Source organism: Bufo gargarizans, chromosome 2 (genome assembly GCF_014858855.1).
Source record: "Bufo gargarizans isolate SCDJY-AF-19 chromosome 2, ASM1485885v1, whole genome shotgun sequence".
Lineage (NCBI taxonomy): Eukaryota > Metazoa > Chordata > Amphibia > Anura > Bufonidae > Bufo > Bufo gargarizans.
The window spans coordinates 90795208-90939386 of NC_058081.1; the positions used below are offsets into that span (position 1 = coordinate 90795208).

A 144179-nucleotide genomic window follows, 5' to 3' on the forward strand; every position below is an offset into this window, starting at 1 on the left:
CCAGATGGGCATGCACACATACTCCAGGAAGAAATATAAGCCGCCCAGAAAAGCCTTCTGGGGAAGAATTTAAAGGGAAGCAATTAGTCCAACACATGACAGCTGAGAGAGACTAACGAGAGGAGGAGCTGAATACCACAACACAGAAACTCAAGGGGGAGGTTCTGAAAGGCCTCTGTCAGAGCTTCTCAGCTGTCTGGTTGTGACAGTACCCCTCCCTCTACGAGTGGACTCCGGACACTCAGAACCCACCTTCTCAGGATGGGACCTATGGAAAGCCCTGATGAGACGAGAGGCTTTAATGTCCGTCACTGGGACCCACATCCTCTCCTCAGGACCATACCCCTCCCAGTGAACAAGGTACTGAAGAGAACCGTGGACAAGACGAGAATCCACAATCCCAGAGACCTGAAATTCAAGATTCCCATCAACCATAATCGGAGGAGGAGGCAAAGGCGAGGGTACAATGGGTTGAACATAAGGTTTCAATAAGGACTTATGAAAAACATTATGGATCTTCCAAGTCTGAGGAAGATCAAGACGGTATGCAACAGGATTGATGACAGACAGGATTTTGTAAGGCCCAATAAACCTAGGACCCAACTTCCAGGAGGGAACCTTCAATTTGATATTCTTGGTAGACAACCACACCAGATCACCAACATTCAGGTCCGGACCAAGCACACGTCTCTTATCAGCCACACGCTTATATCTCTCACTCATGCTCTTTAGATTATCTTGAATCTTTTGCCAAATAGATGACAAAGACGAGGAGAATCTGTCCTCATCAGGTAAACCAGAAGACCCCTGTCATGGTTTTACCTCCTTGCTGTTCTCCTTCGTTTGACATGTGCTGGCGGCCATCTTGGTTTCTGGGTTTCTTGTAGCCTCCCACCCTGCGGCTCCTCCTTCCCACTGGGAGGAGCTGGATGCCTAGCTCATATATATAGGAGGTCTGTGGCCTCAGTTCCCTGCTTGGTCCTCCTGTGCTCACATGCTTCTAAGACTGCTGCTGCTTCTGGTTCCTGATCCTGGCTTCGTCTGACTACCCTGCTGATTCCTGATCCTGGCTTCGTCTGACTACCCTGCTGATTCCTGATCCTGGCTTCGTCTGACTACCCTGTTGGTTCCTGATCCTGGCTTCATCTGACTACCCTTCTGGTTCCTGATCTCTGGTTTCGCAAGACCCTGCTTCGGTTTAGCCATCCGTTTGGACTTTTGCCTAACAGCTTTATTTTCAATAAAGCCTTCTTATTTCCACTCATCTCTTGTTGTACGTCTGGTTCATGGTTCCATGACATTAGGACCAAGCCATGAATTCTGACGGTACAGGGCCATCCTCGCTACCTACGCTGGTTGCCAGACTTGATCAGCAGGATCACCTGTTGGGTCGGTTCACTGTGGCGTTGCAAACCCTGCTTGAACGCACGGCTCATTTAGCTTCCGTTGCCGATGGGTCGGTTGTCGCTCCTGGGCCCGCTCCTACTGCCGCTCCGGTTGTTGCGCCAGAGTCTACCCCGACACCTGTTGCTGCGCCTGCGGTGTTTCAGGGTATGACCGGTTCTGCCCCCCTTCCACAGCGCTTTGGGGGAGAGCCAACTCAGTGCCGAGGTTTCCTTAACCAGGTGGGCATTTACTTCGAGTTGCTGCCACATGCCTTTCCTACTGAGAGATCAAAGGTGGGCTTCTTGATCTCGCTGCTCTCGGACAAGGCCTTGGCCTGGGCCAGCCCTTTATGGGAGAACAACAATCCGGTGGTTGCCGAGTTTTCCGGTTTTGTTGCTTCTCTTCGGAAGGTATTCGATGTGCCGGCTCGTGCTGCCTCTGCTGCGAAGCTCCTTATGTCCATCAGACAGGGTTCACGATCCGTAGCTGAATACGCCATTGAGTTTCGTACCCTGGCAGCAGAGGTGGGCTGGAATAATGAGGCTCTGGTCGCTGCTTTCTCTCATGGTCTCTCGGATGCCTTGAAGGATGAGGTTGCAGCTAAGGACCTACCTGTGGAGCTCGAGTCTCTTATTTCTTTCCTGATTTTGATTGACACCAGACTCAGGGAGAGACCTTCCTTTCAGGAGAGCCTGCGGAGGCCTTCTAACAGATTGGCGCCTACGTTTGCTGTCCCACCCGTGCCTCCCTCTCCTCCCACGCCTCCTGGGGATGACTTGTCTGGGGGTGAACCCATGCAGCTGGGGTTTGCTCGCCTGTCCGAGGGGGAGAGGGTACTCCGGAGACGCGAGGGCCGATGCATGTACTGTGGTCTCAGTGGGCATTTTCGGTTGGCATGCCCGAACCGTCCGGGAAACGCTCGCACCTGAGATCCTGTCGGGGGCAGATCTTGGGTGGAGTCTCCTCGTCCCCGGTTTCCCGTGTTGACAAACCACTGATTACTGTTGTCCTCTCCTGGGTCGGGGGCTCGGTGACGACCCAGGCGTTGGTGGACTCTGGTGCTGGTGGTTTGTTCATTGATAGTGTGTTCGCTGCCGCCAATTCCATTCCTCTGCAGCCTCGAGGTTCCCCACTGGCTCTTGAGGCGATAGACGGCAGACCCCTTCTGCCGCCACACGTGACTCATGAGACCCTTCCAGTGGGGATGGCCATTGGTGCCGTTCACATAGAGTCGGTCTGTCTCCAGGTTATTTCGTCTCCACACTACTCGGTGGTCTTGGGGTACCCCTGGCTCCAGAAGCATAATCCGACTTTCGATTGGAAATCGGCCGAGATCCTCTCGTGGTCACCGCAGTGTGGGGCTAGTTGCATCCATGGGCCTGTCAAGTTGCTGTGTACTTCCTCGGACTCTCTGTTGCCTCCTGAATACGAGGAGTACCGGGATGTATTCGATAAGGTGCGTGCGGTTGCCCTACCTCCGCACCGCCCATACGATTGTGCCATAGAGTTACAATCTGGTGCCGTTCCTCCTCGTGGCAAAGTCTATCCACTGTCGGTAGCGGAGAATGAGGCCATGGAGGAGTACGTGAGGGAGGCGCTTTCACGCGGACACATTCGCAAATCCTCGTCCCCGGCAGGGGCTGGATTTTTCTTTGTGAAAAAGAAGGGCGGTGAGTTGAGGCCTTGCATCGATTACAGGGGTCTCAATCGCATCACGATCAAGAACGCTTACCCGATACCCTTGATTTCCGAGCTGTTCGATCGCCTCAAAGGGGCCACGATCTTTACCAAACTCGACCTGAGGGCGGCATATAACCTGGTAAGGATCAAGGCGGGCGATGAGTGGAAGACCGCGTTTAACACCAGGACCGGTCATTATGAATCCTTGGTTATGCCCTTTGGGTTGTGCAATGCGCCCGCAGTCTTCCAGGAATTCATCAACGATGTTTTCCGTGACCTGTTGCAGCAGTGTGTGGTGGTCTATTTGGATGACATCTTGGTATATTCTGAATCCATGGAGGCCCACATTCTGGATGTCAGACGAGTGTTGCAACGGTTACGAGAGAACAAGCTGTTCGGTAAGCTTGAGAAATGCGAATTTCACCGATCCCAGGTAACCTTCTTAGGTTACATCATTTCCGCTGAGGGGTTCTCCATGGATCCTGAGAAGGTTTCGGCTGTCTTACAGTGGCCCCAGCCCAGTGGTCTTCGTGCCCTGCAGCGCTTTTTGGGCTTCGCCAATTATTATCGGAAGTTCATCAGGGACTTTTCCATGTTAGCCAAGCCTCTCACGGATCTGACCAGGAAGGGCAGTAATCCCCAGGTCTGGCCGCCCGAGGCCATCCGAGCTTTTGAGGCTCTAAAGTCCGCCTTTGTGTCGGCTCCGATTCTGTCGCATCCCAACCCTGGGTTGCCGTTTGTACTCAAGGTGGACGCGTCTGAGACGGGAGTAGGCGCCCTCCTGTCTCAGTGTAGAACACCAGAGGGTCCTCTGCTTCCTTGTGGGTTTTACTCCCGGAAACTGTCTTCCGCGGAGTGCAACTATCAGATTGGTGACAGGGAGTTATTGGCCATCGTGCAGGCCCTTAAAGAATGGAGGCACTTGCTCGAGGGCTCGGTGGTTCCGGTTCTCATCCTGACGGACCACAAGAATCTGACCTACCTCTCTGAGGCCAAGAGATTGACACCACGTCAGGCCAGATGGGCTCTGTTCTTGTCACGTTTTAATTACGTGGTCTCCTACCTACCCGGTTCCAAGAACATCAGAGCGGATGCCTTATCACGGCAGTACTCCGAGCTGTCCGGGGAGGAGTCGATTCCGACTTCGGTCATACCTCCGAATCAGATCCTGGCCACCATTCGCACCAGCCTGACCTCTCCCCTGGGTGAGCAGATTTTGGCGGCTCAATCTGGTGCTCCCTCTGGGAGACCCAACGGCAGGTGTTTTGTGCCTGAGGAGTTGCGCACTCGGTTGTTGCGAACCTACCATAACTCCAAGGCCGCGGGGCATCCTGGAAAGAATCAGCTGTCCTGGGCTGTTTCACGTCTGTTCTGGTGGCCTTCTCTACGTTCCGACATCGCCGCATATGTAGCGGCATGCTCCGTTTGTGCCCAGAGTAAGTCCCCTCGGCACCTTCCGTTGGGCCTTTTGCAACCCATAGCCACCGGGGAGCGTCCATGGTCACACCTGGGGATGGATTTCATTGTGGACCTCCCTGCATCCCGAGGCCATACGGTCATTCTCATGATAGTGGATCGGTTTTCCAAAATGTGCCACTGTGTACCTCTCAAGAAGTTACCCTCTGCACAAGAGTTGGCCTCGATTTTTGCCAGGGAGGTCTTCCGGTTGCACGGTTTGCCCAAGGAGATTGTGTCGGATCGGGGGAGTCAGTTTGTGTCCAGGTTCTGGCGCGCCTTTTGCTCCCAGTTGGGGATTCATCTCTCTTTCTCATCGGCCTACCACCCTCAGTCCAATGGGGCCGCAGAACGATCCAATCAGGCCTTGGAGCAATTCCTTCGTTGCTATGTCTCCGATCACCAAGACAATTGGGTTGACCTCCTGCCTTGGGCTGAGTTTGCCAGGAACACGGCGGTGAACTCTTCCTCTGGGACGTCTCCCTTCATGGCCAATTATGGGTTCCAACCTGCCGTGTTACCGGAGGTATTCTCTCCCCAGGATATTCCGGCTGTGGAGGATCACCTTTCCGTCCTACGTGCTTCTTGGGTACAGATCCAGAGGTCCCTTGAGGTCTCTGCGCAGCGCCAGAGACTCCAGGCTGATCGCAGACGAGCGCCCGCTCCTTCCTACCAGGTCGGAGACCGCGTATGGTTGTCCACCCGCAACCTCAACCTTCGAGTGCCCACTCCCAAGCTGGCGCCTCGCTTTGTTGGTCCCTTCCGAGTGCTTCGCAGGGTAAACCCGGTAGCCTATGCCCTTGCGCTTCCTCCTGGCATGCGGATCTCCAACGTGTTTCATGTCTCCCTCTTGAAGCCACTGGTGTGTAATCGTTTCACTTCCTCGATTCCTCGGCCTCGTCCGGTCCAAGTGGGCAATCGTGAGGAGTATGAGGTGAGCAATATCCTGGACTCACGCCTGGTCCGCGGCCGGGTGCAGTTTTTGGTCCATTGGCGTGGTTATGGTCCAGAGGAGCGTTCCTGGGTTCCCTCCGCAGATGTCCATGCTCCTGCCTTGCTCCGAGCCTTCCACGCACGCTTCCCTCAGAAACCGTTCCTTACTCTGCGGAGGAGGGGCCCTTGAGGGGGAGGTACTGTCATGGTCTTACCTCCTTGCTGTTCTCCTTCGTTTGACATGTGCTGGCGGCCATCTTGGTTTCTGGGTTTCTTGTAGCCTCCCACCCTGCGGCTCCTCCTTCCCACTGGGAGGAGCTGGATGCCTAGCTCATATATATAGGAGGTCTGTGGCCTCAGTTCCCTGCTTGGTCCTCCTGTGCTCACATGCTTCTAAGACTGCTGCTGCTTCTGGTTCCTGATCCTGGCTTCGTCTGACTACCCTGCTGATTCCTGATCCTGGCTTCGTCTGACTACCCTGCTGATTCCTGATCCTGGCTTCGTCTGACTACCCTGTTGGTTCCTGATCCTGGCTTCATCTGACTACCCTTCTGGTTCCTGATCTCTGGTTTCGCAAGACCCTGCTTCGGTTTAGCCATCCGTTTGGACTTTTGCCTTACAGCTTTATTTTCAATAAAGCCTTCTTATTTCCACTCATCTCTTGTTGTACGTCTGGTTCATGGTTCCATGACAACCCCTCTCCCGAGAAAGTCCCAAACTGCGGATGAAACCCATATGCACCAAAAAATGGTGACTTATCAGAGGACTCCTGACGACGGTTATTTAAAGCAAACTCAGCAAGGGACAAAAAAGAACACCAATCCTCTTGATTCTCCGCCACAAAACAACGCAGATATGTCTCCAGATTCTGATTGACGCGCTCTGTCTGGCCATTCGACTGCGGGTGGAAAGCAGAAGAGAATGACAACCGAACCCCCAAGCGAGAACAGAAAGCCTTCCAGAATCTGGAAACAAACTGCGTGCCCCTATCAGAGACTATGTCTGAAGGAATACCGTGCAATTTCACAATGTGATCAACAAATGCCTGCGCCAGCGTCTTAGCATTGGGCAAACCAGGAAAAGGGATGAAATGCACCATTTTGCTAAAACGGTCCACCACCACCAGAATCACAGTCTTCCCCGAGGAACGAGGCAGGTCCGTTATGAAGTCCATGGACAGATGTGTCCAAGGACGGGAAGGAATGGGTAAGGGAAGGAGAGGACCTGATGGCCGTGAATGAGGGACTTTGGCACGAGTGCAAGTCTCGCAGGCTGCCACAAAACCCTCAACCGACTTACGAAGCGCAGGCCACCAGAATCTCCGAGCGATGAGATCCAGTGTGGCTCTTACCCCCGGGTGCCCAGCAAGGACCGTATCGTGGTGTTCTTTAAAAATCTTGTGTCTTAAAGCGAGAGGCACAAACAACCTCCCAGGAGGACAAAGATCAGGAGCCTCTGACTGGGCTGCCTGCACCTCTGCCTCCAATTCAGGAAAAAGAGCAGAGACCACCACACCTTCAGCCAAAATGGGACCCGGGTCTTCAAAATTCCCGCCTCCCGGAAAACAACGTGACAGGGCATCTGCCTTCACATTCTTAACTCCAGGGCGGAACGTGACAACAAAATTAAACCTAGAAAAGAACAACGACCATCTGGCCTGTCTCGGGTTCAGACGCTTGGCTGACTCCAAGTAGGCCAGATTTTTATGGACAGTAAATACGGTAATAGGGTGTCTGGCTCCCTCTAGCCAATGGCGCCATTCCTCAAAAGCCAACTTGATGGCCAACAATTCCCTATCTCCCACATCGTAATTTCTCTCTGCGGAGGAGAGTTTTCTTGAGAAAAAGGCACACGGTCGCCAATTGGCAGGAGAGGAACCCTGAGACAAGACCGCCCCCACACCCACCTCAGAAGCATCAACCTCAACTATGAAGGGTAACGAAACATCAGGTTGCACCAAGATGGGAGCGGAAGCAAAACTCTCCTTGATATCAGAAAAAGCCTTACGCGCCTCTACTGACCAAGAAGAAAAATCTACCCCCTTTCTGGTCATATCAGTGAGTGGTTTAACAATAGAAGAATAATTCAAAATGAACTTCCTGTAATAATTGCAAAGCCCAAAAAACGCATCAGCGCCTTTTGATTCTCAGGAAGCTCCCACTCAAGCACAGCGCGGACCTTCTCGGGGTCCATGCGAAAACCAGAAGCGGAGAGAAGAAACCCCAGAAATTGAATTTCTGGAACCGCAAACACACATTTTTCCAGTTTCGCATATAATTTATTCTCCCGCAGAATGAGCAAGACCTGACGTAAATGTTCCTTATGAGTTTTGAAATCGGGAGAAAAAATCTAAATGTCATCCAAATACACCAATACAAATTTTCCCATCAAATGATAAAAAATGCTGTTCACGAAATGCTGAAAAACAGCTGGGGCATTCATCAAACCAAAAGGCATAACCAAGTTTTCAAAATGGCCCTCAGGGGTATTGAAGGCCGTCTTCCATTCGTCCCCTTCTCTGACCCTGACCAGGTTGTATGCCCCTCTTAAATCTAATTTGGAAAAGACTTTAGCCCCAACAACCTGGTTAAATAAGTCCGGGATCAGAGGAAGCGGATAAGGGTCACGAATAGTGATACTGTTCAGCTCCCTGAAATCCAGACATGGTCTTAAAGAACCATCTTTTTTCTTAACAAAGAAAAAACCAGCGGCAACAGGTGACTTCGAGGGTCGTATGTGTCCCTTTCTCAGACTCTCAGAGATATAAGCACGCATAGCGATCCTCTCAGGTTGGGAAAGATTGTATAAACGAGATTTAGGCAGCTTGGTGTCTGGGATGAGATTAATAGGGCAATCGTACTCCCTGTGCGGGGGCAAATCCTGAACTCCACTCTCAGAGAAGACATCCGAAAATTCAGAGAGAAAAGATGGTATAGTCTTAGTAGCAACCTCAGAAACAGATGTCATGAGGCAATTCTCTCTGCAAAAGTCACTCCAACCATTTATTTGCTTCGCTTGCCAATCAATGGTGGGGTTATGCTTAGTGAGCCAGGGCAGCCCCAACACCAGAGGGGTGGGCAAACCGCTAAGGACGAAACATGACACATCCTCAACATGAGCATCACTCACAATTAAACGGATATTGTGAACTATGCCCTTTAATGATTTCTGAGAAAGTGGAGCGGAATCGATAGCAAAAAACAGGAATATCCTTTCTCAAAGCGCACACCTGGAAACCATGAGTTATCGCAAATTGATTATCAATGAGATTGACCGCTGCTCCACTATCCACAAAAATCTCACAAAAAATGTTCTTGCTCTCTAGCGCCACCCTGGCAGGCAGGACAAAACGGGAACTACAAGCAAACGGAAAACCTTCCATTTCCGCCTCAACCCTGCCAATAGTAACAGACGGAACATTTTTCAAAGATTTTTTCCTCTTTGTTTCTTTATTATACCCAGAGAACTGCCTGAATCTCCTAGAGGGACAAATATTTGCCAAATGATTAATACCTCCACAACAAAAACAAACTGTCCCATGCGGGCTGAATCTTCTATTGTCAGAAGCAATCAACCCCAGCTGCATGGGCTCCTGCTCAGAAGGGGCTGACAGCGACCGAGACCCCTGCGCACAGAATGGGACCGCTGCACAGTCCTGGGACCGAGTATGACAGGAAGGAGAGATCTCTCCTCTCTCTCTAAGACGCCTGTCAATACGAACGGCCTGAGACATAGCAGAGTCCAAAGAAATAGGCCTTTCATGAAAGGCAAATGCATCTTTCAATCCCTCTGAAAGACCATGGCAAAATTGACTTCGGAGTGCAGCATCATTCCAACCAGTATCAGCTGCCCATCTCCGAAATTCTGAGCAGTATATTTCTGCGGATTGTTTACCCTGGCATAAGAGACGTAGTCTAGACTCCGCCAGAGCAATACGATCCGGATCATCATATATCTGACCCAGGGCTAAAAAGAATTCATCCACTGAACGGAGAGGCCGTGCCCCCTCCGGCAGCAAAAAGGCCCAGGACTGAGCGTTACCCCTGAGCAGCGATATAATGATCCCCACCCTCCGTTCCTCATCTCCAGAGGAAAGGGGAAGAAGGCGAAAATGGAGTTTGCAAGCCTCTCTAAAACGCACAAAATTCTCACTACCCCCGGGGAACGTATCCGGGAGCGAGATCTTAGGCTCAGAACAAGCTCCATGAACGCAAGCTGAACCGGTCACTTGAAGCTGAGAAAAAGTCTTACGGAGGTCAGCTACCTCCAATGAAAGACCCTGGAAGCGTTCAGCCAAAAGTGAAACCGGATCCATGCTTAAGACGGTTTTGGCGGCTTATAATGTCACGGAATGTGTACAGGTAACAAGGCAAAACAACATGCATAAATGACTCGCTGGATCCAAAAGCTAAGGAACGAAAGGGAGACCCCTGTAGAAGACCTGGCACTTTCCCTGGCTGCTCAGCCTATGCATAGATCCGAATGGTGGAGGTATGCATATCCACGTACCTTGACTATATAACCCCTGAGCACCCTACAATAGTGAGGGGACACGACCACCAGCTCCCTACACCAGACACGGAGGGAGTCAGGGTCACCTGGGATCCAGCAAACAGAAAATAACAGATAACAGTTTAACACTTAACTTAGTAGAGGAGAGGAGAACCAGATGGGCATGCACACATACTCCAGGAAGAAATATAAGCCGCCCAGAAAAGCCTTCTGGGGAAGAATTTAAAGGGAAGCAATTAGTCCAACACATGACAGCTGAGAGAGACTAACGAGAGGAGGAGCTGAATTCCACAACACAGAAACTCAAGGGGGAGGTTCTGAAAGGCCTCTGTCAGAGCTTCTCAGCTGTCTGGTTGTGACAAGCACCCTCAGCTCTGCTGGTCATGGAGGCCACAGCTTAAAGCCTCTGGAGCCAGGAGGAAAGTTTCCTGGCCTAATCTACAGACAGACTAGACTACAGAGAGAAGTTGCAGCATACAGCAAAAGCAAATTTATACAGTCAGCCTGTCAGTACAGCAGAGCCAGAGAGAAACAGATGTAGCAGAGACGAGTTTGCCTGCCAGAGTTTTAATTCTAAAGCCTGCTAGGACATGTATGCAAAGTAAAGCTGCTGTACAACTTTTTACAAGGTCTGGACTCGATTCTTTCTTCAATCCCTCAATTATCCGCCTTATTTATTGCCTTCAGAGCCAACGCCTGGGGTCCAGCTGTATCCAGGTAGGAGCACCGTGACACTCACTCAATGTAAAGGGACATCTTAGTCCACCCTATACCACTCAGCCATTCCTACATCTGGGTACCAACTCCCCTAATAAAGCCCCAGGCGGCGGCCCGTTGCACCTGCATGTGTACAAGTGTGTATGTGACAGTGCCTGCATGTGTAAGGATGTGTGAAAGAGCGGTTGAATGTATGAAAGTCCAGTATGTGTGTTAGGGCTCATTTAGATGGCCGTATGAAGGAGTCCGCATCTGTTCTGCAATTTTACAGAATGGGAGTGGATCCATTCATTTCAACGGGTACGCAGAAGATGCGGGCAACACATCGTGTGTTGTCCGGATCCATATGTCCGTTCTGCAGCCCCTCAAAAACTATAGAACATGTCCCATTTTTGTACATAATTTCAGACAAGAATAGCCATTTTCTATCCTATGACGCACACAGCCAGTCTCGTGTTTTGTGGATCCGCAATTTGCGGAGTGTAAAGCACAGCCATCTAAATGGGCCCTTAGGCTGGCACCACAAGGTGGCTGTGTCTGCAACACGCAGCCAAAGATTGCAGCAACACTACAATACATCACAACTAGTAAAAGTAAATGGGGTCGTGACCTGACGGTCACAAAAAATCCAACCTGCTGAATACTTTTGGATTGTGATTTTAAGAAACTTCAAGGTCACAATGCGACACCGTTCATTTTAACTCAATGCATCGCAGCAGTGTGTTGCTGTGATCCTTGGTTGCACAACACATTGTTGGCCAAAAGCACTGTGCAGCCTTAAAGGGGTTACTGTATCTATATATATTTTTTTTCATTTTCCCCTCTTTTTCATTGGTACTTTAGTTATTAAATGTTGCTTCCTGGCCCAGCGCTATGTTGCCTGGTCTTCCAGGATTATGCACATATTGTATATGTTTGGTTTAGTGAGGGGGGCCCAGGCACATTCTTTGCACAGGGGCCCTCTGCTGTCTGTGTCCACCCCTGGGGCAAATACTCACATTCAATGGTGTCTGGCACATTGGAGAGACGTTCTGCTCACGGTCTTTACTGTTCAGGGCAGATATCAGACAGCGTGTGTGGCGTCGTGTGGGTGAGCAGTTTGCTGACGTCAGCGTTGTGGATTGAGTGGCCCATGGTGGCGGTGGGGTTATGGTATGGGCAGGCGTATGTTATGGACAACGGACAGAGGTGCATTTTATTGATGGCATTGTGAATGCACAGAGATACCGTGACGAGATCCTGAGGCCCATTGTTGTGCCATTCATCCACGACCATCACCTCGTTCCAGCATGGTAATGCACAGCCCCATATTGCAAGGATCTGTACACAATTCCTGGAAGCTGAAAACATCCCAGTTCTTGCATGGCCGCATACTCACCGGACATGTCACCCATTGAGCATGTTTGGGAATCGGGATGCTCTGGATCGGCGTATACGACAGCGTGTTCCAGTTCCTGCCAATATTCTGCAACTTCACACAGCTATGGAAGAGGAGTGGACCAACATTCCACAGGCCACTATCAACAACCTGATCAACTCTATGCAACGCAGATGTGTTGCACTGAAGCAAATGGTGGCCACACCAGATACTGACTGGTTTTCTGACCCCCCTCAGTAAGGCAAAACTGTGAAGATTTCAAAGTGGCCTTGTATTGTGGGCAGTCTAAGGCACACCTGTGCAATATTCATGCTGTCTAATCAGCACCTTGATATGCCACACCTGTGAGGTGGGATGGATTATCTCGGCAAAGGAGAAGTTCTCACTAACACAGATTTAGACAGATTTGTGAACAGTATTTGAGAGTAATGGGTCTTTTGTGTATGTAGAAAATGTTTCAGATCTTTGAGTTCAGCTCATGCAAAATGGGAGCAAAACCGAAAGTGTTGTGTTTATATTTTTGTTCAGTGTAAATATGGAGCTGGCTCCGCAGCAGTAGCAGGATGTAGTGTCACACATCACACTGCTGGTCTGTGTATGAGGAGGAGCGGTGCGGCCTGGAATCTGCTGTGCTCCTCCTCCTCCTACACAGACCAGCAGTGTGATGTGTGACACTACATCCTGCTACTGCTGCGGAGCGCCAGCGGCTGAACTGTGATCATGAGGTGAGTATATATTTTTAACTTCCTGTGAAGCGGGCACCTATCTGACCATTACTACTGTGAGGGGGCACATATCTGACCATTACTACTGTGAGGGGGCACATATCTACTATGTTCTGGCACAAAAGGGGAATAATTACTATGTGGGGGCATTAAGGGTACTGGGTGTGTATAGTTATGCTTTGGGCAGAGTTAGAGGCTTGACTTAGTATGTAAAGAATATACTGTATACTGTACATATTGAAACAAATATTCACAAGATGTTTTTTTATTTGCACATATATGTTTATATTTATATGTGTGGTTTAGAGGGGGGGCAGATACATCCTTTGCACAGGGGCCCTTTGCTGCATGTGTCCGCCCCTGGTCGAAATGATTCCTTATTCTGGAATAAGTGGGCAGACACTGGTGCTTTCCACCCCCAGGGACCAGTGATGCATCCTGTATAATCCACATAAAGTCCTGAATGTACGGAGCCATTTATTCCAACTTGCATCCATCTGTTTCAAGATTTTCAGCCTTCATTAGTGCAAGACACAGAAACCATGGCTCAATGGAGATAGGGCCTGAAAGATGCCATTGTAGATAACTCATCAGCTCCCATCATTTTTGATCCAACATTAGGTCTTTCTGGGCAACTAAACACAACTAATATGGCCTCCATTATACTTCTCCAAAGTTAGTCACTGAGATTTCCTCAGTGTCTGCATTGTTGCAAATATTTTCTATTCAGAGTATTGATAAGCTGGGTGAGCAACCTATGGAACGTTGAACGGTGGCCATATTGATCATCACCCACGCAGATATTGACTTACATTCACAGGTGAATTTTTACAGGTAAAAATGCTACATAAAACATCACAAATCCAGAACTACTGTAAAGTATTCACAATGGCCATAAATATCACTCCTAATAAACTGACCTGAAAAGTCTCCCTTAGGGCTCATACACACGACCATATGTATTTTGCGGTCCGCAAAAAACGGATCCTCAAAAAATACGGATTATGTACGTGTGTATAAAGTATTTTGCGGAACGGAACAGCTGGCTCATAATAGAACAGTTCTGTCCTTGTCCATAATGCAGACAATATTGGGACATTTTTGAGGAATGGACACACGGACATACAGAAATGGAGTGCACACGGAGTAACTTCATTTTTTTTTGCAGACCCATTGAAATTAATGGTTCCGCATATGGTCCACAAAAAAAAATGAATGGACACAAAAAGGAAATACATTCGTGTGCACGAGCCCTTACAATCAATCTAATGTATTATTTAGTTCAGTGCAATACCAGCAATGCACCACTAGGTGGAGTCTCAACAAAATAAATGATTTCCTTTCTATGCACAGGGAAAGCTGCTAGGCGGTTCCAATATAAAACGCAACTGAAATGAATGTACTAAAAAAAATATTGGCAATACAATGAGTAAAAAAATTAAAATGCATGAAATTCTTCAAAAAGCAAGCTGTTTATTCATGGGCTCAAAAGTTAAGGAGAAAATGAGTTTACTGTTCAAGCGAAAAGTCAGCGTCAAAATTCTTAAAAATTAAGGATCAGATTTCCAGTGAAAATAATTAATTAAAAGCAAACATTTGACATTTTAAGTTAAAAAAATATAGTTGGATAAAGATGTATTTTTGATGCGTCCACACCTTACATAATCATTAGTAATGCAATAGACTGGTCCCCTAAGAATTTGGAAGAGATTCTTCACTATGAGCACACCCCTTTACCCCATACAATTTTTGCAAGAAAGACTACTGTATATAGAGAGGATTAGTGCTCCAATCTAACTCCATAGAGTACCTGTCATTAACACTGTTAAAAATTGTGACTACATAATACTAGTATATATAACTAGTATAATAACAGTGTTGTGCAGTATGCAAATATTACCACTAGACAGTGACAGATAAGTAGCTTCAAATGAGCCACCAGGGAGAACGTTCAGAGCTGGATTTATTCTACAAAGGAGGGATGGGGAGGCAATTTCCTGGATACATTACCCAAACTTCTTCAGAAATGTCTGCTTTAAAGAAGAGCTGTCTCCTCTCCTGACAAATCTGTTTTTAGTAACTTCTTGCATTCCCCATGTAACAACCATTCTGGAGCATCTGATCTTCTGGCTTTGTGCCATTCCTTTATTATTCCTGCTAGAAGTTATGAATAAATTGCTAGAAGTTTGCAGTGAAGGCCCAGATGAGTGTTACCATTTAGAGGCTTGTGCACGCACAGTCTGACGCTGACAGCACTGATTGCATAGTGTCAGTCCTTGCAGGCACACAACCCAGACTGGAAACACCTCTCTGTACCTTTACCGCAGACTACTAGCAATTCATTCATAACTTCTAGTAAAAATATTAGAGAAATGGCGCAACATAGAGCCATAATAATAGATGCTCCAGAATTGTTATTCCATGGGGAATGCAAGTAGTTCCTAAAACAGACAAGTGAGGAGAGGTGACAGGTCCTCTTTAAAGTAGTCTGGGTAAGAGGGTGTTATATGAGACTTCTTTATGTAGTTAAAATAACCCATACAGTTTCCTTTTAAGGGGTTATCCCATGATCAATGTAAAAAATGAAAATCAGACATCATATAGGACATGAAAAACTATTTCTAACAAAGCTAGAACCAGCCCTGTACCTCACATGGATCCAGAGATCTCCCCATTTATTGCTCTGCTAGACATATCAAGCTGAATCCTCAAGGGGAGTGTCTTTTCTGCCGCAGCTAAGGGGGCGTGCCCATGCTCTCCCTATCACAGCTCAGGAGGCAGTTACTGAGCATGTGCGGCCTTCTCAGTGAGCAGGACAAAGAAATAATAAGAAAAAAAAAACAGCAGGTGGCGCTATAAAGATAGATTTTATTGAATAACTCAGTGGTTATGCTAAATTTTTAATGACATGCAATTACAAAAGTATTCAGATTCAGGTGCTGGTTTGAAAACTGGAATATTTTTCGTGGGACAACCCCTTATTTGCAGAGCACTTGGTTACTGCAGTCCAGTCCCAACAAGTAAACGGGAGAGACTTGCAGTAACCAGGCACAGCCACTACCAAATGTATGGCGCTGTGCCTAGTTCCGGTGCACTGCTCCCTTTGCAATCAGGTGATCGTTGGGGGTGCCAGAAGCCTAAGGATATGTCATCATTATAAAAGTATCAGAAGAATACGCTTTATCATTCTTTTATTCCATAAGACAATTAGAGAATTCCTACAAAGGTGCAACCAATCAGATTCCAGGTCTCATTATCCAGTGGCGGTTAGATTGTGAATGCTGGGTCCTGATTGGTTCCTGTGGAGAGCACATCTTTTGCACCAGCTTTTATTAATGAACTCCAATATATTTATATGTCTAGAAGTGTGTACCCCAAAATTAGACTGTAGCCCATTGGAAACCTGTCCCTACACAACCTTACAATTGACACTGGGCCAAATCATCATATACCATGGTTATAATGTGCATAAGATATACAGTACATGGTAAGAGCAAATGGATTTGCGAGCGTTCATATCCGGTATCATGTGCGCCTCAGGGTGCAATCCGAATATGAAATCCTGGTCATACATGTGCTGATGTGGTTTAACGGGTAGAATCATCATAGAGTATAGCCTTCTGTATATGTTCTACTAACCCGAAGCGGCATGCTGGGACTTACAGTGCACACGTGACGTGATAAATGCAGTTTTCTGCTGCAGTAATTCACTGCTATTTGTTTCTAGTGAATGGGATATCATACATCTTGTTTCAGGTGTCAACCATGACACCAATGTACGCCCGATATGGGGTGTTTTAGTCTGTTATGCGGTACCTTTCCAAAAATTACTAAAACTGGTGAAAAATTACAATGTGGCAGCCATGCTTGCATTTCCAGGGTGATTTTGCAGTACTGCCTCCAGTCTGTGAAATCCCCCCACAAACCTGTCATGCGGTAGGGCGGAGTGGTATTTTTATGGGGATCAGCTCTGCCCAGTTAAAAGGGCATCTGTCAGCAGATTTGTACCAGGCTGACCTGTTACATGTGCAATTGGCAGCTGAAGAAATCTGTGTTGGTCCCATGTTTCCACATTGCTGAGAAATATGATGCTATATTATATGTAAATTAACCTCTAGGAGCAACGGGGGCGTTACCATTACACCTAGAGGCTCTGCTCTCTCTGCAACGGCCGTGCCCTCTGCACTTTGATTGACAAGTCCAGGTGTGATGACATTTACGCTGCCTGGTCCTGTCAATCAAAGTGCAGAGGCCATGGCAGATGTAGAGATAGCAAAGCCTCTAGGTGTAATGACAACGCCCCCGTTGCACCTAGAGGCTCATTTGAATATATTATAACATAATCTTTCTCAGAAATGCGGGCACATATGACCACGGGACCAACGCAGATGTCTTCAGATGCCAAATGCACATGTAACAGGTCAGCCAGTGTCATAGGGCATATTCCCCTAAAATAGGGAAAAAAATGATCATTAATTAGAATTCATTGATTTATCGGTGAGTCCAATCCTAGAGCCACCATTGAACAGAATGAAGGGTTTACGGCGCTACAGAGGGGATGGGCAATCAATGTGTTTTACTGGGGGGAAAAAAGTGTTAATACAAGTTCATTCTGCGATTTCTAAGACTAGTTTCACACCAGCGCCTAGTATCCGGCAGTCCTATCTCTGCCGGAAGCTAACATGTCGCAGTCTTGCCCCATTAACTAGCCTGGCCTTAGTTATATTCAGTTGCAGCCTTGTACCCTGGTTAAGAAATAGTGGATTTCTGTCGTACCCGAGTGGCACCAGGGGAAAATGACCCACAGACTCTCCTACCAATGCCTACTGTATAGTATTCTCTATATATGCTGTTGAAAAATGTGGATGGCAACCAATATGGCCATAACGGCCACCATAGTGGTTGCCATCCAGCTTTCCAAGACTCCTCCTGAGTAGCCATATGGAACTTGAAATCTAAGAGGTTGTCCCATCTGGGACATTGATGGCACATCTGGTGCTGGTCTCTGGGTCCAGAATGAGGTCCAGAAGTGTGCGCACACAGCAAGCCTCACATGAGCAGTGTCCTCTCCAATCACTACTCTAGGACCTCTGAAAATAGCAAAGAACTGGCTTGGCCACTTTGAGAAGTCCCATAGCGGTGAACGGAGGGGCGGCTTTGGTCGCGCCACTTGTTCTCCATTCATTGCTATGGGACTTGTGAAAGTAGCTAAGCCTGCTCTTAGTAGTGACTAGAGAGGATGCCACGCAGGAGCCGTGTGCTCTCCATTCACTCCGGGGGCTCCGCTCTTGAGATAGGTGCGGTTCCACCCCTGGGACCTTCTCCTATCAAACATTTATGGCATATCCTAGCAATATGCTATCAATGTCCCAGATGGGAATACACCTCTAATGTAACATGAGTAAAAGCAGGGCGACAACTCAGCTGGAATCTATGCTCACCAGAGGAGCCGTCCTGGAAACAGATATGTAAGAAACCGCTGACATTAGGCAATGACTCAAGGACTTATGTTTTCTAGATATTTTTTATTTTTTTACTTCAGATGAAATGATTGTAAGCTTCCTTCACTTTAAAGACTGTATGACAGAGCTGTGATTGTGAATGGAGAGGAGAGTCTGGAGCTGGAAGGGGGAGGGCTCACAGCCAGAAGTCTGAGCTCTGACAGAGGGTTGTCACCTAATGCTCCGAGCTCAGGCGGAGGACACACTCACTGCTGATCCCAGCTTCCAATACAACACAACCGACAGCAAAAAACCTCAGGTACTTCTCCAGAACTGGATACTTAAAGGGATAGCTGCAAAAGTGCTGCTCTGCTGCACCGACCATTACTTGCACCCTCATTACTCTGTCTTACTTAATACTATTACTTAAAAGAGTCCTCCTGGGGCTGATCCGGGATTGTTCCTGCTCACATCTTGGATATGCTACACTTGACTAGACTCTGATTCCAGGATGGAAGTCACACACCCAGAAAATACATTGTAAGAGCTATACTAGAAGAAGAAGAAGCATTCACCAGGATCCCTACTTGCCTATGATGGTAACCTTTATTGATCTGCTGTGAGATCTGAATGCTTTGGGCTGGCCAATGGAGGAAGCAGCCGGTGCCCTTATAGACTGAATTGGCTGTGTCTTGCAAGAAGGTGAGTCTCTCACTTTCAGGAGAGCATTGCCGGTGTCCCCTCAAGGGTCAGTATCTCACCACCTCTGTTGGGGACTTGGCTATCATTTCCCACTGGCTATTTGGGATCCACAGCTGGACAATGCTGCTGTCATCTGCAGGATACATCATGCTGCTTATCTTAGGTAAGTCACCTACTGGGCAACACTACAGCGCCACCTATTGATAAAACTTTTATGGAATATTAACTGATGTGTTTTGTAAAACTTGCCATAGACATGAAGATTTAGTTGCAATGTGCGGAATGGTCCAATCTAAGGCATGTCAGTGACAGGGTCCCATCAACTATGTGCCATTTATGTGACAGAGAGGCCTATGGTCCTCCTCGGGCACCAGGTCTGGGTGTGATTGCTAACCCTGCACCCCCTATAGCTATGCCCCTGGGTCCATTATGTATTTATTTTTGGAGCATATATCATTATTGAAAAAAAAAAGAATGCCATAGGCTACTTTTTCACTTGCGGCAGAGTGATCTGGCAAGCAGTTCCATCGCCGGAACTGCCTGCCGGATCAAGCAATCTGCATGCAAATTGCATTGCAAGAACGGATCCGTCTCTCCGTTTGTCATACGGACAAACGGATCCGTTTATATATATATATTATTTTTATTTTTTTTTCATATTTATACCAGTCTGCGCATCCGGATCCGGGATTACGGTATTTTTAATGCCGGATCCAGCACTAATATATTTCAATGTAAATTAATTCCGGATCCGGCATTCCGGCAACTGATCAGGAATTTTGGCCGGAGAGAAAACTGCAGCACGCTGTGGTATTTCCTCCGTCCAAACACCTTCAGTGACTGAACTGAAGACATCCTGATGCATCCTGAACAGATTTCTCTCCATTCAGAATGCATTAGGATAAAACTGATCAGTTCTTTTCCGGTATTGAGCCCCTAGGACGGAACTCTGTGCCGGAAAAGAAAAACTCTAGTGTGAAAGTACCCTTATATACATCAAAAGCTTATCACAAATCTTCACTGATAAGTATCGCAAAGAATAGATTTTCAATGAGCCAGATATGATCACCTTTCTAACACTATCCATGGTACCAATGCCAGTAATGGCTCATATCTGCTAAACCATGGCCATAGCCATTAAAAAGGATCTGTATATCTACCCATCTCTCTTGGAGCTCTTGATCTCCCCTCTCCTTCTAGCCCTGGTCTACAGGAGACAGGTTTTTGGCCCAAGTTGTCCAAGCAGGGTTGGCTTCAGCACAGGATCCCTCAAGTCATAGGGTGGGGGCTAAGTCATTCATAAAATGTGTGTCCTCGGGACAGATGTTCTTTAACAGGAACAAATAGCTTTACTATTAAGGTATAAAATACGTTTTGAGCGAAATTCTTTGTTTTATAGATGACTATGCAAATTATTTCTGATGTAGTGAAATTGTCATGGGACAATCTACCATTGTGGATATCAATGCAGGTGCTATGTGATCAATGTGAATCCAACCTCATTGGGATAATGGGGTCTATTTGGGGCTCCAGTGGCCATTACAGTGGATCTGTATATCTACCCATCTCTCTTGGAGTTATTGATCTCAGCTCTCCTTCCAGCCCTGGTCTACAGAAGACAGGTTTTTGGCTTAAGTTGTCCAAGCAGGGTTGGTTTCAGCATAGAGAACAGGGTCTCTCAAGTCATAGGGTGGGGGCTAATCATTCATAAAAGTTGTGTCCCCAGGAAACATTTTTTTTAAGCGCCTTACCATTAAGGTATGATGGTTTGGGTGAAATTCTTTGTTTTGTAGAAGACCATGACAATTACTTTTGATATCAGGAAAAAACAGTGTCATCAGACAATCTACCGTTGTGGATATCAGTACAGGTGCTATGTGATCAATGTGAATCCTACATCACTGACATGTTGGGGTCTATTGGTGGCTCAAAGATTAGGTAATTAGCTGCATTACTGAAGGATTAAACCACATGAGTAAGGTTTATACTATGATAATCCTCCAAGCAATGTTATAATCGGTAAGCAGTGACATCATCACTTATAGATGGAGTCAATCGTCTTGTATAACATAGAATATCAAACGTCTTTCTATGCTGGAGATATGCTTATCCATACCAGCTACTGTTGTACTACACATCCCAGGAACCTAAAAGAAAAATCTGAATCAAATATCTTACATGCATGAGAGACAAGAAGTTGACTTATTAAGCTGGTCATAATGGGTGTGATCTCTTACTGACACTGTTGGTGAGACATATCTCAGCCCTCCACCCAGTTCACAGTGCCTGCATCCTCACAAGGGATCCTGCTTATGTCTATTAGAGAAGGCAATGGTCACATAATGGCAAGGAGACTTACTCTCAACATTGGTCACTGGTAGCTCAGGAAGCTACTCCACAACCATAGGGCCATCGCATAAAAAAATTGGATTGTCTGTAGCCAGTTCCAAAGCAGATCATTAGCATCAGGTTGCTTACCTGACCTGCACAGCAGGTAATGAGTTAATAAAGACCAGCAACGGAATTTACATATATACAGCAGTTGGTCAGTTCGGCTCCTACTATGTCCTTCTGTTAGCACCAAAGAGCAAATTATAAGGGTTAATTAGATAAATTTAATGGATGATAGCGAGCTTTTTGACCATTTTTGGACTGTTTCCTAAGGTGGCCCCCTGAAGCGTACAGAATCTTTTGGCAAATGCCTCTACCATAGTCAATGACGATTGGATTTTTTGGTGGATAAGGCTACCTACCTAACAACGGGTGCAGAAAAAATAAGACTACCTACCTGTCAGTATGAGTATTGCACCTTTTGGGGGTAACACATGTAAAAAAATATGTCTCCATAGGTTAAAGTTTCTATGCATGTAGTTTATAGGACTCGACAGGTTTACAAAAAGTGCAAAATGACTTTTTGGACCCTTGATGTCCCCCACAGATTGTTTAGAAGACCTCATAGGTATTACATTTTTGCTGAATCAGCAATGTCTATGGTTAAATTAGGAGACCAACCTTGACAGATGAACAGGAAAGAACAGGTAGATATTGAGACTCCAGTAAAACAGAATCCTTGAATACTTCACATTGATAACATTTCTGAGCACGCTATTTTCCTAGTTAGCAATTAAAGGGCAACTCCCTCCTGATTGTAGATGCAGAGCTGAAATCGTGATAATAATAGTTTCTTATGAGCACCATTAGGTCAGTTATCTGGCCGGGACACTTGGGGTAAGTTTTGTTAATCCAGGGAGGAGTTTTTGATAGCAACCAATCGGATTTTATTTCCAGGTCTCATTTTTCAGCAGCCAATTTAAAAATTAAAACAACAACCTGATTGACAATAAGCAAATCTTCCAATTTTTCTCTTGCAGCAGTTCTGATCAACTAAACTCATTGGCAGACATTTTACTAAGCTGTTTATACCCGTTTTGTGCCTAAATTCAACTTTACTTTTTACTGGCTAAATTTTAAAAGTGACATTGAAGTGGGTGTGATCTCCAAGAAGTGGGTGTGGTCTCCAAGGAGTGGGTGTGGCCCCTTTGGAGTGGGTGTGGCAATAGAGTGGGGGATGCTGAAGAGGATACCAGCGTGCTACTGTGCTTAGGCCAGGGTATTTAGATACATAGATAATGCACCCCCGGAAAATTGAAGTGCAACTTTGCTTCAAGTCCCCTTCAAGAATGATGGGTTGAAAAAATAAAATGACATTATCAGCTCTGCTACATCTTTGTGTATGTATGGATTCAATGCAGAGGCAACTAAAACTGTACAGGTGCACTGAAGTAAAATATGGAGTAAATTGGATAAAGAATTTCCAACATTAGATACCAGACTAGAGGGATGTTACTATAATAATAATAGTGTGGTAGAAATCGGAATAGAAAAAGGGCAGGGTTAAAAGTTGTTTTAATGGAAGTCTCTGGGTATTACATGTCAATAATTGCTCTTGTAATCTCAGTAATGACTGCTTATTTTACTATCCGGACTGTGGCTCCTGTAATGAAACTCCACCTGAAAATCCAATAATTTGTTATAAATGATAGTAATCCCGGGGATGATTTTTGTACTTCCCAGATGAGTAAGGATGAACGTGTCTGAGAATATTGTCATAAAGTTTCATGATATTCATATTTACTGTAGAATTGTGTTTATTTTATTTGATTATTTTTTTCTTTTTGGAAAGCTAATCCGTTATATACATCACAGGCGATACCAAACACTGGAAGATTATATGGAAGACCCTCTTGTCATTGTAGAAGGTTATAGGGGGCCACTGTCCTTGTAGAAGCTTATAGGGACCCCCTGTCATTGTGAAAGGTTATAGGGACCTCTTGTCATTGTAGAAGATTATAGGGGCTCCTTGTCACCGTGGAAAGTTATATGGACCCCCTGTCATTGTGGTAGATTGTAGATGGTTATAGGGACCTCCAGTTATTGTGGAAGGTTATAGAGACCTCTTGTCATTGTAGAAGGTTAGAGGGGCTTCCTCTCTTTGTAGACGGTTATAGGGCCCCCCTCTCATTGTGAAAGGATTTAGGGAACCCCCTGTCATTGTGGAAGGTTTTACAGACCCCCTGGCATTATGAAAGGTTATAGGGACCCTATGTAATTGTTGAAGGTTTTACAGAGACCCCTGTCATCGTGGAAGGTTTTAGAGACCACCTATCATTGTCAAAGGTTATAGTGACCCCCCTGTAATTGTGGATGGTTATGGGAACTTCGTCATTGTGCAAGGTTTTAAGGAACCCCTGTCATTGTGGAAGGTAATAGCCCCCGCTTGTTACCATGGATTGTTATTGGGACCCCCAGTCATTGTATATGGTTATAGGTACCCACTGTCAAAGTAGGAAGTTATAGAGACCCACCTGTAATTGTTGAAGGTGATACGGCGTCACTGTAATTTTAGAAGGTTATATAGGGAACCCCAGATTATAGGAACACCCCCCCCCCCCCTTTATTGTGAATAATTATAGGGACCCCTAATCATTTAAAAAAGTTATAAGGACCTCCTGTCACTGTGAACAGTCATAGAGACCCCTTCTCGTAGTAGAAGCTTGTAAGGACCCCATTGTCTTTGTCTACAGGTGACTGGATCAGCCTCCTGGTTTTATGTGCTGGGAAATATAACGCCTATTACCTTGGTGGCATCTCTCGGTGACTCAGAGAAAGGATGACATGAGAGGTGCGGCTCCTTCTCTCTTGTTTGCTTTTTAATTTGGCAATATTAAAAACGGCAATCATCCTGGAGGGTAAAAAAATTAACTCTTGACCTTCTGCAGCTATCAATAAGTTGCTCTGTGTGAGGCTTTTAAAGGCCAGGGAAATTATTTTATTTAAAAAAATAAAAAAGGAGTGGAATTGGTTCAAAATAAAAAATAATTATCACTCACCCCACTGATCTCCCACAGCCATTCCACTTTCTGCTTGGCCAATCACTGACTGAGGAAGTCACCACTGTGGTCTGTGATTGACTGAGCAGGCAATCCAAACCATTTCTTGTGTGTCTAGACCGGATGCAGAAAGTGCTGAGCAGCATTGGCAGGGAATCAGTGAGGTGAGTGATGATTCTTTTTATATTGAAATTTGAATCCATTTTGAATCCATTATACTCCTGCAGTTACCTGCACATTGTAGGCTAGATACAGTATGGCATAATTCTCAAGCAGAATTATGTTGCAAACACATTGTACCGGTGTTAAAGCGTATGTATTCTAGGGTTCAGTTCAGTAGAGCTACAAGGTACGGGTGTGTCTGTATAAGACCTAGTTCTAGTACTAAAAATACCTGTACCTATGTACAGAAAACTCATTATCATATAAATTGGTAGATCAGTGGCTGCAATTGCATATGGTAGAAGTAGCACATAGTATGATGTTGGACAATATGGTATAAGAGATGGAGCTGTACAGTTTTTATAGACAGTGACAGAACTAAGTATAATGACCTTTAAAGACCTTTTAGATTTTATGTGCAGATGTCTTTTGCGCTGATTCTGCTGGTTGCTATTGGAAACAGTCCCCAAACTTGCTGTCAGACATATCAGTAACAGCTTAGCTGAATGCAACACAGCAATGGGACAGTTCATTTTTACTATATCAGATTATTATACTGTGCAAGGATGCAAATCACCAGAGCAACTCTGAGCAGACACTTGTGGCCACAAGTAATGCTGGGAAATTTTCGCTCTGAAATATGCAGCACTGTGAATGCAGCTCTGGAGAGTAGCACAGGCTGTAATTCAGGATCAGTTAATTAGAAGCAATTATTTGAGTTGACTTCATATTCTACTTGTTTTTTTTAAATGAGAGGCTAAGGTACTTTCACACTTGCGGCAGAGTGATCCGGCAACCAGTTCCGTCGCCGGAACTGCCTGACGGATCCGGCAAAATGTATGCCAACTGATGGCATTTGTAAGACTGATCAGGATCCTGATCAGTCTTAAAAATGCCTGATCAGTCAGAAAAATGCATTGAAATACCGGATCCTTCTTTCTGGTGTCATCCAGCAAAACGGATCCGGCATTTATTTTTTTCACATTGTCATCCAGCAAAATGGTTCCGGCATTCCAGTATTTTGAATGCCGGATCCGGCACTAATACATTTCTATGGAAAAAAATGACGGATCCGGCATTCAGGCAAGACTTACGTTTTTTTTGGCCGGAGATAAAACCGTAGCATGCTACGGTTTTATCTTTTGCATGATCAGTCAAAATGACTGAACTGAAGACATCCTGATGCTTCCTGAATGGGTTACTATCCATTCAGAATGCATGGGGATATGCCTGATCAGTTCTTTTCCGGTATTGAGCCCTTTTGACGGAACTTGGAGCCAGAAAAGAAAACAGCTAGTGTGAAAGTACCCGAAGACGTAAAATAAAGGTTAAGTAGAGTCTTATTTTGAAGAATTAGAAAACTTTCTTTCAAAAACACTGCCACACCTGCCCATGGGTTGTATGCGATATTGAAGCTCTATCATGTTCAAAGGAGCTGCAATACCGGAAACAACCCATAGTCATCTGTGGAGCTGTTTTTGGAAGAAAGCAGCCATGTTTTTACATGCGCAACCCATGTCTTATACTGCGCAACCTTTACAAAGATTGGCTTGACACTAGGGGGAAATGTATTATAAGACTGGTGTATCTTACACCAGTCTTAATATCAAACCTTACTGGTGTACGATGCATCAAAATGATTAAGATGTAACAATTTTGGCACATTGCCAGAAGGTCAGTGCACCAGAAAAAGAAACCAATGCCAGAAAGGGAGGTTGAGTAGATTCCTGGTTTAATGAGTGCCAGTTTACTGGGCACCAAAATGTACAGGATGTACAGGGATGTACAGGATTTATACGCACCCCCTAGATCTGATGATTACACAATGCCCTTATATAATGTCTAGACTTTAAAGGTTGGTTTACTGAGGGTAAGAAATCACCCTGGACTTATTTGTATTACACAGATTTAATTCCCTATCTGCTATATACTGCTGACGAGAGCTAAATTACTAAGAGGCGACACTTTGAGTAATTAAAGTCTCTTCTCATGCAACCAAATGACTTCAATTATTTTAATGTAACATAATGTCACTTAAACTCGTCACACATCCAATATAATTCTGGCCTCTAAAGAACAGAACCTTGACAATTTCTCATTACTATATCAAAATGGCCTGCTTCAATAAACGTTCTTTCTGCAAAACTGGAGGACTCGTTTAATTTGGTTGAAAGGGGGTGGTTCTGGCAAAACACATTGACGCCAGACCTAAGGACAGGCCATTTTCTGTCTGATCAGCTGGCGTTCAACCCTTCAGAACATAGGGCCTGTAGTGCTCCCATTGTACATGGTACAGTACTGATGGGTTTCTGGATAGATGTGGAATCAGGTGTGATGCTCCTATAAGCACTTATGTCCTACTAATCAAGGCTTAAACACTCAATCATATGATGATCACACTCAAATAGCCTAGAAAAGGTCTGAGCAGACCTCCCAAGTGTCCCTCTTTTGGAGAAACAGTCCCTCTTTTTGACCCAAGTCCCTCTGTCCTTCTTTGCTCCTTAAATGTCCCTCTTTTTGATCTGAGGTATAGATTTCCATTATTACATTCACAATATTGACCCAGAAAGTGATTGTCTGGTTCCTCTCTGTATATTTGAGTTCATCTTGTAGATTATTTTATTATTTGATTCAGTTGAGATTATATAAATTTCTATATTCAGATTATATTTGTACCATTTCGTAGGAGAAAACTATTGAAGGGTATAGATAGGCAGGAAAAATGGATCTTTCACACAATGAACCCTCTTTGACCATACAAAAAGTTGGGAGGTATGATCTGAGAGCCACAAAACCTCATTGCCAATCTGACTACTTTCTCTATTTAACCCCATCAGCTCACAACCTGTTCAGGCACATCAGGACCAGGTGCAGACGGCTGTTTACTGCCACCAAACCTAAGCTAAAAGTGCTCAGGTGGACTATCAAACCTCCCCTGCACTTCTCCGGTAATCCTAAGGCTGGGTTCAGAAGTCAGAAGTGATTGAAACTCCAGTGGAAAAATCCTCAACACAAAAAAAACAACAAAACTGCACATATTACATGTGGTCATTGCTGCGGAAAAGCCGGCAGATTTTACCCTCTCCATCGAGAAGAGTGAAATCAGCAAGGGATATGCGCTGCATAAATTTCAAATATGCAATACTGCAGATGTTCTGCATTTTTTACTCAGCGTGTGGATGAGAATTCAGAAATTCTCATCCACTCTGCTGGTACCAAACAGCACTGCTATCATTCACACATGACCCCGGCCTACCTCCACCCAACCCACTCCCCTCCCTAAGGTCATGTCATGCGGACCCTCCCTTAGCTTTCAGCCAGATTCTGGCCTTCCTAGATAACTATACACTTCCCCATTAATAAGTGATCTAATGCTGGATTGTGTGTGCATGTATTTGCATGTATGAATACCTTCACTTCCCACAGATCTTTGCTTGGTCACTCAGTTTACAGCACTTGCCATCCACCCTTAATGTCCAGGGATAACATCATGTTTTTGTGAATTTCTTGGTATCACGTTACTTCCCCGAGTCTTATTCATATGTACTGTGCTTAAAGGGAACCTGTCACCGGGATTTTGTGTATAGAGCTAAGGATATGTCCTGTCCCTGACTCATCTCACATACAGCACTCATCTCAGGTTAATTTGCATATGTATCAAATCGATTTTTTTTACACAATAAAAGCACACAGAGCTATGGGGACTGGGTATTGCGGATGTGCTAGAGGCCATCTAGCAGCCCATGTCCTTAGCTCTATACACAAAATCCCAGGTGACAGGTTCCCTTTAAGAAACGGACCATTGAAAAACATGCAGTGAGCAATGTTGTAATGATATCCAGTGATCACGTTATATTGTTCTCTGGGTGCCATTGTTTAGTGCCTTCTCTTGAAGGGCCAAGCGACAAAGGCTTCCTGGAAGTTGTATGTATTCTCAGAAGTTAATGTAGTAATTTATTGTTATACTGTATAATGAACAATATGAAATATTCTTCAGTTATTATACGGCAGACATATTAGTAATTAGTAATCAATGCTAAAGGTATTTGCAGTAGTATCAGCCAAAAACATGCTTGGTATGTGTCATGGGTCGTCACGATGACTGCAATGCCCTCCTTAAATCTTGGCACTATAGTACATAGCCCAGTATATATGCCTGCTTGTTAGTTTCTGGGAATATATCAATGTTTGTCTATATTCTTATGAATTACCCTAGTACTGTACACCAGAAGGTGCTGTATGGTTGGTCTAGGGATGAGGCTAACCATTCCTCCCCCCTTGGTAGGAGTGGACTGGTCCTATTTTAAGCCAGGGGAGGGAAGGGTTTTATTTAGCTAAGAATAGGAGGAAGCATGTGTTATTGCTCCTGCTTCTAGGGCCTTAGGCACCAGAGAACCAACACATCTGTGAGACAACTCCAGAGAGGCTTCAAAGACAAAACTTATAGATATAGATATTCTGCAAAGCTACAGTGTTACCGTCAGCAGAGTGAACAGCAACCATAGCTATATGAACTTTGCTGCAGGTGAGGGACTACAGCTCAGACACCCATCACCTTAGACTACACCCAGGACAGGCCAACCCATAAAAGCCTTTATTACACAGTGGACCACAGCTTCGCTGTTGTGTTGGTCAAATGTGATGACATCTGCCACTGACACTCCTAATACAGATGTGAACTGATGATTAGGGGATACTATAAATTGGGCCAGGTTGATTAGGCAGGAAGTGCTGATTCAACAACCTCAAGTCTATGGCTAGATTTAGATTGAAAGCTCTTGAGATGGGACCTCTGCCTGCACCATTTACAGGGTTGCTAACAGGATTACTGCTGTAGAGTTTATGAAAGAATCTTCTGTTTTACGCCTGTTAAGAGTGTGCATAATATGAGTGACATACGCAGGCACAAGGTAGGGTTTTATGGGACAGGCCCAGTAAAATGTGAAAGCGCCTGTAATGTGTGGAGTGTTAGCTAAGTAAGGCAGAGTCCCTCCCAAGGTTTAGAGAAGTAATGATAATGGCATGTTTTTTTTATGGCCAGGTGACTGGAGAACATAAAATGTATATTACACTGCATGCATAGCTAAGTAGATTCATATGACTCTCCTGAAATACCAATACAATGTGTTACTCTAGGCCTGTAAAATATTTAGAGATTTTTGTGTAAAATGATATTATAGTCCACCCATTAATTACTCATAGTGGAGGTTTACTCAGACTAGAGAGTATTAGAACAAGTCCTGTCAATTCAATAGGAGGTAGTTTGAAATTTGGGCAAGTTTAAAGGAGAACTGAGATGTACAGTACACGTAGTTCATAAGTCTCTTTAGCATATGTGATGAATGTAAAACCAGTTGTGTCATAGCTTATTCTTTGACAGGTTATTGATTATCCTCTATTGTTTCAAAATGACAACCTTGGCTCGAGCAAGGGATAGGCCCCTGCCTAGGGGCCACTGAAAACTGCTGGTATGAGCAAAGGAATCAGGCAAGGGTAGAAACCTTTTTCACTGCATGGAACTGACTTGACAATACTCTACTCTGATCAGCCTTTTTTGGTTTTCTAGTATTCAAAGGTTACAGGTAGTATATGGTAACTGGTACTTCTCTGGTGTCACATCTGTTAAGTTTCCAAGGGAACCAGGACGATACCATGAAGGGGAAGTGAAACCCTGCTGACTAGTGAAAATTGTCATCATCATTGCATGAAGGCAAATGACACCACTCTTCCTCCACCATATTGTGATTAAGATAAATAAAAACACTGACAACTTTTTTCTTAATGGAATAGAAATGGCCGAAGTGCTTTATTAAGCGTAACCAAGATTAAAACCAATAAATAATTTAATAAATGAATTAATAATTAAAACCATAAACCATAACAATAAATACCAATTTAAAGCCATCCATATAGACCAAGATCCACTCAGCATCAGCTGAGCGATACAGCCCCTCTAATAAAGCACAGCGACAGATAGCACAAAATTAAAGGGAGGGAGGGCGGGCGCTGTCCAGATCCGCGACAACTGCCCTGAGGTAGCGGCGAACCTGGGAATATAAAGGGGACAAATTTCCCGCCTTGCGGGCAGGGACAAATCACAGAGCTGGAAATCTCCCCCAGCAACAGGGCAGCAACCAATTAGAAGCTCCTCTTCACTTGCCATACAGAATCTCCAACATAAACAAAACCAGCTCCAACTGGATTCTTCTTCTTTGAGGTAAATTTACCTGTAAAATAAGAGCGGGAAAGAGAAAGAAGGGGGGGGGGGGGAGAACACACACTGCCTAGTAACTGACATAAAATATGGGGGTCATTGCCCCCATGTGTCCCCCAAGCTAATCACTCTGGTGGGCCCTCACAGGAGCTCCATACAGTATTAGAATGTATTGGCTCCGATGAGCCGAAGTTATTGCTTCACAAAGTCTCGTGAGACTTCCTGTATAATTAACTTCAAAAATTAATTTGTACTGTAAAAAAACATTTCCTGAACTCGGGTTCGGTTCCAAGCGAAGTCGATTCGCTCATCCCTAGTTATGTTCATTTTTATCATGGGTCCAATTTAAATATATATAGATGTTACTATTCAATCGAAGTAGAATATGTGCATTGATGCGATTGGTGATTTGTGTCCACATAAAGTCTCAGTGAAAAGGCTGAGGAAGGCCAGAATTCAGATCAGGAAATATTGTCAGGTAGATTTATCAAAACTGGTCTAAGCGAAAACTGGCTTAGTTGCCCATAGCAACCAATCAGATTCCACCTTTCATTTTTCAACGCTCCTTTGGAAAATGAAAGGTGGAATCTTATTGGTTGCTATGGGCAACTAAGCCAGTTTTCCTTTACGCCAGTCTTGATAAATGTCCCCCATAATCTTTTGGAAACTCAGCGCTGGGCCTGTAAGCTCAAGCAACTACACAGTTGAGTCACATTATTATGACCACTTCTTGTGGGACATAGGCTGTCTCCACAAATATCCCTCATTGCTGTCCTGGGTAAAAGGGAGGATTTATCAGAGTTGCACAAAGGGATGAATACTGGCTCTCGGGCCGAGGGTAGCAGTATGTGATTGTGACCTGTTTGTGTGCTGCTGTGGTGAAAGTGTATGGTGAGTGGACAAATGGCACAGAAGCGAATAAGCGATGTGGAAATTACAAAGCACCATGTCAGAGGTTAATGTTGATTACAAAGGTGCGCGACTGACAAGCTACAGTAGAGCAGCTCTCCACCAAAATGAACCAGGGGGCTACCAGATGTGTGTCCAAATCAACAGTTCAGTTTGGAGTCCCTATTGCATATGGAACTCCAAAGCTGACAAAGTTGCATAGGCAGAATCGGAATTGGACCTCCGCTGATTGGCAAAGGGTTGCCTTTTCCAATGAGTCACATTTTCTGCTTCGCTGAACAGAAGCAACAGAGAACAAACAACTTGCAACCATTGCTGGAAAGACACATGCAGGAGGTGGCCGCCTTATGGTCTGGGGAATGTGAAGTGAATCATGCTGATTGTCTTCCCTGCGGTGGATGGGATCTTCCAACAAGACAATGTGACATGTCACATGTCTAGAAATGTCTGACATTTATTGGACAAACATGAGCGCGACTTCCAAGTACTACCCTGGCACTCTAATTCCCCTAATGAGTCAAACCCAATTCAACATCTGTAGGATCACCTCGATGATCATATTCGCTCCATGGATCCTCCCCCATGCCCCCTCCAGCAGCTGTGGGATGCCCTGCAGTCAGCATGGCTCCAGATAACTCTGACAACCTACCAGGACCTTATTGAGTCACTCTCAGCCGGTCTAGCTGCTGTCCGTGCTGCACACAGCAGTTACTCTGGACATTAGCTGGTGGTCATAATAAAGTGACTCCCAGGGGGTGGACTTGCCATAGACCCTACAGGCAAATTTCCCAGTCAACTGATACTCAGGGAGCTGCCCAAGCCCTTGTCACTAAAAGGCCTGTAGCCTGTACTGGAGATTTTGAGTTGGAACAGGTATTTTTTCTTTTTCTTTCCTTGGCCACTTGTGGAGCATTCTGCTGGGGGCACTATACAGGTGATTGCTAGGGGCAGCATGCTGAAGATAAGATTGGCTTGATGCTGTGACCTGCATTTCACCTCCTAATCCCCTGCTCCATACCTTAGAGAAATTTGGAGGAGGATCGAACTGTCTTCTGTCAGTTTAGACCTGTCTACAACATGAGTCCACTTCTAGGTTTTTTCCAGGGGGCAGTGGCCGTGCTTGCATACTATAGGAAAAAGCACTAGCCTATGTGCATTCCCATGGTCCCGGCCACCAGAGAGGCCAGTGTTTTTTCCTATAGTGTGCAAGCACAACTACCACTGCTGGATTGCAGGGTGGACGTAACCATGGAAACGAGCAGTGCATAATGTGATGGAAAAATGAAACCAGCCAGCAAAGGAAGCAATATGGAGAATAACAATACATTGGTAAGTGCCTTGTATTAACTTAAGTGAGACAACCCCTTTAAGTTCCCAGTCCACCCCTGGTGACTCAACTGTGTATAACCCATCAAAGAAGGAATATAAGCTATTAACATTTCAATCACCTTCTATATACTACTTCAGGCAGTTCTTTTAGGTCATATATTCATCCTAGCTCCCTTCTGTGTTTTTCATACATATCATGATGAAGGCTTCTTTGAGGCCGTTTTCCTGTAACAGAGTTGACTCACCTCATCGGACATATTCATGCAAGCCGTAATAACCGCAAGTCAGTTATTCTGCGAGTTAACCAACATGTACCATGAGCATGTGGTGTGTCCAAAGCATTTCATAAGACGGTTTATCTTCTTGTTGTTTATATAACAAAACTAGACCCTTTTATCATCCAGTGGTTTGAGAAAGTTGAAAGTTGAAGGTACCGTAGTATTTTATTGGTGGCTACCAGATCACCAAGCAAGGGCTGAACAACAGATAATTATACATATATTTTTATTAGTAGCATTTATTTTTATTATTTTAGTGGGCAATTATCTTCTTTTTTTGCTTGTCACTCTCTATATATACGCAAAACAACTGCGCAAACAATTGCAGCAATAACAGGCTGGTATCTCAGACCTTCTTCTGTTGAACTGGATGAGAATGTCTCACCTATCCTTCTGCATTCCTTTAATAGCAGAAAGGCAGTTTCTCACAGGTTTCTCTGTCCTGGAAGCACGTGGCTGGGAGGCGGTCATGGAGACAATGTTTAGTGACAACTCCCCTCTTTGGGAATGAGAGCAGAAGGAGGTGTAACTGGCTTGAGTCACCGGTGGGAGTTGACTGTCTGCAGAACCGTGTCCAGGTTCCACACCTTACCGCACATCTAGAATAACTCATTTCATGCCGGTGACATCACAGGTGCTATACAAAGTAACCTCTTTAGTCCTGGGCATAACAAGTACTGAAAGGTCAGCCTGCCATGAGGAGACATGATGTTACTTTATAGTCAATGCATGGCATTTATAGAATAAAAATCACTTTGTAGTGTACTGTATCTAAGTTCTAAACATTTTAAAGATTGTGGAACATTAACCAAGTGAATTCACAAATTTACCACTCTAATGTAGCCACCAGTTTAAACAATGGTGTATTTGTCCTAGTCGTTATGGCTGCATTCATGTAGATAGATAGATAGATAGATAGATAGATAGATAGATAGATAGATAGGTAGATAGATACACAGTCTACACAGTATATTGGAGGAATTGTTGAGCAAATCAAAGTCCAAAAAGTGGACTTCGATCTGAATTTCAGGATAATTTCAGGATAAATTTGATTCACCGCGAAGCTGAATTTCCTCGTGCTTCCTTGTAGGGACTCGATTTAACCTGAAATAGTGTAAAAAGCAATAAAAATCATACTTACCTGATCCATTTGCTCGAAACAGGCCAGCCACCGCCATCTTGCTTGAAGATCTCACATGAAATCCTGTGTGCGATGACATATGACATCACCACGCCAGCCTGCATGATGACATCATCTTGGGCCGCGTAAAATTTTGTGACTGATCTTAAAGCAAGATGGCGGCAGCCAGCCCGTCATGAGTAAATGGATCAGGTAAGTATGTTTTATATATTTTTTTTATTTGACACTCTTTATATTATATCTGATGCCGCAATCATGTATGAACGAGGCAACTGTGGGGTACAATGCGGGGAGCGGTGCAATCGCTACTCCCTGTCCTTGCACGCACTACTTACAAAGAAATGCGCTTCATGACAAAGTAATTTGTCACAAAACAATTTTTGGGGTAAAATTCAGAGAAGCAGCCGAATCGAACTTTTGAATAATTCGCTCGTCATCTTTAATTGTCAGTGTAGCTTCATTTAGATACAATCCCATTTCCAAAAACTTGTGACACTGTGCAAAATGTTAATAAATGAAAATAAAAACAGAATACAATGATTTGCAACCCTCATAACCCCATATTTTATTCACAGTAGATGATAGAACACATATCAGACGTTAAAAGTGAGACATTTTACCATTTTATGAAAAAAATTAACTCATTTAGAACTTGATGGCAGCAACGCATATCAAAAAAGTTAGGACAGGCAGGGCCATGACTACCAATGTGTAGCGTCCCCTCTTCTTTTAACAACAGTCTGTAAATGTCTGGGTAAGTAAGGAGACCAATTGTTGGGGTTGTAGATAGCAGAACATTAACCAAGGGAATTCACTAATTTACTACTCAGTTTAACAAATGTTGTATTCAGAGAGTATAAACTGACCCCATATCTGGAGAAACTCCCCAACTCCAGAGACTGACCGATCCTGAGCTGATATAGACTGACCGATCCTGAGCTGATATAGACTGACCGATCCTGAGCTGATATAGACTGACCGATCCTGAGCTGATATAGACTGACCGATCCTGAGCTGATATAGACTGAGTGCCCACAGCCTGCAGGGGGGAGAAGAGAACACAGCGGCCATAGCAGTACAATATATTACTGCCTGCCATAGACTGAGAGGACTCTTATACCCCCACCACAGTACATCATATCATCAAAAGATATGTCACGGAAGACTCTTATACCCCCACCCTGGATATGTCCCCACCCCCAAACCTACCATATATCCCCACTCTGGATGTGTCCCCTTCCCCCAACCCTACCCAATTATTTCCCACTTGCTTTGGCAATGGTAAAATGTATTTAGTCCTGCCAATTAATCTGATTTGAATTTACCTGAATTGATAAATAGATATGAGATAGATAATTAGATAGATAGATGCAGTATATATTGTTCCTTCAGATTGCACATCTGATAATTTGACACGTGATTAATTGCTACCTTTGAAGGCATTTGGTCTGAGACTCTGGAATGTTATCTGTCAAGCTTGTTAGACAGAATTTCATATGTGCAAATTATAGCCATGTTTTGCTGTGAATGCATGGCCTGGAATTCCATGGGAACATTGCCTGCAAATAATATTAGGGAAGAAGCCATGTGTGACATTGGATGGATTGTATCCAGAGTAAACTACATCAGAGGATAGAATTTAAGCGAGTTTCCAAAATTGTAGGTGATTTCCCTTCATAAAAACAGTGATTACATCTCTGAGACTGCCAAGAAAGGTCTCCTTGGAGAGTCATAAGCTGGCACTTGTGAAGAGCACTGGACAAGATGCCTCAAATTGTGTACATGCACTGAAAAAAGAGCAACCACACATGAGGTGGTTGTCCATAATGACTGTAGGTACCCAGCAAGATTTAGACAATTGGCTTTACATAGTAACATAGTACATAAGGCCGAAAAAATACATTTGTCCATCCAGTTCAGCCTGTTATCCTGCAAGTTTGGCCATCCAGTTCAGCCTGTTATCCTGCAAGTTTGGCCGTCCAGTTCAGCCTGTTATCCTGCAAGTTTGGCTTTGGCACCAAATAACTAGATAAATCAAATAAAGCCACTCAAATGGACTAAAAAAGTGTCCAAGGAGATGATTCATATATTACATGCTATACTTGTTCTTTATAGACAGCAGTGGCAAACAGAAAAGAATGGGGCCCCCTAGCAAGTATCAGACCAGGCCACCATTATGGTGCTGAGTTTTGCCACCCAGTATAAGGATGGTCTGACTGTTACCCTCCACTCCTTTACAAGGTATTTAGACGAATTCACTACCTACCAGTACTTGTTTGTTAACAAGGCAGTTTTTGTGAAGAAGAACTTCAAAGTTTTCCCCAACTGAACAGCAAAGGGGATGGGAGCAATAAGGACTAGGCCTCCTTCGTTCAAGGGCTATTTAGTGGCAGCATGGCCTTCTTGCACGGAACATACTTTCTTGTTGTACAGTATTGTGAATTTGTACCAAGAAGAAGGGAAGGAAGGTAGTAGTTTACTAAAACGTAACTTTTATTCAAAATTGCAAAAAATCGGGCATCTATCCAAATATAATCCCAAAAATCCAAAGAATTTGTGAATCAACCCATTAGAAATAGACCTTAGCAGCATGTGATTGGCTCCAAAGTCAGCTTCAAGTAAAGCTGCTAAACTTCTGGGGCAGGACCATTTCATCAGAGACGGCACCCACCAAATAATCACCTGATACGCTTGTGGGACAGTCCAACTGCACATTCAGTTAGTAGTAAGTAGACATCTTGCAAGATTTCCAGCAGACAGGAGGACTAGGGTTCCTTTCTAAGTACATGGACGTAGCTATAGGGAGTGCAGAGTTGCATACATGGACAGAACCAGTGGCCTACCTTCAATGGAGGCAGACCACACAACTGCTATGGTTATTGGGTGGAACGGTGCTTGGTGCTGAATTCCTTCTTTCTCATTCTGGTGTAAGAACTGTTAGGAGGAGCTCAGGACAAACAGATGATTGCAATAAATGTATTCATTTCTATGCATTGAGCTCCCCCTAGTGGTGGCCTCAGACAACCAGCGTTGTAATAGAAGGAAAGCAGGAGATTTATCATGTATGTATGCTATGTGTCTGGTGTGAATGCGTTGAGAAATATGGTGGTCAGTATGAGTGCCATATTTATGAAGCACCTCTCCTGCTTGATATGGAAGTCGGATTAAGTGGCTGAGCCTGGTATGACTTTTTTTTTATTACCATTCTGCTTAATATAAAAAAAGTATAAATAAATCAAAAATCTGGGACATTGCGTTTTGCATTTGGTATTGCATAGTCAGTAATTGAAGCATGCGTACTTATACCATATAGAAGGCACATGTTGGTGGGGGCCTTGTTGAAATTTTGCACTCGGTCCCAAGATCTTCAAGTTACGCCTCTGAATGCCAGTTTGCACACATTATGCAATAGATATGGATCTGGCATGGTTTTAAAAAAAACGAGTTTATCTGCTATGTAAATTAATGGAATTACAGCCTTAAAAGTGACCTTACCTTTAACAGTCTAGTAATGACTTACCATCAGCCTATAAAGCTGCTCACTCATCGACTATATAACTAAAAAAGGTGGATCTCTCCCTCCCTATTAAAGAGTTAAATAATGACTCCAAACTATTACCTGACACTTCTTCATAAACCTTGTGCGGCTTACTGCATAGAGAGTGCACTCAAAACTTACCTGTCAGGAAGACACATTGCTTAGCAACTTGGCACAAGCCTGGCCCAACCACTTCAAAGGCAAGGACCAGAAGCCATAAGCAACTTCTCCAGCAGTTACATACAGCACAAGTAAATCAGGACCTTTCTCCTCCTCTTGTTTAGCTTGGCTAATGGTGGCAGTATAATTAGCTGAAGGAGACTGTGGAAGAAAAATGATCGCTGCATGGAGTTAGTTGTACCTGAATAAAAAATGAGCACATTAAGAAACATGTTCACTTTGAAAGAGACATTTGGCAAAGCTTTCGGGAGGTTTACTAGACTGGCCCTATGTCCGCTGTGTATTTCTAAAGTCTGTGAATGAAAGTTGGAAAATTGGATAAGCAAATTTGCCCTGACATTTTAATAACAGAAGCATCCCATGTGTGGTTAAGGAAAGGCACAGTTCTTATAAAAAAATAAACTCTATGAACCTGTTTGATAGAGAAGAATCTCCTAAATGTTTAAAATGGTTTTCCGAGTGTTTTATAGTGATAGCCTATTCTCAGGGTAGGCCATCAGCACGTGATCAGAGGGGGCCCAACACCCAGCACCCAGCACCCATGCTGATCAGCTGTTTGAAGAGGTGCTCACTGGCCACCTCGCAGCCTTCCAAGCAGAGCATTGCCTATTGGATAGTGGCTATGCTTGGTATCACAGATCAGCTACATTCGGAGCTGCGCCTAGGCTATGTGACTAATAAATGTGATGACACAGGCCTAGAAAGAGATGCTCGCCGGAGCGTGTGGCCTCTTCAAACAGCTAATTGTCAGGGGTGCTGGAAGTTGGACCCTCACCAATCTGATACTGATGAGCCCAGTCAGTGGTTCAACCCAATGACTGACAGACTTCCATGTATGAGCAAAAATAGCTGTTAATTCGATCTTCTAGACTCCTGAGCCCAGGGATCCAAATCAGTAAATTCTAATTTTATGTAATATTTTCTACGCAACTGTATATCAATCTGCTCAGCTACACCTGCTCTATAACACTCTTCCCCAGGCGCGGACTGGGAACTTAAAGTGGTCCTGGAAAAATACTAAAAGTGGATCAGTTTTGTAGTCAGGTCCAAATTGATGGAAGGCAGGGCCAATGCAAGTAGGCGAGGCTAACAATACCATATTGTGGCACATTATACCACCCTAACAGAGCAAAATACCACAGTCCATCTGAAAATACTGCCGCCAACAGCACAAAATACATCCCCAAAAACTTCCACTGGCCAGCCGTGAAGAGGGCTCAGGTGGAGCCCTGGGCATCGGACCACCGGGAAATTTCCCTGTAAGGTCTATGGCCAGGCTTGGACTGACCCACAGGGGTACAGTTGAATCCCCCGATGAGCCCCTGAGCAAGATGGGCCCTAGTCTCCCACCCCCTGCACAAGTGGCACATAACACAGTAGACTTACTACACTACATACATATATTCAATGTACAGCACCTCAACCAGCCTATGTTCATATAAAACCTGATAGATTATTAAAGAAACTCCCCAGTTTATTATTCTAGACACGATCAGAGCTGAGATGACTTCTAGGTATAGAGGAAAGCTGCCAGTGTCCTCTTCTCCCCAGGACCTACCTTCTCAAAGTTGCTGCAGAGACCCCCATATTCAATTATCTGGTAGCATCTTGCTGTTGTGTGAGCAGGTGATATTTGAATGTATCCGTATGGTGGGCCCCCAAAATAAATTTTACTGGTGGGCCCTAGGCACATCAGTCCAACACTGTCTATGGCCAATCCTCCTCTGCTCTTCCCACAGGTGGTCAATGTTGTCATACAAATTTGGGTGATGTGCTACTGCATTAGTTGACATAATGCTAGCATTTTGTTCATTACTGTGACACAGGAGATAATTAGAAAGTGACGAAACGCATACGATACCCCCTATCAAAAGACCCATATCAATTATTAAATTAAATAAATTAAACGTTTTATTATATTGTCAGTTGTGTCCATATGAGAAACTCATGCATTTTACCGTAAGTTTATTTTTTATATATTTTTCTGCTGTGAAAATTGCGTAGTCCAATTGCAGCCAGCTGTGATCAGGTTAAAGGGTTAAATCTGGCGTTATAAATGGGATGTAACTGCTAGCTTGGAATTTTCTTCACCTTAAGGGGAAACATCCAAATAGATTTCTTGGCATGAGATCAAACTGCCGCCGTTTAATGTCTAGGAGCTTTAGATCAGTACACTAGAAAACAAATTAAATTTGTAGTGTCCTCACCTGACTTCCTGCATTATGACAATAGGAAATATATAATTATGATATAATGGGCCTCTGCTCTGGTGACTGTAAGATAATCCATCTATCTCTCTTTCTGTCTATATCTATCTATCTATCTATCTATCTATCTATCTAGTGCTCTCATTAAGAGAAACAAAATAGGAGTCTTGCAGGTCTGATACCTTTTAATGGCTAACAAAAATAGAAGTAATGATGTTACATAGCGAGTTTTCGAGAAAAATTTAGTCTTTTCACCAGGTGTACTCAGGTCTCTCCAGAGAGGTTCGATTGGGTTCAAATAAGGGCTCTGGCTGGATCACTCAAGGACATTCACAGAGTTGTCCCTAAAGCCTGTATTAACAGGCCAATTAAGCAAGCAATTGTAGGGAGGGAATCGTTCCCTCCCTGTAATTGCCTGCTAGCTAGCAGAGGAGACCTCTGCTATTACATGTAGCGATCTCCTCCTCAGCATGGAGAGGAGCGATCGCTATGCCATCGTTCCTCCCCATGCAGTCTAGTGGTTTGCCGGTGGCAGATTGTAATTAGGCAGTGCGGTCTTCCCCGGCAAACAATGATTATTAAGCATGCTTCAAAATCACAATTGCCTAGTATTAGGCCTCATGCACACGACCGTTGTTGTGTCCCATGTCCGTTGTTCCGTTTTCCGTGATTTTCTGCGGACCCATTGACTTTCAATGGGTCCGTGGAAAACTCGGCTAATGCACCATTTGTCATCCGTGTCCATGATCCGTGTTTCCAGTCCGTGAAAAAAATATGACGGACCCATTCAAGTCAATGGGTCCGTGTAAAAACGAGGAGGCACACAAGATTGTCGTCCGTGTCCGTTTTTTTTCCTATCGTTTGCATGGCAAACTTGACAGATTTTTTTTACTTTCCTTCATGTCTGGAGATCCTCTAAAAATAAAGGAAGACACATGGAAACAAAAACGGACACGGATCACGGAACAACGGAACACCTTTTTGCGAACCGCAAAAAATACTGTCGTGTGCATGAGGCCTTACACTGCAAGATGACTGCTAACAAGCGTTCATACAAATGCTCACTAGCAATCCTCTGCCCAAAAATTCAGAGGTTCAGAGCAGTCTGGATCAGGTCTTCATTAAGAATATATCTGTATTTTGCTTCATTCAGCTCTCCCTCAAACTGGACCAGTCTCCCTGTCCCAGCTGTTGAAATGAAATGATGCTGCCACCACCATGCTTCACTTTAGGGATGGTATTTGGCAGTGCCTGGTTTCCTTCAAACATGATGCTTTGAATTGAGCCCAAAAAGTTCAATCTTGGTTTCTCACACTCTGCAAGTCCTTTAGGTGCTTTTTTGCAAACTTTAACATGTCTTTTACGGAGAAAAAGCTTTTTTTTGTCCACTCTTCCATAATGAGAATGTTGCAGTGATGTTTGATCGTCTGGAAATCTCTCGCATCTGCACACAGAAACTTTGGAGCTCAGCTAGAGTGACCATTGGGTTCGTGGTCACCTCTCTTACCAAGGTCCTTTTCCCCAACGACTTTGTTTGGTGGTGCAGCCAGCTCTAGAAAGAGTCCTGGTTGTTACAAACTTCTTCCACTTAAGAATCGTGGAGGCCACTGTGCAGAATAATTTTTTGTATCCTTCTCCAGGATCAGGGCCGTCTTTAATATTGATTGGACCCTGGGCAAAAATTTACTTGGGCCCCCTGGATCCCGCCTTCCCACACCTTAGCAGGCAATCACGCCCTCCACCACAACACACACACAAAAAATCCACACATCTGGTAGAGTCCAGTGAATGACTGTAAATACTTCCAGTTCTGAAGACTCCAGCAGCTCAGGATCAGTGCTCTGGGCTGGAAGTGGGCACCGCTCTGCAGGAAGGAGACCAGGGCTCGGCTCACCCTAGTGTTACAGTGCACCCCAGCACCCCACAGTATGCATTATAGCACCCTATAGTATACAGCACCACACAGTATGCAGTTTAGCACCCCACACTATACAGTACCCCACAGTATATAGTAGAGCAGTATAGCACCCCACAGTATACAGCACCTCATGGTATACAACACCTCACTGTATACAGCACCTCAAACTATACACGATACATCCCCCCACACTATACAGTACAGCAGTATAGCACTCCCCCCCACTATACAGGCCCCCCACAGTATACAGGCCCCCCACAGTATACAGCCCACCACACAGTATACAGCCCACCACACAGTATACAGGCCCCCACACAGTATACAGGCCCCCACACAGTATACAGGCCACCCCCTTCCCCCCACAGTATACAGCCCACCACACAATATACAGCCCATTACACAATATACAGCCCACCACACAATATACAGCCCACCACACAATATACAGCCCACCACACAGTATACAGCCCACCACACAGTATACAGCACCCCACTATACAGTAGTTTACAGTATATTAACATAACAGCCCCTGTCACCTTTTTCTGATGTAATCTTTACACAAAAAAGCTCCACAGTTAACTTCTGCAACACTCAGTAGGACCTGTGATGACCTCATAGCCATGTGACCAGTAATTGCTAGGTTACTGGTCACATGGTAATGATGTCATTAAGGTCCTAGAGCAAAACTCATTAAGGTCCTAGAATTAAGATCATTAACACAGTACGATCATGATGCCTGTGTAGCCGACAGCCTGACACCCGGGGCAGTAGCTAGCAGGGCTCAAGAGGCAGCTGCCTTGGGCCCCCTAGGAGCAACTGGGCCCAGGGCAGCTGCCCCTTTTGCCCCTTGGTAAAGACGGCCCTGTCCAGGATTGTAGTTATTCCTTTTTAATATATCTGCAAACATTTCTAAATTTCAGTTTTGGGATGTGATGGGGAAAACTTTAGATTTTTGCACAAGGCCGCAATGTAACAAAATTTTAAAAAAGTTACTGGGTATGAAAACTTTCTGAATACATTATATGCATACTACCTTGCATGGTTGATCCTTCTGATTTAAATTAACCCTGTCTTGTGAAAATCAGTTGCAGCATTGCCAAGGAAAAAAAACCTTGGGGTTCATTTATTAAGAATGAATAAGTCCTATATCTGGTTGTGGATCTGCCAAAGTTTTGTTTTGTACATGAACCCTATGAAATTGTAAAGCGTTGTGGAATATGGTGGCGCTATATAAATAAATATTATTATCATTAGTTACGAATAGGTGCAGGCCTCTCCATAACTTTGGCGCATCCAGCGCCAGTCTAAATGTAAGCCATCTTCCGAACTGTCTTATATTTAGACCATTTTCTTTGCCTAAGACAGGGCTGTTGGCCTGTTGTCTTCTTCTCCGCCGACTTTTTTAGACCTGGCATTACCTTAGAAAAGTTGCAGATTGTGGCGCAACTGACAGTCAGTTGCGCCGCAATCTGCACACGAAATACGCCAAATCTGTGTGTATTTCAGTGCACAGAGCAGCGGGCCATCACTGGAAAGCCGAGGAGCTGGGGTGCCCCAGTGGGTTAGGTCCCGCTTTTTGGTGCTGCACTGCAGTCTTTTATTAAGTCTTTAAATAGTGGCCATCATTCTAACACATGTGAAGTCTTAGCAATTAGGTCTGTTCATAAATAAGTAAATTCTGCCTTTTGCAAGAGTTTAATGAGTAACTGGAGCGTTTCTTAATTTTGGATGACATGGTGAAGGGGTAAACTGTGAAACAATAACACATCATGATGATTACGGTATATCTTGGCATCAACAGGAAAACAAACATGACGTGTTTTACAGTATAAGATTCTAGATAGAGAATGAAGGTCTGGTTAGTAAAGGGATCCAAACAGTTACCATATGGAACTCCAGTATGTGGAGTCCATGCCTCTGTCTGCGTGCTGTCTGCATGTGATACCAATGTAAATAATATTTTAACAATGACTAATAACCACCAGGAACTGACTGTTTACCTTATTATCTGTAGTGGATTGGTGGCATCACATAGTTCCCATTATTTCTATAACCCGGATACCCAAGATTCTGACACGTCAGGGACTCTAGAATTTATTGCCAAAACTGAACTGCCCCGTGTAATGGGGCAGGTGTAGACGTACTGTACCTACTGAATGGATTTAACTTGGGGCTACAACTGTCGGCGTTGTCAAGGTAGATCCCTGGTATTCACCTTTTTATCCCTGTAATGGGCTCTGGACTTCGCTGTAGGGGTGACCAAGTCATTACCTCTAGTTGTAATCTCTGTTCACAGTCTGCTGACCCAGGCAGGTCAAGAGACACCAGAATGTGGCACCAAGGGGACACACAAGAACGTGGTCAGTGGAGAAGTCAAGGTCAGGACAGGCACAGTTACTGTAGTATGGCAGTCAGGTAATAGGTCAAGGTAGGAGCACATGGTCAATATGGAGATCAGGCAGGGGTCAGGACTGGCAGTACAGGGTCAATTAAATAAACAGGCAGAGGTTGGACACTTTAGGTCTGAACAATACTTTAGTGCACCTTTGCAGGACTAGACAAGCAAGGAACCTATAGTCCAGGCGCTTTTTCATATGGTAAGGTACTCTATATACATCAGGGAATTCTGCATATGATCGGAACAAACTAACTTGTGCATGCTGGCCCTTTAAGAACAGGAGAAAATATGTGTCTTAGGACAGTGAGCAGCAGGAACTGGCACGGACCGTCTGCATGAGAGCACAGCATGGATCCTGAGTACTCCAGCAGTATCACACTCTGAGCATGGACCACCGACATCACATCTCAAAATCCACTATCCTAAAGTAAGCATCCGGTATTGCTTTGAGTTTGGAACATTAGTGGCCTAAATTCAGAATAAGGTCCAGGTAAGATGGTAACTTTACACTAGGCAGTGATCAAGTTCTTTCCTAATCATTGCCTATGTGAAATCATTGCCTTTCTTAATTTCACATATGACCTTCAAGGTTGGACAAGATGTGCACTCCAAAGGCTTTGTTTATACTGGCATCATAGGTAGTGGTATACAGGCTCTTTGACACATACAGTATGATGGACATGTCTCGTAATTGAACTGGATAATGGATTCAGAGTCTCTATCAAGTGCCTATTTTGCCCATTACAGGCAACAGGAACCTAAGTGAGCAGAAATAGGGTGCAATCAACTTTACCTTTTGGTAGATGCTGCATTGAGTGGCAAAGACTGGAGGCTCTGTTTCTATTTTTTTGTTCATCCCTGTTCACAGAATGCCCCAGTTGTGCTCATACTCATGACTTCCCTATCTCAAGCATTCATCCACATTTTACGGACAATTTGTCTATGGAAAATAGGAGAAAATCTGAGGTTGGTCAAATTCAACTCCACAACCCCAGTGCAGCTGTAATTCTTATTAATAAGGTTTTTTGTCTAAAGATATGAATACATATGTGTTACACTTGTATAAGATGACAGTAATGCCCATCCAACACGGCATGCTGTTGTCATTGGCCAGATGGTGAACACACCAGCCAGGTGGCAGCCTACAGGAGGTAATGGTATGCACACTGTTTTGATTTAATTAAATCTGAAGTTTTCACTGTGTTAATATACTGAAAAGTTTATTCATACCTATATATTCAAACTATAATAATTCACTCTTTGCAATATTTTTGAGCCTTGAGGTTCTATGCACCATTATTATGGTGACATTATTCTTTCCCAGTTATTTAACTGGAAAAAAAATTGGCTTTCGTCAAAAAAAATTGGGATACATTGACTAATGTTGATTAAGTATTAAATGGTTTGTGCTCCTATCATGCTCCCACTAATATAGAGTCTTGTTCTGTTTTATAGGAATTCTTTTAGCTAGCTGCCATGCATCAGAAAACACGACGGCTGCAGTTACAGTTAGTGGTAAGTAACCATTTAAATGTACATCTTGTTCACATCTCCTTTCTGTGTTTGTACATGGAGCCCATACATATCACAGAGGAAGACCATGTGGTGCCCTTGGAGAGCAGGGGCTTAGCCTTGGTCCAGCCTCTTTGATACTAGGTGGTGGAAATCTGTGCACTGGAATTGCATTGTTAACAAGAAAGAAGGTGGGAAATTGTCCCAAGGCTCACGGAAAGCATAGACGGAGGAAACAACCACAAAGCTCTTCAGGCCTGGGCGACAAAACCTGGCACCCTTATTGCTATTTAGAGCCATCATTAAGTAATATAGGCTAATTTAGAAGAAGGCATTGACAGGAAGAACAACCATAAAGCTTTTCAGTCCTGGGTGACAAAACCTGTCACCCTTATTTCTATGTCCAGCCATAATTAAGTAATATGGGCTATTTGAGAAGAAGGCATAGACAGGAAGAACAACCACAAATCTCTTCAGTGCTGGATGGCAAAACCTGGCACCCTAATTTCTATGTGTGGCCATCAAAGTCATATGGATTAAGGCTACTTTCACACATGCTTTAAAAGAAATCTGGCAGGTTGTTCCAGCAGTAATCAGTCTGCAGGAGTTCTCCGGATCCGGCATAGCCAGATAATGCCGCATGCCCACCGGGCCCAATGACTATAATTGGATGCAACAGAGATCAGGATTCGGCCGGACAAATACTGCTATGTTTAACAATTTAAGCAGCTGGATCCCCACCTCATCCCATTATACTCAAAGGGACACATGCCACTATCTATGCCAGATACTGAGAATTTCGTTGATGAATTGCATGTGTTAAATTAGCTTTATTGAAAAAATAGGAGACTTGTAATATCGATGTGTCATTATATAATTTTATAAATATCACAATAGTTACCGTAAGTTACACTTAATGTGACATTGGTGTAAAAGCTAAAGCAAAAAGTTGATTATTTGCCCAATCAATACGATCAATTCTTACACATTCTGATCAGCACTTATATGAGAGCCGTGATCCGACAGGCCTCTGTCTGAAGCTCCTACACTTTTTTGTCTTCTTATTTTTTTGAGGGACACTTTTTTTTGTAGTTATCTTATGACATTGACGTTCTTCAGATTTGTAGCTAGGTTTTCCTTCAGTCTACCACCCTAATCCTTTTTCTTAGTACCATGTTAAGGGCAGAATGGCTTGTTCCCCCTGTCCCTCTCTGTTGCCATGTTTTGCTCCAATGATGACACACTGGTGACATTCATCCTCTTACCTCAAGATCATTCAACAGTCATCTGTGACTTGTAACTTCAAAAGACAGTGAACATGCCCCTGGTAGGGAACCCGCAGCACAATGAATATACAATAGATCCCAGCCCAGTTGCAGAGGCCTTGCCACAACTGATGTAGTAACATTTGTCGTTACTATAATTTGTCTATGTAAAGAAGATTGACATGTAGACATTGGAATTTTATCGTATTTATCTAGAACATTGAGATCTCCATTCATTTTCTCAAGAATGCGCAGTATGAGGCGCATATACTAAGTCTACGTACAGTATATTCATAATGGAGGTATGGCAGTCCACATTCACGTCATACATACATACAAAAAAAACATACATGCTAAATGTTTTATGTTAGATTTCTTTTCTAACTTGCACATTTTTGTCAATGATCATTCATGCCTTAGCTGAAAAGAGCAAAAAAAAATCACTTCTTTCCAGTGTGGATTTCATGTTCATGTTGAAAATCTGCAAACAGAAGAGGTCAAAAGTCAATATCATGCATCTGGCTATGGTCATCCCACAAGCAAAGAGCAAAATCCTAGAAGAACCTCCCTCATCCTGTATGGAAGAAATGTGTCTGTCTAGGAGAGCATTTGTGAGATCATTAATGTTAGACAACAGAATCTGGCTTTCAATCAAGTTTATACCAGAGGTGCTGGATGGGGTTGAGGTCAGGGCTCTGTGCCATCCCGTTAAGTGCTTCTTCACCCAACCATGCCTTTATGGACCTTGGTTTGTGCACTGGGGCACAGCCATGCTGGAACAGAAAAGACCCTTCCGCAAACTGTTCCCACAAAGTTGGAAGCATAAAATTGTCCAAAATGTCTAGGAATTTATGTAAATTAGTTGTATTACCGTACCTTCTAAGTACATTGCATTTCTTATTACAATCCAGATCTGAATTCATGATTTTGTAGGCCTCAGAGCTTAAATCTCTTATTCATATTCTGGGAAGTTTACACCAGGCACTGTAGATTAATCTGCATTATAAGAGTTTAGCTAAGCAGTTAACAATGTGCCTGTCAACAAAACTAGTGTTGAATGCAAATATTCAAAAAGCAAATTTTTATCGCGAATATCGGCACTTTGAGAATTGGCAAATATTTAGACTATAGTGCTATATATCCGTAATGATAAATATTCGTTTTTTTTGTTTTTAACACAGTACACATCAGGTGATCATCCCTCCCTTCTTCTAGCTTGTGGGCCAATGAGAAGGCATTGTCACAGCTTAGCAACATCCCTAGCAACTAATAGAAAGGTTAACTGCCCCTTACTATACAAGTTGCACGTATTGGAAAAACTATGCACATCATTAATTGCCGAAAATTTGCAAGCGCAAATATATTGGAGCGCTCTATCTGCATATAAAGCTATTCTAATGTTCTGCCGTGTCAACCATTTTCTCCAGTCTCAGGAAACTTATACCAGCTTGAAAAATGTGGCATAAGTGACCAACGCCGGAATTTTGCGCGCATTACGTGAATAATACATTGCCGATTTTCACAATCAAGAATGTAATCTCGAATATGACAAATATTCTCCAAAATATTGTATATCGCGAATTCGAATATTGCCCCTGCCGCTCATCACTAAACAAAACATGTCCAGTATTTTATATAAATGCACCTCTGGGCTATAATACGCTTTGTATATCAGAGTGAGCGAGACGAAGAACGCAATATAATCAGAACATTATTCACCTTTAGATGCATTTAGTGTTTATATGAAATCTATCATTTTCTTCAAATATGAACATTCTCTTTAAGTTGCATTTCTTACTAATGCATATACTGCAATCTGTTCTAGCAGTCTATTTCATAGAATTCAAAGGCAGTAGGGCAGTATAGCTCAAAATCCAAGGCATGTAGGACCAACAACAATTACTTGGAATGGAAACTTGTTTTGTAGGAAGTAAATGTTGAGAAGTTTGTTAGAACGAGTTAAAGGTGGAAGCACTGCAGATTTTAACCTATGAATTCACAGAGCAAATAATGACAGCTCACTTAAAAAGGCACACTCTCATGTGAGCTTGTCTACCTTTGTGTTTAACCAGCCAGATCTGTAACCCATATCTAGACTCGACTCCTCGTTTTAAGAGGACTTTTCATTCTTGTGTATTTGGACCTTTTTGTCTTGGAGCACACACTGTACTATGTTCCTGCTGTATGGAACAAGTTTATCCTGTCTTCTCAATAGGGCAACTTTTTACGGTATAAAATAGTGAGGCTGTTGAAGGAACATGACCTATTTTGGATTTCGGCTTCTTTTCTGTATACAGGATAACTGCTGGGAACCGTGAAAAGGAAAGATTTTGCATGATGGCACAAAGAGTCACTCTGTGTTGTCCCATGGAGCTTTACACAGTGCAATTATGGAGCTATTCTCCCTGCCATGAAATCGGATGTACAAAAGGGCTCAATAGAAATCTATGGATTCCATATCGCACCTACGTACAACTCAGCTGTTGAATAGAGCAGTAATATAGCCAAGTGCACGAAATCTTAACCTGAGTACAACATCCAATTGCTGTTCCAATTTTTCACCACAATGGATTAGCAGCGGGATTGTGATCCAACTTGTAAAAATAGGTGTATGGATTTGTGTGTAATGTAAAAATTAGGTCTTTCTGTGAGCTGGTCAGTGGAGAATTCATGAATTATTGGCCCACTGGCATCTAAGCATTCTCTGGCCCCACTCATCCATGTAGAAGGCACTCTCAACCGTTTTGGGTATGAATCTATCCTTGCAGATCATGTACACCCATACATGCTGACTATCTTTTCTCAGGCAGATAGAATCTTGCAGCAAGACAATGCGACATGTCACACCACTAGAAATGTCCGACATTGGTTAAAAGAGCATGACCGAGACTCAGCCTGGAACCCAATTAAACATCTGTTGGATCACTTCGATTGTCACTTCGCTCTATGGATCCTCCCCCATGCCCCCTCCCAGGGGCGTAGCTAAAAGCTCATGGGCCCTGGTGCAAGAGTTCAGCTTGGGCCCCCGTCCCTCAGTGCTTGTTGGTAAGGGGCAGGGGAGCACGTAGCCTTCCTGCTGCCTGAGGCAAACATTGAAAGGGCACCCCCTCATGCCAAATTCTTAACCTAACCCCTTCCCTCCAGCCAGAGGTGTAAATTGACCAGTATGCACTTTCTGTAATGCCAGTGTCTTATGTGGCTCAAGGGTCTTTGGGCCCCCTTAGGCTCCTGGGCCCGGTAGCGACTGCTACCTCTGCACCCCCTATAGCTACGCCTCTGCCCCCTCCAGCAGCTGTGGGATGCCCTGCAGTCAGCATGGCTCCAGATAGCTGTGACAACCTAACAGGACCTTACTGAGTCCCTCCCAGCCCGTCTAGCTGCTGTCCGTGCTGCATACAGCGGCTACTCTGGATATTAGCTGGTGGTCATAATAATGTGACCTGACTGTGTGTGTATATATATATATCTATACCAAATACCATAACCCGTCCATTAAGTGACATTATGCTGCAAAGGGGAAATGCCATTCATTTTTTGCCTGTAGCTTTACGCAATGGCTGCCTGCATGGTATACATTTTACCTTCACACAATGCAAACCCAGAGAGATACATTTAGCCTATACTGCTATGTTTTCTCATTGCCAAGATAAAAATATTCATCCTTTAGTGAGCGGGTAGCAGAACCATTTTTAATGAATGAATCGGCTTTTTATTCTAATTATAGTTTTCCCTGTAATTTGTCAGGTCACTTTTCTTCTTCCTGCAATCATTCTTATCCCTGATAATCCTCCAGCTAAACTGATTGGGGGAATGAAGTGCAGTTAGTTTTCAAAGGAAATTATGTCTGAGGATTTCCAAGTGACTGGGACGGGCCGTTGCTTTATAGGAGGCTGTGGGAATTTCCACTGCTCTTTATACAACAGTTTGGTATGTTACAGATAGGTGATTATGCATGCAATGCTGAAAATCGCCCTTATACCCATCACCCAGCCTGCACTCTGACACTATGACTAGGAGTAGCCAAAAATCATGGTTTTCAAAGATCATTGCTGGTCAGACTATGGTGGGGTGCTCATCACTGCAGTATACATTACTATGCTGGTGGCATATATAACTCAGTAAAACAACCAGCCTTTAGGTTAGCATACCCATTATACTGAACTCAACCAGACCTCCCGATTTTGGTGGGATCGGCTAAGGATCTGATATGTATGGGGTCATACTTATGGGGAAGGGGAGTTCAGGAGAAATAACTGATGCTAACAGCTATCTCTCTCAATCCTCCTATCAAAAACAAAAGAATTGGGCAGTTAAAATCCAACATCCCCTGACATCAGCCATCGGGAGAGCCTGTAGGCTCCATACACATTAGAAGATAGGCCAAATCTGAAAAAAAAAAACGCCAGATTGGCCCAACATTGATGTAGATTATGATGTTAAAGCTTCACTCACTGGTCTGAAAGGACAGCCTGCAACTGCATGATATGAGTAATGTTCTAGAAAGACTCCATATTTTTCAGTATGGAGAGTCATTACAAATCACCCACATAGAGCATGTCCGTATGCAAAGAATGAATGGAAGTCATATCCTATGATAATGATAATGAAACCAGGCGTTGTAACGACTATGATGTTTTATGAATTGACATGAAGTCACCTTGATTTTTTTTTTTTTTTTACTCCCAAAAGAAAACCTCGGAACTCAGAGGTTTTGTGTAAAGTCCTTTGAAAGACATGATTAATGACCCTAAACCTATTTGATGTGGTCACAAGTAGAAAATTGGGACATAATTGTCCTGGATCAAAGCAAACATTCTGTCCCATCTAGGATCAAAGTTAATGTATTGCTCAGATATGATAAATATTCCATAGAATTGCACAAAGAATCCAGTTCAAAGAATTTAAAATTCAATTATTAGAACGGTATGTACTGAACCTATAACATAGTTGGTATCAACAATCTAGATAAGACCTGCTGGAGCATGTGGATACATATTGTCATAGATTACTGCTAATTATACAGTATATTGTTAATATAGTATCTAATGGGTGGCCCTGAGCAGAATCAATATAGTTGTGCTCTACTTATCCCCTAAGCAAGTGTTTTTTCCTTGAACATCCACATTAAGTGGTCTCATAATCTGTGCCCCTTACTATCAATGCCTAGCTTTATTTCTAGACATCTATTGAAAAGAATGGAAAACTATGGAAACTAATGGGAAAATACATCATTTGGCCAAGATCTCCAGAGTGAGGTGCATTTTTTTGATGAGTCCCAATCTAGGAAACACTCTATATCAGGGGTGGCCAACATGAGGCTCTCCAGCTGTTGCAAAACTACAACTCCCAGCATGCCCAGACTGCCTACAGCCAGCAGCCTACAGCAGGGCATGGTGGGAGTTGTAGTTTTACAACAGCTGGAGAGCCACAGGTTGGCCATGCCTGCTCTATATAATGTCAATATGAGCTAATATGGTTGTTCTTATATATTGCTATTATTGCTCCCTTCATCAAACTAGAGCACTTCAATATTACAGAAAAATGAGCTATAAAATGTACGTTCCCCTTGCCATCTGCTTATTTTTGGAGAAAAATACTGGGTGGTTTATGACATGTTGCAATTTGCACCCCGTTCACAAATTATATGCTGCTGTAAATGGATGACCTGTAGACCAGTGATGGATTTGAAGGACATTGAAGGGAAACTCCAGATCCAGGCTCCAGATCCAGTGTCTAACAGAACTCATTGACTTACCACTATTATGGGTTCTATAAGCGTTTCTGACAGAGATAATGCTCCATGCCCAATTATTTTTGCTATCAAAAGAGATGAAACCACTGCCACAAACCTCAGTGGAGAACAGTGGTGTATTTAACCTTTTCCAGACTATCTAAGGTGGCCATCATTATAATTTGTCTGGCACAGATAATGTTGCACTAGTTTAAAGGGTTTTTTCCTAGGTCATTATTATGAGATTCGACATCCATAACCGCTGCATATCAACGGTTAGAGGAGGCAGGTAGTGCCGCAGCCTCCTCTAAGCTTATGAAGCACAGTGCCGTCCATTGGATAGCAGCCATACTTGGTATTGCAGCTTAGCCCTATTCACATGATTGAGACTGAGCTGCGCCTAGGCCATGTAACCAATGAGTGTGATGTCACTGACCTTGGAAAAAGCCGCGGTGCTCAATGGGCCGCTGCAGTCTCTTCAAACAGCTGATTCGAAGGGGTGTCTGGAGTTGGACCACCGCCGATCTGATATTGATGACTTATCCTGAGGTTAGGCCATCAATATCAGAATCTTGGAAAACCCCTTTAATGGATTAGGTCTTTTGCCATTAGGATTTTTGTGGCCTAATGCTTCCTATGTGTTTTCAGGGCAGCATAATCTCAGGTGACGTGCCTCCACACATACACACTCTGCTATCACTGACTTCATTCATAAAACTCCGCTCACAAGTGAGGAATTGAAACCTGAAACTCCCAACCGTCCCGTGTTTCCGATTATACGGCGCCTGTCTAAGAAAAAAGGTTTTTCACATTTACCCTCCTCTTAATAAATATGCAGAAATAGGAGAAATTAAAATAAAAACTGGATAAGCCTCTGCATTCTTCATGCAGCATCCCAGGGGGGAAGGGGGATGGTTATAAATGCAAAATTTCCAGCATTCTTGTCAGCTCATGCATGGAGGTGATACAAGGGAGGAGTGTATTCTTGTTTGTAGTTGAATTATTTTCCAGAGGGTTCAAAGAGCGTTTCATTAACAGCATGGCTTGTTTGCTCAGCGTGATGCTGAAAAGTAGGCTGTGTCTTTTGGAAGATTTGTCTGCAAATATGTCTGCTGCCAGTAAAATAAACAGACTGTTTTTAAGATTTGGGGCATCCTATGCTGCAGAGTTAAAAGGGCAGCCCTGGAAGTTAGAGGTTGGTCGATAAACAAGCAGGACTTTATTTCAAGCCTTGCTCTTCATCCATTCATTCTAATGGGGAGTTGTAGGGTGAGGAACATTTTCACCAGGTCAGTAATTTTCCAACTTGCTGCAAAATCTTAAATGCTGTCCACAATGAAACTATATGGGGACAAGCAATTACAGCAGCAGTCGTTTGTCTCCATACAGAGTAGCTGATTGCTCCATGTAAATGCAGCTCTCACCTGCGCTCACAATCAGACAAGTATTGCAAATGAACAGTTGGTTCTCAATAGTTGGGCGTCGGATGGCCTACATAACGGTTCCTAGAGTCACCGATCATTAGATCTACTGATATCAGTGTTAGATTGGGATTCCATAGGCCCACCTGAGGAAATTAATCTCAATGCCCCTATAAGGTCTAATAGGTTAGTTTTGAATAGAAATAGACTTTAGTGGCAAGTAATTGACTCTAAAGTTAGCTCCTGGACCTTTGAGCCTATCATTATATCAAAATATGGACTCACTGGAAGAACTTCTGGTACTCTAGTGGGACAGTGCAGTCAAATTTGATCAAGCAAATTAATCTGCTATGGCTTAATACCACTAACCTTAGATAAAAAACACAGTTAAGAAAATAGTTTAAGGGGTTTTCCCATCTGGGACATTTTTGGATTCCACCTCTAGTGCCTTCTCCTATCTTCAGAACAATGCTTTGAAATGAACGAAGAGCACACCACACATGCATGGCTTCCTCCCTGTTCACCAATATGAGACTTCTAAAACTAGTCGAGCAAGTGCACTTGGCTTTGTATGGAAGTCCCATTGCAGTGAATGGAGAGCAAGGTGTGTGGTGTGCTCTCCATTTACTTCAGGAATCCATTATGGAGTTAGGAACAGGTACCACAGGAGTGCCCCCGCGTAACTGACATTTATAGCACATCCTAGTCATATGCACTAAATGTCGCAGAATGGAATACTGCTTTAAAAATACTTAATGTCCTGATACTGCTGTTTTTGCTCGTTTAGTTCTTATACCATTTAATTTATTTAATTACCTTATATACAGTGCATTCGAAAGGTCCCTGTAACTTTTTCACTTTGTTGAAGTTTTTCCCAATCAAGCTGCACTCAATACATAATGAGAAAGTGAAAACAGAACTTTAGAAATGTTTATAAATTAATTAGAAATTAAAAATGTTGCCTGGACATAATTAGTACTAGTCACCCTTTGCAATGACATTCAAAATTTAGCTCTGGGGGCCTCCCATTTTGCTTGATCATCTTTGAGATGTTTCTACACTTTAATTGGCGTCCACCTGTGGTAAATTTAGTTGATTGGACATGATTTGGAAAGATACCCTTGTCTATATGAGGTATCAGAGCTGATAATGCATATCAGAGCAAAAAACAAACCATGAGGAGGAAAGAACTGCCTGTAGAGCTCAGATTGTTTGGATGCACAGATCTGAAGAAGGGTACAAAAAAATTCTGCTCCACTGAAAGGTCCCAAGAGCACAGTGGCCTCCATAGATCTTAAATAGAAGATGTTTGGAACAACCAGGACTCTTCCTAGAGCTGGCCACCCCACCAAACTAAGTAATTAGAGAAGGGCCTTGGTAATTGAGGTGACCAAAAACCCAGTGGTCACTCTGGATCAGCTCCAAAGGTCCTGTGTGCAGATAGGACAAAACTTTCAGAAGGTCACTGCAGCATTCCACCAATCTGAGCGAATAGCAGAGTGGTTAAAAGAAGCCTTTTCTCAGTAAAAGACACATGAAAGTTTGCAATAATGGAGTCTGAGAGTGTGAGAAACAAGATTCTTTGGTGTGATGAAATCAAGATTTAACTTTTTTTACCTCAATTGTAAGCACCATGTTTGGGGAAAACCAGGCTGCCCTATAACACCCTTACAGTGAAGCATGGTGGTGACAGCATCATGCTACGGGGGGGTTCAGTCTGATAGAGGGAGACTGTTGAAGTTGAGGGAAAGCTGAATGGAGAAAAGTACAGAGATATTCATAATGAAAACCTGATTCAGTGTGCTCTGGACCTCAGATGGTGCCGAAGATTTACCTTCCAGCATGACCCTAAGCACACAGCCAAGACAACACAGGAGTGGCTTAGGGGCAACTCTGTGAATGTTCTTGAGTGGCCCACCAGAGCCCTGACTTGAGCCCAATCAAACATCTCTGGAGAGACCTGAAAAAAGCCTGTCCATTGACAGTCCCCATCAAACCTGACAGAGCTTGAGAGGATCTGAGAGAAGAATGGTCCAGGTGTGCAAACTTTGTGGCATCATATCCAGGATCACTGGAGGTTGTAATTGCTGCCAAATTTGCTTCAACAAAGTACTTAGTAAAGGGTCCGAATACTTTATGTTATTGCAATATTTAAGTTTTTCCTTTTTAATAAATTATCCAAAATTTTGCACATTCTGTTTTCACTTTATCATTATGGGGTATAGGCCAAAATGTGAAAAAAGTGAAAGGGTCTAAATGCTTTCCGAATGCACTGTATTCCAAAAATGAATGAGAATTTTCACATCTACCCACTCACGGCCTTCACAGACCACAGATGACAAAGAATAAAACGAATGAACAAGACTGCCATTAGAAGCGGGAAATATATGTGAGCTAAACAGACATCACTGTAGTTATGAAAGGGTTAAGCCCATTCCAGTATATTGATAAATCAGGTTATTGTGTGGAGCGGAAGACTTCAAAGAGGCATACATCTGTGATAAAGTTCAAAGAAGCTGTAAACATGTGGTCACAAAGTTCAGGGTTTAATCACTATTGAAAGAATAAAGTGCGGAGTGAGAGGTCAGGGAAGACAATGCACCTGGTAGGTGGCCTGGTATACAGGCCAAGACCACCATGGCAAAGCATACTGTGAAGAAATAAAAGAAGCAAGTAAATACCATTGCAATTGTTTCTGATAAATAATATCCAATGACCTGACATTGTTTACTATCTACTCAACTGCAGATGTAGACCACTTGTAAAGAAAGAGTGAGGAGATAACCTTTGCCTTTAGGCCTCTTGCACACAGCTGTTGTTGGTCCGTTCCGTGCATTGGGGACCGCAATTTGCGGTCCCCAATGCACGGGCAACGTCCGTGCGGTGGCCGGGACGGATCGAGACCCATTCAACTTGAAGCACTCCGTAGTGTTTCTGTGGGGTTCCGATCTGTGCTTCCGTTCCGCAACTCCGTGATTGCGGACCCATTCAAGTGAATGCGGAGTACACATGGGCCGGTGGCCGTGTATTGCGGACCCACCATATGCGGGCCGCAATATGGCCACGGGCACACAACTGCCGTGTGCATGAGGCCTAAGGGTGTATTAGACTGGTCTGTGCTCTGCCAGTTCATTGTTAATGAGTGTTTGCAGGAATGCTATACCGACTTCACTATAAACATGCCTTGTGCGCGTGTTTATTTCAGTGTGGAGAGTAGAATAAGAAGGGTCTGGCCACGGCTTCTTTACGGTGTGAAAAAAAAAAGAACCAGATATGTTTATTTCTTTCGCCATCAAGGTGCAGTCAGAAAACTCACATACACATTAGAACATCAGCTGTCCCTGCCAAAATTGGTGAGTTTTACAAAATGTTCCCTAATGCATGGACATCTTTAAAAGATAACATAGTGGATCATATTCACTAAATAGAAAACCAACAAAAATATATGGATTTAACAAGTAATAAATGGCATAATCACACACTGTTCATGATTAAATACCGTATATCATTTTATTCACAAATAGAATATGAACATGATTGGCAAAACACAACTAAATTAAAAACATTAAAATTCATAAGGAAGAGTAGGGAAACCATGTAAAGTGCACGTGCATAAGCTGGTCAGGATTGCTAATTGCCAGGAGCCCAATGGGAATACATATAATATAAAGAATGTACAGGATATATAGCCTTGATAACAACTTGAGATGAAATAAAATTACAGCAAGTGCAAAGAATAAGTATACAAAGATCAATACGAAATATAACGAACAAAGATAATTAAGTATCAGGCACAAAGCATACTGACCAATAATAAATCCCACAGCAACAGAAATAAAACCACCAATCCACTCCCCAACACACGTTTCGCAGTCTGCTTCCTCAAGGGTTATATTCACTAAATATGCCATCATTTTGCCTTAATTTGTGCCAAAAAATGGCGTACAAGCTTTATACCATATTTATCCTGTGTGTTTTGTGCCTCACTCAACAAAGGGTTATGGCCTAGTGACGACCATCAATACCAAAGTGATCTGTCCGTTTTTAGGGGCTCTATTTTCAGGCTATTGTGGCATTTTCTAGCTCCTTGTGGTGAATGAATCATTAGGGTTGTATTTGAAGTCAGTGAAGGTAATTCACTGGCATAAAAAATGAGCATGCCTGCATTTTGCAACTTTTTAAATGCCAATGCGCCTACATTTTGGTGCGTACAGCATTTGTAAGCCATCCGCAAAACTTGAGAGTTGTGGAGGGAGGGTTGGGGTGTGTCTATGAGTGGGGCCATCGGCCCCCCACATTCTCTATCATTTATGCCAATTTCCTGGCTGGAGTAGATTTCATTCTAGGCACACTGACTAGTGAAGGATGTGCCTAATTTATGATGAGGCTTGGACCTCCTCATAAATAAAGCACATTCTCAGTGTAAGACAGGCCTCTGATAACTGACCCCAAGTTTTCCTTGAGTCTGAATTGGCTTACTTTGCGCCAAATTTATCAAACAGCACACATTGGTTGTTAAATTTAGAGCATCTTTATACCTAACTCTTTTGTCTAGAAATGTCATACCAGTTTTCTACACTATCCCCCTACTGGAGAAGCTATGGGACTTTTTTAAGACTTTAAAAAGTCCCATCAGACCCATGCATGGTAGATAGTTACTGTATGTGTTTGTCTTTCTGTTATTTTATGTTGTTATCACCTGTGTGGTCATCTTGTTTAGTTCATATCCTGTATCATTCTCCTTATCTCTTGTATGTACATGAATTGGTAACTAAGCTTTCCTTCACCTTTGGCAAAGATTTAGATTGCTGCTATAGCCATGAATCTAAATACCCTGGCCCCCTCCCCTGCCACCAAACAACCTACAGTAGGCATATGCCCCTTGCTATGCCCTTAGTTTGGGTTCTATCAGGCACTAATTCAGTGGCCTGTTCCTACCTAGTTACTGATATTTATCACATTTGCCCTTAGTGATAGCAGCTCTTAGTAAATTCTAGGTGACACTGACCCCACAATCTTGAGAAAACAAGTAGGATCTGTGCGGAATGTCCTGGTTTCTCCCTCCGCTTATAAAACGATTACTTATTTGTCAGCTCTCCTCGCTCAGGGAATTTTTAAGCTGTTTAGCAAATTCCAATATAACCACAAAGTGAGGCCAAGATGACTGCAGGTACAGCCAGTTAACCCATAAATCACAGAACCTGACCTAAAAAAATGATATCTCCAAAATCTTCTTAGATGCCTTCATTATCTTAATACTGACGTTCCTACTGGTCTGTTGCGAGGAGTTTTCTAATGACTGATGGCTCATTTTTAAGTACATGGATTATACTAAAGAGCTGATCTCTAATTGATGTGACTGCTGGTCTGTGAGAGACGTGTTCATTATTGTCCAGCTCATGCTGAAGTCAATCCACAGGGATTATAGACCGATGCATGTTACTAAGCATCATGTCACACATATGCCGCATATATCATCTATGTTTTGCTTTTGGGTTTTGCCAAAAAGGATAAAAGAAATGTAGAAGAGCAGAGTTGGTCCCATATTCATTTTTAATATAGGTCTCCATCCCTGTATTATATGCCATCAGTTCACATCTGTCCATCCCCTGAGAGGTGCAACATGAAATTGCTGAAGCCCAATATAAAATCTGTATCAGGGTCACAGCTTTCATGTGTAATTTATAATACTGTCTTCTAATGAGATAGAGAGAGGCCCTTGGGCACTCTTAGGCCCCCAGGGCCCACATTTGACTGCGTCACTGGACACCCTATAGCACTAAATAGGGGAGGCCAGAGAAGGTTGAACATGAGAGAAAAATTCCCAACAAAAACTAAAAACTTAGATTTTGTGTAGATACAAGTTGACTTCCCACTAAAGCCTATACAAATATACATTTGCTTTGGCCTTGGGGATCTTTCATATGAGGGTTGCGCGTGATGTAGGACTGCTAGTCACTGATCTTGCAGAAAGAGTATTTGAGGGAGGTGAAGGAGAAGAGGACCATGATATCACTTTATGTAGGCACCTCAATTATCATAATGTGAGGAACCAAGACGTACCCTAAGGTATCCGTAGTGCGCGGTGCTGACTGAGCGTGATTGGGAGTGCAAGATAAAAAGTTTCCTGAGTATTCTGAAAGTTTCTAACACAATCATGTTATATTTATATGTAAAAATAATAGAATTATAACAAGAAGAGGAAAATGGAAAAAAAAATCATACTGGAGTTCTGCTAATATTCCTCAGTACCCTCGTAAATATATGGCGTTTTATATTTCCACTTCCAGTTGTATATTCCACATTCAATTATAAGGTTGATTCTGCAGGGATGACATAACTACAGATGTAACCGATGACATCACTAGTCACAAAATGTATGGATGGATTTACAGAAGATTTAAATGTTCCTCTTGTGACATGAACCAGCTCTGAGTCGCAGTTTATCCGTGTTGCATGGTTACAGCACAGCTTTATGGGGCTTTCGCCATTACATAATGTTTTTCCATATATTTCTTACGTGGAATAAGATGGGAGACTCTGATCTCCTTCATAAAATAAAGTGGCATTAAATGGGTTGTCCAGGATTTAGTTTTTATAAGGGCTTCTGTCACCAGAATCATTGTAGTGAGACATGCTGACCTGTGACATGTGTGCAGGTCAGCAGAAGCTAGCAGTCTTTTTCCAATCCCCATCTGTGAATTTTTAACATATGCAAATGGGAACTAGGCCTGGACACTGGAGAAAGGTAGCAGGGCACCTCCTAATGACACCGTCATCCTAGCCCTGAGTCCCTATCCATATGAGCGGACCTAGATGGTAGGATGGCTTATACACCGGAACCTCAGACCCTGAGACGCCCTGATGATCCCTGGAAATAATGTCAGGAACTAGAGATGACCTGTTCCTCCAGAATACAAATGAACAGGAGTCTCCCACCGGCCTCGATGCAAGGAAAGGGGAAGACAGTGAATAGCAACTGGATTGGCAGGTAAGAACCCGGAACAATGAGCACTTGCTGCAGCAACAGGAAGGAAAACCAACACACCAGTAACTGCCTGGACCCCCATGTGGACAGGGGGCATGGTGGCCCCAGGCAGAGCTGCTCACTGACTTGTTGTTCCCCCTCCGCGGAATTATGGAACCCTCTCACCGAAGGCACAGACAGACAGGGGAGTGTCTAGCATCCATGCAGGACCGTACACACCAAAACAGACCAGACATGGAACAACAACTAGACATACAACACAAACCCTGAATATAAACCACACCATACATAGAAACGGGTAAGGTAGGAAGACATGGTAACATCGGGATGACATTGGTGTCTCACTAGGTGGCCCTCAATAACTGGGCAGATGGAATACCCAGGACAGGAGCATAGCTCCAGCTCCAACAGAGGCTGGAGGACAACTAAACTCCAGGCTACCAGCCATAGGCAATATAAGCACCTAGTGACCACACCAAGCCAGGTAGTTTACCCCACAAGCACCAGACAGGAAAAGGAAACAAACCTTAAAGGATAAGTGTACACACATGCTGCATAAACTACACGTTGCCCCAGGCAACCAGCATGCATGGAAGACGTGTCACAGAAAACAACACAGAGACCGAGACACAGCCGTGACACCATGGCTCACAAACCGTCTTCACTGGACTTCCGATCCCCAAGCGACATGTCACTGCTGAGGTCAGTCATTGAGGTCAGGAGAAGTTCTTCTGGGACAGTATATTGTGCTGCACTTTGGTATTTGGTTCTGCTGGGGCAGTATATTGTGCTGTATTTTACAATTTGGTTCTGCTGAAGAACCATATACCAAAGTGTAGTACAATAAACCGCTCATCTATGGTTTTGCTGGCCCTGCGTACTTGAGTAGACCTCACCTACATATGTTGGTTCGAACTTCTGTCAATTTGGACCTACCTACAACATGGTACCTCTTTCATTTTTCTTCCAGGGACACTTTCTTCCGCACCTGGTAGACAGTATGTACAGTGTCTGTTCTGCTTTCCACCGGCCTTACAGAATGGCACAGGCAGACCCTGGGTCCCATAATAGGTGTATTGTTATTGTATACAATTTTCATATACTTTGTGTCAAATCTCTTTTTATTGATTTTGCAAATTAGAGAAAAGTACAGAACAGAAAAATGAGCTGAGCACGTTATATAATGTGTTTGCGAAGTTGCTAGATTTCCGCTGCAGCTTCACTATCTTCGAGTGGGCTATTTATTCCATAAAACTTAATTATACTTCAACATTGATCCTTTCAAGTTGCCCAAAAGTGCTTATGACTAGTCTGAAGCTTGGTTCGGATAAGTTACGGGTAAACCAATATAAACATACTTTAACAAGAAGATTGTCGTGAAGCAGTCAAACTTAGAGAGGTGAAATGTGCAGGGATGGAGCTCCTGAGATCGTGTTTACATGTGTTAAGAGACTACACTTTATTAGATTAGCCTTTATCCCTGATTATCTATATAAGGAAGTATGTTTGGGCCTTGTGCGAAGGACTTCCAAGGAGCCCAGGTAAGCTTATATTTTTTGTGTTGACCATTTGCATATGAGCAAAGTTCCTCCAGCCTCGCAATTTGACCGATCTTTGTGATCCAATGGGATATCGGAGGCATAATCGGTTGTTTCCAATATAAAGGAATCATGGCCTTAGCCAATAGTACTAATTGATTCCAGAGTAGTTTATTATAGTTTTTCACCAAGATTTCCTCAGTGGTCAGGGGAGGAGCATTTGGGCAAATTTTTGAGAGGTCTTTCTCTACTCCAGTCCCAAAAAGTTTGATTTTGGGACATTCCTACCATAGGTGGGTGTATGAACCAACATTTCAGGCACATCTCCAACAACTGGTTGGGATTGTAGGATTCATGAGATTTAGCGCCACCGGAGTCTTGTACCATCAACTGACTAGTTTGTATGCCGTTTCTTGTAAAAAGTCGCAACTAGATGGTCCTAGGCAAAATGTATACATCTGCTTGATATCATCCTCGGTGAGGTCGATAGATAGTTCTTTCTCCCATGCTGAGATGTATGGCAGCACATAGACTCCTGAAGTGTCTGAACGCAGTCCTGCATTAACTTTTGATATACTACTCTGAAGCCAGGGGTGGGAAGCTGCCAACTTCTCCAGCCATGTTAACTCGCTGGTAATATCTCCCATTTTGATCAGCTTTTTAAAATGTAAATATAGATAGTTATATGTGATGTCGTCTATTGTAGTTCCCGTGACCTCTGACTGTAGAGTGGCCAAATCTGGGAATGTACCTTCTTGTAATATGTCCCCTATCAGATGGCATCTCAATTTATTTAGCAACGGAAGCCATTGTTAGGAGTATGGATCCTGGAGGCCCAGCAGGTCTTCCAGGTTTAATAGCGGTGAGGGGGCAGGCCAGAATGTTTGATTCTTAGATAGTTTTTTCCAAAGGTGCAGGGAAGCTTTTGTTAGTAGATTGTTGTGTGGAATGGCGTGTGTCTGGGATACAATTACGATTAGTGCTTGAGTTAGAGAGAAATGATTTGCTTCTTCTTCAATGGCAACATATAGTTTTGGGCTAGGTCTTTTGTGCCAATCAAGAATTCTCGCGAGTTGTATGAACTCATATGTTGACAACATATCTGGCAATCCAATTCCTCCCTGCCTCTTTGGTTTGATCGGGGTGCTATAAGCTACTCTGTGATGGGATGAGACCCAGACATATTTCAAGAATAGTCTGCGAAGTTTAAGAAAGAAGGAACTAGGAAGATAGATAGGCAGAGTCTGCATCAGGTATGATATTTTAGGGGTTATTATCATTTTGAGAAGGTTGGAGCGACCCATCCATGAGATAAACTGGGTTTTCCAGGAGTTGAGAGTAATTTCAATCGTTTGCAATAAGCAAAATTTAGTGAGTACCAACTGTCAGGAAATGGGGATATATGTAGACCCAAGTACTTGATGGAGGAAGAGGACCATGGGAATGAGGTGACCTGTTTGAATGTCGAGATTATAGAGGGCAGGCAAGTGATATTCAACGCCTCAGATTTCGAATGGGTTGATTTTAAAATTGGACAGATGGTGGAATTGGTCAAAGAGACGGTACAAGGCCGGAAAGGAGGATTCTGGGTTAGAGGTGATAACTAGTAAGTCATCAGCGTAGCCTGCAGTGAAATGTTCAGTACCTTCCGCCTTGAACCCTCTTATCTCTGGGTCTTGCCTAATCGATTGGATGAGAGTTTCCATCGTAAGCACAAAAAGGAAAGGGGGCAACCCTGCCTAGTGCGATTAATTATTTGGAAAGGGGGGGACGGGGTGCCGTTAACTGTTACCATTGCTGAGGGGCAAGAATACAGTGCTGAGACGAAGTTAAGGAAGGTTTTCGGTAGACCAAATTTGAGTAATATGGCTTGCATATAGACCCAGTCGACCCGGTCAAATGCTTTTTCAACATCGGTAGATAGAAAGGCCAATGGTGACTTTTTACACCTGGCCAGCTGGATCAAATGCAAGAATATGAGGGTGTTATCTTTACCCTCCCTGGTCTTCCCGAAACCCACCTGTTCAGTGTTAACCAATGAGGAGAGAAACCGATTGAGGCGATTTGCTAAAACTTTGGCAAATATTTTAACGTCCACGTTGAGCAGGGAAATCGGACGGTAGCTACTACATAGTTCCAAGTCTTTCCCTTTTTTGGGCAAGCTCGTAATATGAGCTTCTAGAGTTTGTGAGGGAAAGCTATGCCCAACAATCAGAGAGTTGAAAGTCGAGAGCATGTGGGGAAGAAGGATATCTTGGAATGATTTATAATACATGTCCGTTAATCTGTCTGGACCTGGGCTTTTACCCTTGGGGGATTCCTTTAGGGCTAATTGAAATTCAGAGAGAGTTATTGGCGTAGGTAGTTTGGCGCTTTGAGAATCCTCTAGAGAAGGCAGGGATAAGCCCTGTAGGAAGTCGTTTATATCTTGTTGTCTGAGATAAGATTCTTCCTTAGATTTTCCTGATCTCAAATTGTATAAAGCTTCATAGAATAGTTTAAAGTGTTCTGCGATGCTTTTTGTGTTTGTGGTTTGCTGTCCATTGGAAGCCTTAATGGATTTAATAAAGGTCTGTTCCCTAGCTCTTTTGGCCATAGGAGCCATAAGTCTAGAGTAGTGTTCAGCGAGCAAGCTTGGCCGAATACCAGTTCTGCTCGAGCATCGCTATGCTCAGCGCATGGCGGTACTCGGCCGAGTACCGCATGTGCTCGAGCGCAATGCTTGAGTCTCCTCACCGCACGTTTCGTGACTGCTAAGCAGCCAATAAATGTGCAGGTAAGTACTGCCAGTAGCCATGTTGGCTATTGGCATTACAGTGATTGGCTGGCCGGAACACGTCATCGGGTGCTATATAGCACCCAATGACGCGTGTTCGGCTCATTCTAAGTCAGGGAGAGCTGAGGATAGGAAGGGACAGAGAGTGTAGGGGGTTAAATCAAATATTATAAGTGTACAAAAATGTTTTAGAGATCCAATAGTCCTTGTAAGGACTATTGTGTGTGACAGCATTAATATATTTTTGTAGCGCAACCTGCGCTAAATTGCTCAGTGTTGGGGAGAGCTGTGCATAGGAAGGGACAGACAGTGTAGGGAGTGTAATAGGAAGATTTTTATGCAAAAAACTTTTCAAAGTCCCAAAAGTCTTTTTAAGGACTATTGTGTGTGACAGCAGCAATATATATTTTTAGCGCATCCTGCGCTAAATACCGTGTACCGCCACATCTCCTGTTTAAAGTGTGTGCATCCCTAAAATATCAGTGACATCCAGTGCAGTTTTTCTGTAGCTGGTGTCTGCTGCGGACATTTAAATTATCCGCGCCACATCTCCTGTGTAAAGTGTGCACATCTATTAAATATTAGTGACATCCAGAGCACTTTTTCCGTAGACGGTGTCTACTGCGGACATTTAAATTATCCGCGCCACATCTCCTGTGTAAAGTGTGCACATCTATTAAATATCAGTGACATCCAGAGCACTTTTTCCGTAGACGGTGTCTACTGCGGACATTTAAATTATCCGCGCCATATCTCCTGTGTAGAGTGTGCACATCCCGAAAATGTCAGTGAAAATCCAGTGCACTTTTTCCGTAGACGGTGTCTGCTTCTGACGGTGACCTGACCAGGCACATATCATGTGCAACATGTGCCCTTCAAAATTGTTCAGGTGACAAATTACATTTTTCAATAGACGGTGTCCGCTGTGGGCAGTTAAATTATCCGTGCCACATCTCCTGTTTAAAGTGTGCGCATCCTTAAAATATCTGAAAACCAGTGTCCTTTTTCCACAGACGGTGTCCGCTGCGGACAGTGACATTAGCTGCGCTACATCTCCTGTATAACGTTTGCGTATCCGAAATATCAGTGACAGTCTAATTTTTTTGCTGCTTGTGGCAGCAACATTACCTTCGCTACATTTCCAGTATAACGGTAGTGCATCCGAAATATTAGCAACATTCATGGTACTCTGGCACACATGGCTGACTTCAGGTTAATCTGCCTTTCCTGTGACCCGCGTGGTATACGCATTTTAGACAACATGGATTACTGGTTTGTTCACCCTTTTTGACCCCCGCTACAAAGAGGACTTATCTCCAATTCCTCTGGTGGAGAGGACAAGCAAAACGGTGCTATACCAGAAGGTCCTTGTGGGAAAATTGCTCCACATTTTATAGGGCGGACATCCAAATGGATCATCAACGTCACGGGGACGTGCGATCAGGCAGAAGTTATCTAGAGTCAACAAAGTGGCAGCAGGCCCTCGCATATCTGTGACATACAGTGTACTTTTTGCATAGACGCTGCAAACAGTGACATTACCTGTGGTACCTCTCCTGTATAACGTTTCCTTATCCTACATACCAGTGACATTCCCTGTAATTTTTAATTACTCATTCCAATAGCAGGGCCTCTTACGAGTCCTGTATTGTTATTTATCGTCACTGCCTCCACGAGTCGGGAGTGGGTTATTTTGCGCACCCCCCGCTTGCCTTCCTTCGATGTGGTAGCCGTTTCTTTGGCTCCCTCTCCGTAATGGAACACTGATTCCCCGTTATCTGTGGTCACCATGTTAGGCACATAAAAGAACATCAAAAGTTGATAGGGCAGACATTCAAATGGATCATCGACGTCACGGGGACGTGCGATCAGGCAAAAGTTATCTAGATTCAACAAAGCGGCAACAGGCCCTCGCCCATAATGTTTTCGCTGGTCAGCTCACCTGCAGGCCGTCAACCATAAGCAGCAGGCACTCTCCCATAAGAGTCTGGTCAACATAATCCTCACCGCCTGGGGTCAAGTAACTAATTAGCACGGAGGATTCTCGTTGGTTATCGGAATTAACCAGACAAATCATCCCACCAACTCAGAACCGCCATGCACCACCACCCACAGAATCGAGAAAGAGCTATCAATCTGTTAACCCTTTCCGTGTCCGGGCCGGGTGAGGTTTGCTACGTTGAGTCAAATTAAGCCGTAAGCTCCACTCCTGGTGGTGCCCTTCTGTCAATTAGTTTAAGTTTTAGCTTTGCAACCATACTCCCCCTGGAACCTAAAGACTTCTGTTTCCCGGAAGCTGCTCAGCAGGTTATGAGAATAACGCCACTGGATCGCCTGTCGGATCATCTTCGAACCTCCGACTTTCATTGTTGATTAATGAAAACATTATTGCCACTGTAGTTCGTCTTGTGCCGGTCCATGAATTTTCACCTATAGCAGCGCAATACGGATACCACGGGCCGTCCCTCTTAATCATGGCCCCAGTTCCGAAAATCAACTACATTTTTCACTGAACTTGCACTTTATATACAAGTAAATATACAGGAAAGAATGTTTCCTATCAATTTTTTCTCTAAAATCAAATTTTTCTTCGGTTTGGTGCGTATTATTGTCAGTCTGTGGTGTACTATTCGGACAACACCGTTCCCAGCAGCGATTTGGGAGTCCAAGATGCATCCAGACATCCTCCCGATGCTGTTCCATCAATTTCTGACCTTTTCCTATGAACCAGGCACCCTGCCCTCTTCAGAACAGTTTAATGCTCTGGTTCTCCTATTGACTTCCATTATACTCGGGTGCTCGTGTTCGGCCCGAGCACCTGAACACTAGTCTAGAGCCTTTATTACCATGCATGTACATCTTGTGCTTGGCGTAGAGATATGCTTTAGATGCTTTTAACTTTTAGAGTTCCATCAATTTCTCCCTTTGGACAGTTAATTCTGTTTTTGTGACGATGGCTAATGTTCTTTTATGTTGTCTTTCTAGGGCTTCTATTCTTTCAAGGGTGTTTTTCATTTTTTGAGGTAGTAGCAAAGAGAGATCAGATCTCCTCATACCACTGTTTTATGGGCTTCCCAGATCATCGTTTGAGATGTATTTGTGAATGTATTTTGGACAAAATAGTTGTTTAGTAAGGTCGCAATGCGGGCTTTGTGTGACGAGTCTTGGAGTATCGTCTCATTGATTCGCCACGTAAAGGAACGGGCGGGAAGGGACTTTATGACTATGGACAATGAGACCGGGGCAGGTCTGAGATGGAGATGTTGTGGATTGAAGATTTAACCATCTTTGGTAAGTGTTTGGAGGACAGGAAAATGTAATCTTTTCTTTGATAGGAATTATGGGCATCCGAGTGGTATGTGTAATCCCTGCCAGACGGGTTATTTGTTCGCCAAGTATCTACAAGTCCGCAGGATGACAGGGCTAGGGCTAGAGGAATCGAGTAGAGGGTCTAGAGTGATGTTAAGATCCCCCCCTCCCCACAATGCAAATGCCCTCTTGGAGGGATTCAAGGCGTCTAAGTGTCTCTGTCATCCATGGCACTTGTTGTACATTAGGGGTGTATAAACCTGCAAGCGTAACTGGTGTATTAGCTATTTGGCCTTTCAAGAACAGATATCTTCCCTCGGTATTCACTAGGCTAGATATCAGAGTAAAGAGAAGTGATTTTTTTTTTTAAATGATTGCACCTCTGGTTTTGTGTAGAGAAGGAAGCTTACCCCATTTAAAATGGGTCTCCTGAAGTGTTGCGACCTCTGTATGAAGGGATCTAACCAGTTGGAACACTCTGGATCTCTTAGGTGAATTTAATCCCCACACATTTCATAACACCACATTAACAGCAGACATTTAGCCTGCTTTCCTATTGATAGGGTAACAGGATGAACAGTTTAGAACACAAGTTGCAATAATACAATAAGAGCAGAACTGTGCAAAGAAGGAGGAGAGAGAGTATGGGGATTAGGGTTGGTTACTCTTTTCCCGAGGCTGGTTACTCTTTTCCCTTTTCTCCTGAGGCTGGAGACAGGGATAAAAGGTGAACTAGAGCTATAACCCAGAAAAGGGGAAAGTTGGTCTTACCTACTGGTCAATAGAAGGGGTATTTGTGCCAGAGTTACTGTAGATAGAGCTTGCAGTGGGCAGGGGAGAGAGAGGGTATGGAAGGGATGAGGGGAAAACAGAAACAAGGGAAAAGAGGAAAGATCAAGGAGATATGGGATGTTGGAGACAAGGGGTTAGAAAAGAGGGTAAAGGTGTTACAGCGTGAGTAGGGGAAGAAGACCAAAAGCCTGGTACATGGAAGGCTTTACTGTAGTATCATTTGAGTGTAGCCTGGGAATCCAAGCTGTTTAAAGGAGTATAAGTCCAGCTTGGCTGCTTGTCTTTTTCGGGTCCTCTTCACTTTCCATGGGACCGCAGCTGGAAGGTTGGATAGTTCCAGCACGTCGGAGATGGGATCCAAAGATGGATCTTTAAGGACTTTACAGATTATGTCATGAGGAGCCGCCCCTTCCTTGGACTTTGGTCGGAGCACTCTATGTGCTCTTTCAAGGATAAAATGATCTCTCATATTGAATGACAGTAGAGGTTTTAATATTTCTTTGGTGATGTCGATCACAGATGATATAGGCACCGATTCTGGAACTCCTTTTAGGCAAAGGTTGTTGCACTTCCCTCTATTATCTTGATCCTCCACATATGAAAGTAAATTATTGAGGTGATGTTGGCATTGTGAAAGGGCTGAAGCAGTAGCCTCTCCAAAAGATACCAATGATGCTTGGTTCTCTTCTAGTTGTTCAACTCTGCCTCCGATCTCTCTAATATCTGTTTTTATGTCTGAAATTCTTTGGGGACAGGGGCTTGTGTGGGAATACATGGCGGCTGGAAGAGGTCTCCATCTGCTGCAGGGCTCAGGTATGTGGGTAATGCTCTGGTTGCCTCCTTACGGAGGTAGAATATACAGTCGGCGGCGAAGCAGGAGTGGAGCTCACCTAACTCGTGTCCTGCTTCTTCCAGCGCCAAGCCACGCCCCCCAATTTTAATATATTTTGTATGCCTAATTTAGGCTGTATTAGAAACCTGTATGGGCTATTATGGATATATACTGTACCTCTATATACTTCTAATTTCATATAGTAGATAAATCTACACTTTTTTCCATGTACAGGATCTTGCCAGACACTATGGGGGTCATTTATCAAACTGGTGTAAAGTAGAACTGGCTTAGTTGCCCATAGCAGCCAATCAGATTCCACCTTTCATTTTGGACAGCTTCTTTGGAAAATAAAATGTGGAATCTGATTGGTTGCTATGAGTAACTAAGCCAATTCTACTTTACATCAGTTTGATTAATGAAATATGAGAAAATAAATAATGACAGGCTTGTTCACATTTCATATTCAAATGCTATGTTCCCCTGATACATATAGCATACATTACGTACACATTGGGGGAGATTTATTAAAACTTCTGTAAAGAAAAACTGGCTCAGTTGCCCATAGCAGCCAATCAGAATCCATATTTTATTTTCCAAAGGAGCTCTGAAAAATGAAAAGTGGAATCTTATTGGTTGCTATGGGCAACTAAGACAGCTTTTCTTTTCACCAGTTTTGTTATGTTTCTATTATGTTATTATTCTATTATCCTTAAAGGGGTTATCCCATGACTAATGTAAAAAATGAAAATCCGACATCATAGAATACATGGCAATCTCTTTCTAACAAAGCTAGAACCAGGCCTGTACCTCACATAGATCCAGAGATCTCCATATTCACTGCTTTGCTAGATTTACTGTATATTAACGTAAAATGTATTGTCTACACCGCTCCGTAATAGCTGCCACAGAAAAGATTTATATCAAGCTGACAGCTAAAGTTGAGTGTTGAGTGTCTGCTGCAGCTCAGTGGGCGTGTCTGAGGTCTCCCTATCACAGCTCAAAGGGCGTGTCTAGGTTCTCCCTATCATAGCTCAGGAGACAGTTAAAGGATGGAACTGAGCATGTGCGACCATCTCAGTGAGCAGGTCAAAGAAAAAAGAAAAAGAACAAACAGCAGGTGGCGCTATACAGATACATTTTATTGAATAACTCAGTGGCTATGCTAAATTTCTAATTACATACATATACAAAAGTATGTAGATCCAGGTGCTGGTTTGAAAACTGTATAATATTTTTCGTGAGACAACCCCTTTAATGCATTTTTTTCCTCTTTGCAGATCCTCCAATGGCAGCTGCTGTCAGATCTCACTTTATGGATTGCCCAGACTCCCACATGAGTTACTGCTTCCATGGAACTTGTAGGTATCTGGTGCAAGAAGAGGAAGCGGCCTGTGTGTAAGTTACCATCCCCATCAGTGCAATACATCTGTGTTGTATGAACCATATGTTGGATTCCTTGAGGAATATTTACATAGAAAGTCAAAATAGTAGTTGGTTATAGATGCAAACATTCAGTCATGTACATGCCCCAACATTTTCTTAGAATTTTCCCATGGAAATTGTTTCCTCACCCTAGCAAAACTTCATATCATTAAATATTTGCACTGCAACGCATGGAAAACATAGTAGCAAATTTGAAGGCAGGTCTTAGAAATTTGTTGATGGATTGAACAGTGTCCCACCGTCTACTTGACCTTGTTTCACAGTAACACAGTGTTTGCTTACCACTGCACACAATTTTACAGTATACAGTACAGACCAAAAGTTTGGACACACCTTCTCATTCAAAGAGTTTTCTTTATTTTCATAACTATGAAAATTGTAGATTCACACTGAAGGCATCAAAACTATGAATTAACACATGTGGAATTATATACATAACAAAGAAGTGTGAAACAACTTAAAATATGTCATATTCTAGGTTCTTCAAAGTAGCCACCTTTTGCTTTGATTACTGCTTTGAAAGGTGGAATCTGATTGGTTGCTATGGCCAGTTCTTCTTTACACCAATTTGATAAATCTCCCCCATTGCACCTGTGATTTGCGTTTGCTCTGTTGGGAGACATCACATGGAGTTGATTTGCCGGGTCACATGACCCTTCACCAGCAGCCATTTTATGGATAAGACCTCTGTGTGGACAGCAAAAAAGCCGGGATATACCTTATAAAATATAAAAAAAGGTGCAGAATTTCAACAACGGCTATATTAATAAGTGCCATATAATCATCTCACAGACACTTGGTCAACAGTAACCAGAAAGTGGCCAACCCCTTTAGAAAGTATTGGCCATCAAATGTGCATAGGGCCCCCCCACCTCTCATCTGACAACAGATGTTGGGGAGAAGATGGATCAGACAATTGGATTTCAACATGCCCAATCCTTATGTTTTGAGGGGAGATAAGCCTCCACCGTTAATGTCTGGCGGAGGCTTACTACCCTCTCCCTATTTAGGTCACAAGCATGCTAGGCTGGGCCAAAAATGTATGAGTATGGGGAGATGGAAGGAATAGCTATGTTTGGACAAATCTGCATCTGGTCAACAGCTATTTGAAGTGTATGGCCTGCTATAGCGCCCTATTTTTCCCAAACATGATTTCTAGGGATAATCTGATATTATTTTATATTTCATGTTCCTGCATAGCGCTCGAGGCGGCCTGACTGCACATGTACAGCTGGGCGGGATAGTATAATGTACAAACCGGATTCCCAAAAAGTTGGGACACTAAACAAATTGTGAATAAAAACTGAATGCAATGATGTGGAGATGGCAAATGTCAATATTTTATTTGTAATAGAACGTAGATGACAGATCAAACGTTTAATCCAAGTAAATGTATCATTTTAAAGGAAAAATGCGTTGATTCAAATTTTCACGGTGTCAACAAATCCCCAAAAAGTTGGGACAAGTAGCAATAAGAGGCTGGAAAAAGTAAATTTGAGCATAACGAAGAGCTGGAAGACCAATTAACACTAATTAGGTCAATTGGCAACATGATTGGGTATAAAAAGAGCTTCTCAGAGTGCGGGTGTCTCTCAGAAGCCAAGATGGGTAGAGGATCACCAATTCCCACAATGTTGCGCAGAAAGATAGTGGAGCAATATCAGAAAGGTGTTACCCAGCGAAAAATGACAAAGACTTTGTATCTATCCAGGGGTCGAGTGGAGGGGGAACGCATGGGAACGGCGTTCCTGCACTTTTTTCATGGCAGGAACGCCGTTCCCTTTCAGCCTCAAGCCAGGAGAACACGGCTGAATCAGATTCACAGGGGGAGACAGAGCGCACTGTGCAGGGCAGGAGGGGCGGCTTCAGTTGAGAGGAAGCTGTCTGTGCGGTGCCGCTGCCTGCGACTCCCCTAATGACATCATCTCCTTCACTACGAGATCATTTAGAATGTCTTTTAGAAAAGTTTGTCCTGGGATTCGAACTCACGACCTCTACACATCAGAGGCAAGGCATTTACCCTCACAGCCATGAAAGCTGTCTAGGTAGTTGCTTAAAAAAAAAAATATAAGACTTCTACTTATACCCAGTGTACTGATACCTAGTGTACAACCATACACATGACAGCTGCCCACTGTGTATGGATGTAGCAGAGCTGGGTGTGTTGGGGCAGCTGTCATGTGTATGGTTGTACACTAGGTATCAGTACACTAGGTATAAGTAGAAGTCTTATTTTTTTTTTTTTTAAGCAGTTACCTAGACAGCTTTTATGGCTGTGAGGGTAAATGCCTTGCCTCTGATGTGTAGAGGTCATGAGTTCAAATCTCAGGACAAACTTTTCTAAAAGTGTTTTTTTTTTTTTATAAGACTTCTAATGATACCTAATTTACTGATACCTAGTGTACAACCATACACATGACAGCTGCCCACTGTGTATGGATGTAGCAGAGCTGGGTGTGTTGGGGCAGCTGTCATGTGTATGGTTGTACACTAGGTATCAGTACACTAGGTATAAGTAGAAGTCTTTTTTTTTTTTTTTTAAGCAGCTACCTAGACAGCTTTTATGGCTGTGAGGGTAAATGCCTTGCCTCTGATGTGTAGAGGTCATGAGTTCAAATCTCAGGACAAACTTTTCTAAAAGTGTTTTTTTTTTTATAAGACTTCTACTGATACCTAATTTACTGATACCTAGTGTACAACCATACACATGACAGCTGCCCACTGTGTATGGATGTAGCAGAGCTGGGTGTGTTGGGGCAGCTGTCATGTGTATGGTTGTACACTAGGTATAAGTAGAAGTCTTAGTTTTTTTTTTTTTAAGCAACTGCCTCAACAGCTTTTATGGCTGTGAGGGTAAATGCCTTGCCTGTAATGTGTAGAGGTCATGAGTTCGAATCCCAGGACAAACTTTTCTAAAAGTGTTTTTTTTTTTTTTTTTTGATACTTCTACTGATACCTAGTGTACTGATACCTAGTGTACAACCATACACATGACAGCTGCCCCAACACACCCAGCTCTGCTACATCCATACACAGTGGGTAGAGTTACCTACAGTAGAAGTCTTATATATATTTTTTTTAAATAACAAGCTAGACAGCTTTCATAGCTGTGAGGGCATATGCCTTGCTTCTGCTGTGTAGAGGTCATGAGATCGAATCCCAGGACAAACTTTTCTAAAAGTGTTATTTTTTTTATTTTATTTTTTAGTCCGCAGCGACACAAATTATTATTATTTTTTGGAGGGGGGGGGGGGGGTTGCAGTGGATCTTGGGTGAGTTCCCACACTTCTTTTCCCAGGACTTGACCCCTGTATCTATCATCATCAACTGTGCATAACATTATCCGAAGATTCAGAGAATCTGGAACAATCTCTGTGCGTAAGGGTCAAGGCCGTAAAACCATACTGGATGCCCGTGATCTCCGGGCCCTTAACCGACACTGCACCACAAACAGGAATGCTACTGTAAAGGAAATCACAGAATGGGCTAAGGAATACTTCCAGAAACCATTGTCAGTGAACACAATCCACCATGCCATCCGCCGTTGCCAGCTGAAACTCTACAGTGCAAAGAAGAAGCCATTTCTAAGCAAGATCCACAAGCTCAGGCGTTTTCACTGGGCCAGGGATCATTTAAAATGGAGTGTGGCAAAATGGAAGACTGTTCTGTGGTCAGACGAGTCACGATTCGAAGTTCTTTTTGGAAATCTGGGACGCCATGTCATCTGGACCAAAGAGGACAAGGACAACCCAAGTTGTTCTCAACGCTCAGTTCAGAAGCCTGCATCTCTGATGGTATGGGGTTGCATGAGTGCATGTAGCATGGGCAGCTTGCATGTCTGGAAAGGCACCATCAATGCAGAAAAATATATTCAGGTTCTAGAACAACATATGCTCCCATCCAGATGTCATCTCTTTCAGGGAAGACCTTGCATTTTTCAACAAGATAATGCCAGACCATATTCTGCATCAATCACAACATCATGGCTGCGTAGGAGAAGGATCCGGGTACTGAAATGGCCAGACTGCAGTCCAGATCTTTCACCTATAGAGAACATTTGGTGCATCATAAAGAGGAAGGTGCAACAAAGAAGGCCCAAGACGATTGAACAGTTAGAGGCCTGTATTAGACAAGAATGGGAGAGCATTCCTATTTCTAAACTTGAGAAACTGGTCTCCTCGGTCCCCAGACGTCTGTTGAGTGTTGTAAGAAGAATGGGAGATGCGACACAGTGGTGAAAATGGCCTTGTCCCAACTTTTTGGGGATTTGTTGACACCATGAAATTCTGATTCAACATATTTTTCCCTTAAAATGGTACATTTTCTCAGTTTAAACTTTTGTTCCGTGATTTATGTTCTATTCTGAATAAAATATTAGAAGTTGGCACCTCCACATCATTGCATTCAGTTTTTATTCACAATTTGTATAGTGTCCCAACTTTTTTGGAATCCGGTTTGTACTCCCACAACACTGGCGATAGATTCATACCTACGCATGCACTGTGTTGATGGAGCACAGGGGTAGGCCATGAACGTCATTAGTGATGGCTGACAGGTTCATTGTGAGCTAGGATTACGTGCACAATGTACGGCATGTGATCCAGGAAGGGAGCACAGGGCTGGCTCGGTAAGCAAAATTTAATAATCTTCAATGGAAAAGTTATTATTCACCTCAAGGGGGGAAATATGAAAAAATTCTCAGAATATCCCTTTAAGCCAATTTCATCAATTGCTAAATTAAATAATATGAATGTAAATGTATAACTTAGAGAAACTAAAGCTAATTCTGGTCAATAGCTAAATAAATGTATGCTCTTCTACTCTAATTACTAATTAAAAAAATTTGATTCTTCAAGTTCATTTAACCTAAAAGGTATTTGATACTAACCTGCGGAAGGACAATGTTTTACATAGTCTCATGCTCTGCTGAAGCCGCTGTATCCGCTGCACTCATGCACGCTGCTGGCTTTTCCGGGTCCCGAATAGATGTCCCCTGTTCTTTTCCTGTTCACCTCCATAGCAGTGAATGCAGCTGAACAGGAAAAGAGGTGGCCACATCTTGTCAGGTCCCAATCCTGTGTTAGTGCTGAGGAGACGGCAGCATTGAATGATCGAGGATCGGCTAAGTACTATGTAAAACATCTTCCTTCCACAGGTTAGTACCAAATACTGATTAGGATTAATGATGGGAGAACCCCTTTAACTTTGCAAATAATCCTGATTAAAGATATCCTACCAGTTTGTGTATACTGTACACCATGGTAACAGACTACGAGCAAACCCTATGTGGTCTGATCCTGCAGTGACTGGTTCTCTTTAAATGAAATATAATATTTTTTTTAAAATGTGCAAACCTGGACATACCCTTCAAGAGTTCTCTGAAGCTTTAAATATAAATCCATGCACTGCAGTTAAGCAATAGGAAGACCTTATAGTCTCATGTTGCTACCAAAGTATAAAATAGGGGACTAAACAAGGTCAGATGAGTTTTTATGTTCTGTCAGAAAGATATTTCAGTATGGACTTCAACCTTGCTGCCTCATCTACACTCTTCTAGATATCTGAAATAAAACCGATAACCTTTGATTTCCTCAGCATTCATGGAATAACTAGGAAAGACCAGTTCTGATAACATTATGCATAGTTGTATGTCATATATTTGATTGGCAGTTTCACCAGGTTGGCTGACAGCCTTAAAAGTAAAGAGAAAAGTAGAGTTCAACATTGAAGAACCAGCTATGGTTCAGCTACAGTATGCAATATGCTGTTTCCAATGGTGGGATACGAATCCCAACTAATAATGTGTCACTTAAGACCTATCAGGTCTCCTGGACGTGTTTGTTTTAGTAAGTGCTTATATTCTTGATGAACTAACTCTGTGTTGGGCTCTGATATTTCTTTTTGAAATTATTAATTAATTTGACAACTGGGATTTACCAGTTGGGGGAGGGGATATCCCTCCAGGCTCTCACATTGTCCAACCAGTGTTGCCAGTGTCGACTGGGTAACACTCAATTTTCAAGTCATTTTTCTACTTGGAACAACAGGGAGATGGTAAAATGCTGAATTCTAAGCAACAGGTCTTCTTGATATTAGATCAAATATTTGAAATGACTACACCATGTGGTATCAAAAATCTTTATATAATTTTCAAAATGTTTGACTACCAGAAGATGGATAAAGTTTGAATTCCATAGTGAAGAAGTTGACATGTTGCAGATACATGGTAGCTAGGCTGCTGTTTACATTGCTTCTTTTGTCTTCCAGATGTCTTCCAGGCTTTGCAGGCAAGCGCTGTGAGCATGCCGACCTCCTGGCAGTGGTGGCAGCAAGTCAGAAGAAAAACACCATCACGGCACTAGTGGCAGTGTCAGTGATATGCACAGGGCTTCTCATTATAGGATGCATATTAATGCAGTAAGTAGGACAATGCACTCTTCTTTAATCAAACCATCTTTCGGTTGTGACAACTGTATATGAAGATGGCCTTAGAGATAATATTAAAAGGGGTCTCCAGGATTTAAACAGTGATGGCCTATCCTTGGATAGTGGAAGTCCTACCTGGGTAACCCCTATCAGCAAAATAAAATGGTAAAAGTACTCATGTGCTCTGTGTCCTGTGAATTGTCTCCACAGGGCGGGTGGCCTGCACATCAGTCCTATTCAAGTTAATGGGACAAGCTGCGGTACCCAGCACACTCTCCATTATGGCTATGGCCCTGTGGTCCCTTCATAGTGCTAATCTCACCAACCAAACAATGATGGCTGATCCTCATTCCCAGAGATCCCATTTATTTTGCAAATCCAATAAAAATTAAGAGGTCAGAGCTGTAGTTATTAATGGTCATGAAACCATTGTTTCTAGACTAAAATCTGTAGCTAATTATTATCACTATTATTTTCATAGGAAGGTGGTTCCAATCAAAGCAAAATATATTTGTAGTATACTTTCTTCTCTTTTACATTTATATTAGTATGTGTATTGCATACAGATAAGGTGGCCACACGTGAGCTGAGTGCTACTTCTTGGGGACTCTTAAGTCACTAACCCCGTGACACAGAAATGCCCAGAATTAGGTGAGACACTCATTAGAGGAGATTTATCAAAAGTGGTGCAAAGAAAAACTCACTTAGTTGCCACTAGTAACCATTCCGATTAAGCCTTTCATTTTCCAAAGGAGCTTTGAAAAATGAAAAGTGCAATCTGATCCCCAGAGACTCCAGTATTGTCCTGGAATAATATACTTCTGCCCACATACAAGAGATCAGTCATAGGTCATTGAGCCCATTAGACAAATTGTGGCCAAAGATTGACATGGAGAGAGATAACTGCTATGGAGAGGCTACTGAAACAGGACCATGATTGAGATAAGAGTATTGTACTATAGAGACACTGTGCCTGACTCATTTGTATGGGTACTCCTGTCGGCACTTCTATTTGGTATGCTTGGTATTCCTCTGTACGGGCACAGAAGTATGGAACATTTTGTATGCTGGGCACATGGGTTCAGGTTAGATCCCATTCACACGACCATGTTTTTGGTCTGCATCCGATTTGCATTTATTTCAATGGGATCGCAAAATATGCGGACAGCACACCAAGTGCTGTCCACATCCATATGTCCGTTCCACAGCCCTGCCAAAAAATAGATCATGTCCTTTTCTTGTCTGTTTTGCAGACAAAAGTAGGCATTGTTATAATGGGTTTGCAAAAAAAAAAAAAAAAACTGATGCAACAGTCAGACGTCAGACATCATCCCTATTTTTTGAGGATCCGTGTTTTGTGGACTTCAAAATACATAAAGTCAGGTCCATAAATATTGGGACATCAACACAATTCTAGCATTTTTGGCTCTATACACCACCACAATGGATTTATTTGAAATGAAACGAACAAGATGTGCTTTAACTGCAGTCTGTCAGCTTTAATTTAAAGGTATTTACATCCAAATCAGGTGAACGGTGTAGGAATTACAACAGTTTGCATATGTGCCTCCCACTTGTTAAGGGACCAAAAGTAATGGGACAGAATAATAATCATAAATCAAACTTTCACTTTTTAATACTTGGTTGCAAATCCTTTGCAGTCAATTACAGTCTGAAGTCTGGAACGCATAGACATCACCAGACGCTGGGTTTCATTCCTGGTCATGCTCTGCCAGGCCTCTACTGTAACTGTCTTCAGTTCCTGCTTGTTCTTGGGGCATTTTCCCTTCAGTTTTGTCTTTAGCAAGTGAAATGCATGCTCAATCGGATTCAGGTCAGGTGATTGACTTGGCCATTGCATAACATTCCACTTTTTTCCCTTAAAAAAGTTTGGTTGCTTTTGCAGTATGCTTTGGGTCATTGTCCATCTGCACTGTGAAGCGCCATCCAATGAGTTCTAAAGCATTTGGCTGAGTATGAGCAGATAATATTGTCTGAAACACTTCAGAATTCATCCTGCTGCTTTTGTCAGCAGTCACATCATCAATAAATACAAGAGAACCAGTTCCATTGGCAGCCATACATGCCCACGCCATGACACTACCACCACCATGCTTCACTGATGAGGTGGTATGCTTAGGATCATGAACAGTTCCTTTCCTTCTCCATACTCTTCTCTTCCCATCACTCTGGTACAAGTTGATCTTGGTCTTATCTGTCCATAGGATGTTACAGAACTGTGAAGGCTTTTTTAGATGTCGTTTGGCAAACTCTAATCTGGCCTTCCTGTTTTTGAGGCTCACCAATGGTTTACATCTTGTGGTGAACCCTCTGTATTCACTCTGGTGAAGTCTACTCTTGATTGCTGACTTTGACACACATACACCTACCTCCTGGAGAGTGTTCTTGATCTGGCCAACTGTTGTGAAGGGTGTATTCTTCACCAGGGAAAGAATTCTTCGGTCATTCACCACAGTTGTTTTTAATGGTCTTCCGGGTCTTTTGGTGTTGCGGAGCTCACCGGTGCGTTCCTTCTTTTTAAGAATGTTCCAAACAGTTGTTTTGGCCACGCCTAATGTTTTTGCTATCTCTCTGATGGGTTTGTTTTGTTTTTTTCAGCCTAATGATGGCTTGCTTCACTGATAGTGACAGCTTTTTGGATCTCATCTTGAGAGTTGACAGCAACAGATTCTAAATGCAAATAGCACACTTGAAATGAACTCTGGACCTTTTATCTGCTCATTGTAATCTGGATAATGAGGGAATAACACACACCTGGCCATGAAACAGCTGAGAAGCCAATTGTCCCATTACTTTTGGCCCCTTAACAAGTGGGAGGCACATATACAAACTGTTGTAATTCCTATACCGTTCACCTGATTTGGATGTAAATACCCTCAAATTAATGCTGACAGTCTGCAGTTAAAGCCCATCTTGTTTGTTTCATTTCAAATCCATTGTGGTGGTGTATAGAGCCATAAATGCTATAATTGTGTTGATGTCCCAATATTTATGGATCTGACTGTATGGTCATGTGAATACACCCTCATAATGTGTTTATTTAAGTGCTGTGCTGGCACTTCTATTAGTATGATTCTCCTACTGTACATGCAAGAAAAACTATGTGAACCCTTTGGGATGATATGGATTTCTGCACAAATTGGTCATAAAATGTGATCTGATCTTCATCTAAGTTACAACAATAGACAATCACAGTCTGCTTAAACTAATAACACACAAAGAATTAAATGTTACCATGTTTTTATTGAACACACCATGTAAACATTCACAGTGCTGTTGGAAAAAGTATGTTAACCCCTAGACTAATGACATCTCCAATCAATGAGATGATATTGGAGGTTTTGGTTACAGCTGCCCTGCCCCATAAAAAACACACACCAGTTCTGGGTTTGCTTTTAAGAAGAAGCATTGCCTGATGTGAATGATGCCTCGCACAAAAGAGCTCTCAGAAGACCTACGATTAAGAATTGTTGATTTGCATAAAGCTGGAAAGAGTTATAAAAGTATCTCTAAAAGCCTTGCTGTTGATTAGTCCACGGTAAGACAAATTGTCTATAAATGGAGAAAGTTCAGCACTGCTGCTACTCTTCCTAGGAGTGGCCATCCTGTAAAGATGACTGCAAGAGCACAACGCAGACTGCTCCATGAGGTGAAAAAGAATCCCAGAGTGTCAGCTAAAGACTTAAAAAAGTCTCTGGCATATGCTAACATCCCTGTTAACGAATCTGCGATATGTAAAACACTAAACAAAAATGGATTTCATGGGAGGAAACCACTCTTGTGCTGCACGTTTACAGTTTGCACAAGAGCACCTAGATGTTCCACAGCAATACTGGCAAGATATTCTGTGGACAAATGAAACCAAAGTTGAGTTGTTTGGAAGAAACACACAACACTATGTGTGGAGAAAAAGAGGCACAGCACACCAACATCAAAACCTCATCCCAACTGTGAAGTAAGGTGGTGGGGGCATCATGGTTTGGGGCTGCTTTGCCGTGTCAGGGCCTGGACGGATTGTTATCATCAAAGGAAAAATGAATTCCCAAGTTTAGCAAGACATTTTGCAGGAGAACTTAAGGCCATCTGTCCATAAGCTGAAGCTCAACAGAAGATGGGTGTTGCAACAGGACAACGACCCAAAGCATAGAAGTAAATCAACAACAGAATGGCTTAAACAGAAGAAAATACGCCTTCTGGAGTGGCCCAGTCAGAGTCCTGACCTCAACCCGAGATGCTGTGGCATGACCTCAAGAAAGCGATTCACACCAGACATCCCAAGAATATTGCTGAACTGAAACAGTTCTGTTAAGGGGAATGGTCAAGAATTACTCCTGACCGTTGTGCACATCTGATCTGCAACTAAAGGAAACATTTGGTTGAAGTTATTGCTGCCAAAGGAGGTTCAACCAGTTATTAAATCCAAGGGTTCACATACTTTTTCCACCTGCACTGTGAATGTTTACATGGTGTGTTCAATAAAAACATGGTAACATTTAATTCTTTGTGTGTTATTAGTTTAAGCAGACTGTGATTGTCTATTGTTGTGACTTAGATGAAGATCAGATCACATTTTATGACCAATTTGTGCAGAAATCCATATCATTCCAAAGGATTCACATACTTTTTCTTGCAACTGGATATGCTAAAGTTGTCAGATTTATTCTCAGGTGGATTAATTATACATTAACATTTTGGACATTAACTAGGTTCAATACTTGTTATGTTCTCATTGCAGACGTCTATTCAACCCACCACTGATCCTAAAATATTTTTTAAATTTGGCCTATGAAAGACAATATATATTTTGGTGTTCAATCCATTATAGACCATTGAAGGTCCCAACCTATCTCACTCTAACAGAGTATACTGTGCATACAGACATACAGATGTTGACCCAAGATCAAATGCAACAAAAATAAAATTTTTACATTTAAGGGCCATGCAGAAAAAAAAAATCATCCTTCCATACACTTAGAATGCTCTTTTGTGTTACAGTTGTTGCAGCTGGAAAAAGCACCGTGAGTGGTGTCGGTCAGTTTTGTGTCGGAAGGAGAAGCCAGATGGACTCTTCAAGGGAGGAGCGCCCTGCTGCAAGTCAGAGACAGGTGACTATGTTGTAAGAATAACGTTAGGCTAAGGTGGCTTCTTAACTAAACTAATGTCATAGGTGTTAGAGTACAAATTACAAATCTGATGTCATTGCATTAATAGCTTGACACCCAAGATGAGTGAGCATTAATTACAAGGGGATTAACTAAATGGACATCACACCTGCTTAGGAAATGAGTGTAAACGGACTATGTACGTAAGTGTTATCTCTGGCCTCAGTCCATAAGCATTACGTAGCACTCAGACTCAACTATCCAAATGTAGACACCAATGTTCTAATAGTTCAAATACATGTCCAATAATGAGCAGATAAATGTTGCATTTACAGCAGTGTTTTCTAGCCAATGGTTTAGTCTGGAGACACATTTGCTGTAACTCTCAGGCCCCTACATGTGGCTGGCCAGCTATTGGCAGCGCCAGATACTATTGTGCATTTCTGCTGCAAAACACGTGGAAGGTATAACATTACTAGAATTTGGGACTAGGAATAAAACCAGATCACTGGCACGTAAGACTAAGACAAGAGCCATATCAATTGGTCATATTATTTGACGTACAAAAGGTTGGTGACCTCAAGATCTTCATTTCTGAACCATGAAAATGCACTTTCTGTTAAATATTGCCCTACTAACAAACATTAATAAGCTTGCCAAAAGAAAATGTGCTAATATTTTAGACTTGAATCACAGGGGGTAACAATAAATGGGTTGTCCAGGATTAGAAAACATGACTGCCATTTGCCTCACCTGTCAGTGGGTTGAGTCTCGTGTTGCCATTTGGTTCCACAGAAATGATTGTAATACTACATACCACCAGGTGTGATGCTGTTATTGGAAGACAGCAGCCATGTTTTTCTACTCATAGATCACCCATTTAATTATGTAATGTTACGTTTATATCCAGCCTTAGGGAGGGACTGATAATTGAGAAGATTGAGATAAACGTCTTGTTAAACAGATTTTGTGGTTTCCTGCAACCATTTAGAGACTGGAAGGATACAACTGCATGGTCGTATAGATTATAGTACTTACCTAAGTATTTTAGGAACAACTTTTAAAATTCCTTTTATGTGCTTCTGACTCAGGAGCCTTTCATGGTGGCAGGTCTGAGAACCAGTTAATAATCTTCTATTTAGCCATACATTAAGCACTGGAAAACAACAGGTATGACTTAGCTGATGTCAAGTATTGAGAAACATATGAAACCTACTCAAGTCCTATATTGAGTTTACAGCAGAACCTCATGCGGGTGAGGAGGCTTTCCATCTCTCCACATGTTTCCATAGGAGACAAAGTGACTCTGTGCACGTCCCCAGCTTGCCCAGCTGCACAATGGCTATGTTGTCTTCACGTCGACGGTTAAACGTAACAACACTGTGGATACTGTAACCTTTCAGCGCCGCTGTTCACTGATTTTAAATTGCATCTGGCAGGAGGCCACAGATTTATAGTCTGAGTTGCCCTTTTCAACCTGTAAAACCTAAAACCTCCCTGATTTCCAGGCTTCATCTTATAGAACATCCTGTTTGCACTTTACATAAAAATTAGTCATCAGTTATATATATTTTATGCACTAAGTCTACATTTGATGATGGTTTCACAAAGTAAGCAGATCATGAGGCATCATCTACTGAAGTGCTATCAAGTAATGCACTTGACTCTTGTTTAAGAAACAGGCTCAAGAAGCTTTCCTTCCTTATGTAGAAGAAACGGGTCAGGTGAAGATTGTATGCCCCCTGGATTGTTTATTTGATTTTGTCTCACTAAATGTCTTAATGAAATTTCACACAAGCAGTAAACTGTGCACATCAATCATTAAAGGAGTTGTTTTGCTTAAGCAAATGGCATTTATGATGGAGACATAGTTTCTACAAGGCACTTACAAGGTACCACTGCTGCAGATACAATGTGGATGGGAGCTGCTGCGCATGCTTGTGTACAAACCTTCTTTCCTCCAGACGCAGAGGATGTCCCCTCGTCACAGTCACAGTCCTGGGGATAAATAGATGATGGGAGAGATCTCTGTACTGACCCCTGATATATTTATACATAGTAATTAGATCTCCCCTTAGTTGTCTTTTTTTCTATAGTGAATAACCCTAATTTTGATACATTTCCGGGTACTGTAGTCTACCCATTCCAGTTATTACTTTAGTTGCCCTCCTCTGAATCCTCTCCAGCTCTGCTATGTCTGCCTTGTTCACAGGAGCCCAGAACTGTACACAGTACTCCATGTGTGGTCTGACTAGCGATTTGTAAAGTGGTAGGACTATGTTCTCATCACGGGCATCTAAACCTCTTTTGATGCAACCCATTATATTATTGGCCTTGGCAGCAGCTGGGCAGTGTGATACAGGCTTTAAGTTTGCTATTTACACAGGAAGCTACTATAGTGTTTGGTTCTAGTGGAGGCAGAATGACGGTCATGCATAAGCTGCAGTATCATCCATGGTAAGCATTTTATAGTGTAACATATGGATAACTTTGATTCTGCACCCTCTAAAAACAAATACTATAGTGTTAGTTATCCTGTCAATCTGCTTTCTGAGATTGTCGTCTGACATAGGATTAGTTACGTAGTTGATGAGAAAAAAAGACACAGGCCCCATTAAGGTCAATTTATAAACCTAATGTGTTTTAATCCAAAAGAAGTCAAAACCTCTATGAGGTTGTCTTGTCACCAATGCCCCGTATTAGGAGAAAAATACTTTCTGAAGCCAAATATGACAGAATAACTCTCTGGATAAACAGCCCATATAGAACCTTTCAATAAAGGTTTTCAGGGTCCATATGAATTTGTTCTACGATTCAACTATCACAACATCTTGTGGCGGAGAGATCTATAATCTTACTATTCTCACCGTAAAGAATCCTGTCTATGTTGATGATGAAACCTTTCCTCTAGATGTAAAAGATGACCTTATGTCATACATTAGGTATAAAAGATCATTAGAAAAATCTCTACTGTACATGCATATATCTGTACATTGTAATTAGTTCTCTAAGCTTTGTTTATTTGTATGAAGACTTCTTATTCGCAAATTGTCTCTTTACAGTGGTCTGAGAAGGATCTGAAGAAAACAAGGGCATTCCCCAACTATGGAGCAACTTTCCATCCTGCTCAAATCAAATTTCAGACTACAGCTTGGACAAATATTCTTAACGGAGCACATGGCTGGGGTCCATGATCCTTCCTAAAGACGTGGGGACTGTACCCAATGTTTCTGGCATAATGTGAAGCAGGGGGAATGGAGAAGGACAACACTTCACACTGGAAACTGAGATATATTTGGATTCCAAGTACTCTACGGGTGTGTGTCCAGAATAGGAAAGACTGACACTACAAGTGTGAAACCTGTTTTGTTACAAATCCATCTACTATGGGCCAGACTAATGTTTTAATTCTAATACTGCCAGATGGGTCTTCACTGTGTAAGTCAATGAGTTTGGGGCCCTTCTGTTGGTAGGACATTGGTACGATTTATTATTTTGGACACTCTGAAAAGTGTTGCTTCTAACGGACCATTCTCATATACCATGCTGCTGGCATTTCAGTATATTCATAGATGTATATCTAGGGACAGCTTGGTGATATCCACGGGAATAGAAAATAATTTTGAGTTATGTTGACACATTTAAACTTGAGGAGAAGAAAGTTATTTTTGTATATTTAATATGCAAATTACCTATACAGTGCATTAGTATTAATCTTTTTTAATCTGTTTTCTTTGGTCTAGTAAGACTCAAAAGAAGACTTACAGGAACACCCAAACTTTGGTATTTTTCTTGGTCTATTTTAGTCAGATAAAAGACTTCTCTTTGTCCAAAAAAGTCCATTTGAACTGATATTCAATGACCAATTGGAATGTTTTTTTTCAGCATATCCATTCATGAGTTACAAGTAGTACAGATTATTCATTGGTCATCAATGCAGCACACTGAATGGCTTGGATTGTGGGCATTAATCCAATGGACCCTCCTCTCATCTTCAGTTCTTGTATTGTTTCATTGCGTACTTTTTTAAATTTTTATCATGCATGGCAGGAAGAATTAACATGGATGGTGTCTTAATTATTGGCTTCCACTGTAGACACTGATGAGTCATTAGGAGATGAGGGTTTCGATCTCACAGTCTCATGTCTGGAGTCGTATGAAACAGCTGTGCATGGCATCACTCTGACATGGTCTACATTCCTTAGCTCTCACCTGAGGTTCCTATGAAATGATGTGACTGCCTATAAGTCATATCATTTGCTGTAAAGCAGGTTTTAGCATGTGTTGAGCAGTCAGTTCACATAACCTTGTTCCAAAGGAATTCTGTTGTGAAAAAAATAACTAACTTTTTTTTTTTTTTGGGCCCCTAGAGCATGAGGGCTTTAGTGCACTGGGGGCTGGTCCTATCCCCTTAGTGCACCTCGGATTCTCAGCTTCCCGGTGCACTAAAGCCCTAATTTGCATAAAGAAAAAAGTATTTTTTTCCTCGGGAACGCTGCAGCTGATTTTAACAAGACAGATATCATTTTAATCAAGAGGCTCAATCCTACCAGGCAGTGTGCCTGGTTTAGTAGCGTTGATCCTGCTGATCGGTAATCTGTAAAGGGGTTCTCTGGGAATTAAGAAAATGAAAATACTTAAATATTACTTTATAATAAATATATTCCCAAATACCTTTCATTCGTTAGAGTGGCTAGTTTTGTCTACGGAGCAATCACTAGGAGAAATAAAATGGTCGCCATCCTACCAGTACACACAGAACCTATTCTATCACACAGGAGGACAAGTTACTTCACAACACTGAGCTGAAGAGCTGCCTCATCCTCCTCTCTGCTCTGTGGGAATGGAAATAATGAGGAGACATGAAGCACAGAGAGGAGGGTGGGGATAATGAGCAGCAGCACTTGTATGCAGTCTCCATTGCCACAGCTTCATATCACCACAGTCTCCCCTGTCCGTCCTCTCTGTACTTTATGTCTTCTCTGAACTAAATTCCCCCGAGATTCAGATAAAGATCTTATCAGCTGTATTCAGGATCATAATCACTGACAAGGAGAGCAGAGAGGAGGATGAGGCTCTTTACCTCAGTGTTTTGAAGTAACTTGTCCTCCTGTGTGATTAGGACAGGTTCTGTGTGTACGAAATAGGACGGCGGCCATTTTGTTTCCCCTGATGATTTCTCCCCCGACAAAAAGAGCCATTATAACTAATGAAAGGTATTTGGAAATATATTTATTATAAAGTAATATTTAAGTATTTTAATTTTCTTAATACCTGGAGAACCCCTTTAAGGATCTGCTCACATTAGTTATGTAATTTTATTTCTTGTTATACCCATCTCAATTGACAACTTGACAGCTACAAAAATAGAAAAACACAAAATCATTTTTTTCACCAAAATTGTGGTGGGGTGGGATGTATGTGGTTCCCATCTGCAGTCAATAGTGAAGGAGCAGCACTTCTTCTCCTGGAGAAAAAATGAGGTGGTTGCACCTTGGGACTTAGTACTTCTTATTTTAGAAAAGTTAAATTATGTACAAAAAAGTTGACAACACTTGTCATCCTTCACATACATCAACTAGAGATGATAAATTTCCTTTATAGAGTAGCTTTGTGCACCTTATCAGATACTGGAAGGCTATGAGAGCAGTCACAGATATCAAATAGGAAAATGCATTTAAAGTAATATTTGATATTGCATGTTTTGTTGATTTCTGGAAGGATCCACCTAATCTACAAGTACAACACTCCTCCATACTCAGATTTATTTATTTTAGGTTGGACATTTACAGTAAAATCTGAGAAATCAGATTCATTATTTATTACAGCATCTAATCCTAGTGATAAACTGTCCCACAATTGTTCGCAATTTTCCAACGCTAATATGTAACGTCATTATGTTCAGAGTACATATGTTGGCCATTCATAGGCCATTCGTCTCATAGGCACCGCAAGTAAATAAGACTTCTCAAAAGTAGTAAGTAAGGAGGTAAAAGGGTTTCCTAATCTCAAGGAGGTTGTTTATGTCACCAAACTTTTTTTGCGAAGTAATCTGTGCTTCAGATCATCAGTAGTTCTCAGTGGTTCTCCAAAGATCATCTCATAGGGCCAAAAATTTCACATGGTATGGCCACCATAAGAGAAGAGCAAGACAATCTGGCAAGAGGTCAGCACCACATGCTATCACAGAGCTGAAAGACTGCCTAAATTATTAGCTATCATAAGATTGATAGTTGTGGATTGAGGATGCTATAGAATAATATTGGTTGTGTTAAGTATTTACATATAAATCAAGAAAAGAAAGAAAGGAAAGAAACCTTATGTTAAAAAGTTGGAATTTGACTTGGAGAATATAAAACAATGTTGAAGCCTAAACCCAATGCTATTTAGGTTTAATCTGAACCTTTCATTCTGTACATATAACTTTGCTACCATAGACTTATAATTGCACTAACCTTTGGGTAGAAAAATAAACATCATCAACTTTAGTTGTTTCTTTTAGGCCAAAGTTTTAGTCCTTGGAGGGTAAGGTATTGTATAATGGGCAGTCATTGTGTACCAAGTACAATGGGTCAAGTGGAGTTTCCCATAGCAAAACTAAACCAAGTATTGTAGAAAGGGCAGACCAATAAGTCACTAACAACCCATGTTCTACAGAAATTCTTACCAGCTCAGTTTGAAATCAATAGTTGTTATTTACTAAAGGTTGGTGTTTCACATGCTACTCTTAGTAAAAAGCATGCTAGCACAAGAAGTAACAACTTTTATTGCTGTCCTTGCACCAGAAACTGAAACCTACTTCAGTTGTAATTTGCCCCAGTGTTCTGGCATACATTATATTAATTGTGTCAGAGCTGTGGTGGCTTGCCCCCTTTCACTAAGCTCTGCCCATTTTTCTAAAAAAATAAATAAAATAATGGTAAAAGAGGTATAAAACATAAAAGGTTCCAAAACTTTTGTGCACAATATCATTTGCAACTTTTATACACCTAAAAACAGGCGTAAAGACTTTGTAAATGACCCCCAATGTCCACCTTTTAATACCATGTCGTTGAGTGACATTGTGTCATTTAACCCAATGTCTATGCAGGTGAATTGGAGCTCTGGGCATTCAGGTTGGGCATTCAGTGTAAGGACATTTGTGAGATATTATTGAAGCAGGTTAATTTTTAGTTTCTTTTTTGTTTATTACACTAAAACAAGTACATCCCCTTTCCATCGTCTACACAATTACTACTCATACAAACAGAGAATAGCACCATCCAGTGACCTTTAGGTATCATTTACCATAATTTGCTATTTGGTACTGCTTTCTACTGATTTTACTGCATTGCTTATATTGATTTATGCTTACATAGGCAGAGAAGGAACCCCTATTTGTTCCCTACAGGTGCTGGGGGCAGGCCTTTGTGGAAAGGGAATTAATTAATTTCTGAGAAGTATTGACAACTACTGGCATCAGTAAAACTGGCCATAGATGCAACAGGAATTTAGACAAAGAAATAAGTATTTAGAGCAATAATGGGTGCATCTATGGTATGATCATTGGTTACAACAATTTACAAGATCTGGTTAAAAGTTATTCTCAGTGACAAGTCTTTACCGCTACAACAGTCAATCAACAACTGGGTAAAAATCTATGATCAGAATAATTTTCCCATAAATCTTTGCATTTACATTAAAAGTGAAGGCAAGTATTGTATCCATGTATTTGTATTCAACTAGTGGGTAACGCCTTCATCTTTGGAATCTATTAAGATAATATATATAGAATTGTGAGAAATTAAAACAAAAATATGTGGGAAAGACTATCAAGGCTGACGGGATATATCCCTGGGTTCTGGTAGACAGAAGGGGCAATACTAGCCACTCTGCCTTTTTATTTACTGCAATTCTGAATATTTCCAAGCCATCCCGTATAACCAGTGCACAGAAAGCTGCTGCCTAAAGCCATAATTAAACCAAGATAAAAAGTCCAGTGCTTGAATATATTTAAAATCTTTGGCTTTATAGTTAATCCATAAAAATAGGCAAACAAACACAGTCCATTGTCATATGTGTAATTTCTCTCACGCATTTCGAACCAACAGCATAAACTTCATAATTGCAACCCGACAAGTTAAAAACCTGTAGGACCTTTTATGTGCCAACCTGGTTCAATCCACAACCATCATACGAAAACATGGAGTGGCATTACATTACGTACGATGCATACACAGTATATCCCAGAATCTATATTACATCCTCCCTCCTACAAACAGCTTCATGTAGCTAGATCAGCCAGAGATATCATTGAAAAGCACAGTGCCTCTTTAGACACGTTCTTTTTCCACAAGATTGAAAACATGCAGAAGCCGAAAAGAGGAGGTGATTGGAAGAAGTGTGTCCTGAATCGGGAGGCTTTCTGGATCTCATGTTTGGGAAACAGGTTCCCCAATGGAATGAACGATCACCTGTGTATATAGTAGAAACAATTAGATTTCAAAGTAGTTGTCAGAGGTAACTTAAGTAATAACCTCCCGATTTAGGATGTGCTTCCTCCAATCACATCCTCTTTCCAGCTTCTGCATCCTTTCAATCCCTTGGAAAAATAAAGCATCTAAAGACCCATGAGGTTTTGCAATTACGGTAAATGTTCACTCCAGATACATTACATTGTTTGTAGAAGGGAGGATATAATATAGAATCAGTGGACATTCTGTGTCTATTAACTTACCTATATATGGATTATACATAAAGTAATTCCATTCCACGTTTCTTGTAATGCTTGTGGACTGACCCAGGTCTCATGTGATAGGTCCAACAGGTTTTTAGGTTATGAGGTCACAACTATAACATTTATGCTGTGAACAAGAACCTAAATCAGTGGTAGCGAACCTATGGCACGGGTGCCAGAGGCGGCACTCAGAGCCCTCTCTGTGGGAACCCGCGCCTGGAAAAAGTCTATAGTACCAATATGCCTTAGACTTAGACCTACCATACATCACCGCAGGGCGCACTATGAAGAGCACAGGCAGCGCATTGTATATAGGCAGGCTATTATAGCTAAATGATAAAGTACATGGAAGATATACTACAGTGGACTGTAGTATTCAGGTTAAATTGCTGTGTTGGCACTTTGTGATAAATAAGTGGCTTTTGGGTTGCAGTTTGGACACTCGATCTCTAAAAGGTTCACCATCACTTATCTAAATGGTTCGAAATATGTAAGAGGGGTGTTTTATTTTAATTGATTTTAATGGATTGGAAATAAAGCAGAAGATTTTCATATATTCAGGTTCAGATTTTTTTTTCCAGGGTATTTAGATACAGGAATAGGACAAATTAGCAACCACTCATGCAATTTCCTAAGATACCAGCTAAAGTGTCTCCAAAGGTAAAGGCATCAAACTCAAAGTACAAAAAACATAGGCCCCATTCTCATGGATACAATACCTGCCTCCACAATGTCTACAGAACAGGCCATGTTTGAAATGTTTTTTTTTTTGCTAGTAATTTGAAATCCATTGACGAGCCTTGATCCTGGTTAATAATGTACTACTATGACCCAAAAACGTGGTGTTTTGCAGAAGCTTCAATACCAACCAATGCTAAACATTTTCCAAGATTCTTTTGTACTCTAAGCGACCGGTCACGTTGTAGAAATGGTAACTTTAATGTATATCTTGCACTGAAAGAGAAGGTAATATTTAAAACTTAATTTATTTGTATTCTAAATTAATTGCAATTTTGTGTGATTGGCTGGATATTAGTTATTTAAAAAAAAAAAAACTTGGATATTAAACATCATTTTTTTTACTCATCTGTGGTGGATGTTTTTTGTTTATTTAATCAAAAATTAAAATTTTCCTGAATGTGTACAGGTGTAGCAAACTTTAATGTGACACTAAAAACAACTAAAGCCAAAGTTTTCTGCAATTGTGTATTTAACACGCTAAGGGCCCGTCTAAATGCAACATGGTATTTATAATACTTCTGATGAGGAAAATGGGTCTTTCGGAATCCTCCCATGTGGGGCCTGGATGTCACTGCAACCATCAATATCTGATAACTCTGTTTATAGACCTGTCTGGTTTATAAAACTCATTATAATATACCCTGAGTTAAAGGGGTTTCTTGGAGTTTAAGATTGATAGCCTATCCTCAGGATAGTATAGTATGTAGTCAGCACTTGTGGTCCCAAAGAAGATGCGATGCACATGGGCAGGTACAAACCTACGTAGTACAACAGAAACCTCGCCACTCGCTTACATGATGCTAATTCAGTCTTCTTTTATTTAATCGAATGTATCAGGGCGTGTTTCGGCCTGTTGTAAAAGACTTTGGACTGGCCGAAACGCCTTCTGATATGTTGCTATAAAATAAAAGAAGATTGCATTAGCATCGTATCAGCAAGTGATGTGGGTTCTGTTCTACTATCCACAGCATATGTCATCAATATCTGATCCTTGGAGGGCTAACACTCTTCACCCCTGACTATCAGCTTATCGAAGAGACTGCAGTGCTCCATTGAGCATTATGGCCACCTCCCAAGCACAGCCCTGAACATTGTATAGCGGTTGTGCTTGGTATTGCAGCCCAGGCCCATTCCCTTGACCTGGACTGAGCTGCGACTAGGCCATGTGACCAAAGAATGTGACGTCAGTCTATAGAGAATCTCAGAGCTCAGGAAATGAATCGGGATCATATACACGTAGCATTTTGTGTTGTTGTTCAAGATTTTCTGCAACGTAGTTAGTCACCACTTCTTATTGCCGTCGATCACCGCTTGCATAAGGTCATGTCGGTGCCATGCATCTTAAACAATAAAACACCAGCTCACGATGGTGCAGTATCTCCTGCAAAATGGCTCAAAGCACAATTCAGATTATACTCACAAAAAACAGTTACTGTATGTCGCCATATGACAATGCTTCATTTGAGGCACTCCACCCTAATTAGCTCTTCTCGCACCTGTTTTCTTAATTCACTAGGAGGCAGTGACATAAGCAGCAAATAGTGAAGTGCTATCATATGATAAACTCAAACACACATCTAGTCCGGCACAATGTTGCTGGTTGAACTTTCATCTGCAGCAAGTAGTATATGGTTCCTATCCAAATTGGATACATAGCCAGGTCAAGTGTTAGGTCACTTCTCTGTGGTCAGCAAAGGGGGGTTCCTGAGTGAGGGAACTCCCCATCCCTATCATGTAGAGAGGTATATGGCCTCTGGGGACTATTTTATTTACAAATGATCCTGAAGGATCACTAGTTCCTAAATAGGGAAGGGATCCTTCGAGTGAAATTGTAAACAAAATGATTTACAAGAAATTTCTCTTTCATATGCCATTTTTGGGTGCTTCATTTTTCTCAGCTCTCGGAGACAAGCCCTATAAAAATAACTTCCATCCATGTCAATAAAAACACCTACATCAAGGGTCATCAACCTGTGGCAAGACTGCAGCTTCACGGGTCAATGACCTGAGGCACTCCAGCTGTTGTGAAACTGTGCAGTAGCCCAGAGCACAGGAGTAACTGCAAATTGATTATTTTGTTATATAATGTAAAGTTTTGTCGTGTTAGGTAATGCACCCAGTATAACCTGGTATGGATGGCTCAGCCAGGATTAGCCCTTGTAGGAGGTGTGGACTGGCTCTACCCCTAGCTCTGCAAAGTGATTGGGAGAGAAAGCAGTGACTTGTGCTTCCTCTTCTTAGGCCCAAAAAGCTAAAGAGACTAACCGCTTTCTGTATGATCTACAGAAGGAGTAAGACGAAGGAGAGAACTAGATAATCTAGAGTCTGCATGGCCAAGCATTGGAGTCAGTAAGGTAACCTGCTAACAAATGCTGTTAAGACTTTACTGCAGTGAGGGACACTTTTAAGATACCCTTTCCGTCCCGACACAACCTGTCCAGTCGTATCTCTTAAATCCTACATCCCTCAGTGAACATTATTGCCACCAAAGAAAGGGTATGATTGCCCACCATAGATTCTGCAGGAAGAGACCGGAGAGATACAGAGGGAAAAAGTCTATTAATCCCACCCATGTCTAAATCCATACATTGTTTATCTGTAAAGAAATGCACTGTGTACAGTTTAAACTGTGTTCTGCTTGGATCGTTGGATGTACTAAAATTCTGATTTTGCACTTATGTAAAGAAAGATGTTTATTCTGTTGAATCTGGCCTAGTTACAGACTCATGCACCATATACCAACCATTGCACTCCACATGCCCCGCCTTGCACCCATACAAATACTTTTGTAGTGTCCCACTAGGTAAATGTGGGCACTACACAAGGATCAATTGGGCCACGTTGTTCTCCACCTCCTGTGGAACAGGTTATTGTATTGTATATGATGTTTTTATGTGCATTTTCCTGTTATCTCATGTACCAGGCCTGTTAGGGGTAGTTCCTCCTCCTAGACAGTAGAGGGAGCTAGGGAACCCCCTAGTATATATTGTCAGGACAGGAAAAGGCAGTCGAGAAGGTGTGTAGTCAGAAGTCAGTTTGGACTTTAGCCAGAGGAGAGCTGAGGAGCAGCTTCTGACATGCAGCTAGATAGCCCAGGCTCCTAGCTTTCCACCAGGAGAAGGGTTTGCCTCCTGAGAAACAAAGTTCCTATAAAGGTGCAGTGCAGAGACAAGGTTTATTCCAGCCAAACAGAGAGCTGAAGGGCAGAAGTATATTCTAGAGCAAGAAGACATATACCAGAGGAAGGTTTTCTCAACCCAAGGATAAAGCCAGCAATAGGGCATACGGGCCCTGGAGTAACCCAGACAGGACCTGAGGAAAAGTGCAGCCTGATCTGTAAGTGTTTATGCCCTCTGAGTATCTTGCAAATACTTTGCCTGCTGTTTTGTATCAAGCCTGCCTGTATTCAACCTTTTTACATATGGAACCAACTACAGACTGTAAATAGTTGAACTGTTTCAGTAAATGAAAGTTCTTTTTTACTGCAACTTATGTTCCTCAATTATTACTACAATAAATTGGTGTGCCACCGTTACTGGCACTGGCGTCACGAACTTAAAGGGATCTTGCCACCGGCATATTACAAACCTGCAACATCCAGGGCACCTCACCTACCACCCAGCCTGGTCCCTATATACAGAGAGTGCCCCAGAGGATCCATGTGCCAGCCTCTCCATCACTGCTGTACGCCTGCCCAGGGTATATGAAAAACTGTGTACCAAAAACACCCTTGGTTAGTAACTACCCCGGTGACCTCACCATATCGCTCACCCTTCAGGGCTGCGTACGGCACTTTACATCATGGTCACCCTAACTACCATCAGGCAGAATCCCCAGAAACAGGTCGTGCTCCAAGGGGAAGAAAGATTGCTCCCTCCTTTCACTGCATGGCCCTAGGGAGCAACAATGTGAGGAAAGCCACTGTTACAGCCCATCCTCTGCTCTGGCTCCTCAGGGGTTTGCTACAATTGCAACTCCCATAATGCTCAATTTACTTATATTGTAGTAAAGCGAGCATGTATGCATGCTCGGAGTAGCAGTTTCACAACAGCTAGAGTGCTGCACGTTGCTGACAACTGATCTTCTACATTAAGATGAAATGTGGACAGTTAATTGAAGATTGCTAGGCAAATACTTTTTTGAGCAGCAGAATGTGCACATGTAACTTTACAGGAGGTAGGTGAGATATAAGAGCTGCTCTTGAGACCAGGAACAAAACAGCTGATTTTATAGGTGGTAAACATCGACCGGATCGGATCCACCAGAACGAAAACTGCTGCTTGTCAAGCCATCTTCAGGACTTTCTGGGATGATCTATGGATGCAATGTTTCTTCCCATCCTCATCCAGCCTGCCAAACCACAGTATATTTTGGTTAAGCATCTTTTAGAATGTGGTTTAGTTTTCCATCTATCATTACATCATCCGGTTTATTAATGGTTTTCTATAGTCGGAGTTCTTGTTTTGGACAAACTCAAGGTGTTGTCCTTTCTGCCAAGGGTAAAACCTGGGCTATAAATTTTGTGTCCATAAAGGAAAGTTATGTCATTGGGATATTTAATAACCCAAACACCAAGTTTAGATTTATTAAAATTGTAGGAACCACTAACAGGGTTTATTCTATATTAGTGTTCTTTATATTATTGACCCTCGGTTAGGACACCTTCCTGGAGATCAGCACTTTGAATGGCACTCACATTAACAAAAACTTTTTGTTGGCTGGAAAACTTTTACTCAATTTTTCAGTGTCAGTTGTAAAATATTCTTATAATTTATTAATGATTTAATGGAATCTGAATTAATGCCATGTTCCTTCAAGGTCATGTCTGCTTTGGACAATCCTTTTTTATTTAGAAGGGACCTTACCATAAACTTACAACAGGGTATCACTGTGACCCTGAACAATCCACTGTAATCTGTGGGGAAACCTGGCGCCACCACTGCACCACCACAGGGGAAATGAAGCATTGCACTGTTCCCATTAAAATCGAGGGACTATCCATGCATTTCTAGGACACGCAGAGTCATCCAGACAAGAGATGCTCTTTGTAGATGCTGTCCACTGTGGCTAATAGATCAGGCTCCTGAAAAGGAGACCACACAGAATTACTTTGTAGAGTATGGAAACATGTTGATTTTTCTTTTCAAGCAGACTACCCCTTTAACTGTATTTTTTCCCACTAGATCAGTAATTCCCAACCATTTTCACATGGGTTACCCTTGAACATTTTTTTATATTCCTAGGGAACACTTTCTTACATTTATTACTCAGAAAAGCTTTTTATAGGGTGAGTAAAATATGCCTAAGAAATTACCCCTTTGACATAGGAGTCACTGCAACAGGCCCAGGAAGGGAGAGGAGTGTAGGACAGAAGTGGCGGCAGCAATAATGGAGGTAGTAGTTATGGTGGTGGTCCTCACTCTGATGCTCCCTGAGTCTATGCAGTGATTAAAGGGCACGTTATTTATTCCCTCGGGGCCCACCCTTGATTTGGGGGAGTCTCCACCTGGTGGTGGTTCGAGGTGCCCTTAGTGTTGGTAGGTGTTGGCGGTGCAAGTGAAGTGCACCGTGAATGCAGAAGTTGGTGCATGCCATGATGATGCTGCTTTAACAACAGAACAGTTCTTTACTTACAGTGGCAAATAAAGTTCAAGAACAGCAGTTTTCCGTATTCATGGACTGGCAGAGTCCTTTACCCCCCAGGGATTCCCTGGTACCCCATTGGGCCAAGCAGGTCCTGTCCATGTTCCAGCAGCAAGACAAAGCTGATTTCATTAGGAAATTTTCTTTTGAGCTTTCTTCTGAGCTTGAGCAATGTTCTTTATGACTATCTCAAATGTTTCCTGTCTGGTTCATCTTCTGTCTTTGTTCTCAGTGACCTCCACCTCCAATTCAGATCTTTTACCGCTAGAATTCTGGATTATGCCATAGCTTATGAGCTGCCTTCTTCCATGTTTAGGCAAGTCTTCTGGTATTTTTCAAATACATTACTCCTTAATTTGAGGTGATCTCAAAAGTGCATAAAATAGAGATCTATGATGTAGTATTGGCACCGCAGTTTTATACAATACCATAGTACAATACAGCATATTATTGTGTACAGAATTTCCCACCCTTTATTATTTCCTGTAGGCATTACCAGCAGCAATGTCATCACACTTTTCAGTGGTACCTGTAATGTAATCTTACCCTATGAGTCATTTAGAGGATTTGTGTATGATATCCAAAACCACACAAAAGACTATTTTAGTCATTTATAGTGCTATTTATAACGCTTTTAGGTTTTCATTGTCATCAAAGCCACAGGAAAATCAACACTTTCCTTGATCTCTGCTTTTTTCTCACAGATAGAATACAGGGTACTGCAGCATATTTTTATGCACAACTGCAAAACTATTATGGTACAGAACACAGAAAACTAACCCCACATTCATTTGAAGACACTTTTCACACTGACATTTTACAGTCTTTGTTCTGCCAAACCAGCAAAAAGCAGACAATTACGTACATGACTGATGTACAGAAACATAATGGGGTTGATACACTTGATAAAAAGCTTTGTAATAATTACATATTAAAGGGTTTAAATTAAATGGGTTATCAGTTTTTGGAAAGTTCTTTCCGTCAGGCAGGTCTTCTGCTAGGTCTACCTGCAGTCAGGTGTGGTGGTAAAATGGCCACAAGCTGTTCTCGACCCTGTAGCTCCACCAATGGGGAAATCAAGTATTTCACGGTTTCCATTGAAATAAAGGGGCTCCATTTCCAGAAAGAGAACCAAACTAATTCCGATAACTCAGTTGAGTCTGAGATTTTAGTGATGATATCATCATATCTATGCAAATGCTTGATTTACCGCCATAAACACCACTACTATTTTCATCTGCAATCAATTCTAAACTAAAATCTGGATTTGTTTCATTTGGCTGCAGATAAGCCTCAGATTTCACCCTATGCATTGCAGGGGGTAACATTCATGGAGGGCATCTGCAGCATAAATTGATTCTGCGGATAAAGGGTATATCCACATGGGACATAATTGTAAAGGATTCTTGTCTGTTTTACAGTATCAGAAAAGTGGATGTGGAATCTCTCTACCTGCATTAGTAACATAGAGGGCTGATGTATGATGCAAGGATTTTCTCTTTGTCTGCCCAAATGGCCATGTGAAGTTCACTGTTTAAGGGTTAATACCATGATGCCATGGTTCACTGCTTAGGTGTTAATACTATTATGATGTGGTTCACTGTTGAAGTTGTTAGAATGTTTACTGTGATGCAGTGGACTATGTATTCCAAAAGGTTATGTATATGTGAAGTAAATAGTTAACTGGCAGTTCTTAGTATTAGTTGCCAGGTAGTGGGCTGGCCCCACCGCTGGATACACACACAGTCTTCTAGTAAGCAAGCCAGAGAGAAGACCTGTTTGGTGTGTGCTGCTACAAAAGTAGGCCGAGAAAGAAGCCTTCTCCGGGAGAGACCATTCCTGTGAGTGAAAGCTGCCAGGAAAACTAACCTCTGAGGAAAGAAGTATTGAATTATTGAGGAAGGTTGAGGAACATTTAAGGGTTGTGCTTAGACTGAGTCAGTAAAGGTAACACATTCATCTAGCTTCAGCACATAGTTTGGGTTATATTGCTTCTGGCAGCCGCCACACTACTGAGACAGACTGGCAAACAGATCTAGGGGTGCACCCTGCAGGTGTGCATTGCAAAGAATTATTGAGGAATGGCATGCCTTTGGACATTTTGGAAGACTCAGGGATGATGACCTCTACCATAGCCACCTCCTATACACAGCCTTTGGGAAAAACCTACCCTGTGAAATACTTGAGACCTGTGCCTATTATTCATGTTTGTACTGTAACCCCCATCATTCATTCAGTAAAGGAGACACTTTATTTTACTATAATAAAGCCACACTGGTCATTGCTCTCCACCTCCGATTACTCTGCCTCCTTCCCGCTATCCATTAACCCAACATCAAGGGCACCCCAGCCACTATGCAAAAGATCCAGAATTCCTAGGTAGTGCCAAGAGGGGAAGAAGGGTTTGCGCCCCTCCAAACACTGCCTTCCTTTACTAGCGCTGGAGCGGGGTTAGCCACTGTGGTGACTATGACCACCCTCATTGCTCACCACCACTTGCATTCTCTCCACCTCCCCACACATCCTCTGCGGCCCAGTAAACTGCACACGTCTTCATGAACCAACACTAATTTACCTCCTCAGCATTGTAGAATGGAGAGAGATCAGCAACCTGTGCCAGTCTGCTTCACAATGGACACTGTGCTGATTATTGTGATAAGGAGCCACCACAATCCCGATGAGTGGCCTAGATTAGACTACTACTTCTCCCTACACAGGAAAGCAGTAGTCTGAGGTTTTGGCAACGTTTATCGCTGTGACAATTGTGCTAGTTGCTAGCTCACACTAACTGAAGAAGAAAATCTCATGCTGGGTAAAACTCTTCAGCCTCTGATATTGTAGCGTCCCACTTATGTGTTATATGTGGGCACTTTAAATTGCTGCTAAATGTCATATTTAATGTATCTAATATGTTGTATTTTCCTAATATCAGGCTGGCATTGTCAATATATTTATTTGCCCCTGGGTGGTGCTGGCGCCACATCTAATATATAAAGCTGAGTGTATGTGTGTGTGTGTGTGTGTATGTATGTATGTCCGCTAAAGAAATCCGCACCATCGCATTTGCAATTGGCACACAGGTACATCAGGTGTCTGGGAAGGTTTTAGACCGGGTCTCAGCTCTCTAGGAAGTACCGTTCCTGAGATATTCCCAAAAATGCATTAGCCAATAAAAGCTTGGTCACATGACCCTTATCAGCCAATTGAAGCTCGCAGACCAGTCTCCACACACACAGCTTACCAGGTTTCCATAACAACACATCAATTTTTCTTCACTGCTGTAGGTGAGCTTTAAAGAAAATCTGTCACCAGGATATTCGCTATTGAAATAAAGCCATGGCCTAATAGCACTTAGTACCTTATTTCCAGATGTGCCTTTGTTCCAGCAATAGGTACCTGGACACAACTGAATAGGAGGAACTTAAAGGTACCTGGACACAACTGAATAATTAGTGCGCAGAATTGTCCTTTTACCACTAAACGCCTTATGAGACATAGTGAACCTGACTATTTCAGGAGAGCATCCTGCATTAAATAATGTAACAGGGAGTTTGCCTGTCACGAGGGAGAACGCCCTTATTGGATTGCTCAAGATAAATAGGAAACCAATATATTCAGTACCTGAGTGCTAGAAAGTGGACTTAGTGCAAAACTACTTAAGCAAGAATTGTCATTCTGCCTGTTAAAGCCAAAATATTAAGATAACTCCTCAACTGACAATTGCCAAACCTGCATTAAGGAATTATAGCTAAAGTAACATCTGGATTATAACCTTTGATATATGGATGAACTGTAACAACTTTTCCTGAGACCATTGATTCAGTAAATGTTCAACTGTTTACTATTGATGAGCGTCAGGGGCAATATTAGAATTCGTGATATTTCGTGAATATTTGGGCGAATATTCGCCATATATTCACAAATTTGTTATCTCCAGTCATTATTTTCTTGATTGCAGAAATCGGTAATTGAAAAATTTGCGATAAACATTTGGATTACGAAATTTCGCAATCAACACTACTCCTGAAGTCAAAGATATTGCAGCCTTCTCATTGGCCCACAAGCTAGAAGCAGGGAGGTAATATTTGTACTGATTTAAAAAAAATCTCAAATATTCAAAATTACAAATATATAGCACTATATTCTAAATATTTGCGAATTCTCAAAGTGCAGATATTCACAATAAAAATTTGCAATTCAAATATTCGTGAATAACACTACTGTTTACAACAACTGTTTGTTCATCCTTTCTACTACCCTCAACATTTGCACCTTATGGTGCTGGGGTCACGAACACAGGGGCCCAGCCGTCAAAGCACCCTAAACACCTAATACCATCAAGGGTACCTCAACTTCCATCTGGCTGGTATTCCCTGCAATAGAGAGTGCCCCAGAGGATTTAGTGCTGTCTTCCCCATCACTGCACGCTGACCCAGGGAGGCTCTGCTAACCGTGAGTAAATGAACTACTACCCCCATGGGCCCATGGTAGCTTCACGTGTTGCCCCTACGGTCCGGCTCGCTGCAATATTTTATGCTAAGTGGCCAGATTTCACTTTATTAACATAAGTACCAATGAAATATGAGGACATTATTTTGAAGCTATGGGACATAGAATAATCTGATATAGCATTGAAGGAGAACTGACAGCTCCTTACTAAAGCTGGCCATACACATTATATCATACTGGCCAACTTTTTAGGCTTGGCTCATGGGAGAACAGATATTTAGCAGGATGTGGATGGACATCAGGGGCGTAGCGTGGGGGGGGGGAGGAGGGGCCGTTGCCCCGGGCGCCAAATTGCAGGGGGCGCCAGGCAGCCGAAATTTCAATGAGGGCTACGGGAGCCTATGGCTCCCGTCCCCTCCGTTATGCCCCATAGGCTTCAGGCCTAGTGGCCTGAAGCCTATAAGGCAGTAGAGCGATGCAGGACTCGGTCACGATAACCTCACTGTGACCTCCTGCGTCGGGTGAGATGACGCGATGACGCGGCGCAGGAAGGCACAGTGAGGCGTTCGTGACAGCCTGCGGCGGGAACAAGCAGGGATGGAGATGGGTAAGTATTTTTTTTTTTTATGTTACCTTTCCTAATTGCAGTGCAGAGGCTCTGGGGGCAGTATGGGGGGTGGGAGAGGACTGGGGCAGAAATGGCATTGGCATAGTAATAAGAGGGGGACATTATATTAGCAAAGAGGGGGCCAGTACATTAATAACAAAGAGGGGGTCATTACATTAATAACAAAGAGGGGGTCATTACATTAATAACAAAGAGGGGGACATTACATTAGCAAAGAGGGGGCCAGTACATTATTAATAAAAAGGGGGGCATTATATTAATAATAAAGAGGGGGCCAGTACATTACTATTAATGTAATGACCCCCTCTTTATTATTAATGTAATGACCCCCTCTTTATTATTAATATAATGACCCCCTCTTTATTATTAATATAATGGCCCCCTCTTTATTATTAATGTAATGACCCCCTCTTTATTATTAATGTAATGGCCCCCTCTTTATTATTAATATAATGACCCCCTCTTTATTATTAATATAATGGCCCCCTCTTTATTATTAATGTAATGACCCCCTCTTTATTATTAATGTAATGGCCCCCTCTTTATTATTAATATAATGACCCCCTCTTTATTATTAATATAATGGCCCCTCTTTATTATTAATGTAATGACCCCCTCTTTATTATTAATGTAATGGCCCCCTCTTTATTATTAATATAATGACCCTCTCTTTATTATTAATATAATAGCCCCCTCTTTATTATTAATGTAATGACCCCCTCTTTATTATTAATATAATGGCCCCCTCTTGGTTATTAATGTACTGGCCCCCTCTTTGTTATTAATGTAATGACCCCCTCTTTGTTATTAATGTAATGACCCCCTCTTTGTTATTAATGTAATGGCCCCCTCTTTGTTATTAATGTAATGACCCCCTCTTTGTTATTAATGTAATGACCCCCTCTTTGCTATTAATATAATGGCCCCCTCTTTATTATTAATGTAATGACCCCCTCTTTATTATTAATGTAATGGCCCCCTCTTTATTATTAATATAATGGCCCCCTCTTTATTATTAATGTAATGACCCCCTCTTTATTATTAATGTAATGGCCCCCTCTTTATTATTAATATAATGGCCCCCTCTTTATTATTAATGTAATGGCCCCCTCTTTATTATTAATATAATGACCCTCTCTTTATTATTAATATAATAGCCCCCTCTTTATTATTAATGTAATGACCCCCTCTTTATTATTAATATAATGGCCCCCTCTTGGTTATTAATGTACTGGCCCCCTCTTTGTTATTAATGTAATGACCCCCTCTTTGTTATTAATGTAATGACCCCCTCTTTGTTTTTAATGTATTGGCCCCCTCTTTGTTATTAATGTAATGACCCCCTCTTTGTTATTAATGTAATGACCCCCTCTTTGTTATTAATATAATGGCCCCCTCTTTATTATTAATGTAATGACCCCCTCTTTATTATTAATATAATGGCCCCCTCTTTGTTATTAATGTAATGACCCCCTCTTTGTTATTAATGTAATGACCCCCTCTTTGTTATTAATATAATGACCCCCTCTTTGTTATTAATATAATGGCCCCCTCTTTATTATTAATGTAATGACCCCCTCTTTATTATTAATATAATGGCCCCCTCTTTGTTATTAATGTAATGGCCCCCTCTTTGTTATTAATGTAATGGCCCCCTCTTTATTATTAATATAATGACCCCCTCTTTATTATTAATGTAATGGCCCCCTCTTTATTATTAATATAATGACCCCCTCTTTATTATTAATGTAATGGCCCCCTCTTTGTTATTAATGTAATGGCCCCTCTTTGCTAATATAATGGCCCCCTCTTTATTATTAATGCAATGGCCCCCTCTTTTTATTAATGTAATGGCCCCCTCGTTGTTATTAATATAATGGCCCCCTCTTTATTATTAATGTAATGGCCCCTCTTTATTATTAATGTACTGGCCCCCTCTTTGTTATTAAAGAGGGGGCCAGTACATTAATAATAAAGAGGGGGCCATTATAATATACAGGGGGAATAATATTATGGGGAATGAAAGCTATCTGTCTGGCTCTAGCACAGTATTGGGGGGCAGCAGGATGACAGTGTTGAGACACCAGGAAGGAGAGCATGATAGTAAAGTGAGGAACCTAAAAAAATTCGGTGAAACTCTGCAGAGACGAGAAGCGGCTGAAAGAAGTTATCATGGCGGTCTTATCTCTGAATGAAGACGTCGAGGAGAGTCTACATCACAGGAGACGTCACTGGATGTAACAGGTATGGTGCGGTATTCTACTGTAATAATAATGTCCATCCACATATCTGTTTCATGGTAGGGTTGGGGGTGAAGATTGAGAATTTGGCCCACACTGCCGCATTCTGGCCCCAGACTTCAGGTCACACTGTGTGTGTTCTGAATTCTGGGGCCTCACACCCATCTACTACATTATCTGTACTCAGAGAGTTATCTCTGTGTTATCTGAGGTGTTACATAGGACTGCTAGTGATCTACTATAGTATCTGTTAAAAGTGGCGTGCCTGGGGTAGGCGCGGGGGGGGGGGCGCAATTTTTGGCTTGCCCCGGGTGCTGGCAACCCACGCTACGCCACTGATGGACATGCCCCTTTTTGAAGACCCCACTGCTTTCCTGTGTAGACATTTCCCTTTTTGAGACATCTCAGCTTCACATGCATCACACCTTCTCGGATCATGTATGGGCTCCGAGGCTGTAGTATCATGGCACCACATACAGTTAATACTCTAGGCAAAAGCAGCCCTCAATGAGCTTTGCGGAAGGTTTGCCAGCTGTTCTGGGAGGTGTCCTTTTTTTCCAGGAGCCTTCCAGACGTTCTGGGAGAGTTAGACTGATGTAGGCCAAACCTGCTGATAGGTCTATGTGGGTGTCCTGACATCCCCTCGTCACTATATGTCAGGGGGAAAAAGTAAGTGATGTAAGATTTTTCAGGGAGGATAACTCACTGCCAGAAATGTATGGCAGTGGCTTACTCCCCTTCCTTATTTTAAATACATATATGTTCATAATAGGGGCAGGGAGAAACAGCCAAATACTATAAGTGTATGGGCAGCTTAAAGAGGTTGTCCAGGATTTTGAAGGCCTATGCTCAGGATAGCTCATTAATATGTGATCAGTGGGAGGTCCGTCTCCTGCCATTCCTGCCGATCAGCTGTTTGAAGGGGCCCTGACGCTGCAGCCTCCCCACAGCTTACTAATTACAGCGCCATACATTATATAGTGGCTGTGCTTGGTATTGCAGCCCAGGCCCATTCACTTGAATGGAACTGAGCTGTGCCTAGGTCATGTGACTGATGAATGTGACGTCACTGGACTTTAAACAGCTGATTGGCGGGTATGTCTGGAGTAGGATCCTCACCAATCAGATATTGATGACCTATAGGATAGGTCATCAATATCAACATCCTGGACAACCCTTTTAAGGCTCTTTTGGCTTAGTATATGTGTATAAATAACCCAGTGATCTTTATGTCGCTGTTTCCTATTATTTCTAAGGGTGCCCTGCATCACAGCAGGCCTCTATCCCCTTGATCTCTGATCATGTCCTTTGATTGCAACCACACACTTAACAGTGCCAACCACAATGTCCCCCAGTGTGCAGGTGCTGTGCGCTGACGTCATCACAGTTCAAGTATGTATGGGAATAAATCACATATATGCCCCCCACATACAAATCAGTATTTATTCCTCAGTGTTCGGCTCTTGCCTGAACTGTTGTACGTGAGACAAACCGCAGGAGGTTCTGTATCTGCACAGGTTACTGAACTAGTAATAGAATAGAATTCTTATCTATTTGGCAAACTATATTATGTAATAAGACCCAGCCTGAGAAAGGAATGCAGGACAGAGAGTTCTGTGTATTGAGGTTGTACACAGGTAGGATCGGTAATAATTATGTGACGTAGGGGCTGTCCATTCTCGCCGCTCACATAGAATTATATTCTCACTAGGAAAATCCCAAAAACCTCAAAAACATCACTGTGTGAAATTACAGAAATACAGGCGAATTGGGAGCCGGTGGCATAGCTAATGGGAAGCATAAGAGTTCTTCCATCTTCTGCTACGTATCCTCCTTACAAATAAGGTTTTGTCAGGAATTTGCAGTGATTTTCTAATACCATTTGATTTGTAATATGAGAAGAATGCACTTCGGGATCGTGAATTGGAGGTACATGAAAGTGCATCAGGAGTAAGGTTCACTGCCATATTGTTACAGCGATTTTCCTGGCACAGTTCTGATGTAGTGTTGCCAGCGGAATCGCCCTGGCATTATAAAGGAAGGCATTCCCAGTTCACCTTTAAAAATGCTGATTCAGCACAATGGCGAACAGCCATCTTTACGGAAGCCTCTGTCTTCTGATGACCCTGCTCTTTACACTTGTTTTTCAGCAACTATCAGAGGGGAAAAAAAACAACTGGCAGTGAGAGTTGTTCATTTTCAAGCCTTCTTTGCACCCCTATAGCAGGGGCGTAGATAAGGGGGGTATATAGGGGGGTTCAAACCCCCCCAGAGTGTCTGTCCCAGTGGTGGACTACAATACGGACGTTCGGGTCGGCAGCCCCGGGCCCAGCACCGCTGGGGGGCCCAACTCTGACCCGAACGCCCACATACTGCGGCGGGGCACGGGAGCGCATAGCTCCCTGTCCCGTCGCCGATCACCGCCATAGGCTTCAGACCTTGTAGGCCTGAGGCCTATGCAGTAGTGAAATCCCGGCGCAGGCGTGCGTGATGACGTCATCGCGCGCCTGTGCCGGGACGGAGCACTGTGACGCGCCTGACTCATCCTGCCTTCCTCTGCAAGCAAGCGCCTGGCCCTGGACATAGGTGAGTATTTAGCTTTTCATTTTTTGTTCATTTTTTTATTTCATGTGCCTACTTTGGGGGACATGTGGGGGGGACACACAGGAGGACATATTAGGGAAGATAAATCAAGTACATGGGGGGGGGAATGTGGGGGCTGTATGGGGCCAAAATATTATGGGAGGGAATACTATGTGGGGACAAATTACTATGTGGGGGCAAATTATTATGAGAGGGACTACTTTGTGGGGGCAAATTACTAGATGGGGCAGTGTGGGGGCAAATTTCTATGTGGGGGCAAATTATTATGGGAGGGACTGGGACTACTATGTGGGGGCAAATTTCTATATGGGGCAGTGTGGGGGAAATTGCTATGTGGAGACAAATTACTATGTGGGGGCAGTGTGGGGGAAACTATTGTGTGGGGGCAGTGTGGGGGAAATTGCTATGTGGGGACAGTGTGGGGGTAATTTCTATGCGGGGACAGTGTGGGGGTAATTTCTATGTGGGGGCAGTGTGGGGGAATTGCTATGTGGGGACAGTGTTGGGAAATTGCTATGTGGGGACAAATTACTATGTGGGGAAATTGCTATGTGGGGGCAAATTACTATGTGGGGGCAGTGTGGGGGCAAATTCCTATGTGGGGGCAGTGTGGGGGCAAATTCCTATGTGGGGGCAGTGTGGAGGCAAATTGCTATGTGGAGGCAAATTACTATGTGGGGGCAATGTGGTGGAAATTACTATGTGGGGCAGTGTGGTGGAAATTACTATGTGGGGGCAGTGTGGGGAAAATTACTGTGTGGAGCAAACTACTATATGGGGGCAGTTTGGGGGAAATTACTGTGTGGGGGAAAATTACTATGGGGGGATTACTATGTGGGGGCAGTGTGGTGGAGATTACTATATGGGGGTGTTGTTATTGGGGAGGCACTGTAGGGGCAATTCTATTATTTCTGGGGACACTATACAGGGATTATTGCCTGGAGCACAATAGAGGGTGGTATTATTACTGGGGGCACTCTAGGGGACATTATAGCTGCTGTGGATACTATAGGAACATTTGGGGCAATTTATCAAACTGGTGTAAAGCAGAACTGGCTTAGTTGCCCATAGCAGCCAATCAGATTCCACCTTTCATATTTGACAGCTCTTTTGGAAATCCAGTTCTACTTTACACCAGTTTGATAAATTGCCCCAATTATGTCTATTAGGGTCACTATTATTCCAGCAGTATAGTTCCTGGGGCATTGGGGAGCACAAAGGGCACAGTATTGGGAGTGGCAGGATGACACTGTGGGGACACCAGGAATCCTGGTCCAGGATGAGGAGGTTGATGGAAAAATTGAGAAATCTAACTTGTCTGTGTTACAAAGTGTAGAGACAAGATGCGGCTGAAAGAATTTGCCATAGTAGTCTGGGTCAAATGGAGGAGAAGAGGAAAGAGAAGGTCTACATGACAGAGGAAAGAGAAGGTCTACGCAGCCAATAAATGTGCAGGTAGGACCCTTAGGAAATTTGGGTTTAACGGGCATATTCTGCAGGCTATCCTAGGATTATACTCAGCACCAACGGCGAACGTATTGGCATCAGGATTTTTGTCAGAACCTTTCTCGATTACCAAAGGCACTAGGCAGGGGTGCCCACTATCGCCCCTGATCTTTGCATTGGTGATGGAGCCATTGGCAGAAAAAATACGCAATTGTACTCAAATATCGGGGATCACGGTGGGGAAATGCTCACACTGTATTGGTTTGTACGCTGATGATGTTATCACTCACTAACCCCTTTACATCACTTCGGGTAGTCAATGAGATACTTCACCAATACTCATTGGTATCGTATTACAAGCTGAATATTAGTAAGACCAATGTACTTCCCATTAATGTGCCAGAAAGCTTAAAGTGTGAAATAAACGAACGCCATCCCTTTAACTGGGCCACTGAATCAATAAGGTATTTAGGGGTTGAGTTAACAAGCTCACTAACTGACATGATTTCCCTCAACTTTAAAAAACTGAGGGCTGAACTCCAAGAAGACTATTCTAAGTACAATTAAGTACAGCTTTCGTGGATAGCAAAAATGAATACAGTTAAGATGCTAATACTCCCAAAAATCCTATATGTATTCAGATGTATACCCCTAAAAATTCCCAGAACTTGTATTAAACAACTACAAACTGACATGCTCAGTTTCATTTGGGGGGGCACTCGCTCTATGGTTAATAAAAATTTGTTATATCCATCTCTTCGCAAAGGAGGCCTAGGGGTCCCAGACTTACACAATTATTACTTAGCCAACCTGTTAGATCAGGCTATGGAGTGGTGGTCCCCAACGTCACCCCATAAGTGGCTTAGCATTGAAGAGCACTATGTTAGAAGGAGGTCCCTAAAGTCACTACTGGCAGCTTATTCATTAAAGCCTTTCACTTTTCCCATGTCACTAAGCACAATGCAAGCCACCATATTTGCATGGGCACATGTGTTCAAACCTAAAATACCGTTCCCCCTGGAGAAGAAACATTTCCCGATCTTGGTCATAGAATACCATATTCCTACACTTCAAAATCACGAATTGGTTAAATTGTGGGATAGATGGGTGGGCGTGGCCTGAGCGCAACATTGACGGACGTGTTTAGCTGAGCTCCGTCTCTGATGCCCTGACTTTGTCATTATCCTGAACTTACTGACCGCAATCATATCACCCATGGAGGAGAGGAGATCGGGACGCTCCCGTAAATCCGGGATGGCACGCAATAAGGCACAATCGGCGGCTGAGAGGCTCAGAGAGTTTGCCCTGTCTGATTCCCAAGATGGCGCCGGCCCTGGGCTGCGCGTGCAAGCAGTGACCTCCCGGAGTGCCTCCCCTGCTCCTAGTGAGGATGGCTCACTGAACCCTCACTCAAGCAGGTGACTGATCAATTACTCCAGGCGATAGCTACTTGCTGCTCATCTCTGTCAGGGAAGATGGAGGAGGTGAAGATAGATATCGGCCTCCTGAGACATGATATGCAGAACATGCGTGACCGCATTGCGGAGGTGGAGAACCGTGTATCCACGGCTGAAGATCTACTGAACCCACTTCCAGCCCGCTTGGCCGAACTGAAAGGTGGATTACTGGCAGCAAAAATGCGACGATTACGAAAATCGTTCGCGCCGCAACAACCTACTTATAGTGGGACTCCCTGAGCGTGCGGAGGGTAACAGCCCATGTGATTTCGTGGCAACATGGCTGCGAGCCACTTTCCCTGACGCCACCTTCTCTTCCGCTTTTATTGTTGAGAGAGCGCACAGGGTACCTGCCAAGCCTTTACCTCCTGGAGCACCATCTCGGCCATTACTGGCGCGCCTCCTGACATCGGCGGATCGTGACCTCATCCTGCAATTGGCCCGTCGCAAGCAAGAGCTCCGTTTTGAAAATGCAACGGTTTTGCTATTCCCGGATTTTTCCGCAGAGCTCCAGAAGCGCAGAGCGACGGTGATGAAGAGACGTCTTCGTGACTTAAACATGCCGTATTCCATGGCCTACCCAGCCAGGCTACGGGTAGTGGACGGGGACTCCATTAAGTTCTTCAGCACTCCTGCTGAAGCCACGGCCTGGTTGGACGGACAGCCGCGTCCAGCGAGACCTCAGAGATGAACGCTCTCTGCTACCTTTGGGTGCTATCACCTGTCAAGGTTTTTCTTGTTTGAGAAAAGGGTTTGCTAAATGACCTGTTGCATCACTTATGTGCCTTACTCATTTTATAGTCTAATGTTAGTCATGTTGTGTTTTTTCCACCATTTGATCTTTATTGCTCATTGCGTAACATGCGCTCGCAGCACGACACTGCTGTATAATACTGTTGTCCTGCATTAGCCGCTATGCGGTAGCACTTGTTTCAGAGGTGAAGTGTAGTATCCTATAGTCCTTTGGCTATGAAGAGTGGTGGTGTGATTGTCGGTATAGGAATGAGGGGCCTCCCTCTCAGATAGATGTGCTTAAATAACACAAAGTTGGGGCGCAAGCTCCTTTGCTTCTTTACCTAACTACAGTGCGAAGGGTTAAGTTAACCGGTAGCACGCCCCGTATATTATTGTGCCACTCAGGATCTACCGCCGAGTATCTCGTTGCATACTTGTAATGCCCTGGATGCTTGGCGCTGGATCCAATCTTGCGATGTCTTTTAAGGATTTATTGTTATATGTTTGGTTTTGTTTAGTTCTTAACTACCATTTCATGCTCACCTATGTACCATCATACTATGTGTACGATATGCAGAGATATGGCGGGAGGCGGCAATGTGCGATAGAGGGTGGGGAGAGTTATGCATATTACATCATGTCACAATGGCTGACATACGGTTGATGTCCTGGAATGTCAGGGGCCTTGGGAGTGTTAGGAAGTGCACCATGGTGTTTTCAGCGATCGGGAGGTTTAATCCCCATATCTTGTGCTTACAAGAGACCCATCTACTCCCTGACAAGACTAGGAGATTATGCAGACCATGGGTCCAATGGTATAGCCACTCATGCTACTCTAATCTAGCCAGAGGAGCTTCTCTTATGGTTCATAAATCTCTGAGGTGGGAGGTGGAGAGGCTACAGGTAGACAATGCGGGAAGGTACATTTTCGTGGCGGCATACATTAACTGCATACTATATGTTATACTGGGAATTTATATCCCTCCCCCCTCCTCTCTCCAAGTGTTACACCAAGCGATATGTTTCGCAGCCACCTTCCCCACAGCGCGGGTTATAGGTATGGGGGACTTTAACATGACTCTACATCCCCTGCTGGACCGGTTTCATGGGGAGGATCAACTCCGTGGAGGTTCTCAATCAGAATCACCCTTATCCAAATTGATTGAGGAGGTAGGGTGGGTAGACTTATGGCGCCTTAAGCACCCAGATGATCGGGCCTACTCGTGCCAGTCAGCGAGTCACCATTCTTTATCCCGCATTGACTATGTCTTTGGTAGCTCCACAGTGAGTTCACTCTCCCACCAGGTCGAGTATGGTGCTAGAGGGGTGTCGGATCATAACCCTATTCTGTTGTCCTTACTGATGACTGTTAGGGGTGCGGGGCGCTCCATGAGGGTACACCCCTTCTGGCATACATTGTTTCCGCCCTCGGACCGTATCCCGGACCAATTGTCTATGTTCTTGTCTGACCACGCCGTTTATGCAGATAGGTCGATGGTGTGGGAGACGTTAAAGGCTTATCTGAGAGGGTGCCTGAGATCTTCTATTTCGTTTATTAAACGTAATTCTGCTAAACAAGAAAAAGACCTGGCTGAGGAATGTGCTGAGATGGAGAGGCTGTATGTTGCAGACCCAACGTCTCAGAATAGGGATGGTTGGCTACAAGTTGGGAGGTGTTACCTTACGTTACTACAGGAAAAGGCTCAGCGTAAAATGTTTTTCACTAAACAATCTTACTTTGAATTGGGCAACCAGTCTAGTACATTGTTGGCACATATCGTTCACCAGAATCAAGTGTCTCCTGCTATTCTGCGTATTAGAGATGGGGAGGGCATTATAGTAGTGGAACCAGAGGCTATAGCTCAGCGCTTCCGGGAATTTTACCAGTATCTGTATGAGGCTTGTGCTGATTACACTACGGAGACGGTTAATACTTACCTGCAGGAGTTAGACTACCCCAGGCTTTCGCAGGAGCTGGCACAATCTTTGGAGGGTCCAATATCGGATCGGGAGATACTAGATGCAATCAAATCTTTAGCGAATGGGAAATCCCCTGGCCCAGATGGGCTACCGTTAGAAATATACTCCAGATATGCTGATCAGTTAGTCAGTCCCCTATTACAAATGTACCATGACTCCTTCTCAAAGGGTGTTGTCACGACTGTGACTGATCCAGACAGGTCTGGGAGGAGAAGGTCGCAGCGACTTGCTACTCGCGATAGCTTGTGAGTTTGCTCCATGGTTCAGGGTATGTCATCCGGGTTTTGCCTTGTGAACCTTTTTGTCCTGACTGGGAGTTTGTAGGCATCCTTCTCAGGTGAGTCCTGTCTGTGTCATGGAACCATGAACCAGACGTACAACAGAGATAGGTGGAATAAGAAGGCTTTATTGAAAATCAAGCCGTAGCTAAAGTCCAAACGGATGGCTAAACCGAAGCAGGGTCTTGCGTAGACGGAGGTCAGGAACCAGGAGGGTAGTCAGACGTAGCCAGGATCAGGAACCAACGGGGTAGTCAGACGAAGCCAGGATCGGGAACCAACGGGGTAGTCAGACGAGGCCAGGATCAGGAACCAGAAGCAGCAGCAGTCTTTGAAGCATGTGCACACAGGAGGACCAAGCAAGGAACTGAAGCCACAGACCTATATATATGAGCTAGGCATCCAGCTCCTCCCAGTGGGAAGGAGGAGCCGCAGGGTGGGAGGCTACAAGAAACCCAGAAACCAAGATGGCCGCCAGCACATGTCAAACGAAGGAGAACAGTGAGAAGGTAAGACCATGACAGTACCTCCCCCTCAAGGGCCCCTCCTCCGCGGAGTAAGGAACGGTTTCAGAGGGAAGCGTGCGTGGAAGGCTCGGAGCAACGCAGGAGCATGGACATCTGTGGAGGGAACCCAGGAACGCTCCTCTGGACCATAACCACGCCAATGGACCAAAAACTGCAACCGACCGCGGACCAGGCGTGAGTCCAGGATATTGCTCACCTCATATTCCTCACGATTGCCCACTTGGACCGGACGGGGCCGAGGAACCGAGGAAGTGAAACGATTACACACCAATGGCTTCAACAGGGAGACATGAAACACGTTGGAGATCCGCATGCCAGGAGGAAGCGCAAGGGCATAGGCTACCGGGTTTACCCTGTGAAGCACTCGGAAGGGACCAACAAAGCGAGGCGCCAGCTTGGGAGTGGGCACTCGAAGGTTGAGGTTGCGGGTGGACAACCATACACGGTCTCCGACCTGGTAGGAAGGAGCGGGCGCTCGTCTGCGATTAGCCTGGAGTCTCTGGCGTTGCGCAGAGACCTCAAGGGACCTCTGGATCTGTACCCAAGAAGTACGTAGGACGGAAAGGTGATCCTCCACAGCCGGAGTATCCTGGGGAGAGAATACCTCCGGTAACACGGCAGGTTGGAACCCATAATTGGCCATGAAGGGAGACGTCCCAGAGGAAGAGTTCACCGCCGTGTTCCTGGCAAACTCAGCCCAAGGCAGGAGGTCAACCCAATTGTCTTGGTGATCGGAGACATAGCAACGAAGGAATTGCTCCAAGGCCTGATTGGATCGTTCTGCGGCCCCATTGGACTGAGGGTGGTAGGCCGAGGAGAAAGAGAGATGAATCCCCAACTGGGAGCAAAAGGCGCGCCAGAACCTGGACACAAACTGACTCCCCCGATCCGACACAATCTCCTTGGGCAAACCGTGCAACCGGAAGACCTCCCTGGCAAAAATCGAGGCCAACTCTTGTGCAGAGGGTAACTTCTTGAGAGGAACACAGTGGCACATTTTGGAAAACCGATCCACAATCATGAGAATGACCGTATGGCCTCGGGATGCAGGAAGGTCCACAATGAAATCCATCCCCAGGTGTGACCATGGACGCTCCCCGGTGGCTATGGGTTGCAAAAGGCCCAACGGAAGGTGCCGAGGGGACTTACTCTGGGCACAAACGGAGCATGCCGCTACATATGCGGCGATGTCGGAACGTAGAGAAGGCCACCAGAACAGACGTGAAACCGCCCAGGACAGCTGATTCTTTCCAGGGTGCCCCGCGGCCTTGGAGTTATGGTAGATTCGCAACAACCGAGTGCGCAACTCCTCAGGCACAAAACATCTGCCGTTGGGTCTCCCAGAGGGAGCACCAGATTGAGCCGCCAAAATCTGCTCACCCAGAGGAGAGGTCAGGCTGGTGCGAATAGCAGCCAGGATCTGATTCGGGGGTATGACCGTAGTCGGAATCGACTCCTCCCCGGACAGCTCGGAGTACTGCCGTGATAAGGCATCCGCTCTGATGTTCTTGGAGCCGGGTAGGTAGGAGACCACGTAATTAAAACGTGACAAGAACAGAGCCCATCTGGCCTGACGTGGTGTCAATCTCTTGGCCTCAGAGAGGTAGGTCAGATTCTTGTGGTCCGTCAGGATGAGAACCGGAACCACCGAGCCCTCGAGCAAGTGCCTCCATTCTTTAAGGGCCTGCACGATGGCCAATAACTCCCTGTCGCCAATCTGATAGTTGCACTCCGCGGAAGACAGTTTCCGGGAGTAAAACCCACAAGGAAGCAGAGGACCCTCTGGTGTTCTACGCTGAGACAGGAGGGCGCCTACTCCCGTCTCAGACGCGTCCACCTCGAGGACAAAAGGCAACCCAGGGTTGGGATGCGACAGAATCGGAGCCGACACAAAGGCGGACTTTAGAGCCTCAAAAGCTCGGATGGCCTCGAGCGACCAGACCTGAGGATTACTGCCCTTCCTGGTCAGATCCGTGAGAGGCTTGGCTAGCATGGAAAAGTCCCTGATGAACTTCCGATAATAATTGGCGAAGCCCAAAAAGCGCTGCAGGGCACGAAGCCCACTGGGCTGGGGCCACTGTAAGACAGCCGAAACCTTCTCAGGATCCATGGAGAACCCCTCAGCGGAAATGATGTAACCTAAGAAGGTTACCTGGGATCGGTGAAATTCGCATTTCTCAAGCTTACCGAACAGCTTGTTCTCTCGTAAGCGTTGCAACACTCGTCTGACATCCAGAATGTGGGCCTCCATGGATGCAGAATATACCAAGATGTCATCCAAATAGACCACCACACACTGCTGCAACAGGTCACGGAAAACATCGTTGATGAATTCCTGGAAGACTGCGGGCGCATTGCACAACCCAAAGGGCATAACCAAGGATTCATAATGACCGGTCCTGGTGTTAAACGCGGTCTTCCACTCATCGCCCGCCTTGATCCTTACCAGGTTATATGCCGCCCTCAGGTCGAGTTTGGTAAAGACCGTGGCCCCTTTGAGGCGATCGAACAGCTCGGAAATCAAGGGTATCGGGTAAGCGTTCTTGATCGTGATGCGATTGAGACCCCTGTAGTCGATGCAAGGCCTCAACTCACCGCCCTTCTTTTTCACAAAGAAAAATCCAGCCCCTGCCGGGGACAAGGATTTGCGAATGTGTCCACGTGAAAGCGCCTCCCTCACGTACTCCTCCATGGCCTCATTCTCCGCTACCGACAGTGGATAGACTTTGCCACGAGGAGGAACGGCACCAGATTGTAACTCTATGGCACAATCGTATGGGCGGTGCGGAGGTAGGGCAACCGCACGCACCTTATCGAATACATCCCGGTACTCCTCGTATTCAGGAGGCAACAGAGAGTCCGAGGAAGTACACAGCAACTTGACAGGCCCATGGATGCAACTAGCCCCACACTGCGGTGACCACGAGAGGATCTCGGCCGATCTCCAATCGAAAGTCGGATTATGCTTCTGGAGCCAGGGGTACCCCAAGACCACCGAGTAGTGTGGAGACGAAATAACCTGGAGACAGACCGACTCTCTGTGAACGGCACCAATGGCCATCCCCACTGGAAGGGTCTCCTGAGTCACGTGTGGCGGCAGAAGGGGTCTGCCTTCTATCGCCTCAAGAGCCAGTGGGGAACCTCGAGGCTGCAGAGGAATGGAATTGGCGGCGGCGAACACACTATCAATGAACAAGCCACCAGCACCAGAGTCCACCAACGCCTGGGTCGTCACCGAGCCCCCGACCCAGGAGAGGACAACAGTAATCAGTGGTTTGTCAACACGGGAAACCGGGGACGAGGAGACTCCACCCAAGATCTGCCCCCGACAGGATCTCAGGTGCGAGCGTTTCCCGGACGGTTCGGGCATGCCAACCGAAAATGCCCACCGAGACCACAGTACATGCATCGGCCCTCGCGTCTCCGGAGTACCCTCTCCCCCTCGGACAGGCGAGCAACCCCCAGCTGCATGGGTTGACCCCCAGACCAGTCATCCCCAGGAGGCGTGGGAGGAGAGGGAGGCACGGGTGGGACAGCAAACGTAGGCGCCAATCTGTTAGAAGGCCTCCGCAGGCTCTCCTTAAAGGAAGGTCTCTCCCTGAGTCTGGTGTCAATCAAAATCAGGAAAGAAGTAAGGGACTCGAGCTCCACTGGTAGGTCCTTGGCTGCAATCTCATCCTTCAAGGCATCCGAGAGACCATGAGAGAAAGCAGCGACCAGAGCCTCATTATTCCAGCCCACCTCTGCTGCCAGGGTACGAAACTCAATGGCGTATTCAGCTACGGATCGTGAACCCTGTCTGATGGACATAAGGAGCTTCGCAGCAGAGGCAGCACGAGCCGGCACATCGAATACCTTCCGAAGAGAAGCAACAAAACCGGAAAACTCGGCAACCACCGGATTGTTGTTCTCCCATAAAGGGCTGGCCCAGGCCAAGGCCTTGTCCGAGAGCAGCGAGATCAAGAAGCCCACCTTTGATCTCTCAGTAGGAAAGGCATGTGGCAGCAACTCGAAATAAATGGCCACCTGGTTAAGGAAACCTCGGCACTGAGTTGGCTCTCCCCCAAAGCGCTGTGGAAGGGGGGCAGAACCGGTCATACCCCGAAACACCGCAGGTGCAGCAACAGGTGTCGGGGTAGACTCTGGCGCAACAACCGGAGCGGCAGTAGGAGCGGGCCCAGGAGCGACAACCGACCCATCGGCAAAGGAAGCTAAATGAGCCGTGCGTTCAAGCAGGGTTTGTAACGCCACAGCGAACCGACCCAACAGGTGATCCTGCTGATCAAGTCTGGCAACCAGCGTAGGTAGCGAGGATGGCCCTGTACCGTCAGAATTCATGGCTTGGTCCTAATGTCATGGAACCATGAACCAGACGTACAACAGAGATAGGTGGAATAAGAAGGCTTTATTGAAAATCAAGCCGTAGCTAAAGTCCAAACGGATGGCTAAACCGAAGCAGGGTCTTGCGTAGACGGAGGTCAGGAACCAGGAGGGTAGTCAGACGTAGCCAGGATCAGGAACCAACGGGGTAGTCAGACGAAGCCAGGATCGGGAACCAACGGGGTTGTCAGACGAGGCCAGGATCAGGAACCAGAAGCAGCAGCAGTCTTTGAAGCATGTGCACACAGGAGGACCAAGCAAGGAACTGAAGCCACAGACCTTCTATATATATGAGCTAGGCATCCAGCTCCTCCCAGTGGGAAGGAGGAGCCGCAGGGTGGGAGGCTACAAGAAACCCAGAAACCAAGATGGCCGCCAGCACATGTCAAACGAAGGAGAACAGTGAGAAGGTAAGACCATGACAGTCTGCCACTCCCAGCTACTATATTAGTTTCAGTTTCACTAGCACTCATTGCCATATATAGTCCTTACTTCCAGTGCTATTCTGACCTTTAAAGGAGATTTTTTGACAGTATTGCTGTGGTGCACTGGTCTGGCGTGGACTGTCCTTATTGGGATCACCTTCTCTGCTCGTGACTGGATAAGTCTATCTCTGCTGTAGATAGTTTGTTTGTTGCTGTCTTCCCCTGTTGTTCTCCTAGACATGAGTGATGGTGACTAGTGCTCCCATCTGCCTTTCCCCAGTCTAGTCTTGTTAGGGTGACTGAGGGTTTAGGCATCGTGCTCGCCGCACAGGTTCACACCCCGTCTAGGGTATCAGGGCAGACAGGTGCCAGCTTAGGGTTAGTCAGGGGTGGCCGTTCTATTTCCCATCCGTAGATAAGGGTCCCCCTTCCCCTCCGTCTGGTGCGACACGACTGCTGCTGGGATAGCGGTCGTGACAGGTGTCCTGCCACCTTCATTGTATGAGGCCACTATTGTAATACTGCTTAAACCAGGCAAGGATCCGACTGAGTGTGGACCATATAGGCCCATATTATTATTGAATTTGAACTACAAAATCTTGGCTAAGATTTAGGCGCAGCGGTTGAATGGGGTTATTTTGAATCTTATTCACCCAGATCAGTCTGGTTTCTTGCCTGGTAGATCTATGACAGATAATATCCGCAGAGTGCAGCTTGTTACCCAGATTGGCCTTCAGTGGGGAAAGCATTGGGCTCTTGCTTCTTTAGACACAGCTAAGGCCTTTGATTCTGTAGAATGGCCCTACCTACTGGCAACTCTGGAATGTTTTGGGATAGGCCCTGCATTTATCAAATGGATTTCAGTGTTGTATAAACGTCCCTCGACTGGTATTCTGGTGAATGGTATGTGTTCAGCGAACTTTTACCTGGGCCGTGGGACCAGACAAGGATGCCCGCTGTCGCCACTATTATTCGCCTTGGCGATTGAGCCCTTAGCTATACGAATCAGATCTGATAGCCTATTCAAGGGGATATCTATAGGAAATCAAGAGGACAGAGTGGGATTATATGCGGACGACATGGTACTGTTCATGTCAGAGGTGGAATCTACACTACCTCGTGCTACTCGCCTCATTGAAACGTTCAGCCAGTTTTCCGGTCTCAGGATTAACTCGACTAAATCTGTTCTATTTCCGCTGTACTCCTTATCCTCATCCTCTCTGAATACCGAGTTGCCTATAGTCTCTGAGTTTAAGTACTTGGGAATCCATATTACCAAAGACGCAGCTTCTTTCCACACTCTCAACATACAGCCTCTCCTTAACTATAGTGCAGACAAATTTAGGGTATGGAGTAGGCTCCCTCTGTCTGTCCCGGGTCGAATTAATCTGATTAAACTGATTATTCTGCCTAAGTGGTTATATGTCCTAGAGCATGCACCCTTTATTGTGCCTAAAAAAAACATTTCAACGCTACAAGTCTCTACTATCTCCACTTATCTGGGGTAATAACAGACGTAAATTGTCCATTGACGTATTGTGTAGACCTAGAGGTGAGGGAGGTATGTCTTTGCCTGATTTATATCTGTACTATCTGGCGGGACAGCTGAGACGGTTAAAGTAATGGGTCTCTTCGGAGGGTGCTCTAACTAGAACAGAAAGGCAGTTAGTGGTATTCTTGGATACCCCATCATTGTGGCCAGTGTTGGAACAGTCAAAACTGTTTAGCCGAATGCTCCTACCCGTGCACAAGCTGGCCATTCAAGTCTGGGAGGCTGGCAAGAGACTGCACTCTCACACAGGACTGACCCCTGATGTACCTTTATGGGATAACCCCATGTTTCCTCCTCTTCGTACAGGAATGGATGGGCAGTTCTGGAGGCATCATGGGATTGTCGTCCTGGGAGATTTATATTCCAGCAATGTGTTTAATTCCTTTGAACAACTGAGAGAACGTCATGATCTCCCTAGAACCACCTTTTTCAAATATCTCCAGGTGCGCCATGCTATGAGCACTCACTTTAGGGATATTACAATTTCTATCTCTGATTATCTGCTGATTGGTGTCATACGCTCCCAGGGCCCAAGGGATTCATCGCTGCTCTATACACCTACTTGCTGAATACCAAAATGCATGGAGCCCCCCTCTTGGTATTATCTAAATGGGAGACTCTAATGCCGGGTATTACAAATAAAGGAAATCAATGATATATTGGAATTTCCTGTATTGGTCTCCCCATCTATCAACATACTGGAATGAGAAAGTATATCCTCACCATACCAGAATTTTCTTGAGGGAAACATTATTCCTCGCACGAAAGGCTATTGCGATTCGCTGGATGGGTGATAGACGACCTTCTCTCAACCAATGGAAAATACTTGTGAACAATATGGTGTCCTATGAGAATATTGTGTTCAAGAACCAGGGTTGCCCTCAGAAATTCAATAAGGTGTGGGGGTCTTGGTGTTCATCCATGCAAACTATGTATTCAGCTCCTAGATTTTCAGACAACCTTAACGCAGTGTTAGGGTGAGATGCCTGTGTCCACATTATAAACATGTGTCCTGCCCGTTATGATTGCTCTGTACATTCATTGTAATTGTGAATTGTCGCCTTACTGCAACTGATGTCGGTATGAATATGGTACTGTTTTTGTTTTTGCATTTGAATGTCTCATTGACCTTCATGTATACTGCTGGTATCTGAACTTTTCTAATGATTCGTTCAATAAAACGAGTTTAAAAAAAATTGTGGGATAGATACACTGGGGAGCCTATTTGAAAAATCCATCCTAAAATCTTTTGAGACACTATATTCCACGTACAACTTGCCTAATTCTCTCTTTTACCAGTACTTGCAGATTCGCCACTTTTTCTCCCCCCTCATAATGGGTGTAATAGAGAGTGAGGGCGACACAATCGGTAGTCTACTTAAAGCAGACACCTCCCTCCATTCCAGCCTTTCATTTTGGTACTCATCTCTTTTGTCAACAGACAAAGAATGCAAAAAACCGTTTATGATTAGGTTGGAGGCTGAAATGGGGAAAGAATTCTCACTAGATAAATGGGCAGACACTATGTATTAACATAGTAACATAGTACATAAGGCCGAAAAAAGACATTTGTCCATCCAGTTCGGCCTGTCATCCTGCAAGTTTATCCAGAGGAAGGCAAAAAAAAACTGTGAGGTAGAAGCCAATTTTCCTCACTTTAGGGGAATAAAAAATTCCTTCCCGACTCCAATCAGGCAATCAGAATAACTCCCTGGATCAACGATCTCTCTCTAGTAGCTATATCTAGTAGATATAGTAATATTATTACACTCCAGAAAGACATCCAGGCCCCTCTTGAATTCCTTTATTGTACTCACCATCACCACCTCCTCAGGCAGAGAGTTCCATAGTCTCACTGTATTGGTCCATGAAATGTTCAAAATGTATAAACCATACAGAGCAGAATAGGAAAATCCAATTAAGGTGGTACCTAACGCCAGATAGGTTGGCTCATTCTATCCCGAACTATTCTCCACTGTGTTGGAGGAGATGTGGTCAAATAGGCTCCCCGTATCATATGTGGTGGGCGTGCCCTACACTAACTCGTTATTGGGCGTCAGTTTCTGGGGTCATAGAAGAGGTAACTGGGATTAAAGAAATACTAAGTCCGGAACTAGCAATACTGAGCATAGGCCTGGTAGAAATTCCCTGCAACAGCAGAGGTATAGTAGCACATATCCTTTCTGCATCAAAAAAGGTGATTGCTCGCCAATTAGTCCTCACCAGTTAGTGAAGTCCTTAAATTGGTAAACTACCATATGCAATGTGACTTCACCTTCGCCTACTCGATTAAACATAGAATAGCAACGCATAATTCATGGTTACTATGGTTGTCTAGCTCGTACGCTGATCCACTCCCATATTGCCTCCTATAATTGGAATGCTATGGGGGAAGTTAACTAGTTGCCCGCAGATGAGATGATATATTTGCACAAGTACAATGCCAATGTATGTTGCATATGACTATTGTAAATTGTAAAACGCAATTGATTAGCATATACTGCTTATGTTTAATTTAACATCTTCAATATGCCAAAACATATGTATTTATGTATGGAACCCTTTTATTATTTATTAACTTTTCCTTTATGTCTATTTTGTTAAATTTACTTAAGAACAAAACCATTTCTTAATAAAAAACTTTATTGATTAAATAAATGTGCAGGTAAGTACTGCCCTCACTGTAATGCCATAGCCATGTTGGTTACTGGCATTACAGTGATTGGCTGCCCGGAACGCGTCATCGGGTGCTATATTGCACCTGATGACGCGTGTTCAGCTCAGTCATAGTCAGGGAGAGCTGAGCATAGGAAGGGACAGACAGTGTAGGGAGTGTTATTGGAAGATTTTTATTTGAAAAACATTTCAGAGACCCAAAAGTTATTTTAAGGACCATTGTGTGTGACAGGAGTAATATATATTTTTAGTGCTAAATAGTGTCTAATAGGCCGCTGTGGACAGTTAAATTATCCACGCCAAATCTCCTGTGTAAAGTGTGCGCATCCATAAAAAATCAGTGACATCCAGTGTACTTTCTGCGTAGATGGTGTCCACTGCGGACAGTTAAATTATCTGCGCCATGTCTCCTGTGTAAAGTGTGCACATCTAAAAAATATCTGTGACATCCAGTGTACTTTTTCCATAGACGGTGTCCGCTGCAGACAGTGACATTAGCTGCGCCACATCTCCAGTGTAAAGTGTGCGCATCCCAAAAATATCTGACATCCAGTGCACTTTTTCCGTAGACGGTGTCCACTGCGGACAGTGACATTAGCTGCGCCACATCTGAAGTGTAACGTGTGCGATTCAAAAATTTATCTCTGACATACAGTGTACTTTATCCGTAGACGGTGTCCACTTCTGACAGTGACCTTACCAGGGCCACATCTGCAGTGTAACGTGTGCGCTTAAAAAAAAATTATGTGACATACAGTGTACATTTTCTGTAGACGGTGTCCGCTTCTGGCCATGACCTTACCAGGGCCACATCTCCAGTGTAACGTGTGCGCTTCAAAAATGTATCTGTGACATACAGTGTACTTTTTTTGCGTAGACGCTGCGGACAGTGACATTACTGGTGGTACCTCTCCTGTATAACATTTCCTCATCCCAAACACCTGTATCATTCCCTGTAATTTTTCATTAGCCGCTATTGACAGCATTGACATTATCTGCGGGATATCTGCTGTGTGACGCTTCCACATCCAAAATACCTTTTTAAATTTGTTTGCGCATACACTTCCAAATCCTACGCTCCTGTACGCGTGACAGACTTTCAATCAACTATAACATTTAATGTGATAAAGGTGAGCAGTAAGGAACGAGGTATGGCCGTGATGCTGATGGTACACGCAGAGGCCGTGGCCCTGGGCGCAGTGAAACTGTGCCTGCTGCCAGAGCACAAGAAAAACTATTCATCCATGATACCTAGCTTCATGTCCAAGTTTTCAGGGTGGCGCAGGACACCACTCTTGAAGTCAGACCAGTGCGACCAGGTGGTCGGTTGGATTGCAGCAGATAATGCTTCCAGTCGCTTAAGCACCACCCTGTCTTCCACAGTCCCGTCTCAGTACCCAAGAGTCTGCTTAACACAATCCTCACCTTGATCCTCCTTCCTCCCACCATGGAGAGTCTGGGCAAACAAGTGATCCCACACTCGGATATTCCAAGGAACTCTTTTCAGCGCCATTCTTTGATTTGGCTCTCTCGCCAAGCCCGCTTGAAGAGAGACAGATCTTGTGCCCTGTGCATCCACAATCACAAGAAGATGACGATGGGCAATTACTGTTTAATAAGGTGGATGATGATGAGACACAGTTGCCAATAACTCAACGGCTATTACTGTCTCAAGAGGTTGATAAAGAGGATGAGACACAGTTGTCAATAAGTGAGGTTGTTGTTAGGTCAACAAGTCAGAAGGATGAGCAAAGTGAGGAAGAGGAGGTGGTGGATGATGAAGTCACTGACCCAACCTGGGAAGGTGGAAAGCCGAACGAGGACAGCAGTACAGAGGGGGACGGATCTGCTACACTGCAACAGGCTGAAAGAGGCAGTGGGTGGCAAAAGGGAGAAGGCGGGCCACACCAAACAGGCCCACAACTGTTCCCCGAGCGCACCCTTGCGGAAATCTCCTTTGCCAAGGGGTAGGTGTTCCGCAGTCTAGAGCTTTTTTGAGGAAAGTGCGGACGACAAAAGAATTGTAATTTGCAACCTATGCCATACAAAAATGAGCAGGGGCGTGAACACTAGCAACCTTACCAGCATGATCCTCCACATGGCATCAAAGCACTGTAATAGGTGGGTGTAACGGCACCCTGGCATAAAAGGGGGTAAAAGCAGTTTAAGAGATATTCCCTTTCCAGATGTAAAGTCAGCTACTAAAGACGCCAATCTGCCGAACTGGAAACCATATGAATGCTGCATACAGCCGAATAGGAAAAACCATATGAAAGGTTTACACTCCTAGCAGTCGAACTGGAACAGCATACAATAAATCCCCCCAAGAACAAGACAAGGCGCCGTGTTGAGGGTCAAGCAGTGGTCAGCCAGAGCTGTGGGTTTATTGTTCTTATATACACAGTCTTACACATTAGTACCACCCACAGGGTTTTGTAAAACAACCAGTAACCACGTACAATACACTCAGACGCTCCCACACAAAATCCTCCCCTCTGCCTGTGATACAATTACCTTACACAATGGGTTTATGTAATTATCACAGGCAGGAAAATACACAGTTTTACACAATATTCATAACTTTAAAAGTATGCATTACATTCACATAAAACTTACATTTACAGAATCGGCATACTCCAAATACAAACATACGTCAAAATCATACAACTTAGTCCAGTGGGTCAATAGTTAGATTGAAGTCCTTTGTGACCAAAGGAAGCATGGCTTTCCAGCCCAAAACAGTTTCCACAGAGTCTTCTGTCCTGGAGATAATTGGGAAGTAATCCAATTTATCTTCAAGGACAGAGGCAAAACTCCATTAGCCACATGGTAGCAAAAGTCAATAAAAGACATAAAAATATATAACTGTGCAACTATTGTATAAAACAGGTACATTCAACATATCCCCAGATAGCTTGGATCTGAGCGCACATTATTACTGAATGGCGCTCAGATCACATACATACAGTTCAATTGCCATGGAGCCAAATTCTTTCACAAAGTCTTTTGTTCTGAATTGGCTCCATGGCATAGCTATCTAGGGTATCACTGTTCAAATAGGGCAAGTACCAAATGACCCGTCTTTCATGTCTTTGCAGGGGAAAATCAAGCGTTTCAACATGGGGCCATAGTCTAAAGGGAGAAGGCGGACAACCAGGCTTCTTCAATGCAATGTGGCGAGATTGGTCTCGTCACATCTCTCCCCTTTTCCAAACAGACTAACAGGGTATCTGACTTCCTGCCAGTCAGTGCCCTTGTTAGTCCAGCCGCCCACCCACAAAACAGAAACAGCAGTACAGCCCACCCACAATAAATAGTTACTACACCTGAGCAAGGGAGAAACTTGTCCATGTCCAGGTGCCTCACCACGGCTGTGTGGGGGACTGGCTAGACTGCTTTGGTGGGTTGCTGAGTGGGCAGAGACCAGCAGTACTTTGCTCTGGTGCCAGCGCTACCACGGAAGAAGCCTGGTTGGAGCCTGGTTGTTGGAGGGGGAGACCGACTGTCTCCCCTTTGGATACCCAGCTCTACTGCTGGATGGGGAGACCGACTGTCTCCCCTTTAGATACACAGCTCTGCTGCTGGAGGGGGGAGACCGACTGTCTCCCCTTTGGCTAAACAGCCCTGTTGCTGGGGGACAGGACCGACTGTCCCTACTTCCTGTGCTGTAAGTGCAGAGACCACGGTCCCATCTGCAATTTTGTGGGGCTTACTGTCTCCCCCTGGTACGTTAAGTGCTGCTGGGGAGAGGGGGTAACAAGTAGTGATGAGCGGGATGTGCCATATTCGATTTCACGATATTTCGCGAATATTCGGTTGAATATTCGTCTTATATTCGTCGATATTGAATATTCGGCATTATGCTATTTATCGTGAATAATATGCTATTTCATTAATCGCGTATTGCGATTTTGTGTATTTTACGAATATTTGCCAATATAGCGAATATTCGTAAAATACACATATAGACTGCAATTTCACTAATGTAGTGCTATAATCATTTTTTTTTTGTCTAATTTTTTTTGTCTCTTTCTGAATCAGAAAGAGACAAAAAAAATAAAAAATAAAAGATTATAGCACTACATTAGTGAAATTTCAGTCTATATGTGTAATTTACGAATATTCGCTATGTTGCTAAATATTCGTCTTACAATATGACGAATATTCTAAAAAAACTAATATATAGCACTATATCACATATATTCATTTTTTAGAGTATTCATTTTTTCCCCCCAATTAGTACAGTTATTGCCCTTCTGCATACTCCTCCCTGACAAGCATCCCCGTCACCATGGGAACACCTGGTGGTTATAATATACCATTTTCACGATCTAACTCAGATCCGATGGTATATTCTAACCACCAGGCGTTCCCATGGTGATGGGGACGCTTGAAGTTAGAATATACCGCCAGGGTGCTGTGATCCGCGCAATTAACCCCTCAGGTGCGGGTTAATTGCGCAAATCACAGCACCCTGTGCGCCCTCCCTCGCAGTATTAAAATAATTGGTGGCCAGTGCACCCCCCCTCCCCAGTATTAAAATAATTGGTGGCCAGTGCGCCCTAACCCCCCCTCCCCAGTATTAAAATAATTGGTGGCCAGTGCGCCCTAACTCCCCCTCCCCCAGTATTAAAATCATTGGTGGCAGCGGCCACAGGGTCCCCCTCCCCCCCTGGCAGTGGCCACAGGGTCCCCCTTTCCCCCGTCATTGGTGGCAACAGGCAGTTCCAATCGAGTCCCAGCGTAATGGCCGGGCTTCGATCGGTTACCATGGCAGCCAGGACGCGACTGAAGTCCTGGCTGCCATGGTTAGTTAATCACTCAGCAGCATTTACTTACCTGCGGGGCTCTCCTCCTTCTGAGAACTTACAGGTCCATGCGGCAGCATTGCTGAAGGCATATGCGGCGCATAGACCTGTGAGTTCTCAGAAGGAGGAGAGCCCCGCAGGTAAGTAAATGCTGCTGAGTGAAACTGCCTGCTGCCACCAATGACGGGGGGGGATGAAGGGGGACCCTGTGGCCACTGCCACCAATGATTTTAATACTAGGGGGAGGGGGGTTAGGGCGCACTGGCCACCAATTATTTTAATACTGGGGAGGTGGGGGGGAGGGCGCACAGGGCGCTGTGATCCGCGAAATTAACCCACACCTGAGGGGTTAATTGCGCGGATCACAGCGCCCTGGCGGTATATTCTAACTTCAAGCGTCCCCATCACCATGGGAACGCCTGGTGGCTAGAATATACCATCGGATCTGAGTTAGATCGTGAAAATTGTATATTCTAACCACCAGGTGTTCCGCTTGTCGGGGAGCAGTATGCCGAAGGGCAATAACTGTACTAATTGGGGGGGGGGGGGGGAATGAATATTCTATAAAACTAATATATGTGATATAGTGCTATATATTTGTTTTTTAGAATATTCATCAATGATGAATATTCGTCAATGACAAATATTCTAAAAAACAAATATATTCGATATAGTGCTATATATTTGTTTTTTAGAAAATTCATCATTTCTTACCATCTAAACTCTTGATTCTTCCCTGCTTCTTGCTTGTGGGCCAATGAGTCATTGGCCCACAAGCATTTTAAGCAGGAAGGAATCATGTGTTCAGATGGAAAAAATCACAAATATTTGATATAACGAATATATAGTACTATATTCGCAATATTCGCGAATTATCAAAGTTGCGATATTCGCAATTAATATACGCTATGCGAATATTTGCGCTCAACACTAGTAACAAGCTCCTCTCCTATACATACTTCCAGCCGCTGAGGAGGGCGACCGACCGGTTCCGCTCCCAATACAGTGTCCTGCTGCTGGGGAAAGGAGACTGGGCTCTCTATTACCTGCTGGACACTGTGCCGCTGGGGTGGGAGGACAAAGCTCTCCTCTCCCAATAAAACACTCTGCTGCTGGGGGACAGGACCGACTGCCTCTGCCCCCTGTAACTCAGCCTGCTGCTTGGGAATGGAGCCTGGGCTCCCAATTCCCAATAAATCACATTGCCGCTGGGGAGAGGGGGTAGCACGCTCCTCTCCCATACATACCTCCAGCCTCTGGGGAGGGAGACCGACTGTCTCTGCTCCCAATACAGTGTCCTGTTGCTGGGGAAAGGAGATTGGGCTCTCTATTCCCTGTAGGACACTCTGCCGCTGGGGGACAGGACTGACTGTCTCTGCCCCCTGTAACTCAGCCTGCCGCTGGGGAATGGAGACTGGGCACCCAATTCCCTGCAGGACCGGTGGAGAGACCTTAATCCCATCTCCACCGGCCCCCTGGAGTTCTTCCCAGTAAAGCTCCACAATATCTTCCCAGCTGAAGGGGTCTGGCTCTGGGTCTGTCACTCTGCTCTCCTGCTGAGCCTTCTCACTGGAGTGAAACAGCTGCTGGTAGCCCTGTTCCAGCTATATCTCCCGGGTCACCAGGTGGACCAGGTCCTGCTCAATCTCATGAGTGTCATCCCAGTCATACCTGCTCTCCCTCCATTCAAAGAGATCATGGAACCGGGCTTGTGTAGGGCTCCCAAACTACAGCTCTGAAAAAGTCTCCCATAACAAGCCAGGACCATCAAACTCCTCTCCCTCTGGCTTGTCATGCTCAGCTGTCCTGGGAAGGTACTGTGCCCCATACCACAAGAGCGCCTGGTAGGCATCTTCCAGCCATAGCTCCTGCCATACTAGGTGTTCCGATTTCTTTACCCATTCCCCCCGGGGCTGCAGGAAGGGCATCCGCAGGGCTACTCGCTTCTGCAACTGCTGGTCTTCTGTGGGGAGTCTCTCGTCCCGCAGATACTCCACAATACCCAGTGCCTGGTACCATGACACCCTCATCGTACTCCACTGCTGTTTCCATTTTCTTGCTCTTAGGGTCGCTGTACTGGGACATGCGTTGCCCCCAACTTGTAAATCCACGGTATGGTGTCTCCTGTAGCTGTCCCTCTGGCTGTGGGAACGATCACAGGAAAATACACAGTTTTACACAATATTCATAACTTTAAAAGTACACATCACATTCACATAAAACTTACATTTACAGAATCGGCATACTCCGAATACAAACATACGTCAAAATTATTAGTCTAGTGGGTCAAAAGTTAGATCGAAGTCCTTTGTGACCAAAGGAAGCATGGCTTTCCGGACCAAACCAGTTTCCATAGAGTCTTCTGTCCTGGAGATAATTGGGAAGTAATCCAATTTATCTCCAAGAATAGAGACAAAACTCCATTAGCAACATGGTAGCAAAAGTCAATAAAAGAAATAAAAATATATAACTATTGCATAAAACAGGTACATTCAACATAACCCCAGATAGCTTGGATCTGAGCGCACATTATTACTGAATGGCGCTCAGATCACATACATACAGTTCAATTGCCATGGAGCCAAATTCTTTCACATAGTCTTTCGTTCTGAATGGGCTCCATGGCATAGCTATCTGGGGTATCATTGTTCAAAAAGTACCAAATGACCCAACTTTCATGTCTTTGCAGGGGAAAATCAAGCTTTTCAACATGGGGCCATGGTCTAAAGGGAGCAAAGCGGGTAACCAGGCTTCTCCAATGCAATGTGGAGAGATTGGTCTTGTCACATCGGGTAAAACGCCTGGGTCCACAATCTGTGTCTGCGAGTCCCACCACTGCCTCTTCTTCCCCTGTGTTACGTGCTGGCCAATTCCCGGTCGAAGGCGCAGGCCCGGATGCCCTGCACCTGGACCTTCGCAAGCACCATCAGCGACCACATCCACTTCCGTGTCCCAGTGCAGCGTATAAATGTCCTTATCCCAGGCATTTGAACGCAAGCGCAAATACCCAGCCATCCACCCACAGGCCATAGCACTAAATGCCTAGCTTTCCAAATTACTGGCCCTGGAAATGTTGCCATTTAGGCTTGTGGACCCTGAGGCCTTCCGCAGCCTCATGTCAGCGGCCGTCCAGCGTTATGCGGTCCCCAGCCACCACTATTTTTCAAGGTGTGCCGTGCCAACATGTGTCCCGTAACATCACACGTGCCCTGACCAACGCAGTTACTGGGAAGGTCCACTTAACTACGGACACATGGACAAGTGCATTCGGCCAGGGATGCTACATTTTCCTGATGGCACACTGGGTGAATATTGTGGAGGCCAGGAGGAAGTCGTATGCTGGGATGGCACAGGTGCGACCGACGCCAAGGATTGCGGGCCCTACATCGATCAGGGTTTCTGCCAGCACCTACATTAGTGGCTCCAACCCCCACTTCTCCTCCTCTGCCTCCTCCTCCACCTGTCACGGCGGACTGGATCTCAGATACACAGACAACCAAATAAACAAGTATCTAGGCGAGATGCTGGGGAAAGGTCACCTCCTAGTAAATCCCTGACTTCTCTCCCTACGCTGCTAAGCCCACATTCAGACCTTGAAGGTAGGAATAATGTGTCCTCGTGCCTGGACTGCAAGTACCCTAGAATCCCTGAGATGGTGAAAGGGGAGAAGGGGCAGAAGACACACAAACAGCCTAGACCGCAAGCAAATAACAGAAACCAAACTTATCTGAGCTGGAACAGAAAATCCTTCCTTCCTTCCTTCCTTCCTTGAATCCAAGGCCAGACTGAATTCTATAACCCGCACGGCCCTCTGGGAGTGAAAGCAATTTAAGCCAATGACCCCACCCAGAGCACCTGAAGGAAGGCGAATCCAGCATGATTCCAAAACAAAACAAAATATTAGACACGTGCTGCCAATCTGACAGACCTCCGCAGACCGTCCAAACAGGGCATGACACAACCACTTCCACCTCTGAATTATCCACGTGCAGTATCAGTCAGTCATCAGTTAGTAGCTGGAAGCAGTGTAGCACTGCAGTGGGGACTGAGCTGTGGCTCTCTTCACTCAACCTAGAACTAGGCATGGCCGTAACTTGGTGGCGGCTTTGGAGCTCAGCAAGCTCAGACACATCCTATGCCTAGCCCACGTGTTCAATCTTGGGGTTTAGCGGTTTCTCATAACCTACCCCAATTTGCCTGAGCTACTGGTGAAGGTGCGCCACGTGTGTGCACATTTCCGCAAGTCATCGACAGCTACAGCCGGACTGTCAACGCTGCAGCAGCGCTTGAAATTGCTAGCTCACTGGATGCTGTGTGACGTGAGGACACACTGGAACTCGACGTTCCACATGTTGGCCAGGCTTTGTGAGCAACAGAGGGCAGTAGTGGAATACTAGCTGCAACATGGTCGTCGCTTTTCCAGTCAGCTTCCTCTATTCACAAGCGAGAAGTGGGCATGGATGTTTGACCTCTGTGAGCTTTTAAAAAACTTTGAGGAATCAACACAGATGGTGAGCAGCGATAAAGCTATTATCAGCGTAACCATCCCACTTCTGTGTCTACTCACATGCTCGCTGCTCACAATTAAGGACGCCGCTTTGCATGTGGAAGAGTTGGAAATGGGGGAAGACATTACACAGGGTGATAGCCAGACCACCCTCAGTTTGTCTTCTCAGCGCGAATTGGACGATGAAGAGAAGGAGCAGGAGACGGTTGCCTCTGCTACAGAGGATAGGACCTATGGAAGTTTAATTCCATCTGTTCAGCGTGGGTGGGAAGAAGAGGAGGAATAGGATGAGAAGATTTAAAGAGGACTTTTCACTTGGAAAAACATTGCGAACTAAGTATCATTACATATACAGCGGCACCCAGGGATCTCACTGCACTTACTATTATCCCTGGGCGCCGCTCCGTTCTCCCGTTATGTCCTCCGGTATCTTCGCTCACTTGGTTATAGTAGGCGGAGACTGCCCTTGTTCTGCTGGGCGTCTCCTCCTCCTAGGCTGTAGTGCTGGCCAATCGCAGGACAGAGCTCACAGCCTGGGAGAAAAAAAACTCAGCAGAACAAGGGCAGACTCCGCCTACTATAGCCAAGTCCCCTAAGTCTCCGCCTATTATAACCAAGTGAGCGAAGATACCGGAGGACATCGCGGCCGAACGGAGAGGCGCCGAGGGATAATAGTAAGTGCAGTGAGATCCCTGGCCACCACTGTATATGTCATGATACTTAGTTCGCAATGTTTTTCCAGGTGAAAGGTCCTCTTTAAAGTGATCCTCCTTATGACAACAGCGAAGTCTTGCCTGTTGCTACTCTGGCACACATGGCTGACTATATGTTAGGCTGCCTTTCCCACAACCCGCGTGTTATACGCATTTTGGACAACACGGATTACTGGTTGTACACCCTTCTCGACCCCCGCTACAAAGAGAACTTCTCATCTCTCATTCCTCTGGTGGAGAGGACGAGCAAATCGTTGCAATACCAGAAGATCCTTGTTGAAAAATTGCTCCAAAAATTTCCATCTGACAACGCTGACGGCAGAGTCCGTAGTTCCTTGGCCAACCGAGGAGGGGAGACAAGGGGAACACACAGCAGTTCCAACAGAGGCAGGGCAACACTCTCCAAAGCCTAGGACAGTTTCATGACACCCTCACCCTGATGCATAGCCTAGTGTCACAAGGAGGGAACATTTTTGGAAGATGGTGTAGGAGTACATAGCAGACCGTGTCAGTGTCCTCAATGATTCCTCAGTGCCTTACAACTACTGGGTGTCCAAGCGGGACACGAACTGGCACTCTACGCCTTGGAGGTGCTGGCCTGCCCTGCTGCCAGCGTTTTGTCTGAGCGGATATTTACTGCTGCTGGTGGCATTATAACAGATAAGCGTATATCCGCCTGTCAACTGACTCCACCAGAGGAAAGCTGATAAACATAAAGGCACTTTAAATGTGTTGTTCATAATGTACTGAATACACTGTATTCCCATGCACCCCTTCAAACATAAACAAGGGTATATGGTTGAATCTTCCTTTTCTCATCCTCCTTCTCCTTTTCCATCATATCAACACATGCTTATTCATCGCATATAAGGCCCTCACATATATGCCCTTCGCATATAATGTTTTACAGGGTCAGCTCAGCTGCAGGCCCTCACCTACAATGTTTTACAGGGCCAGCTCACCAGCAGGCCCTCGCATATATTTTTTTAGAGGGTCAGCTCACCAGCAGGCCCTCGCATATAATGTTTTACAGGGTCAGCTCACCAGCAGGCCCTCGCGTATAATTTTTTAGAGGGACAGCTTACCAGCAGGCCCTCGCATATAATGTTTTACAGGGTCAGCTCACCAGCAGGCCTTCATCTACAATCTATTACAGGGTCAGCTCACCTGAAGGCCCTCGCATATAATGTTTTACAGGGTTAGCTCACCAGCAGACTCGCACCAAAAATCTTTTACAGGGTCAGCTCATCAGCAGGCCCTCGCCTATAATTTTTTACAGGGTTAGCTCACCAGCAGGCCCTCGCATATAATTTTTTACAGGGTCAGTTCACCAGCAGGCCTTCACCTACAATCTTTTACAGGGTCGGCTCATCTGCAGGCCCTCACCTAATTATACCTAACAGGTAATTTGCGCGCATGCTTCCTTGCTTGGATGTGGTAGCCGTAGCTGTTTCTCAGCCTCCCTCTCCGGAATCGAACCGGTGATGATTTGGGCTGAAAATAACATTGAAAGTTTATAGGGCAGAAATCCAAATGGATTGTCGCCCTCACGGGGACAGGCGATCGGCCACAGGTTATCTACAGTCACCAAAACGGCAGCAGGCCCTCGTCCATAATGTTTTAGATGGTCAGATCAGCAGGCCCTTGCTCCAAATGTTTTTAAGGGTAACCAGCAGGCCATCAACCATAATTTTTCAAGGCTGTGTATGATGCCCTCCTGTATGTGTAATAAAGGGTGTATTGGAGTGCCTGTTCCTTGTAATTTTTGGCAGCCACTGACTACGTCTGATCACTACTGTTGCCGTTTGTAGTCACAACCTGTTATGTAAGCCTCATCCCCTAAAAGACCATTACCATTGTTGCTGCCACCTACTGTGTGAGTTAAGACCCTGTGAAGGGCTCTCATCTCTCCTTTTATGTGTAGACTTTAGGTTTAGTGCTTCTTTATGTTATATGGGGAGGTGAAAACATGTAGTAGTGTCTTTACTTTGGCATTGTATGTATACGCTTTCTCTGAAGTGCATTGCTACTCTGCGTAGTCCTGTCTCCCAGCATCTCAAGCAGATGGCGGCTCAGTAAGAGGATATTCTGTTTGTCAAGTGTATTAGCAGAATCCTGAAAAGCATCTTGATTTCTTAAAACCGCAGTTTTAGGATGCTGCCCAGTAAATCTCTTATGTGCTAAGAAGTGATTATATTTACAATATAATTCCAGGAGTAGAAGAAGAAAAGAATCACAATCTTCTTTAAATATGAGAAGATATAAGTTATGCTGACATGCTGGAAGAAGACGCCGCACAAACTGTCTTTAAACAGGGGTCCTCAGCTGTCTGTCCGCCCCTGAAAGGGTATGACACCCAAAGGGGGCTCCAGTGTGGAATGTTGTAGGCCTTTGAGCTTAAACAAATAACTTTATTTTCTACTAACAGTGACATAACAATTTTCTGCATGGCTCTTGACCAGGACCTGAGACTGTTTGTTACTACTACAAATCCACCATAGTCAGGTTGTGCCCAAAGTGACTGATGTCTTTTACCAGTGATGCTTTAGGTCTCTAGGAGGCTACTCCCAGTCATGGCCTGCTCTATTTAGATGCCATTCATGGGGTTGACTAACCACTTAGTCTAGATGCAGCCTTGAACTTTCATGGGTCCTCAAGGCTGCTAAGTCACCCCCATTAACTGATGCCCAACTACCCACATCTGCAGACATGCACATTGCTCAATACACACAGAGTGGCCAAAAGAATTTAGGGCAAAATCCTTTAAAGTTTCCCTGTACTTTCAAAAAACATTTGATCTGTCATAGTGACATATCAATGGTTTTGATCCGTGTGGGTTGATGTACTGAAACCCCCAGTGATCACTAAGACGAGGCGACAGGACCACTCATGCAGCGCTGTCTCTACTAGCTACTGAAGATGGGCTCAATAAATAGTCTATGAACTAATCTTTTCACTCCTGTCAGGTTTAACTTTCAGAATACAGTACAACACTAGTACCTTTCACTCTATTCAGGAGAGGGATTACGCTCTAAAACTTGGCTTTTCTTCATTTCCTTCTGGGCTTGATACTGTCCCTTACAACTCCACCAGTTCATCCATTCTACTAGACTAGGATGAACAGGCCTCTCACTAGGCCTTAGGGCATCCAGGCTTTTAATATCCGCTGGCCTGCACTCTAACTCTGAGCTGGAACCGCCACAGCCCATGTCTCTCTTTATCGGAGCTCACTGGTTTCTTTCCCAATGACAACACCCAGGCCTTCTTGTGCAGCACTCATCAGGAATCCTGGATCCTCTGGTCTCCCTCTCTGGCCCACCAACAGCTTCAAGGTGGCTCTCCGTTACCAGGTTCCACGGTGCTCTGTCTTTGCTCACAACTCACCAGTGCACTCTATGGTGGCTGTGGTCTGGCCTGCTCCAAACAAACACTCAGGTACTGGAGCCAAACTTCAATTTTATGACCTGTATTCGCCCTTGTTAACCTGCATTTTGGAAAAAACCTCAACATTACAACACTTATCACTATGTCAGTGTCAGCCACTTCAGCACTCCCTCTTCTTGCAAGCTGGCACTGGCAAACCAGGTTTCAGAGTGCCCAGAAACGCCAACAAGGTTTGGCAGCATTGCTGTCCACAGGGCACCTAACATGTCAACAATACATTTTTAAGGTGAAATATACACAATTTTACCTAAAATGCACATTTCATTTCTTTTACAGATACAGTACACATAAGATGGTCTTCCCACCCTAATTATCATCAGCATCAAACTGGACCAGAGTACCAGAGGATCCTTTAGTAGACCCAGGTTCTGATACAAATCTGGCCCTAATGCAATAAAGCACCAAAGGTCCACCAAAAAAACAACTTAATTTGGTGCTGCCTTTGGAGAGCCACTAGACACTATTTCTTAGGAGTTGACCCGATTATGTGTCCGGTCTGTGTATAAGTAACAAGGCAAAATTATTTGCAAATGTGTACCTTGAAGCTCCTAGGCCCCAAATAAAATTTGGGAAAAGCAGGGACCCCACCTACCATGTGCCATTTATAATACTAGTGTCTTCTTATGTGGAAGAGGGGCCAATAGTTTACCAGTTCTCCAATCAGCAGAGCAAAAAAAATTCAAAAGGTGATATCTAGATCCTGCGGTCTCTATGGCAGACTCTTTAGAAGTCAGGTAAGTCCACTGCACTCAGTAAGGTGGTTTTCAGCTCACTGACTCATTTCCTTGTAGTACAAAGTTTTCTGTTATTATAACCTGATAAAAGGGAGCAGATAACAATGGCTACTACCCAGGAGGAAGGAACGTGATACAGCCCAGGTGTGACATGGCTTTGATCTCAGATACACTGACAGGTTTTATGGGTGATGGGAGGAGGAGCTCTGTCCAATTTCATGTTGATACACACATTAGAAATGTTGATGTATTTACTGGGAGCACCTGTTATACCTGCGGACTCCAGAGATCCATTATTATATTACACCTCATATAATAGACTTTACATAATAAATGAATATTAGGAAAGTTATTGCTACCTAGACTTCAGAATAGATCGTCTGTCTAATGGCTACTAATGCTGTCACCAAACATGGATGCATTAAGTTCTACAGAAATACATCATATGCTTCCATATCGCTGTGCAACAGTGTGAATAACGCCTCATACACATGTCAGTGTTGCATCCGTATTTTTTGCGGACTCATTGACTTCAATGGGCTCGAGGTCCAAGTATAGGACATGTTCTATCTTTTTTGTGGAATGGACATATGGATGCGGAAAGCAGATTCCCACATCCGCATGTCTGTTGCTTAAAAAATATAATATGTCCACAGCGGGCCACGGATCCATTGGAGTCAATAGGTATGCAAAAAAGAATATTGGATACAGTCGTGTGCGGGAGGCCTGATTGAGTGACAATATCAGTGAGGACCCGAAAAGGCCAGACTGGTTGTTTACAAGGCCAAGTATAATATGTAAACTTTTGGCTAAACGTGAAATAAAATTTCTAGTACCCCGGAATATTTGGGTCTTCTGCTGTCTAATTAGTCAAAAATTATAAAAACAACAATATCCTATCAAAAGTGTATTCTTTTCAGGTATATTAAAAGGAAAGGTATGGAAGTTCACTAAACTGGTGCTGGTTGTGGGTACTGAGCTGGTAGTTTATCTCAATATGAATATCACATGTTTGCCCCCTCTCATTGGTCTGTGCGCTGTGGGGATTCGCTCTGGTAGTTAGGATAAGCGGGTGCAGTAGAGAGGCAAAATACAAGTTCGTAATTCAAACTTCAGTGTTTATTCAAACATAATGCCAAAAACAAAACATCACCTTTGCAGTGTTAGTGTTACTTCACACCCAATGGCAAGTTAATAAAACAAAGGTCAACTTGGTGGCAGTTCTACCTCAGAAAGTTCAAATACAGGCTTTAGGCGGCCCGTTCCCATGACACACAGGTCTCCGCTCTGCAGCCCAGCACAGGCCCCAGATCCCAGCACACAGACAGAGGTAATCCTCTCCAACTGGCAGTGCTGGCTGGTTTTTATGCCTGGCAAAACCCGGCCTGGAACGTGGGGAGTAGTCACCCACCCAGAACTTTGACTACTCCCAGTAAGAGCCGTCCCGGATCAGCTATTACAGCCATGCTAAGTACCAAGGTGTCAAACAGCAACTGCTGCTGACACATAAAAAACGGATCTTACTCCACTGAGGCCAGGAACCTCGGTGACACATACCTATCATTCACGATAATTCCTTGTACCTTCTTGCAGTGCTTAAAAATTAGAGTGATCCAACCAAGCAATGGGAAGCTAGTTCATATTAAGACCAATGCAGGTCTTAAGTCTGTCTGTGCTGTTGGAGGAAGCATCCCAGCATATCCATTGTAACAGTGCCTATCCTTGTTGGCAAAACGGACAAAAATAGGACATGTTCTATCTATTTTGCGGGGCTACAGAATGGACATACGGATGTGGACAGCACACCCTGGAACGTGGGGAGTAGTCACCCACCCAGCACTTTGACTACTCTCAGTAAGAGCCGTCCCGGATCAGCTATTACAGCCATGCTAAGTACCGGTTCTTACTCCACCAAGGCCAGGAACCTTGGTGACACGTACCTATCATCCGCGATGATTCCTTGTACCTTCTAACATACCTCCCCCTTTTTTTCAACCCTGAGGGGGTGAACACATGCCATACAGTATACTTGGGACAGGGCATCCGCGTTTCCCTGCAACCGGCCTGCCCTGTGTTCTACGGAGAACTAAAAGTTTTGTAAGTAAAGGAAACCACCGGGTGACTCAGGCATTTCTCTCTGTGGCCTGGCTCATCCACTTGAGAGGGGAGTAGTCGGTAACCAGGCGGAATGTTCACCCCAACAAATAATAGCGGAGAGACTCGAGTGCCCACTTGATAGCCAATTCAATTATCAAAGCTGACCCGTTCACACATCTTGCAACACGGCAACATTCATTATTTACAAATGGTCACAAGGACCATTGATTGTCTCTTAATTACATGTGCTACTTATAATCTTAAAATAAAACATAACATTTATTTCTTCTTATAAAATAGTTTCTACTTATTGCTATGATTTAAAACTGTCAGCTGTGTCTGTGAGTTAGTTGCTTTTTGCTGTTACAACAGGTGCTTGCACTGCTAACTAGGAAACTATACTGTGTTTCCTTCATTGCAGGCTCCCCTATTTCATGCAGTTAATGTAATTTGTCGCATCTCACATTCACACTCTATCTAAAAACTCTTCCCAAGCTGCCCCCCAACATGTTTTCGCCAACTCCTTGGTGTCCTCAGGGGTTTCGGGCAGAAATGACTTTACTTGCCTATTGGTGACAGGTCAGAGCCAATATCGTATTGCCTCTATTTTGTTCACTTGGGGTTTGATGACTCCGCGCGCAATAATATACCCCAGGTACTTAGTCTCCTCTAACCCTATCGCACTTTTTTTTGGATTAGCGGTTAGTCCCGCCTTCCGAAGGGACTCCACTGCAGCCTGCACTTTGGGTAGGGGACTTTCCCAGTTGATACTTTGGATGAAAATATCATGCAGGTAAGCTGAAGCGTACCGATGATGTGACGCAGCACAATGTCCATAAGCCGTTGAAAAGTGTCGGGGTACCATGCATACTAAAGGGTAGCACCTTGTACTCGTACAGCCCTTCAGGTGTTATAAAGGCAGTTTTCTCTTTGGCAGCCTCCGTTAAGGGCACCTGCCAGTACCCTTTCGTTAGGTCCAAAACAGAAAAATACAGGGCTTGTCCTAACCTCTTGATAAGCTCATCCACCCATGGCATGGGATATGCATTGAATTTGGAAATCTCGTTCAGTTAACGAAAATCGTTACAGAATCGTAACGTCCCGTCTGGCTTGGGTATTAAGACTATTGGACTGTCCCACTCACTTTTAGACTCCTCAATGACATCTAGTTGCAGCATTAACTGCACTTCCTCGGAGATGGCTTGTTGCCGAGCATCGGGTACCCAGTATGGTTTTAACCGGACTTTAGCCTGAGGTTCCGTGACAATGTCATGCTGGATTGTGGAAGTGCGTCCAGGGAGATCCAAGAACACATCCGTGTTCCGACTAAGGAACTCCCTGGCCTCCTGAGCCTGTTTAGAGGAGAGGCTGTCAGCAACTTATACGGCGGCTTGCATCAGACAAAGGGGCCGGAACCTCTTCCCCTAGAAAACCCAGATGCGGGCTGTCTTCCGTAGAGGTCTCCCTATCCTTCCACGGCTTAAGTAAATTAACATGGTAGATGTGTTGTGGCTTTCGCCATCTTGGCTGGTGTACCTTTTAGTTTACCTCTCAAACTTTCTCCAGTACATCGAAGGGACCCTGCCACCTAGCCAGGAACTTACTGTCCACGGTCTGTACAAGAACCAAAACCCGATCACCCGAATTAAACATCCGAACCCGAGCATGCCGATTATAGACCCAACTCAGGGCTCCTTGAGCTGCCTCGATATGCTCCCTTACAAGAGGCAACACTGTCTCTTTCCGATCGTGCATCTAGGTAATGTACTCAATGACACTTTTATATGGAGTGGGCTGTTGTTCCCATGCCTCTTTAGCTACATCCAAGAGACCGCGAGGGTGTCTGCAATATAGCAGTTCGAAGGGCGAGAACCCAGTAGAGGTCTGGGGTACCTCTCACACTGCGAACATGAGATAGGGCAGAAGAAGCTCCCAGTCCTTCCCATCTTTAGCCACCCCCCTTTTCAACATATTTTTTAATGTTTGGTTAAACCTTTCTACCAGACCGTCTGTTTGCGGATGGTAAACGGATATCTGTAGCGGCAGGCCCTATTCACTTTAATGGCAGGCGAACCTGAAAAACCTTCAGGTCATATTTGCAGCCACCAAATACTTACTAGAAGTAGAGTTGTTGCAATACCAACATTTTGATTCGGTTTCGATACCATAAAAAAGTATTGCGATACTCGCGGAATGAGTCATTGGCCCACAAGCATTTTAAGCAGGAAGGAATCATGTGTTCAGATGGAGAAAATGACGAATATTCGATATAACGAATATATAGTACTATATTCGCAATATTCTCAAATTATCGAAGTTGCGATATTCGCGAATAATATTCGCTATGCGAATATTCACGCTCAACACTAGTGTTGAATTCCTCCGAGATCCATGCCTCATTCATTTTTAGAAATGTGAGGCAGTCCACATTGTTGTGAGCTAGGCGAGTGCGTTTATCGGTCATGATTCCCCCTGCTGCGCTGAACGTCCTTTCGGACAGGACACTCAACGAGGGGCAAGCCAAGAGTTCCATGGCAAATTGTGCCAGCTCCCGCAACAGCAGAATGCAGCATCTCTCGCAGAAAGGCCTGGAAGTGCTGCATTCTGACATCCCTCTGTGATGCTGGTAACATGTCCGCCATTTTGTGTTTGTACCGGGGGTCTAAGATAATTGCCACCTGTGATGAATACCACACCTCGTGCCCACTTGACGTCAACCACGTCGAGCTCGCGAGACCTGGTATGATCACAGGGTTTACCAAAAACGTGAAGTTACGCCCTCCAGAGGAGCACGTAAGGTCAGGCTGGTATAAGTTTACACACACACCCCCTGTCCACACGGGCACAGAGAGGCAACAAGCTGAGAGAGCCTTTTCACTGCCGCAGTGAAAACAGCACGCCCTCAGCCCGGGTAACTGCCACCAGTTCTCGTTTGATATAAGCCCGGTCCGCTAACGGGATTATATAGGGTCAGAAACCAACCCGCGGTAGCTTATAACTAGGCCAAAACACGGACGTGGGGATTCGTGATCGAGATACAAGATAGCACAAGATTAAATTATAGATTTAATCGCCGTATGGGCACACTAGATTTAACACAATATACACAGACAATATATACAGTGGTCTGAGGTTACAGATACAGGTTATATGGTTACAACAGGGTTAAGCAGTGTAAATGTCAGTTACCGAGTATGATGAAAGTTCCTTTGAGATGTTCTTTGCTGGAGTCCACATGAAGGGCCGTGAGCTCAGCTATTTCCTGGGTTCCTCTAAACACATGTGTAGGATGTGACCCCTCTTCAGAGAAAGACGCGCCTACTTGCTGGCACCAGACTTTTAACCTGTAGCCAGCCCCTCCCCTCCTGTCCTCAGGGAGGGGTCCACTCCCCCTCTTCTGGGCTGGCAGCAAATGACCCACAAAACCCTTTAGGGTTCATAGCTCCAGACCAGAGGGTCACAGGGAGATGGTTCTGGGACCAATGGACCTGCCTGGGTTCCGGCTACAAGTAGAGCCCAAACCTGGTACTGTTATGTGGTTTCTATGGGGAGATATGGATATCTCCCTACCCTGACCTCGTCCCATTAAACAAAGACCATGGGAACGTACCTCGTGGCCACCGGGACACAAATATGTATCCGGTTT

At 44.0% G+C, this 144179-nt stretch overlaps 1 protein-coding gene across 1 annotated transcript; it reads left to right on the forward strand.

Moving 5' to 3' along the window:
* Window positions 1-18448: 18448 nt before the first annotated feature.
* Window positions 18449-88398, forward strand: TGFA (transforming growth factor alpha). Its single transcript, XM_044283117.1, has 6 exons — window positions 18449-19092; window positions 46050-46109; window positions 72039-72156; window positions 78472-78621; window positions 83647-83756; window positions 86816-88398. The coding sequence occupies exons 1-6, from the start codon at window positions 19050-19052 to the stop codon at window positions 86821-86823; spliced, it is 489 nt and encodes a 162-aa protein (XP_044139052.1). The 5' UTR covers window positions 18449-19049; the 3' UTR covers window positions 86824-88398.
* The last annotated feature ends 55781 nt before the right edge of the window (window positions 88399-144179 follow it).

Excerpts from the sequence above, each read along its gene's own strand:
- TGFA (XM_044283117.1), top strand. The coding sequence starts at position 19,050 with ATGCTGCTGTCATCTGCAGGATACATCATGCTGCTTATCTTAG. Across the intron at positions 46,110-72,038 it reads GGCTGCAGTTACAGTTAGTG|ATCCTCCAATGGCAGCTGCT; the intron begins GTAAGTAACCAT and ends TCCTCTTTGCAG. Across the intron at positions 78,622-83,646 it reads ATAGGATGCATATTAATGCA|TTGTTGCAGCTGGAAAAAGC; the intron begins GTAAGTAGGACA and ends TTTGTGTTACAG.